Source organism: Henckelia pumila, chromosome 4 (genome assembly GCF_033568475.1).
Source record: "Henckelia pumila isolate YLH828 chromosome 4, ASM3356847v2, whole genome shotgun sequence".
NCBI classification, from domain to species: domain Eukaryota; kingdom Viridiplantae; phylum Streptophyta; class Magnoliopsida; order Lamiales; family Gesneriaceae; genus Henckelia; species Henckelia pumila.
In genome coordinates, this window is record NC_133123.1 from 132781257 (window position 1) to 132909853 (window position 128597).

The window sequence follows — 128597 nt, forward strand, 5'->3', positions numbered from 1 at the left end:
GTATGCAAGGTTTAAGCAGTGCTTGTGAAGAAATGAAGGGTAAAAAGAATGAAAAAAGTAGGAGAATATGGAGTCTAAAAGAGGAGGAGGCACTTCTTTCAGCATTAAAAGATCTTGCACATAAAGGATGGAAAAGTGACAATGGATTTCGTAGTGGTTATTTGATTGTGCTTGAGGATTCAATGAAAAAAGCTTTTTCGGAGACAGATATACGTGGCACGCCGCATATCAACTCCAAAATTCATGTTTGGAAAAAGAATTATGGCACTTTGTTCACTATACTTTCCACTAGCGGCATAGGTTGGAATGAGACTGATAAGATGATAGATGCACCAGATGATGATTGGGAGGCAATTGTGAAGGTTTAAGTTATAATTATGTATGATAATTTATGTTATGCATATCATGTTTCTAATTCTTGACTTTTTATAGAATGATCCAAATGCACGATGTATGAGGAATAAGTCATGGCCATATTATGATGACTGGTGTGAGATATTTGAAAAAGATCGTGCAAACGGTCACAATGCTGAAGGATTAATTGATGCAGTGCAGAATATTTTCGATCAAACTCGACCAAACAATGAGAAGGATGATATAGAGCTTGAAGATATTTTGCGTTCAGATTTTGAAGATATCAAGTCAAACTCGTCAATCAAGCATATTGGTGGGTCTTTTGAGAAGAAAAATTCAAAAAAGAGGAAAACTGTTGACAACAGTGAAAATCTAATTGAGGTAATGAAGCAGTTGCTGACAAGACAGATTCTAGACTTGGGGAAATTACTAAATGTCTTACTGCTGTATTTGATGTTACCACTGCTACTAATGACGTTTTTGAGGCATTGGATGGTTTTGCATGGTTGACAATAGAGGCCAAGGTTTTAGTGGCAAAAAAATTGGTGAACAATCCACAAGAGTTGAAACTTTTCTTCAAGCTTCCTGATGATGCAAAGGCCATTTTGGTTAAGATGATGTTGTCATGAAAGAATAGTGAAACAACATCCGTTCTAATAGTTTTAGATATATTATTTTGCATATTTCTTTAAAACTTTTTGATGTTGTTTTTTATTGTTGGTTTTTTTAAAAGAATAATTACTTTTGTTTTGAGTATTTATTTACATCATATTTTGATGCACTTCGTTTGTTCAAATTTTGAATGCATGTCCTCATAATTTTCTTGAAATACACTATATCATTCATTTAATTACCGTAGTGATGAGAAATAATTTATATGTGAACAAATAATAAATTTTAAATTTTAATCATATTCACAATTCTAATCTTAGGCTAGAAACCAAACATATGATTATTATGATAGCTAAAGGGTGAAATCGTAATTTGTTCTTAAGTATAATTTCAATCCCAAAATTAATCAATCCAAGTAAACATATTATTATTTATCCATAACCACTCTCTATCCTATCAAATTATCTTAATAATCATACTTTAATCTATCATTAGCCAATCCTATCATTCAAATGGAAGCTGGCCGCAACGAGAATAACAGAAAATCAAAATTCTTCAGAATATATTGAGAGAGAAGAAGGAGAGATTTTGGAGGAGAAAACTAAGCGTAGATTGTGACGGAAAGATTCAAGTATCAATAGCTTGAATCGTGTCTGTATCTAGCTTGATAGTTTGTCTGAGTCCATCTCTGTAATAAGCTCTGTTCTTGAGCTTGGGTTGTTCAGACGGGTGGGCATAATTTGGTTAAAACCGAAAAAACCGACCGAACCAAAAAATTCGATTTATTTGGTTCGGTTTTTTCGGTTTTTCGGCCGATTTCGATTTTATATATTAATGAATTCGGTTATCCGGTTCGGTTTACGGTTTTAGCTTCTCAAATAACCGTAAAACCGAACCGGCCGTATTATACTTAAAATAGGGTATTTATGTATATTGGGCCATATAGTTGGGCCTATAAACATCACTTTTCTTTTCGAGCCGCGTAATAGTTTAATTGTATTAGGGATTAACTCATCCGCTGTGGCTTTCTTCTTTACAAGTATTCGCTTTCTTCCTTAGTCCTTACCAGTAAGCGATAAGTTCTTCATTATCTTCTTCAATCTTCATTGCCACATTTGTGCAGGTACTTCAATCAACGATTTGCACTTTATCTTTTTCGTTTGTGGATTAATTATTTTATATTAATTAGTTTGTCCATTCTTTGTTATTTTATAAAAAAATTTCTAATCGGCAAATACTTTAAAGTAGTCTAGATTTATGAATCATGATTGAAAGCTTCATTATATTATTATATTCATTGAAGCAATTTGTTTGCACTTTTTTGTAGAATACACGTGCTATTTTTTTCCTTCATTTTATTACAACAAATTTTTATTTTTTTAACAGATGGCGGAAAAGGAAGGCGTGATCGATGAAAGCAAAGGTTCAAATGATAACACACCTAATTCTTCATCTGCAGATTCGGTTGGTGTTGAGAGAAAGCAAAAATCTGTAAGAAGTAGATCTACAGTCTGGGAACATTTTGAGAAATTTGATGATCCTTGTAATGGAATATTTATTGCTTTTCTTCACAATAATATATTTTTGAAGATGACGATGGGAAAGATGTTAGCCATTAGTTGCTGTAACTGTAAGTTTACATTTTTAATTTGTTGTATTCATAATCAATTGTTGACTGTAAATTTTTTTTCAAAACAGGTTTTTGGACCTGTTTGGGAGTTGAACTTTTGGAAATTGAAAGTATCCAAGGATTATTATATCTTAAAAAAAAATTGTATGTTTTTTTTAAAAAACATATGCCTCTGCACATGATTGTATTTCAAATTGTTAATCATATGCATATTTTTTTATTTATTGATATTGATTCTCTGTTATGCATTGTATGTATAACAAACTTTTAATATTAAGTTTTTTATATTTTGATTCTAACTTTAGCATTAAATTCATAATTATTTTAATGAATTATTTTTTTTCTTTGTCTATATACTAATATTTTTAGTAGCTCAAAATCAATTTAATTTATTACTTAACCGTATATAACCGGCCAATCAAACCGGACCGTATTAAAAAAAAAACCGGACCGAACCGTAATAACATGGTTCGGTTTCGGATCAGAGATTTTTAAAACCGAAACCGAAAAAACCGAACCGTAGTAGAGGCAAACCGGACCAAACCGACCGATGTCCACCCCTTTGTTCTGTTGGTGATTAATAAAAATGTTGTGTTCCTCTCCCGTGGACGTAGGCAAATTCATTGCCGAACCACGTAAATACTTGCGTCGTTTAATCGTTTTCGCGTGAGTTGGTTGATTGATCTGTGTGATATCAATTACATGCATGCAATTCTAATTTGCTACATCAAATACGTACTCTCCGTAAAAATAGATTAAAATTTTCAAACAAGCGTGTACCTCCACAATGTTAGTAATTAAATTACAATTGTTTCATAATGAAATAATTGCATAGACATCAAAACTTGAGCTGATCAGAGGGTAATTATCCGAGTTCGAGTCCGATCATCTTGAGGCCACATCATTCGTAAACCTATTGCGAGCAACTTCGTACACTCGCTTATGTACGTACATCAATTATGTGTTTGTTTTTGTGTTATATGTATACGAGGAGTGGTGATGTCCATGGTTAAACTTAAAAAAAAAAAACTTAAAAAAAATAAAAATAAAAAGAATGTTGATAAAATGTATTTAAGGACATTTTTAAAAAATAACTAAAACCGTGGAACATAAGTCATAACAATTATCACACATTATTTTGGAAACCTGCATTCCTGCTATATATGATCATGCATAAGGGCGCGGATTAGAGATATTAAAATGGGGTTAAGTCCATTGGGTAATTAACCCGTTCCGCCATATAAAATAAGTTTGTTGGGTTGTGTTGACAATTTTTCAACACACCAAATTAAATGGCTAGCCGGCCCGCCCCACGCCCCGCCTAACAATGGTTTGTGGGTTAGCCCGTCTCGCTTGTTCGTTTTGACTCTAGCGGATGTGCACACATATCGTTTTGACTCTAGCGGATGTGCACACATATCAGAAATTATTCTGGGAACATAAAATATTTATTTTTTATTTTCTTTATATTTTAAATTGGCATATGTATATATATGACCAATTTATTTATCCTGAATATTTTTTTAAAAAAAATAATATAAATTGAATCATCATCTACCTATATATGTTATTCTCAAATTAAGTATTAATTTCACATTTGGTCAAACATTAGCTCCAATTAATTCAATGGAAAACAGTAACTTTTGAATGAACTATTTCAATAGCCGAAGAATTCAACATGCATGTGCATCAAACATACAACTAAAATATTCGACTATGGAACTCCAAAAGTCTTATCTTATCGTTTACCAAAAAAAATTCGATTACTTTGTTATTATCAGTGATACTCCGATGGATTTGATTTGGATTAATCAATGAGATTATGTTTTTTGTCAGATCAAAGTATAGCTTTTTCGGAGATACTCGTTACTTGCCTCACTATAAAAACCATGTTTGCACACCTTGTGACCAATGTAAATTACTAAAAGCAATAAAAATGAATTCACAATATTAATGCGTACACGAACTATTAATTCAATGTCACGTCTTTATCTTTTTTTACTCATCGATATCATAATCACAACTCGAACAAATGAATTTACATCCGTTTGAGCTTAATAAAAGAATAACTTTCCCGAATCCCACAACCTCAAAATTGTGATCAACAACCATCGACTAGTTGGATCTCAATTCCGGGATTCATCGATATTTTTTTCCTCCCGTCGGTAAATCAACCTTAACTTGTCGCCGCCCCGGCGGTGCAGTGGTGGCATGGCCGGAAAAATTGCCTCCGCTTGCGGCTAACGTGCACCGGCCACGCTTCTTTCCGCGGGGAACGTACGTGCATGGGCTGCTGCCGGAGGAGGGGACAGGACCCCTAGGAAGCGATTGGATCACAAGTCTTTTCTGTCCTGGCCATTGCTCGCCCTCGATTGGCCTCGTGGCCAAAATTTCTTGACAAAATAGTGTTAATATCAAAACCATTAATACTATCTCAAATTTAATGCTAAATTTGAAGCTTTGGCTATGATTAGCCATAATATGATTTGAAAAAATAGGAATTTCGAATAATTTTACGTGACGAGGGTGTATCGATATTTGATGTGAATTTGAGTTAAATTTTATGAGTGGAACACGTATTTATATAGTATTTTGTAATGTAGACGTGTGTGATATAAGTTAGGTGTACAATGTTTGACTTTGTAATTAATTAGAATGAAAAGTTGAATGTTGGCAACACAAATTACACAACGTACAGCGCTTTTAAAGTTTGACACAAAGAATATTGGAATATTGCCAAACATTTCAATTAATAAGGGGTTGGTTGAAAATTGAAAAGAGTCGTGTGTTTGCCGTGGGATCGATACTTGTATAGTTTTATGCGAATTGTAATATATAATGACCGGAAATTCCATGCTTACTTTAATTGACATTTCTATGGTATGTAGACTTTTTTGGGTATTAATTAATGTCGGTACATTTTTTTTGCATTTTTCAAATTTTTTTATGGTATATGTTTTATAAGTCATCGATGTAACATAACGTTGACATGTGAAATGTTGCATCAGCAGTGACTATAAAACATTAAAATCGATAAAAATTGAAAGTTCAAAACTAAAACTAAAATTTGGAAAAAAAAAATTGTTGGTAAAAATTACATAAGAATAAATATGCTCGACTAATTTTGCAATTTACTCTTAAATATTTGTATGTTGCATGTATGCATGCATGACGTTTTATTAAGCAATTCTATTCATATAAGTTGGACATCGGATTTAAAATTACTAAAAAAAGTCAATGTTTTTTTATTAGTAAAATAAAATATCTATTAGTATTATATTAAATCTCATGAGTATAGTCTATAGACATGATGCATGAAAATGAGACCAAACAATTCAAATATCAGGCTATCCCGTTTCATACTTTCATATTTAGGTAACGCAGCTCAAGTGAAATGTTGTGCTGAGTGCTGAGTGCTGACTGCTGAGCATATTTTAAAATATATATATATTAAAAAAAATTCGTTTTGTTTTATTACTATTTGTTCACGCTAGAATTAGAGTATTTTGGGAAAGTGATATCATAGGGGAAAATATGGGTATATACGTTTAATCAAAATTCAAAAGTTTCTGGATAATATTTAATTTTTATTTAATGATATTATAGTTAAAATATGCAATAGTGTAATAAAAATATTTATTTAGCACAATTTCAAACAATAATATGGGGTTTTGAACCGACCATCCAAGAATGCATGTGCGCTTTCAAATTGGGCTGCATGCCCTTATGTCGGTAACTCGGGTTTACATTAGAAATGGATCTAAATTCTCACACTTGTTTTTGTTAGGGTTGAGTTTTCTGTATACCGTATCAAAAATATTGGTATGAAAAAAATTCATACCGGTACCGATATCGAAATCCTGAAATTTTGGTATGGAAAAAATTCATATTAATACGGTATAGATACCGAAAAAAATTCGATATACCAAAAAAATGTCTATATATCGAAAAAATTTCGGTACGATATCCAAAAAATTCGGTATTTTGGCTCGGTATCCCATCCCTAATTTTTGTTACACATATATGTATATATTTTTATATTAAGCACCGTTTAGTTTGAGTGATTATATAAGTAATAGATAAATAAGTAATATAATGTAATAAAAACAAATAAAAAATGAAAGTACTTAAAATAATATGGAATTTGATTGATATATTATAATTTATTTGATTTGATTGATTAAATTTTATATAAAAACGTTAAATGATTATTTTATATTTTTAACAATAAATAAAATAAAAATTATATTATTTATAAGGAGTAATATGGTAATTTATTAATGATTTGATTGATGTATTATGAATAATCAACGATTTGATTGTTGTAAAATAAATAGTTAATATATGGATAAATAATATGATAAGAAGAATGTGGGATGAGATGAGATGAGTTATACATATATTAGTAATATGGTGAACAAAACGGTGCTTTAATGTTCAGTTTGGTTTGAGTGATAGCATAGATAATATATTGATAAGTAATGTAATGTAAATAAAAATAAATAAAAAATGATAGTTAATTTAATATTTGATTTGATTGATGGATTATATTTTATTTGATTTGATTGATTAAAGTTTATATAAAGATGATAAATTACTATTTTGTTCTTTTAATAATAAATAAAATATGTATAATATTATTTATAACAGATAATATAGTAATATTAATTCAATGATTTGATTGATTTAAGATAAATAATTAATGATTTGATTGATGTAAAATAAATAATTAATAGATGGATAAATAATATGTCAAGAAGAACGCGTGATTGTATAAGATAAGTCATACCCAGTTTAATAAAATGACATTAATTTATTCAATATTATTATATAACAATATATTTAGCATACTATCATTATTAATCATAAAACTAGTGATATATTTTATATAATTTGGTTGATGTAAACAATTAAATAATTAATTAATGTTTCTTAATTTTTTTAATAATTCGATTCGATTATATTACACTTATCTTATATACATTGGCGGCAGCGGTTGATTTTTCTGGTTTTGACATTATACCCAAAATTGTCAACCAAAACAAAAACAAAAACAAAAAAAAAACATATAAGTTTGGTTTCAATCTCATAATATTTGCTTTCCAAATATACAACCTATCAATTAACATACAAATCAATAATAGATATACGCATTTTTACCATATATGAATTAAAGATACACAAAATCAATTATAGATATACACATTTTTACCATATATGTAATTTTTTTTTTTTTCGATTTGTATGTATTTATATCAATCAATTCAAACAAACCATTAAACAAACTTTAAAATGTAAATTAAAACTTTTAAATTACTTATAAATTCAAAAAAAACCATATAATATCCCAAATATCAGATAAATATTATTTATATATATATATATAGTTTTGATATGATGAACATCCATCATGTGCACTTATGTGTGCACCTGCTCATGTGTGTGTCTATATATATATATATAAAATTATAACCGAATGTTTAAATTTTAAACTTAAAAATTAAAATAAACCACCCTTAAATCAATTATACATATTCGCATTTTTACCATTTATGTATATGTGTATATTTTTTTATGATATGTATGTATTTATATCAATTCAAACAAACCATTAATCAAACTTTAAAATTTAAAATTCAAATTTTAAAATTAAAAAATAATAATATATATAAATATCTGATAAATATTTATATATATATATATATATATATATATATATATATACAAACTTATAGCCGAATGTTTAAATTTTAAGCTTGAAAATTCAAATAAACCACCCTTAAATTAAGTAAATCATTAAATTTTTTAGAACTTAATACACATGCATGTATATATAATTATAACCAAAATTAAACTTGAAAATTCAAATAAACCATCATTAAATTCAGCAAACCATTAATTTTTTTTAAAATTAACATATATATATATATATATATATATATATATATATATATATATATACAAAATATAACCGAATGTTTAACATTCAAACTTGAAAATTCAAATGAATCACCCTTAAATTCAGTAAACCATTAACTTTTTTTAAACTTAACATATATGTATATATAAAAATTATAACCGAATTTTTAAAATTTAAATAAACCACCCTTAATTTCAGCAAACTATTAAATTTTATAAAGCTTAACATATGCATTAGAACATGTCAAATATAGATTTGAACACAATGATAGTATAAATATTGTTCACGTCCACAATGTTGTAATATTTCCACAAAAAAAAAACCCATCGATTTTATTAAGAAAACCAAATGACTGAATTGTTTAAAGTTATCCCTGAACTCGAGCCTTCAAACTGTTACTCCGCCCTAAAACTACCACTGATTCATTCTTACAATTTACCTTCATATGATATCATTGGAGATACCACAATGGAATGCATATTTCAAGATGTTGAGATATACATTTTTTTTTATCTATCTATCTATCTAAAAAATGTTAATATAATTCTCATTTTTACAGGGAGCACGCATATATGCAACCATAAAATATGACATCCTTGAGAAATTGAAGTCAATTCTCAAATAAGGTAATCTCTATACTGTTAAAAACATGATTGTTCACAAAAAAATTTCATCATTTACATACGTTGATGGGAAGGTTCTATTCAAAGTTCAAGTCAGAACCAACTAGATTCGCCGATTTAATTGAACATATAGTACTGTCATGAAATGAATAAAAACCTATTGTTGTGGAAAAATATTGTGGATAATTTATTGAAAGTCAGGTATAATAATGCTATTTTACTTGAATGTCTATTTTTTTTAGCTTATTTGGGAAGATGAAGTCTCCACACCTTCAAAATCCATTAGCAAGACTCTGATTTCAAAAAAATGCTCTAAATGATTCTGCACTGTAAAGAACCCTCATCGATGAGTTCTCATCTATTGCATCTGACAAAAAATTGAAGGCTAACATCAAGCAAGAGAATGACTAAAATTTATTTCTTCGCATTGAGAAAATTTATTCCAAATTTTATTTAGATATTAAGGTTTTATGAAACATTTATCTTGATTTACAGTTTATGAGAATTTGTGGATTTTTAATTCTACTACTATTGTTTTAATTCGAGGATTTAAGTTTAATTGTTGAATTTTAAATATTTTTTGAATTTATAATTATAATTTTCTTATTCTATAATGTCTCAAAATTTATACAACTAGGTTATTTATACAATTTCAATTAAAAACCTTTCAACACAACTTAAAATATTTAAATCCTTTCATTTAATTTTCACAATACCATCAGTTGAATATTTTAAAAATAATCAAATATTATATTTAATACTACCATAATTACATATATATATATATATTTTTTTTAGAAAAAAGTCATTCATATAGATTAAAATCTCCAGTCAAGAGAAGCTATTACAGAAAGCCAATTAGGTACATTATCAAATAACCATAATAAATATGAAGAAGAACTAAAAGCTTTATGGGTCAACTCATGAGCCACTCTGTAGGCTGTACGTTTCATATAAATTTGATTTAATTATTCAAAGCGTAGTGTTTTTTGCATATGAAGTGAAATGCTAATAAAATACAAACACACAATTTTTTTTCTAACACATTCATTTAACAGATTTTTTGCAATTTTTGGTAAAATATCGCCAAAACTCTATTACTAAAATAAGTATTTTTTTCACCAAAAAAGGAAATACAATTTTTAAAATTTATTATATTGACCCACCTCAAAATATAGGTTGCATTTAAATATCTACATTGATGTATCATTTTATTTAATTTATGTTACGATTTTGAGTGTTGTGTTACTTTTATATATTTAGTTATCACTATTTTTTTTCATATTAAATAACTGTAAATGTTTTTGTTTTTGTTTTTTTATAATATTACATTTTCGAACATTTAAAAAGTACCGTTATAAATTTTTGGTTTATTGAATATTTGTAATTCGATATTAAATGTATATTAATTATAAAATTGATATAATTTTTTTAACATATTCTAAAAAATAATTTAAAATTTAATTTAATAAAATACTAATATTTCGTGCATCGCACGGGTGAAATACTAGTTTAATTTAATAGTACAGATGCTGGCTGCATGCTGCTTATTTTGCTTGTTGGGCCTCTTCCTTACCCTCTTTCCCTATTTTTTGGGCTACAAAGGGGCAGCCCAAGGTAGAGGTACAATTGTAACACAAGCCCGTGGACTTTAATATTTTGGGCCTATAGGCTCTCCATTTGTCTTCTAAATATCAGTCCAGGATAAATCATACTTTTTCACACGTCAGTACTTCGAGTCTAACTATTTGCCTAAGCTTTGTTATCTATTTGATAGCAATCGTTTAATCACAAAAAAACTTTCATTTTATTGAGATTCAATTTCTTTTGCCTACATATTTATTTAGTGCATATAAATTTTACTTCGATTTTTCGGAACTATTTAACCAAGGTTTTGATTGGATTGTTGGTTTGAACGGATGGATTTCAAAATTTCCGACCCGTTCGGATAGACAAAATTGAATGTTGCATTTGAATAAAAATATTTGAGTGAATTTGACTTCAAATCCATTATATCAATTTGATTCAAAATTGAAAACGATAGATTTGAAATATCATATATAAACTAGTTACATTGTTATCATTAGATTTTAAATTCACTCTTAAACCTACTCAAATCCATGTATTTTAAATCAAAGAATTCGAAATCTTCCCATAAATCCAAATCCATAAATCTAAACACGACTGAAATAAATTTTAAATCCAATATATATCGAGTTATGTAATTTTTTGAGTGACAAATTTCAAATACACCCAAGATGTGTGTCGTTTGGAATCCGTTTCTCAAATCATATCCTCCAAATCAAATTTACTCCATATTTCACGTAGGATGTGTGTGATGCAGTTGCTTGTCAAGTTATCATGCATCACAGGACAACTCATAATTCATGGTCCAAAATTCCCAATGCCAAAAAGAGTTGAAGTCCATTTTAAATACGTTTTGTCATTAAATTTTTAGACATAGTACAAAAAAATAATTATTATAAATTTAAATTACATCTACTTAATGTCGAGGCATCAATCAAGTCTAACTGGCCTAATAATATTTCGGTTGGCAGTTGCCGATCCGATGGATGTTATTGTTTGCCCCACTTTGAGCATGTGTTTTCTATATTATAAAATTATAAATATAATGAAACAAAAATTGCATTAATTTAAGATTTTGATTGTTAGTGACGCGATTAAGCTAAACATCTGAATTTAATATTCAAATTTAATATAAATAATCCCACCCTTGAATTCAAATTCTTAATTAAAAAATTATTCCACTTTTATACAAATTGTCTTTTATAAATTTGTGAATGTGATTGTGCTTTCCAATTAATTATTAACCTTTCCCTCCTTTGAATGCCATTTAAGATTTTTCTCTATTCCCAAAACTCATTAACAACTAATTAATATACACGATTCTGAACTTGTCGCATTTACTTTGATATTTAGGAAGTATTTTTATGTACAAAAAAAAAAAAAAGGAGAGAAAAACAAAAAAGAAACTATTTTTTCTCAAAAATTGGAGTTCAGAAAAATATGTGAGACAGTGGGAGAGCAAGTCCTCAAATATGTAGCTACATACTTAATTCCAGGCTAGTTGCATTATATTCACTGCGAAAAGTCTAAAAAAACACAATTAAAATAATTTAAAACAATTGACATGTTAATATATCCTCCGTTTTTTTTTATAAAAAATTAACTAAACTAATTCAACCACTTAATTAGTTTTAAGGGAAAAAAAAACTCAAGCACATTTTTATGCCTATTTTTAGAAATGCAAAGCTTTAAATACAACTAAACAAAGGGCTTTTCGCATTTTCGGGGTACTCGCCATCAACAACAAGCCTCACTTATCATATCCAATTAAATAGCATACACACAATTTGTAGATAATTTCAACTCATGTTTTTTGCAATTAAGCAACATACACACAATTTGTAGATAAAAAATAAAATCACAGCACATATAATTATTATTTTATACATGCAATGTGTGCGAAAAATATTAGTATTGAATATCACTTATGGTGTTGTGGGCCACCATGGGCCGTCGATTTCAACAAACCCCCAAATAAATATGTATTTCATATCATGTTGTCTTGTATTTTTATATATAATAATAATAATAAATTAATAATAACAATAACTTGACTCTAGAGCACAACTTAATATGTGAGTAGTTGATATATAGTTGAGCTTCATTTAATTTGGTCACATGCCTCTCCTTCTAAACTTACGCTGTCATTTCTCAATCAATCCATTTATCTCGAGTTGCATCTAACTCTTTTAATCGCCTTGCTCCACCGCGTTATGTGTTAACTTAACTACTCATTTTATCTCAATTATATAAGAATGATTTTTTAAACATATATTAAAAAAAATGATTGGAAAAACAAATTCACATTCGAACTTCTTATCCACATTTCATACATTCAAAAAATGGTTACACTTGTTTTTAAAAGGTGTTTGAGTTGGTGTAATAAGTAGTCTTTTGACAAATGATTATGAGTTCGATTTGGCTTCTTCCAATATCTTTTCAAGCAATCCTGTCGCACATGGTTTTTTCAACGCTGTTCACCTGACTACCACAATTTGCAGGCTATTTACGTTAGTTTGGAGATCTACTAATTAATACGTAACTTAGTTAACAGGGATAGGAGAGGACATTACCTAGAGATAGGCCTACTTTATATTATAAAAGCTCGTCCTTTAGATATTGACCACAATTGAATCATCCATGATTTTGATCTCTTTCAAGTACTCTTAATGTAACATCCGGTATTTTTTTAAATACGTAAATCCGCATACATAATTAGGATATTTAATTATTTAAATTTTAGATTTATGGGTTAAATAATTATGTGAATTATTTGTGCATGATTTAATTTATTTTTAAGCATTTAACCCATAATTAGTGATTTTTATGATTTTTAGTATTTTAATTAATTGTTTTGATCGCGTAGACGGGACCGTGGACGGACGAGATGACAACTTTCCACCCAAATTATTTCATGAGCCTTTTTAGAGCCCTAAAATATTATTTTAAGTTTTATTATCTCAAAAATTTAAGTATTTAATTTTATATAATTTTAGGAGTCCATTTTTATTAAAAATAAGCCAAAATATTGACTTTTTAGTATTTTTAAAATTCCCTAAATTTGTAATTTCGGGATTTTTGTATTTTTAATTTAAATTATCAGATTGTAACTTTTATTTAGAGTTTTAAAATTTTATGTTTTATATTTAAAACTTTTAATTATTATTTCATTATCCTAAAACCTATTTTTTATTTAAAACTAAAAACATAGACTAACCCTAAGCTACCCAAACCCACGATTTTCCTAAGCTCAGCCGCCAACCCCATTCAATATTCATCTTCTTCGGCCAGTCATCCCCAAGAAAACTCCATAGCCTCGGTCTTGAAGGTCCAAAGTTCATCGTCGTCGCCCCGTCGTCCCGGAATCGTCTCGCTTTCGGTTTTTCTCTTCGTCTACGGTGAAAGGCATGATTTTCTTCTCTTTTCAATCCTATATCAGTGTATGTATGTGTGTGGGTATGTAGCATCGAGATCTATCATTTTTGACAGCAAGTTTTCAAATTCTTTCTCTTATGCACTCGGTTTTGGCTTTGTGATGTTCATGCTCACGTTTTTACTATCCATGGCTTGAAGGGGGCTGCTGGCTAGGTCCTACGGGGTCCCTAGAGTGTCTAGATGGGTCGGCTTTGGCTGGGTTGGGGCTAGGAGTCACGGCCGATCGAGTTTCAGAAGGGAAGCCATGGGCGCGCAGGTTAGGGTTGTCTTGGAAGAGGGTTCGGTGTTGGGGAAGGAGGCAGCATGGGGTTCGGGCCAGGGCATGGTTCGAACCGGCAGGACCCTGGGGAGGTCCTGCCGGCGGGGCTCCGGCCACGGTGGTCGGAGCTGGGCTGCAGCAGGCCGTGAAGGCCTGCTGCTCGTGCGGCCGCGGCAAGGGGGAAGAGGGAAGAATAGGGTTTCGGGTTTTTGGGTTGTTGGTGGATCCGGGTCGGGTCATGTGGTCCGGGTCGGGTCTAAAATAATATGGGTTAAGTTAGTTGGATCCGGGTTCGGGTTATTTTAATTGGGCTCGGGTATTTTTATTTTTAAGTTTTTAAGTTAATTAGGAGTTAAATGGGCTAATTAAATTCCCAAAAGATTTAATTAGTACCATTTAATTTATTTGGGCTCCATTAAATTATTTTGGGTTAATTTAATTATTTTTTGGGCTTTTATTAATTTTTATTTAAATTTTTAAGTTGGCCAGAAATTTTTATGGGCTTGGGAGCCCATGAAAGTTATTGGGCCTGTTATTGGGCTTTTGGGCCCATTGGGCCAGGGACATTGTTATTGGGCCTAAGTTAGTCTTAATGGGCTTTCGTTGATTTATTGGGCCTAGAAAAGTTGTTAATGGGCTTAAGTACACTAATGGGCCAAGTCTTAAGTTAATGGGCTTGTATGTCTAGGGCCAGCAGTTGAATCAAACCATGAGAAATTGCATGTGTCCTGAGTTTATATTTAATTATTTTATGCATGAAAAGTTATTTGAATATTTATATGATATTAGAAAATAAATTAAATATAAATGAAGGACACACAATTTATTTAAGTACATGCATTCATGAAATCAATTTTTATGCTATGATTGAAGTTCTATGGTTGAGCAAATAAAATATTTTAGGTGAAAATTGAAGTAGTGTGGCCATTTATGTATGGGCAGTTTCTGCCATTTATGTATGGGTAGTTCGCCACCAGCCTCGTACGATGGTTTCTTAGACTGATCAGTCGCACTATAAGTATGAGTCACACTTACGGATAGGACCATTCGATGTTAAGAAAATAAGTGCTCAACAACTCAAGTATGTATGATATTATGTATGTTATGTATAATTCAGTGATTTCTTTAAGCAACATTTATGTTATTATTTTTGAAGCATGCTCATGCATTTATAGGTTAAGTATTATGTATGAAAGTGTATTAAATTATTTTAAACCCTTGTTAGTATGCATGTTGGGCCTCTAGGCTCACTACACTGATATGGTGCAGGTGAGTACGTAGAGGAGCAGGTTACCCCTACCGGTGGTGAGGACGTATGAGCGGAGCTGCAGTGGCCCCGTGACCGTAGTCTGCATCGTGCTAGTGTTCTATGCATGAATATTTTAAACACTATTTTATTTGAAGATTTTATTCCAGTGTTGAGATTTAAGTATTATTTTTATGCAACTTTTTAGTGTATGCACTGTTGATTAAATTGTTTTGAATTATTTTAAGTATTGCATGATTCAGACGTTTTAGTAATTATTTTTATGTTGCATAATTATTTATTAAATTTTAAATCTCTTTTATGGTTGTACATATATGTATGGGCATATATGTATATATATATAAATATTTTACTTAGTATTTATTTTAAAATTAAAAGAAATTTTTTTTTTTTAAATTTTCCGCATTTTAGAAATTTATAAGTCTAGGATGTTTCACTTAACCCCCTTATCTTCCCTCTCTGTCTGATCCAATATCTACCTTCTCCATTAGGGCGACTTGTCTTGAGCATACCATGTTCGAGTTAAACCCAATGGACCTCAAAGTGAACTTTAATATACCGATTCTTCGGGCTCAAACATCTTGAGCTAGCCGGATTGACCTCAGTCATACATCAACAACAATATCAATAAAGAATAGAAAAATACCACTAAATATGGTTATTTAAGACCCAAAAAAGCATAATCTATATCCGGTGGTAGTTTATATATATATATATATATATATATATATATATATATATGTATATATACATTTTCATACCATGCGAATCAACGGACACATGCCTGTATGAAAGTAACAACTTCCAAGATGAGAGTTTAATTAAGTTAGGGTAACTTCAATCACGTCATATATTTGAAGTTCTTAAAAAAAACAAAATAACATATTGAGTTTCTTTACTTTTTACCATCATTAAACAAGCTTACCTGCCCGTCAACCGTCCAATTAAATAACAAATATAACTTCCAGCATTATATTTGCTGTAGTAAGTATTATTTTTTTAGTGGTCCTTCATAATTCCCCGCTTCACATCTATGTATGTCACACACTTCTCTCCCATTAAATTCCCAACCATAGCTTTTACACATATATATTTATGCCTCTCGTTCGTGCTTCTTTGTGCATCCAGCCCTATATTTAAAATACCACACTCCTCACTACTCCAAAGTAGCAATATTGCTTGCAAAATATACTACTATACCAATGTCTCCACATTGTAGAATTCTTTTCGCATTCTTTTTCGCAACATTGCTCGTAGTCAAACGAGTCGAGGCTCGAGCCTTTTTCGTGTTCGGGGACTCGCTCGTGGACAGCGGGAACAATAACTACTTGGCCACCACCGCTCGTGCGGATGCACCTCCGTACGGCCTCGATTATCCGACGCATCGGGCGACGGGGCGTTTCTCCAATGGATTTAACATCCCGGATCTCATCAGTTAGTACCCACATTAATTCTCCCTTTTTGTAATTTTTTTTTTGGTTATGTTTTTACGTTCTTACATGATATATTCAATATGAAAATATGATGGATTTGAGTAACTTACCTACATTTTTTTTTACCATGTTTAGAAAAACATCCCGAGTCTCAAATAGTCAAAATTAAATGTCATATTATCGCTACAATGGACCAATTAGATAAATTGACTTAGCTAGTTACATAATTAAAATATTTATTGTGTAAATTATATAATAAAAGGGATATACATCAAATACATAGCGCTTTTAAAAACTCTGATTACCACGTGTTATATAAAAATTACTTAATTTTTTTTTATTAATTAATATTTGGTAGCAAGAAATTGAAGGATTCCGAATTAATGAATAAGGACCCGAGAATTAATTTTTTTTATATAAAAAAATAAATATTAGGGTTCTCGAATTTTATGATTGGTTGGTTGTTTTAGGTCAGAAAATTGGTGGTAGAGAATCACCGTTACCGTACCTAAGTCCGGCGCTGAACGGGGAAAGGCTATTGGTGGGAGCCAACTTTGCTTCGGCAGGAGTTGGGATTCTTAATGACACTGGCGTACAATTTGTGAGTTTATTACTCCCATCTCTCCATATATTTGGACATGTATGATTTAATTAAAAAGTAAAATTTATTTAAAAAAACATACAATTTTACTCTAATTTAATGAATATTAATACGATAAGAAATTGTTGGAATTAGTTAATGCATTTAATGACGAGAAAGATAGTAAAGTAATAGATAAAATAATATTAAATATAGAAATCTGACTATATATTTGAGTGAAAATAAAAATGTGATATTTATATCGAGACAAAGTGAGTATTAAATTGATATTTTATTAACATCAAATCAATCATATGTAGGCGCGTGCATGAGTAATACTGGCTATAGAGACGCACTAGCTATGAGTATTAGTTGATTTATTTTTATTTTTTTTGATTTTTTGGAAATCAATTTTCAAAACTTATGCAACAGTCTTCTAAACAGATTCGTGGGAGAAGTTTTTCCTACTACTTTACTGTTGTCGATTTTTTCACATTTCTTGATAATATTTGCATGTAATTTAGTTTATATAGGAGTGATTAGTCAATTTGATTCTTAGCACATGCTCATTGTTCATGTGTTAGATCCAATCCATTCAGATATTGTTCGAATGAAACAACATAGACAAATCCGAAATGATGTAAATTTAGTTTGATGACGCGTTGACAACAAACCGGATCAGTTACCATGCATATATGACTTAATTTTAATAAATAATTAATATTAATAAGTACATTATTGGCAATTAGAATGCAATTGATGATGGATGCAGGTGAACATAATAAGGATTGGCCAACAATTGGCGTATTTCCAACAATATCAAGAAAGAGTGGCTGCATTGATCGGAGCAGTGGAGACCGAAAGACTGGTGAATCAAGCATTGATTCTCATCACATTGGGAGGCAACGATTTCGTCAATAATTACTATCTAGTCCCCGTCTCCGCGAGGTCTCGACAATATGCTATTCAAGATTACGTCCCCTTTATCATCTCCGAATACGAGAAGATTTTGGTGGTAATTCTCTGTCATTTCATCCATTAACATTCTAAATTTAAGACAAAATCTCGATTTCGAGACGTACGAGTTCATTATATTCACATATATGCTATAATAGGTAACCAATTGTGTCTCATCTTATGATGTCGGCACATTCAATTACCTTTTTTTGATGCTTATATCCTTTATATAAATGCAATAAAATTAGGTGCACTATGTCATCTTTTTTATGTAACTGAGATCAAATGATCGATGGAACTATCCGTATACTTTTATTTGTTACTATTATATAATTACATATGTATTATTTTTATTAAAGTAGGTGGCGTTACACGAATTTATGGAAGCAATAAAAGCCCATATATTCTTTGTATATAAAGAATGCATCAATTAGAGGAATGGTGTGTAGGTGGAATGGTGGATGCAATTACTAGCATTTAATTTTAATTTAATAAAATAGTACACGAGCATGTGACCGTAGTGGAATTAACTGGAACATGTACAAATCTTGTTCTAACTTTTATCTTATCTTCAATTCAATAAATGCGTTATCTCTATTTTTCTTATAAATATTGGTTGCTTAATATTCATCCACATTGAAGATGACTTGGACAAATAATAATCAGTACATATTGTGTTTAATTGTTTTCGTGACATGTTTTTCCCACACTAGCTTGTGGGAAGCATTTAATAATATTTATATAATTTGTTTTATAATTTTCTAGATCTATCATTTTTGTAAAACTAGGACGATGAGTTTGACACTTTGACAATTGTAACACTTCTTTTTGTGACTGCAGAGACTTTACGAGCTAGGAGCTCGACGAGTTTTGGTGACGGGGACAGGGCCGCTAGGCTGCGTGCCCGCGGAGCTAGCGATGCGAGGCAGAAACGGCGAATGCTCGGTCGAACTCCAACGAGCAGCATCACTGTTCAACCCACAGCTCAACCAAATGATACTTAGGGTGAATAGTGAAATAGGTGCAACCGTCTTCATTGCTTCCAACACACAAATCACCCACTATGATTTCTTTAACAGTCCTGAAGCATTTGGTAAGCTTTTTTTTATTATTTTTTATTTTTTATTTTACTTCTCTCTTCCATTGAAAATATGAAATTAAAAAAATAATAACATAGAATTCACTTTAAATAGTACTTTTATTTCACTATATATTTATGTTTTGTTAATTTGTAGGATTTGTTACCGCAAAGGTGGCATGTTGTGGACAAGGGCCTTTTAATGGACTAGGACTATGCACACCACTATCCAACCTCTGCCCCAACAGAGACATTTTTGCCTTCTGGGATGCTTTCCATCCGTCCGAAAGGGCTAACCGATTGATCGTCAACCAGATGTTCTCGGGCTCGGTCGAATACATGAACCCTATGAACCTCAGCACCATCATGGCTTTAGACGACGCTCAGACATGATACACATAACATAGAGTATCGTCAAGGGTCGTCCTGCGTGTATTTGTTGAAATATTTATGTCATTTTTGAGATTGATTAGTGTCCGGCATTAACAAGCCGTCGATTGTGAACGAACGTCGTCTGGTCTATTGTTTCTTAGAGTTGTCCTTGCTAGACACAAATATTGATTTGATGTAGAAGTCCATTGAACCATATAAAGAAAAATCATGTATCTTTCTTTTTTTCATGTTTACAATATGATTGGGAATTTCCATAATATGCATCGAGTACATTTAATTACATGCACTATTTCATATTTGTAAAGATTATGTCTATAGTCTATAAAATATATGGAATCAAACACTTGACATTGTTGGGGAAACTCTCAAATTTGGAAATGTACCATTTTCTTGTGGCATGGCTCCTCCCAACCAAATACAATGCTGATCCAAAAGCCCAAGAATAGGAAAACAGTGTCTGGGAAATGAATGCACATCCAAGAAAACCAATTATTTCAAAAAGATAATGGGGGCATGCAACTTTGGCAAAAAGGCCACCCTCAGGAATCTTGTGGCCTTTCTCACCTTTTTCTCTGAGCTTGGAAAGTAGGTAGTGGTGATAAAAATTGCCAATGATTCCGACCAAAAACGCCACCAGACCGATGTACTTCAGGTCGGTCGACGGCTCGGGAAAGCCTTGGGATTCGTGTTGGAAATAAAGCATGGCAGCAGACGAGGTGTGGTAGATGAGTGAAATGATGATCGTGGTATCTAATGTGATGAATCCACTGAATCTGTGAAGGAATAACACCTGAAAACATACAATATATTTTGGTTAGTTTGAAGTAAATTTCTACATGTAAAATAGAAGTTGGGTTGGGTCGGGAGGAAGAACCAATAGGCCCACCCACTTAAACCTCGAACTTGTGCGGTAGGTCACATTTTTGGGCCAAGCCTGAAATTTGGGCCCTTATTCTGAACCCAAGACCGGAAAAAGTCCCGGTAAGTGGTCCCATAAAATTGAAACATGCATGCCCGATTAACAGTTTTGAAATAGATGCTACATATATATTTTGTATTTTGATCTTCATCTCATCATTTTTTTTTTTGAAAACAGAGTCATGAGTTATTTTGTGTCGAAACTTTGATTTATAATAATTAATTTGCCGATATATGATTTGATTTGGTTTGATTAAGCTTATAATATAGTTTTCAGGCTATTGCATAAACATTTTAACGAATACTCTCGTGACAGTTCAATCATAATTTTTTTTAAGTTTTCATTTATTACTAACGTAACTCACGGAAGAAAAATGATAATATATGAATACTGCATATACCTCAAGAACCCTTTTGAGAAAATGAATGGTGACTACTGATTTGAGCATGAGAAACCTGATATCCAGGTTGGGGAAAATCCTAAACGAAGAAATGGCTGCAACCAACGCTGGCGTGTACAAAAGCAGCATCCCGAACCTGCTGCTCAGCAAAATCTGCTTGTTCTTTTGGTAGCCCACGTTCCAGAATTTGGAGTACTGAAGGTGCTTCGTTCCCGTTGCTTCGGAAATCCCCAGGCAAACGGTGGCTAACAAGGAGAAAACACACATGCCTGCCATGTAAATGGAACATGGTTCTTCGTATACGTAATCTTTCAACAATAATATTCTAATAATTCCCATCATTAAATTATACGTTACTGGATTGGGTCAATCCATCTTATGTATATATAACATTTTTTGTGTATATAATATGAATTCATATGTACGGTGTTGCGGCCAACGCCGAATTCCTTATCTTATTATTTAATTATTTTCTTTGACTTGCGAAAGAGTATTATAATTTTGACATGAGTTATTTTTAAATATACATATATTTTAAAAAAACGTTGACTATATAAATAAACGACAAATACATTTACGTATGTTTCTCATCTTAAAAAATTAAACTAGTTTCATTTGAACAGCTGAATAACCGAATAATTTGCATTTACTCTCTCTATGTTTTATGTATTTGATATTCATCGCTCTTATATGTTATAATTTTCTATATATATATATATAAATAGAAAAGTATACTAAAAAAATAAAAATTAACTTTTTTCGCCTAAAGTTTCATTCCAAAAATAGTAAATGCATAAAAAAAATACAAATAAAGATAATATTGAATTTAAATTCAGATATAAAGATAAATTCAAAAAAAAGATTATATTATGAGTAAGTGATAGAAATTTTTATCTAAATATTTTAAAACACATGTAAAAATACGATTAAATTTATAAAAATTTAAAATAATATTCTCATCATGAAAAAATTATAGTTTTTGGTTAATAGGGTGATTGTTCTGCATATATACATATACGTGTCACATATTTAAAAAATGATATTATGCATAATAGACTTATTGAATCTAAAAAATTTAAAATATAGATAAAAAATCTACATATCTATATATATATATAAACAAAAAATTTCATAAATAGAAATAAAACAACTTTTCTCGCCAAAAAGACATTTCCAAAAATACTAAAGATATCATAAAATTAAAAAATATAAATAATATATTATTTAATTCAAAATTATAGATAGAGATAATAATGAATATTCAAAAAATAATATGATATTATAAACGATAAAAATTTGATCTAAAATTTTAAAATATAGATAAAAATACTATTTATTTTTTTCTTTTATCTTTGGTTGTTTTGCCTAATACAACAAAATTTGTAGATCAAATTTTACAAGCCAAAAAATAAATACAAGAGTTTAATATATCAAAATATTATGATAAATTAAATACAAAATATTGCGATAAAATATCAGGAAATTATTGTTGTAGATATCATTGTACATGATATTTGTTATACTTTTAGCATTTTTATATATAAAAACATAAAAATCAGATACAAATAGTTAAACTAAAGTTTTGAAAATATAAATAAAAAATATAATTGAATTAAAACAAAAATCAAAATAATATTTTTACAACATTTATTTATTTTTTACTTTTTTATAAAAATAAGATAGAGTTTTTTTTTTTAAAAAAAATATTTTTCAGTATGAAACAAAATTTAATTTAAAGGTGTTTTGTTTCTTTTATATATATATATAACAGTAAATAAATATTTAAAAAAGTAATAATATTATTAGTGATATGCTATTTAATTCAAAAATTTTAAATATACATAAAAATAAGATTGTAAAAAATTTAAATAGTCTTTTTTCATCAAGTAAAATTTAACATTTACTTTTAATAGGATGATTGGTTTCTCTATATGCGTATATAGATATACGCAACAAATATTTAAAAAACGATGATGCTACGAGCGATATATTATTTAATATAAAAATTTTAGAATGTAGATAAAAATACGATTGAAGTTAAAATATACATATATATATATATATATATATATATATATATATATATATATATATAAGCAGAAAAATATACTAAAAATAGAAACATGAAACTTTTTCGTGTTTTCGGAAAATAATAACAATTATCATTAAATTTAAAAATACAATAATATGCTATGGAATTTAAATTATAAATAGATATAGCGTTGAATATTCAACAAAAGATAACATTATTTTATCTAAAAATTATATATATATATATTTCAACCGAAAAATAATTTTTGAAAATAGTGAATATATTATTATCATCAAATTTAAAAATTCAAATAAGATATTATTGAATTAAAAAATATAGATAGAGATAACATAGGATATTCAAGAAAATATAATACATGATTTAAGTGATATAATTGTTGATCTAAATTTTTTTAAAATATAGATAAATATAAAATTTAATTTTTAATTTTTTTTTTCATAATCATACTTATAGTTGCTTTTGTTTATTTAATTTTATATACTTTATATATTAATTTTTGTTAATATAAATAACATTTTATACTAATTTTACAGAGTTTAATGTAACTTATCTTATTCAAATATTATGTATCTATATTTTATTTTAATTATTTTTATATTTTATTTTTTCTATTTTTCTATTTCAAATTTAAATTTTTAAAATTTAAAAAATTTCTATTTTGTTTTTGTATAGAATACAAATATTGCATGCATCAAATTTATAATTATTCGATAAATAAATTACTTAGGAAATAATAAAATTTTAAATATACGAAGGTAATATGAAGAAGTAAGATATTAAAATAAGACATTTATAAAAAAAATATGGGTGTAACAACTTTTTTTTTAATAAAAACATCTTAAAGGATGTCAAATAGCTTATCTCAATAACTCAACTATTTAAAACTGTTTTCTAATAGTTTTTCAAAGAAATTTATTAAAATTATAAACTCCGTCAAACACCCCCTCCAATCATAATGAATTTAAATTGATTCCAATACTATAATGATTTGAAATCCGTTGTGATCATCTCAATTGTAGTGTAATAAGTATCAGATAAATTTTATTTTATTTTTAAAAAGTTATCTAAACAATGAAAACACATTTATATTGATAAATTTTAAATTATTTAATCCAATTTAACCTTAATTTATTTCTATTTTAATTATTTTTTAAACAATCATATTTATTAATTTTTCCAAAAAATTACATAAAAATAGCACTCTGTGCATCGCACAGGTGGAATACTAGTTAATTTTAATAAGAGAAATGTGGGTCGAATACATAAAGTGCAAAGGACGTGAATGCAAACGAAATCAGGGCATATGACTTTTTACTTGGTCGATGAATTACATTTGAGTATTTTTCAATGTTTTTCATGTCTTAACACACACGCAAAAATCGCGAACAAGTAAATTTACACAAGATTATGCTATTAAAAAGGAAAAAAAAAAACCATTAGGCCATTACCGACATGTTTCACAAAAACAATTCTCTTTTGATGTGTGTGTATTACGTGTTATCTTTTTTTTATATATTTTTGAAAAAGTTGGAAGCCTATATATATAATTTTTCTTTCAAATATATTTAATTTTAACCATGCACACATATATTTTAGTTCAAATCATGAACGCGAAAAAAGAAATCCATCATATAATTTGAAACCAAAGGCCAAAGATTAGCAGCATTTTTTAAATTGAACCTCAATTCTCCCCAATTTTCAACTCCTCCAGATCTCTTTCAAATGATACCTAATTTCCCGGCTACCGCCCAAACTTGTCAAAATTTAAAGTCAAATATTAAAATATAAAGCTAAAAATTGCCTCAATTCTACTTCAAAAATCAAACCTTATCACCTACAAAATGTTTTATTGCGATTTCTTCCACACTTGTGACTTAACGAGTAAATATTTGAATGAAAAAGAATAATAATACTATGATACAGAGGCAGCACGCAGAAAAAAATTCCCCACATCTATCTTCATCTATCATTTTACATTTCTATGTCTTCCAAGTCTGGCAAAGGAAAACGAAGTATCGCCGCGATACCAGTAAGCTGTGCCAGTTCTGAACCTCAGACATTGAAAAAGAAAGAGCTTGTTAATATTTGGTCATGATCAATTAACATGATAACAAGGAAGAATAAAACGATTTTTTTAAGGAAAAAAAAAACAAATTACGCGCAAAGGATATACACAGGGGAGTTCAACGAAAAAACATAGGGATGTACTTACGTTCTCCCGACACGTGCATGGAGGAGAAGATGTGAGCAGTGCCGCCTGAGTTCTTGACGGAATCTACCAAGTTCACATACCTTTGCCTCGTTGGTATATCAGAGTTCCTGGAAAAACATCGTTGTTGAGTGATAAATAGAGTGATCATACGGCTTTGTAGGGTTTCAATTTCGTGAGGAAATGGCAGAATACACCATTCAAGTTTGGGTATAGGTTCAGATAGAGGCCAAAACTTGTCCAAATCTCGAAAAGCTTGATCCAAGTTTTTCTACTTCCACATCATACTTCTTTTGCCACACGATTTTTATTTCAATACAAACTTCGTATAAAACAAGTCTGGATCATGAAACTTACCCAATTACCCCATACTCAAAGTACAGCGTGTTTAACAAACATGCTTAGCACATGGAGAAAGCAAGAGCAGATTAATTGAAGACAGAAAAATATGATGAAGGCCACAACAAGTTCAGTAAATCAGAAACAAAATTCTAATCATTCACCCTTTCCGTCCGGTTACTGGGAGGTCTTTTAAGAGATGAAAAAATCACTAACCTGAAGAGCTCATCTGTAATGAGAAGCGTCTGGACAGCTAGTCGCTCATGGGCAACTTCAACGTGTTTTGGTCCATAACAAGCTCGAGCAGGATCCTGTTCAACACCACAACAGATTAACTAAAATAAACCAAACTACTAAACCATGTTGATTATAAATTTGACTTTAGTAAATAATGAGCTTCATAATCAAGGAAAAAAAGAGGCGGAAATACTAGCAAATTGTGAACATTGGTAAAGAGAGAACCGACATTTGAGAGCATGGCAAAGAAATCCTTGAGTGCCCGGACCTGTATTAAAGTAAAATGAATAATAAATCCTATAAGAAACGATTTTAACAAACAAAACACAAACCAACCCAATATTTTCAACCACTAATGATAGCAACCGAGTGAACAATGCATATTGCTACCTCTTGTGCAGCTTTTGTGTCTTTAATCATACTCATGACGTTTGGAGCATCCAAAACCTCCCTTAAACTATGCCTGTGCATATTTTTCAAATATAAAATTATAATAATGAGTTATGATTACACACATCATACTATCGGTTAAATTATCTTAACATAAGTAGATTCAATAAACTCCGAATGTTGATTCAATATATTGAAAAGTCAACCTGTAGGATGGTTGGATATTATTTTGAAGAAAAGGCCTTATAACATATTTTCATGTCATTTCACATTCACGGACATATTCACAAACATTAAATACAAATTTTCACAAACTTGAAACAATTGGCTACCATGAGTTGGAGTATCCAACAGATATATTGATTATTTTGTAGAAGCTGTTTCCACACCAAGATTTCTACTTTTCGTCCGAAAATTTAAGAAGTTCTGCCGCCTTCCCCCTCATTTCTGTTTTCTGATTATATTGTTTCGTCTTTGTTATTTTTGGTAAATAACAGATAAAGAAAGAGACATTTAGTAGAACAATAAATACCATTTTTTAGGCAGATTAAGGAAGATTCAATGAGCAAAGTTCACATCAGACAAGATTCAAACTTGTTATAAATAAGGTAACATCGAAACAGCAACAAGAAAATGGACAGAAGAGAAAGATGGATGTACTTGTATCCAGAAGTAGTATGCACAAGAACGATACGTGATTTATTCTCGATGATGGATCTAAGTGACCTCCTCTCCGCCTCCAACATCAAGTGTCGATGAAATTGATCCTGAACATGCATGGAATTGATCCAGAGCCATTATTCCATCATTATTATTAAATAAATAAATTTCAGAATGATAGAGCAAAAGACAAAAAAAATCATAGAGAAAATTGGAATACAGCTCTTTAACGTGCTTATTGGCAGGAGAAGAGCTACCTTGGTAAAACCGGGACTTGCAATCACAGCACAACGAACAATGCTAAAATCAACATGTTTAAGGAATGCCTAAATCAAGCAGAACAAAATCGTTGATCCTATTTAGTAATGTTTTTGAAATAGACACGAAATGAATACAAAAAAGCTAAGCACTCAAATTTACCACTAAAACATTGTCGAAAAACTTGTTCAGTGCCTGTCAAAACAAGCATCCATCTATCAGTAACGATTCAAGTGCTACAATCCCAGGAAAGAAGCTAGCAGATTTAATTAATCAAGTAACATTTTTGGGAAACAACTAACTGTCATACTTTGTCATAACCTGCAATTGCAGGACCGTGCTTGCGTGGTATTGAAGTCTCTACACGAGAACGAGTTGTTGTAACACTGTTAATATTAACCCATTTAAAAATGAGATTGTGATTAGAAGACAATAATCTGCAACAAACTCAAATTTTAGTAGTTCTTGCATAAGAAACCGATTTTAAACAGTTCCATCCAATGAAATTATCTAATAAAGTCTAGATAGATGCTCAAATTCATATGATCCACTCATAAACTAGTTGCAAGAAGATGACAATAACCAGTGGCCAAGGGGAATCATGAAAAACACAATTAGAAAAAGATACACATCCAGTACAAGGCATGATCTATTGAAATTTTTAATACCAGTACCTTTTGCCAACAAGTAAAATATGAGCCATGCCTTCTTGCATCAGAACAACAGCAAGGTCCGCACTTGCCGTAGGATCTGAAACATTAAAATATAAGCTTCAAATCCACAGACATACAAATAATCACAATTTCAGAAAAATGAAATGTGTGTCCTGCTAGCACTACATATGAAAAGCAATTCAAGAAAAAAAGCAGCTTCCCGGTACAAACACCATAGGATATATGTTCACAATTTCCCAACAATTTTAAAATTATGGTGCCAGAACAAACTTATTACTTGTTATCATGGTTTACCATCATAGGGCACTCAACTATTCTAAAATTCTCAGATGGTCATGAGGTAACACAGCATGCTGTTGAGGCAATTACATGACTATGGTTTATAACCATAAAAGGGCAAAACCGTAAACAAAGTTATTTGTCCAAAAGATGAGTAATATAGGATTTGACTGTTTTTATTAGAAAGCTCGATGAAAATTAAAAGTATGTAGCACAAAAACAAGAAAGACAAATAATGAGGTCACATGGATCAGTTCAATTTCCATACCAGATGCTTGATGCAGCACATCCAATGCCACTGAGTCCCAGATTTCCTAGCAAACGAATGAACGATGCATAGAGACTTAATTAGTACAAAATTAATTTGCTGCAATTTTTTGGCATTTATGCTATCGGTGCAGAATCTAATAATGTAGAAAACAAATTATTTCCAAGAACCAAGGACATCGAGAGTGTTCTCGTTGCCCCATTAAATTCGCATTTTACATGAAAAATATCACTGTGTAGTTTCCCTGCCATTCCTTAAGTTTGTGGTTGGTTCCCTTAGCGGAGGATGCCATGATAATCCTTATTCATCACTTCTTTGTTTCCAATCAAGTCCATTCATCCAAACCCATGAGCTCATCATTGTTGACTGTTCACATGTGATATTCCATCCCATTTCTCTCACATTATTGTTGATCTCATCAACCCAGAAAACTAAATTGAGAAAAGAAAGCTACAATTCTAGTCCTAGAAAACATAATTATTTGAGGTATAATGTTATACCACCTTTCATTCCAAACCAAATCACTAACACCAAACCCATTATTAGCAATCTATTACTATTTCTATTCCCATTGTACTATTTCAATAATCACGGTAATCATATCACTTCAACCTAACCCAGCCTAATATTCTGAGGCAATGCTCTAGTTGGTTTTTGGAATAAATAGTGGGACCAAGACACTAAAGTCAAACTTCCTCACATTAAATAAGGCAAGCACATATACAATTTCATGTTTTTTGTTCAACACACAACATCAAAATTAACATTAAAGTCTTGTTGCAACGAGTACAAGTGCAATCAAATTTATAACTAAAAAAAGCAAGGAGATGCAGAAACTTAAATAAAGTAGTAAAAAATGACACACCTTCCTTAACACAAACGGTCGGTGGAGCTCAACTTCTAGTGTGTGAAATGCCCCAATCTGCAGCGTGATAACAACATGGTAGCCCCAATGCTATTAAAAAACATAAAAATATAAGGTGTAACGGCCACAAACCTTGACATGTTCATTCTCCAAGATATTCTTCCCACGTATACGTAGGACAGATCCTTCTTTGTCATACTCGATGGCCTAACATATATCATTCATTTCAGTCTAGGATTTGTGGACAAGATTAACACAATCCTCTAAGGCATTTGAGATTATTATCGTGAACAACTAGAACAAATGGATTGGAATGTGTGAAGTGCTACCATGAAAAATTTTTCATACTTCAAATCTTTTTTCAACACACTAATCTTAAGTCTAACCTCGACTTTGATCTCAAGCTTCAGTTTAACTCTTTCAGCATCTCTTCCCCCCGAAGCAGCTTCTCTCAAAACCTTCCTATTTACAGATCACAATCATCAAACACACTCTTCACAACCATCAGATTAAAAATTTCAGGGCACTAGTTCATAATTGTTCCATTTCATAACAAAAAATTACGTACAATGTGTAAGACCTATAGAATCATTGTTAAATAGGCACAAAATTCGATTTGAGTTCCAGCCTTCCAGGATGAGAAGCACGAAAAAACCATGATAAAATAGAATAATAAAAAGAACTTTTTCTTCTGAGTTTCCAGGATGAGAATCGCGAGAAAACCATGATAAAATAGAATAAATAACTTTTTCTTCTCCTTGCTTTAGCCTTTCCCTAAATTTTTAGAATAATGACGTATAACGATAATTATAACAATTATATCGTGAGATTTTGCTTTTATATCGTGAAATTTTGTATTCAATATATCATGAGATTTGACAAATAAAATTTTTGTATTAGATTTTTCATGATGTAATAATTGTCGTACAACCCTGTAGCATTACTAAAAATTGTAGGAGCATATTACTTGCTACAATAGGCAATCCTCAACCCGATCTTCCTTAAATTCAAGAATAAGTATTAGAGTCACAAGAAAACTTGTAGTTCACGTGGAAAGCTCCCCTCTTCTTATTTTCTATTACATTATTTACTTTCTTACGAAGTAAGGATCGCGTGACTACATGCATATTCAATCTATCTTTAAATTACTGAAAGCAGATGCCGATGAAAGGAGCAATCCCTCGCTCACTGGTATAATAAGCATAAAGTTCAATTTATTATTAAAAATAAAAAGCCCACAAAAGCCACCTGATTAGGGCGTAAAATATATGATTTAAAGCCACTGACAAAAGCTTGACATACCTCACTGTGACAGCCAAGACACTATCACCCTCAGATATCAAATTGTAGGCGAGCCACAAGTCATCCGCTTCGTCGGGAACCATCTGCATCAAAACCCAGAAACAAAACAAATCAAGCACGATAAAAAAATTGAAAATTGAATCCAAATTACTCAAACCCACCTTTGTCGTCCAAGAATTAGAGAAGAATGTAAATAAATTTTCATATATTGAAATTACTGTTCAAGGAAACCAGAAAAAAGGTGAGAAAAAACAACCTTCACGCTTCCAGGACCACCGCGTATGAAATCTCTGCGAACGATCTTCATGATATTAGCTTCCCCCCCCTTCTTTTTTTGGCTTTAAGACTGATGAGGAAAGTATTGGTAGCTTCTGTTGTGTTGAGAATCTTGATGTTCGATGCAAATTGCACTAACTTTTGGTGTTAATCTTCTTCTACTAATATGTTATTGTGGTGTGACGGGGTGTTTACTGTGATTCGATTAATTTTGTTCTTATTTCTGATAAAAAAATAATATTTTTTAAGTAAATTTTTTTTTATTAATGAGTTATTTAAATAAATTATTTGTGTAACAAAATTAACATGTTTGTATTTTAATTAACTATTTTCAATTGACGAGGCTGGATATGAATTTACGATTATATTTTATTTTAATTTTTAATATTATCAAAATTATTGGATAAATTACTTATTTTATATGGTCAATTTTTTGTTTTACTTTTTTTATTTATTTTTTTATTTATCGAAATGACATTTGTATCTTTTTTTTTTTAAAATTTCCCAAATGTCTGCTAATTTTTGTAAAATTGATGTATATATAGAGCTTTGGTGATTAAATGTTCACGGAGATACTATATTGTTTACAATTTTCTAATTATACCATTTTTTTGTTTTCGTTAAAAACAAATTGTATAATAATACAATACATTTAACGAGATACTAATATTTTGCTATGATCTTATATTGAACCCAAAAATTATTTTGTATCTTTAATTAATTGAGTCAAATCTGAACAAAAAATTATTGATAAAACATATATTAAATTCGGTATCTTCGTGTAAAAAATGTCAGTGGAATATTCTTATTTTTGTTCCGCGAATGAAAAAATTAAAAATTATCCATAATCATGCTTTCAAAATTGATTCGTCTATTTACTTGGTGAATCTGCAGTGTCTCTTCAATTTTAGAAAATAATTTCAGTCAATTTTTTTTAAGAAGCAAGAAATTAATTTCAGTTATCATAACGACTAAAACGCGTTTCTTTTGTTTAGCTTGTCCGAATGAATCTAAAGCTCCGCAACTTCCGTCTGCATAGATTAAATATTAATAATTATTATACACACACATTAAAGTCTTTAATTAATAAGAACCCACCAAAGAAATGGATCGGTTTTGACCTGCTTCTTATCAAGATCTCAACTTTTTTTTCCCAGTGTGTATTCTAGGCGGCCAGCCTGCACATATATGCTTCGATTTCAGTCTTTGACCGTACCATTTCTTCCAAGAAAAACATGTTCTAAAGAAACGGACGATTACTCCGCTGCTCTCTTGACGGGCTTTGCTCTTTGCTCACTGTTTCTTTGCTGTCTTTGTCAATAGTTTGGACCCTTTGAATTCGAGCAGGTTTGACAGTTTCCCAATCTTGTTTTATGATTTTCTTGATGCCTGAATTGGGTATTCATGGTTGATATCCTGAATTTTGATGTGTGCTTGTGTGGATGAGATTATGCTGTCTATCCTATATGAACTGATTTGCAATCTCTAGTGAGCTGAAAGTATTTGATTTTGATCTTCTCTTTGCAATCGTGATGTTGTTGCATGTGTTTATGCATTTATTATAGTGGATTTGAAGTGAAAAAGGAAAATTTTGACTTTGTTTTGAATATGGATCAAAAGGTGGATCTTCTTTCTTCAGCAGGGCTTTCTTTCCGGTGGCAGAGTTAGATTGATGGTGGAGATCGAGGAACTTTGAAGAAGAAATTATTTAGTTTGCGGATAGATGGGGAATACTTGTGTTGGACCTAGCATATCAAAGAATGCTATTTTTCAATCGGTTTCTGCTGCCATGTGGCGATCTCGCGTGCCAGATGCTACAGAATCTTCAGTCAATGGAGAAAATGTTAAAAGCGAGACACCAAAAGAGCACGAATTAGCAATGCCTGTTCAAAGCACACCACCGGAACATGTGACAATCCCGAAGTCGGAAACAAAACAGGAGCAACCCGCAAAGCCAAAGAAGCATATGAAGAGGAATACTAGTGCAGGACTTCGGACTAGTTCGGTTTTACAACGGAAAACTGGGAATTTGAAGGAGTTTTTTAGTATTGGGAAGAAATTAGGACAGGGGCAATTTGGAATAACATTCCTCTGTGTTGAGAAGGCGACAGGGAAGGAATATGCATGCAAATCCATTGCAAAGAGGAAGTTATTAACTGATGATGATGTGGAGGATGTCAGAAGGGAAATTCAAATAATGCACCATTTGGCTGGTCACCCAAACGTTATATCCATTAAGGGGGCATATGAAGATATTAACGCCGTTCATGTTGTCATGGAGTTATGTGCGGGGGGAGAGCTTTTTGACAGGATAATACAACGTGGGCATTATACGGAACGGAAGGCAGCCGAACTTACAAGGATTATTGTTGGAGTGGTAGAAGCTTGTCATTCGTTGGGTGTTATGCATCGTGATCTTAAGCCGGAAAATTTTCTTTTTGTTGATCAAAAGGAAGAATCGCTTCTCAAAACAATTGATTTTGGGTTGTCGATGTTCTTCAAGCCAGGTATGCTAATCAACTCTATTGTGTGATTTAATAGTGAAGTTGCTATTGAAGAGATGCATGTTTCTTGTTAGCTTGTGCTGTTCTCTTTATTGCGTTTGGCATTTTCTGGATTAGAAATGAGGATGCTGACCACCTCCATATTTTGATAAAGTTTGTCGAGAAAACCAACATGATCCGGATTGGAGCTGCAGTGAAATGCTTTATTGTGATAGTTTTGTGTATTTATTAACCAGTCATTTAGAGCTGTAGTTTCCCTATCAGTAAACCTTGCAGTGTTTCTTGTTAGCCAAGACTGAGAAAATCGAATCACAAAAATTAATTTTATGTGATTCCAATAATCTCATAAAACAGGATCGTGATTGTTTCACGTATTAAACACGAATTAATTAATTTACACACAAAGGAATTGAGATTACCTTTGAAGCGTGCTTTACGTTTTCTTGTCTGCAACAGAACTGCAACTCAACGCTTCAAACCTCCAGGCCTTCTCCGGTGTTCTCTCAAACTCAATCGTAGGAAAATTGTACGTGGGAACAACTTTCTGTCAGACTACGTTTTATCAAGTAGTCTAGAAAGATAAGATAAAATTCAAGAATGAAATTATCTCTTTTTCATAAATTAAAAGATTATCAATCGTATCAAATCTTATCGTATTGGTAAAGTTTTAATTCAAACTTTCCATAGATAAAGATACTATAATCATATTAATTTATTCCTACGAGTTCCATAAATTATAACTCATATAATTTATTTGAGTTTATATTTGAGCCACCAAAGGGACCTGATCGGACCCAATTAAAATAAGCTCCAATAAATTAATTTGATCTAATCAACTCATGATTAATCAAGATAATTTATTAATCTTATTCTACTCCACTAAAAGAACAAGATTGCACTCTTAATTTAATTGAAATTACTGAAGCATAAAATCAATAATTACATCCTTAGATTGATCGACCCAACATATCACCCCCGTCGATCAACTAGAACATCTAAAATAGGATACCATGACCATGTTGCCTATATTAGATATTCATAACCACTCACCCTCATCTTCTATTTGACAGTCACATGTGATCGCATCACATAATTAATTCAACAAATAATATTGAATTACTGAGCTCAGATTTTACTGTCTTTTAGAAGAACTCGTGAGTTCATGATCATGTAGGTGACGGATTCCATCTTGCGAATATATGTTCTTTGTTATTTCACTTTAGTTCCCAAAACATCGAGATATTGATCAATGGTCTGATCTCACTCATTGATGTCTCAAAGAACTTCAAGTTAGTAATCAAAGTTCATTACCCGCTCAGGATTAAGGTTCTATGTACGATAACCTAGTGGATTTGAATTAGTATGGTCAATTCAAATTCAAATCTCACGTGGTCCAGTCCAATACATCAAAATGTATTTCCAATTTTATTACCAAGCCAAAGATAGACTTCAATAAAATTGAAACGATCTTGTCAAAATAATTTGTCCCTATTTATTTTCCGATCGTGGACATTAAAAATATGAATTGAATTATAAATTGAATCTTTCTGTGTTTAACAACATAAACACTCAATTTATAATAATACAACAATTCAATGGACATATGCATTGCTCAAAACAATTTATTTAAGAATAAATAAATAAAACATTATTATAATTTCAAAATGTCATAATACATGAGAAATTACTCGATGGGCAAATACTGTTAAACATTCTTCTCCCACTTGCCCTAGAGTAAATGAGACATGTCCAACACTCCCATATTTCGAATATGTTCCTCAAAAGCTCTAGCAGGTAAGCTTTTAGTAAACGGATCAGCAAGATTTTCAGCAGATGCTATCTTGCACACTGTCACATCCCCTCGTTGAACGATATCTCTCACTAAGTGATACTTTCGTTCAATGTGTTTTCCACGTTGATGGTTTCTGGGTTCTTTTGCATTTGCCACTGCACCACTGTTATCACAGTATAAAGTAATGGCATTTGATGCAGAAGGAACAACCTCGAGGCTGAGCAAAAACTTTTTCAGCCAAACGGCTTCTTTTGCTGCTTCACAAGCCGCCACATACTCCGCTTCCATAGTGGAATCAGCAATGCAAGATTGCTTGATACTCCTCCAAATAATGGCACCACCACCCAATGTGAACACAGATCCTGATGTAGACTTACGAGAGTCTCTGTCAGCTTGAAAATCAGAATCAGTATATCCCACAGGTGCCAACTCAGAAGCTGTATAAACAAGCATATTCCCTCTAGTTCGACGAAGATACTTGAGAATATGCTTTACAGCAGTCCAATGCTCTGGTCCTGGGTTTGACTGATATCTACTAACAATCCCAACAGCATAACAAATATCTGGTCGAGTGCATAGCATAGCATACATAAGACTTCCTACAGCCGAAGCATATGGAACTCTTTTCATGTATTCTGTTTCACTTTGAGTGTTAGGATTGTGGTCCTTGGACAAGTGAATTCCATGTCTAAAAGGTGTTTGACCTTTCTTGGAATTTTCCATTGCATATCTCACCAATATTTTATCAATGTATGAAGCTTGAGATAAGGCAATCCTCCTGTTCTTCCTATCCCGAAGGATCTGGATACCTAGAACAAAATTTGCTTCTCCCAAGTCTTTCATATCAAAATGTTGAGCCAACCATCTCTTAGCAGATGTCATCACCCCCACATCATTTCCAATCAGTAGGATGTCATCCACATATAACACGAGAAAAATCACCTTGTCATCTAAAACTTTCTTAAGGCTCATCAAGATTTTGATCGAAACCATAATCCTTCACAGTTTGATCAAATCTGATATTCCAAGATCTAGACGCTTGCTTAAGTCCATAAATAGACCTTTTAAGTTTGCATACTTTATGCTCTTGACCGTTTTGGATAAAACCATCTGGTTGCATCATATAAATGCTTTCGTCAAGATTTCCATTTAGAAATGCTGTCTTGACGACCATTTGCCACACCTCATAATCAAAATGAGCTGCAATGGATAAGAGAATCCGAATAGACTTTACCATAGCCACAGGTGAGAAGGTTTCTTCATAATCGATTCCTTCTCGTTGGCTAAAACCTTTAGCTACTAATCTAGCCTTAAAGGTTTCTACTTTTCCATCTATTCCTCTCTTTCTCTTGTAGACCCACTTACACCCAATAGGTTTTACCCCTTCAGGCATATCTACAAGATCCCAGACAGAGTTAGTGTACATGGATCGCATTTCTGAGTCCATAGCACTCCTCCATTGGTCAACGTCTATATCCTCCATAGCTTCTTTGTACGTAATGGGATCCTCCTCTTGTTCAATAGAAACTGCCTCTAAGGACTCTCCATAGAGCAAGTATCTAGAAGGTTGTCGGATGACCCTCCCACTACGTCTAAGTTGTGGAGGTTCTTGGTTGATTGGATTCGATTGTTGGTTCCTTGAATTGTCTTCTTCACCATGTGCCTCATTCTCCATTTCGGTACGGTGAGGTGAATGAACAATAGGAACACTATCTTCCACCATATCAGTTGTTCTAAAAACAGTGATTAATGGTGGTATAGATGTGAAATCAAACTGAGTAGGTTCAGTGCGGATCTCTGGAGTAGATGATGTTTCAATAATCTCTTCCAAAAGAACCTTACTCTTTGATTCACGATCTTCTATGTATTTGTCCTCTAAGAAGGTTGCATTTGTGCTCACAAATACCTTTTTATCCTGAGTACTATAGAAGTAGTATCCTCTCGTTCCCTTGGGATATCCAACAAACACACATGCTTCTGATCTAGATTCCATTTTATCCATCTTTCTCTTGAGCACATACGCAGGACATCCCCATATCCGAATATGTCTTAGATTGGGTATACGCCCATTCCACATTTCTAGGGGTGTCTTAGAGACAGATTTAGAAGGAACCATGTTCAATAAGTATATTGCAGTTTGAATAGCATATCCCCAAAAAGATGTACTGAGCGTAGAGAAACCTAACATGGATCTAACCATGTCCAACAAAGTCCTATTTCTCCTTTCCGAGACACCATTTTGTTGAGGAGTATATGGTGCGCTCAATTGGGATAAAATCCCATTATCTGATAAGTATGCTCTAAAGCCACTGGATAGATACTCACCACCTCGATCTGATCGAAGTGTTTTTATGCTCTTACCTAATTGTTTTTCCACTTCATTTCTGAATTCTTTGAACTTTTCAAAAGCTTCAGATTTGTGGAACATTAGGTAAACATAACCGTATCTAGAGTAGTCATCAGTGAAGGTGATGAAGTACTGAAATCCGCCTCTAGCTTGAACACTAATTGGTCCACATACATCAGTGTGCACTAATTCCAAAACTTCATTGGCTCTATGTCCTTTAGATTTAAAGGACCTCTTAGTCATTTTACCCTCCAAACAAGATTCGCATACAGGCAAGGATTCCACCTTTAAATCACTTAAAGGACCATCCTTTACCAACTTTTGAATCCTATTAAGGTTGATATGACCAAGCCTCAAATGCCACAAATAAGTTTCATTAGTGGGAGATAATTTTATTCGTTTGTTGGATTGCGTGTGATACAAAGAGCTGTCAATGGGTTTTAAGACATACAAATCATTATTCAAATGTCCTTTGCATATAGGAGCTTTATTCAAGGAAATATCAACCACCATTTGTGAAAAATGGACAAAATATCCTTGTCTAAACAATAAAGCAACAGAAATCAAATTTCTAGTAATGTCAGGAACATAATAACAATTTCTCAAAACCAAATGTTTATTATTCTGAAAATAAAGATAAACGACTCCAACAGCTTTTGCAGATACCACAGCTCCTGTGCCAACTCTAAGAGTATGTTCCCCTTCATTGAGCTCCTTGGTTACTTGGAACCCCTGCAATGAATTGCATATATGATTAGTGGCTCCAGAATCTACAATCCAAGTATCAGTAGAATCAACCACTAAACAAGACTCAATAAATGATAACTCACCACCTCCTTGCTTTTTGGAAGCTAGGTATCCTTGGCAGTTCCTCTTCCAATGACCCTTCTCTCCACAATGGAAACATTTTCCTTTGGGTTTGCCATCTATTTTGACTTTCTTTGCTTTTTGCTGTGGACCCTTCTTGTTGGGCTTCTTCCTCTTATTATTTCCAAATTTACCTTTCGGTTTGGAATAGGATGGTCCAACAGAAGCAACAGCAAGTGCATCACCACTTTGAGTTTTAAGAACACTTTCAGCATTTTGGAGTTCCTTCATCAACTCAGTCAGGGACATGTTTAGCTTGTTCATATTATAGCTAACCTTGAATTGTGAGAACATCTCAGGGAGAGTCTCAAGTGCCATGTCAACCTGAGTCTCTGATTTGATTTCAGCCCCTAAAACCTCAGCCACATTGAATTGACCGATCAATGCAAGCATATGATCTCTCACGGGCATCCCAGGTTTCATGCGCATGTTCATAATGCTCCTAATGGCTGCTTGACGTGCCTGGCGTCCTTGATGCTCAAACATTTCCTGAAGGCTTTCCATGATTTTTACCGCGGTTTTCATATTCTGATGTTTTTGTTGCAACACATTTGAGATGGATCCCAAAATGTAGCAACGAGCCATCTCATCAGAACGGACCCACTTATCATAAGCCTGCATTTGTGCAGCAGTGGACTCCGCCGTAGGCACCGAGGGACATTGTTCAGTAAGCACATATTTATGTTTCTCCGCAGTTAAGACAATCATCAAATTGCGTTTCCAATCAATGTAATTTTCCCCAACTAGTTGGTTGTTTGTTAAAAGCATGGACAGTGACAGTGAGTTTGAAGACATTTTTCTGAAATTAAAATAAATGAAATGAGCAACACATACAATAAATAAAATGACATGTGTTATGCATGAAAAAAAAATGCATTAGTAGACCCAAAAACTACTACAACACAACAATGACCTAAAACTCCAAAATCAAATTATACTCTTCTTTAGGAAAAGTAAACACGATTTATAGCTAGGCTGGGACCCTCCCACTAAATTCAATATATCTAGCATCTCATGCAATATTAATTTTGTATTGCTTGATCTTTGGCCATAAAAAATACATTGTTTGACTATTCTATAGGAATATCTCACAATGTTATTGACTTAAGTGTATACCCTTATATTGATTATTTTTCAAGTACTTAATTAATTATGTCACCTATAGGGTGATCAAAATTAATTTTACTTTAAAAAATTATCACCATGTCGGGTCCAATCAAGTAACCGAAACAGTGCAGCCCTCCTATAGGGAGACCAATGAAAATTGGCACGAGGCATACACAAATTCTTACTAATGGACTAATAAGGAAGACCATGGGCTCATATAAAATACACCCCTCACACTTAATATTTTTGAAAAATAATTTTGGTTTTATCCGATTAATAATATCCTAACTATTTTAACTCATAAAATAGTTCAATTATTAATCAAAAATTTATTTTCTATATATAAAAATAGAAAATAAATAAAATTTTGAGTTTTGTCCGATTAATAATATCCTAACTATTTTAACTCATAAAATAGTTCAATTATTAATCAAAAATTTATTTTCTATATATAAAAATAGAAAATAAATAAAATCTTATTTTATGCATGACAATATAGTACCTAAAACAGTGTTTATGCAATCTACATGGCATGATACATGAATGACATATAATGCACATAATAATTAAAGCAATAAGCAATAATTAAACAAGAACAAATTTATGGCCCATCCTAGACACAAAATACAATAAATACAAATAAATTAATTGAACCATAAAATGGTCCAATTCTCCAATTTAAATGCTTTTGTATCCAGCCCAGATCTTGGTCCAAAACAATAATCCAAGGCCCAAAGTAAAAATCCATGAGTTACGACCCGGTTATAGCCCACGACCCGATAGTCCATGAACCACACCCGCAACCCGACCCGGATCTCTCCTTCAGCCCTAACCACGCCGCCGCCATGTCCGCCTAGCCGCCGCCGTGACCTTGGGAATTCGCCGGAAACAGTCGTGCACATCACACAGCTCGTCGCTGCGCCATATACGGAGATATCACCATGACTTCTCTGCCGATTCGAAACCGAAACAGCAGCCAAAAATATCTCCGATCCAGCAAAATCGATGGTCACGCCGCCATGTTTCAGCCCAAGCCGTCGATCTTATGCGGCCGTGCGAAGGGTTCCCGAGTTAGAGTAACGGCTGGCTTGCTTCTGCCTTCAAATCTGGAGCTTCCATGGTGATTTCGAAAATTGCAGGAGAGGCCCTCGAACTGTTGAAGAAGATGCACTCTGGTCCCTAGTTGCTTTGGACGAAAATTGCAGATTGCCCCTCCGATTGATCCAAAACATTTCAGAGAGCTCCAATCCGAAAAATTACAATAAAAATTGCAATAAAATAAACAAACAAGGGAAAACATGGAGTCGTAATCCACCCCCTTGGTTACAGACTCGATAATTACGAAATACAATTTCACCAAAATCTAGGGCCATAAATTGTTCAAAAAAAATATTCATTCAACCAAACCATAATCACATAAATCTAACACCGCTTTAAACTAAAACATGCATACTAAATTAATTAATTCGAAATACGCAAAACACTATCAAAACCCGTGGCTCTGATACCATATGTTAGCCAAGACTGAGAAAATCGAATCACAAAAATTAATTTTATGTGATTCCAATAATCTCATAAAACAGGATCATGATTGTTTCACGTATTAAACACGAATTAATTAATTTATACACAAAGGAATTGAGATTACCTTTGAAGTGTGCTTTACGTTGTCTTGTCTGCAACAAAACTGCAACTCAACGCTTCAAACCTCCAGGCCTTCTCCGGTGTTCTCTCAAACTCAATCGTAGGAAAATTGTACGTGGGAACAACTTTCTGTCAGACTACGTTTTATCAAGTAGTCTAGAAAGATAAGATAAAATTCAAGAATGAAATTATCTCTTTTTCATAAATTAAAAGATTATCAATCGTATCAAATCTTATCGTATCGGTAAAGTTTTAATTCAAACTTTCCATAGATAAAGATACTATAATCATATTAATTTATTCCTACGAGTTCCATAAATTATAACTCATATAATTTATTTGAGTTTATATTTGAGCCACCAAAGGGACCTGATCGGACCCAATTAAAATAAGCTCCAATAAATTAATTTGATCTAATCAACTCATGATTAATCAAGATAATTTATTAATCTTATTCTACTCCACTAAAAGAACAAGATTGCACTCTTAATTTAATTGAAATTACTGAAGCATAAAATCAATAATTACATCCATATTTTGATAAAGTTTGTCGAGAAAACCAACATGATCCGGATTGGAGCTGCAGTGAAATGCTTTATTGTGATAGTTTTGTGTATTTATTAACCAGTCATTTAGAGCTGTAGTTTCCCTATCAGTAAACCTTGCAGTGTTTCTTCCAGTAGGTTAATAATTTACTTTTCTCAGGAGAGAAGTTTGCTGACGTGGTAGGCAGCCCATATTACGTTGCACCTGAAGTTCTTCGAAAGCGATATGGTCCAGAAGCTGATGTCTGGAGTGCTGGAGTAATTGTTTACATTTTACTCAGTGGAGTTCCACCTTTCTGGGCTGGTAAGAATTATTGTTTTTTTCATTTGTTTAAATATAGCCACATATTTTGTCCGACCAAGAGCACGAAAACAAGATTTATCCTGACATGAATTTTCTTTTTCTACTTTTTAATCATAAATTGCCTGGACTTCAGAATCCGAGCAAGGAATATTTGAACAAGTCCTGAATGGCGAACTTGATTTCTCATCAGACCCCTGGCCAAGTATATCAGAAAGTGCAAAAGACTTAGTAAGGAGAATGCTTGTTCGAGACCCTAGACAACGATTAAGTGCTCACGAAGTCCTTTGTGAGTATTTCTTATGGAATATTTTCTAATTGTTTAGATTACGACATTTTGAGATCATTCAAGTTCATATGATTTTTTTTTCTGATCCAGGGATTTTTTTTAAAAAAAAACTTAATATTTTAATTATCCCTACTTATTTTTGGAGAATTTTGTGTTTGGAATTTGGATATTGTATTTTTGTTCATAAATATCTGGATGCAACTGTTGATTGTGAAATGCTGGATTATAATGTCTAATTTGAATGAAATGTCCTAAATACCCTTGGATATATTTCCCGTGTTAAAATTTTTATTATGGCAACAGTAAAAAATGGAAAAAAAAAAGGAACTAAGGTCATAAATGTAATTGCTTCAGAAATGGTCCTAAGATAATAAGAGCATTGCATGACCCTCAATCAGCATAAGCTTGATATGTAATGGGCTAGAAATATGCAAATATAAACAATCAATCTAATTATAGCCCTAATCCACAACTTCACTTAGGTCCTGATATCATTAGTTATAAAAAAAATTTGGTACCCATCTTTCATCTTTGCTGTCTAATTACTTTCCTAAGATTCCACTTTTGGAACATTAAGTGGGCAATTCCAATAAGGAACGAGACTGTTCAAGTCCCTCAAAATCTTGGATAACGGATCAATTGATCCAATCCAGATTCGAACCATTCTAGTCTTGAACTAGGGGGACCCTATAGAGTATGAGGAGGGGCTGATCAAACAAAAGATTGAAGTTTATGTGATTTGTTTCAATATTGGCTCCCTCATATAGAGTATGAGGAGGGGCTGATCAAACAAAAGATTGAAGTTTATGTGATTTGTTTCAATATTGGCTCCCTAAATCTGTTGAGTTTCTCCACCCATGTCAGTCATTTGAAAGGACCAATCATCCACTGATCTGAGTCGACTAATACTCTTGTTGACAATTAAGGACCTAGCATGAGTCATAAAGGCTACATAGGTAGCATCAAAATCTATCAACAATGTGAAGAAATCGAGAATCAAACAAAGAATAATAAGGGAAAGTATCAAGTTTATTTGGTCGTTCAGTTTAGGACATGAACTGGTAGGTATAGTGTATTCTTGAAAGATCGAGGAAGAGGAATGCCACCAAAATCCCGGGTTTAGAGTCCCCGAGGAGTAGTTTGATAATGGAAATTCAGAGTTCAATAGTTAGGCCTTTGGCATAATTGAATGAATTAGTAAAATGCATGCTATTGTTCCAAAATCATGATTTTCAGGTACTCTTTTAGAATGACAAAATAAATCCAGAAATAAATATATTATTTTAATTGCTGGAGCATATCATGGTGTTAGCTAAACCTATTTAAATTGATGTCATATTTTTACCACTCGGCAATTAATTTACTTTCCTAACTTGTTTTTTTTTCCTTTTAAATGTGCTTCATCTTGCATTACATCTTCTATAGAAATGATTTATTGTGTAACAAGATAGAAACACATAGTAAATTCTCCTTCCATTGTGATCAGCATCATGTAAGCTCAAAAATTTTCTACATTATTTGAAATCTCGACAAGGGTGAACTCCTAGTCCAATGATTTTATAAAAGATTAGCAGATAGTACATGCTAGAACCCATCATTTTAAAATATTATGATATGATTTTTAGAATAAAAAACCAGTGATCCAATGAAGTAAATATAGGTTAGTTAAAACAGGCCGGACCATTTGCTTTTCAATTGAAGAAATAATTCCTCATGTCAACAATCTGCTCTGCTATTTAAGTTCATAACATAGCCAAATTTTTATGAAAATAAATGCAGATCTTTATAAATATTTGATAGGCAATTATTTTCATTTGCTATTTTATGCAAGCTAAAAGATTCGGTATCTGTCAGTGCGAAATCAATTTGAATTTACTGTGTGTCTGTGTCTATTGGATTATTTTAGGTCACCCTTGGGTTCAAGTTGATGGCGTGGCACCAGATAAACCTCTAGACTCTGCAGTTTTAAGCCGCCTGAAACAATTTTCGGCAATGAACAGACTAAAGAAAATGGCTCTTAGAGTAAGTTTTACTATCAACATGCAAACATAGTAAATATGCCATCTGATGGCGCTATGTATATTGAGTGGGATTGTATCTTTCAGGTCATTGCAGAGTCGTTATCTGAAGAAGAAATTGCTGGTCTTAAACAAATGTTCAAAATGATAGATGCAGATAATAGTGGCCAAATCACTTTTGAAGAGCTCAAAGCTGGACTTAAGAGAGCTGGTGCCAATCTAAATGAATCTGAGATTTATGATTTAATGCAGGCAGTAAGTATTAAACCAGAAAGTTTTCTTTGATTTTTGTTACTGAAGAATAATATGTTCTAATACATTCGATGATCTCTCTCGTTTGAGATTTGAACTGAAATTAACTAAGAAGGGAATGACTTTAACAAGAGAACATATTTTCTTTTGACACAATCCTGTGTTCTTAACTTCCGCTGAGTGGTTTATGAGCTTTGGATGACATTTGGGAGTATTTGGTGTGTGAACCAAAATTAATAACTGAAAACCTGCTTACATCTGTAATGACTGTCCCATTTGAACCCTATTGGTTCAACCTGGTTTTCGATCCGGTTTTGTTTGTTAATAACTGGATCGATTTATAACCAGGGGAAGCTATTTTCGTAACAACTGGGGTGGGCTAAAGTAGACGTGAAACCTGTTAGGTACTTCAAAATAATGTGCTGGATAAGTAATGCTTCAAAATAATGGGATGGATAAGTAATGATTGGGTTATTATCATGGGCCTAAAAAACCCACTCGCCTGCCCCGTTGACTCTTGTCAACGGTCTGTTGCATCTCTTCTCATTCGGCAGATTATTATTATTATTATTTGAAAATGTTGAGTCAACGGTCTGTTGCATCTTTTCTCATCCAGCAGATTATTATTATTATTTGAAAATGTTCCTTTTGTGTGTATGTCTTAAATACATCGACCTCAGTGTCATAATTCGAATCGTCCGTATCATTCCGAATGTAATCTGTCCCACTTTCCGATACCGCAGGCTGATGTTGATAACAGCGGAACAATCGATTATGGAGAGTTTGTAGCCGCAACTTTGCATTTCAACAAAATTGAGAGAGAGGATCACCTGTTTGCTGCTTTCTCATACTTTGATAAAGATGGAAGTGGCTATATCACCCCAGATGAGCTTCAACACGTGTGTCAGGAGTATGGTTTCGATGATTCCCGCCTTGAAGAGATGATTCGAGAAGTTGACCAGGACAATGTTAGTTCATAATGTTTTTTAGAGTGCTATTTTAAGTTAAATATAATATGTGTTTCGTGGGAGTTGTGTGCTGCATTTTTCAACTAAAGTTAACCTGCAACTTGGCTTCTCCAACTATTTTTCAGGACGGACGTATTGATTACAACGAGTTTGTTACCATGATGCAAAAGGGCAACCCGGTTGCTGGCGGAGGTGGTAAACGAAGCTTGGAGAACAGTTTCAGCATAAACTTTAGGGATGCCTTGAAACTCACATAGCCTTGAAGACGCCGCACCCCTTTGTGGTAGCTCCATTCTTTTCTCATTCATTTTCGATCCTTTTTCTAAGGCTGTGATGCTATAGCTGTATAGTACAGTATAAGTCCTGGTCATTGTGCATCAGCCTTGCTCAGGTTTTCTCGGGGCCGAATCTGGATTCGGTTTTTGACTGTTTTCTGGTTGCATCTAGAATACCTTCTTGAAGACAGGAAAAAGAAAAATTCCCTTTGATTATTGTCCTTGATTTGAACCTTTGATTGGTTCAAATATGGATTTTGTTCACAGTTAAAAATTCCCCAGCATCTGTTGTTCTGCTTGGAATGGACTCTCTGCTTGCGCATGCCTCGAGTTTTAATTTTGAGTTGGTTAATTGCGCTCTGCCTTCATGGCTTTCCGTTGTTGTATCCAAGGATTTCATTATTTAATATAATGATTGCATTTCCTCTCAAAAAAAAAAAAAAGCTTTAAAGGATTTCGGCAAATTAAATATTAAAATATAAACTAAAGTATTTGTTTATTTTATTAAATATTATTTTTATTATTATTTTTTTCAGTAAACTTGTAACTTTGTTAAGAATGAGACAAATAATATATTATATGATTTACTAACCAAAGCCTCCTGAATTCACATCCTCCCATACCAATGAAATGAGGGGGGAAATGAGGGGGGAGAAATAGAAAAAAGAAAGAAAAAAAAAGCCAAGTTTATGAGCAACTAAATTTTCGTGCAATGAATATAATTAAGCTTGATATAATGGTGACATACAAGTAGTTTCCTCGCATCTGCAGCAATTGATCCGAGGTAGCTGCAATCTTTTTTTTTTTTTATGAGCGATTGCTTGTATTGTTAGTGAAAAATCAGTATTGATTTCATGAATCTCTAAATAGGGATGTAAATGAGCCGAACAGTCGATTGCTTGTATTGTTAGTGAAGAATCTGTATTGATTTCATGAATCTCCAAATAGGGATGTAAATGAGCCGAACAGTTCGCGAGCTGTTCGGGTCTCGGCTCGTTAAAAGCTCGTTCGAGCTCGTTTAATGAGACTCGTTAAGGCAAAAGAACCAAGCTCGAGCTTTACAATATTCGGCTCGTTAGCTCGTGAACATGCTCGTTAACAGGCTCGTTACTCGTGAACAAGCTCGTTAACAAGCTCGTAAGTCATCTTTTAGACGAAAAAATAATAGTATTGATATTTAATTTATAAATTTACACTTTACTTATGAAAAATATTGAAAAATTTATAAAAATTAATTTATTATAATAAAATTACAAATTTTAATAATAATATTATATTTTTTCAAATATATAATTTAGTTTTAAATTAATTTAATAAATATTTAAATTTATAATTTAAATATATTAAGCTCGTTTAGGCTCGATAAAAGTCGAATAAGCTTGTGAGCCATGAATATATTCGTTAAATAAGCTCGAACTCAGCTCGGTTATAAATGAACCGAGCTTGAACATTCAAAAGCTCGACTCGACTTGTTTACATCCCTATCTCCAAACCTCTGTACATTACCAAAAACTTTCTCTCTCTAATTGCGACTAGTTCCCCAAAATGTAACATACACTAACTTAATGAGTAATGATCTTCAATACAAACACGAGCACCATCTGGCCCTCGTGATTTCGTACTGTGCCACCGACTAAGTAGCTATTTGTCTACGTTGGAAGCGTAGTTGGTTAACCAATGGCTTGAATCAGCATTCGTGTGGCTTTCTTGTCCTATCAGTGCAACTGATATTGAGAGTATTGAGAAAGTTGCATATGTGGTTGGAACTCGTTCAGCATAAAATCACTCCGATCTATATGAACAATGTTGCTTTGTTATTATTATTATTATTATTATTATTATTATTATTTTTGACATTAATGTTGCTTTGTTATTATTTATACACATGCGTTCATGATTACTAGAGAGATCAGAGATGCACTATTGCTTTGTTATCCCACGCGATAATTAATAGGAATTATTTCCATCTGCTATATAGAAATTGCAATATCATATCAATATTTATACTCCATACTTAAAAGATTAGCAAACTAATATTGTTGAAAGCATAAAAAAAAAAAAACTTACCAAAATAAAACTCCGAAAGTGAGTAGGTTTTCTTGAGCTAGTGCACGGATTCATGGATCAACTCGATTTATATTTAAAACAAAAAATAATTATGTGAGATATTGTACGGATTTAAGAGTTGATATCCGATTTATATTTAAAATGAAAAAAATACAATTTTTAACATAAAAAGTAATTTTTGTTCAGAGACAAGGCCAAACGCTTGATCTAACTCGCAAGATTGAGTCGTGAGATTGTTTCATAAAATTTTTTATGAAAAACACATGAAAATATATAACAATATAAATTTTTGCATCTTATTTAACTATTGTACAATCGTATTTATGGAAAAACCAAAAATCTATAAATATTAATTTTTGAAGCGCTAAAATATTAATTTAAGCACCAAGTACTTAAATTATTTAAAAATAATTAAAATCAAGTTTGAGGGGGGAAAAAGGAACTTGACTAGGGATTTTTCTCAATCATGCAAGAAAATAAAAAGAATATTGGACAATCGCTTTCATGAGCAAATTAAAATTAAAAACCCTAAAATTCGCCTTCCATTTCTGTCTCGCTTCTCCTCAATTACTACTCTCCCGAACTTGAACTGTTAAATGGCGACGTCCAGTGAAGACGGAGTCTCGGCCGCCGCATACAGCGGCGGTGGAGCAGGAGGTAAGTTCCGAAAGAAGCCCTTCCGCAGAGCGCACCTCCCGGCGACGCCGTATGATCGACCGCTCACTGCTCGAATCAGCAATCCTAGCAATGGTGGCACTAACAACCCTGGCTTGTTCGCGAAGCTCGTGGTGGAGCCTGCCTCCAAGCTTATATCCTATGGGGCCCACCGCTTTTTCTCCTCTGTATTTCGCAAACGCCTACCTCCGCCTCCGCCGCCGCCGCCGCCGCCGCCGCCGCAGGCACCAGGTCACTGAGTTGAATTTTTTCATTTTCTTCTTTCAAGTTTTTTTTCCCATGCTGTCGTCTGATTAGCCAAGGTTTCTTGGTTTTGAGTTTTAATTTGGGATTGCTCTACTACTTTAGTGTTATGTGTGTTCACCTTATCTTTTAATTGTATAACTGGAAAACTTAAATCTCTTTTGTATGGTCGAGTGGTGTAAAGCTCTAACTCGTTGAAAAATATGGACTTGGCTCGAGGATACAGTATACCTAAAGTTTTAATCTGCGACAATATTTCATACATCACCGAATCATTATTTTCCGATTTGTGATTATTTTATTAATCTTCAAATGAGTTTGCTTGGCCTTCCCGAGGTTTTCTGTTTTCTGTTTTTTTTTAAAAAAAAAAATTTATCACTCTGTAGTTAATTCTACGGGTAAATTTAGAAAGTCACAAAGCTCCAATTCAATTGCTATACTTGTCTGCTTCAGAAGCCATGTTGAATTGATTGTACTGGCATTTTCTAAGGAGATCTCTCTTTTTGGCAATTGTTGAATATTACCATGTCTGCCTTTGTGGGGTATGTGCCACGCCCTGCTGGCATGTACTGTGATTTTTAACAAGTTCATGGAATTCAATTAATATCAGTGGTACTGGTATGATATTCCACAACTGTCATGTGGATGATATGCTTGTGCTGTATTTCATGTATGGAGGTTGCCGTGAAAAATGTGCTCTCCAGTCTCCATATTAAGTTTTTATTTATCTCTTTGGCTCCAATATCTATCCTCCGATAGTAATATTCTTACCTTGATTTGCTAAGGCAGAAACAGAAAACAGAACCCCATGCAGTCGATCTTCATTATATTCATTCATTTACAGTCTATGCAAATTTGAATTTATCTGTTTTTCTGAGTTTTATGAAAATAAGCCAGCAGTGCAATTAAACCTACTCTTCGTCTGTCAGTTACGTGTGTTCTATTTTGTATTAAGTTTCTCAAATTTAATGCCATTCAATTCCAGAATGGTATATATTTTGAGTTCGCTTTTAATTGCAATTCGGTAATCGTTTTAGAAGACCTACTCCAGTGCATTTCTCCATCTGAGTCAGAATAAAGATGTTTTCAAACCTTTTCTTTAAAATTCAAAGGGAGGTTCCTGCGCGAATCCCAGCCTCTGAATCTACATATTGATTGTTTTGAACTATTCAATTATGTGTTGAGATTAGTGTTGTTGTTGCACAAACTACAAAGTCTCTTGCTCAAAACCGACAATACAACAAACCACCCTTAGTCCCTTACCAACTGCGACTTATAAACTACAAGTGATGCAACTATATTACATTTTCCGCGTTCGTTTAAAGCAAAGTGCCTCCAGGAAGGGGATTTTTAAAATTTCAAATTTATGATCTCCTCATACTATCAAAAAATTTAGCTACCATGTTTTATCTTTTGAACAACGTAGAAAAACAGTACCATATCTCTTCTAAATTAAAATGCCTGCATTGTGGTTTTTTATTTTTTTATGGAGGACATTTTGAATGCTCGTGCTGCTTGTTTTTTAAATGGCAAGAATCAATTATTTCATTTCATTTTTATGCATAATGTTAAAACAAAGCAGAGTTTTATCATATCAAAACTTTTGAAAATTTAATTATTGTTAACTAGTCAAACAATTATTATTTTTAACTAAGTCTTTTAATTTTCCCCCTGAAACGAAGAATGAAACTCATTCATTAGTATCATGAAGTATGTAGTGTAAGACATCCTCCCATACAAACTCACAAAATGTTAAAAAGAAACCTAAAATGTTCTTTCTTCCTTACTCCTACTTTTCTCATTTGCTGCTGTTCGTATATCTTACATGATTTAGGCAGTAATTGACTGATGAAACGTCTTCTGATGTGAACAGAGGTAGATTGTCATTTGAGCGATGAGCTTCAGGTGGCAGTTTCTGATGTAAGTTATGCATTTGTTTGTATCATTGTTCAGAAATTGTTATCCATGTTTCCTAATGCAGTCTGGAGATTTCAGTTTTATCTGGTGCAGTGATCTTGTTATGAATTGTCAAAATCATGTAGAGCATGGATTTACAGAAAATTGTTCCAGCTACTTTGTTCTATACCAATTTCTTTTTGTTTGTGCTGGATAAATTCTGCTAGAATAAAACGAGATTTTTTAAGATGGTTCATCTGAAAGTATGGCCTTTTTTATGATAATTGTGTATTTCTAGTAACTGCATTAAGTATATAAATTAGCAATTATAGGAAGTGGAGTTGTCGATGTTGTTGAAACTTGAACCATCGAGTGCGTGGTGAGTTTGGGTTGATCTGTTTAGTGAGAGCTGATATGGTTGTAGGAAGCAACCTTTGTGCTTTTCAATTGGATCCATGCTGAGAACTCAGATAAATGAAATATCGCTTAACCTATGGAAAAATTTTAATATTCCTATGAAATTATTATGAACAAACTGTGATCTTGTTGGCTCTTTGGTTGTACTTTGTTTGTAAGGCAAGCATATTAGACCCCAGCACTGAAACATTCAGTTGTTTCCAACCCCCTATCATTTTCGTCCACATTTTAGTTCCATTTGTCCTATATCTATGGATATAAATATTTGGCTCAAATCTTTAGTCTTTTGTCCATTTTTTTTGTTTCGATTGTTGAATAATTAGTGCGATGTGCTAAAGTCCGGAGGTGGTACTAGCAGCCTGCCATTGTGTAGTTCAGCTGATGATGGAATCTCTGAGCTCGAGCAATTGCTAAGGCAGAAGACTTTTAGCAGGTAAATTCTTTACTGTCATTCATGCTGGATTATTTAATTTATTTTTCAGGTTGTCTATGTTGGAAATGTTGCTTTTGTATACATTGATGTTGTACTGAGATGATGTAAATATCATCGATTGTGTTCCTATAGCAAGTTATTAAATTTTTTTTCTTATATGCCCGATACAATCACCAGGATGGAATTATCTGCCTTTGTATTAAACTAAAATGGCTCATGGCTGCTGCAGATGTCAACAAATGTATGATGTGCAATTTCGCTGTTCAGGATTTGATATCAGCTGTTTGTAAATAATTGTTTCAATGTGCTGTTCCTGAGAATTAACTTTGTTTGTGATTTGACAGCTTAATTTTATTGCCCTGCCTATGCAACTGGAGGAGTTATAATATTAAAATATACAGAGTCTAAGTTATAGTTTCACATTTTTTTGCAAATCAATTTTTTAAGAATTTTTTTTTTTGCTTATGCAGGTCTGAGATCAATCATCTGACTGGACTATTGTTATCAAGGGCTGCCGTAGAATTTTCACCCAGTGTTGATGCCAATAGAAGTGGAGGAGGAGCACCAGATTTTGAACATCAACCATTTGCAAGAAGTCCACCAGAAGAACATATGCAGGACGGGAATAGATCGCTTAGAGTTATGTCTTCTCCTATTCTAAATTCAAGAGTAAGTTAAATACGACACCACTCACATACTCCACAGTACTACAAGAACAACATGCTGTCTTTTGTGCTTGTGTTTCTTGATGATGCTTATAACTATGCTGTAGCATCTTCGAGGTTTTAGGTAACAAACTGAAAAAAAATACCTCCAGGTCATTGAGGATGATATGGCGTCTCCAACTGAACTTGCAAAAGCTTACATGGGCGGTAGACCTTCTAAAATATCCCCATCAACATTATCAAACTTAGGGACTCGCAATCAAATTCGTAGAGAAGATGCAGGATTGCCTTTTAATGTACCTTTTGCTTCAAAATCTCCCAACATGTCATTGAATATGACAACTTCTGTTGGCCATGGTGATCCAAAAAGTGGTTTTATAACTCCAAAATCTCGAGGCAGATCGGCGATTTACAACATGGCGCGTACCCCATATTCTAGAATTCATCCGTTTTCCATTAAAAAGGTTACACTTCTTGTAATTTTCATCTGCAAAATAAGTGTAATTTTTGGAGTTAAATTTCTCCTTCATTTAATTTAGGAAATTGGGCCGACCAACAATTACTATGGCGGACTGTCAATACCCTCATCATCTTCTTCTCTAGTCGACCAAAACGAAAAAAATGAGGCCAAGTCAATGGTAGATATGTTATTTTCAAAATTTTGAACTTTAGAACTTGATTCTCTCTTTTTTTAATTTTGTTCATTTATTATGTTACCAATTTGTGTATCAGACCTTGAAACGCAGGAGTTCTTTCTTAGATGATGATCCTGGGTCTGTTGGTCCCATGCGGAGACTCAGGCAGAAGCCTAATCTATTAGCTTCTAAAATTCTTGTGATTGCACATGGAGTGGAAAGTGGTTCTGATCTTGCACTGGTGTCTTCAAAGCAAAAGATTCCTTTTGCTGCTGAACAGAAAAATGGGGTCTCAAAAATTGCTGGGCAGAATGTGGATGGCAGCATTCCAAGTGCCAGTTATGCTCGTGTCTCGTCCAAATCCACTGAGGTTGCTGCAAGAATTTTGCAGCATCTTGAAAAGTCGACTCCGAAGGAAAAGTCATCTGAATCCAAGCTGGCTACTGTGCGGGAGAAATCCACTTTTAGATTGACACCAAGTATGCTTCGTGGACAAGCTCTCAGGAGCATGGAGGATGTGGATTCTTCGAAATTGCTGCTGGCTGTTCAAGATGATCACAAGTTGGAGGATAGGTCTGATGTCTCTTTATCTCATGACCGAGATTCTACTCTTGAAAGGCCCGGGAAGGTTGAAAATGGTCATAAAGATCCTTTAATAGTCTCTGCCGTGTTGAATTCTGCAGTGAATAATGGATTTGTTGAATCCTCTTCAATTCCTGGCCCCAGTTTAACTGCTGATTCTGCTGTAAAAAATAGTGTAGCTGAACGTCCTCAAACTAAGAGAGCATTTAGGATGAGTGCGCAAGAGGTAGGTGTTGTCTCCTTAAATTTGTGAGAAATGATTCTTTGGTCTGCATGTTTCTCTTTACTTTCATTGGAATTGCTTGATTTTACTCTTTGATATTCATTTTACAGTGCAATTTTAGTTTATGTTTGGGCTTTATGGCTGGATGCCAAGTTGTGCATATTTGTCTGCTTATTTATATCTATCTTGTTCCAAATGGCTGAACAAAAACAGTTTTCAATCAATTTGATTATCTTTTAACTGAATATGGACTCAATTTATGGCTGTGTTAACAGGATTTTTTGGTGCTGGATGATGATGAACACTGTAACGGGCTTGCAACTAGACCTTTGGCAGAAGGGAGAGAACTGCCTGATGCACATACTCTCGGAAACAAATGCTCTAATAATGAAGAGCCCAAACTTGTGAAAGCTATTAGTCAATCGGATGTGAAGTTACCTGTTGCATTGAGCAAAACAACCGAAAGCAGTAATCCTAGCACTCCTATCATTGAAACAGGAAATGATGGCATTTCTCTCTCTTCTGCAGAGAGAGAAAATGTAGCAATCCAATCAGATGTTCTTTCTCAGTCAGTCACTTCGTTCAAAGAGGCAAATGGAACTAATGATTCAGTTCCCTTGTTCAGACTGGGCTCTCAAACTGTTGATAATACTCATCCGTTGCGCTCTGTATCAGTCAGTGTGAAGCCGGAGTCTAAGTCAGATAACTCCATCAGGTTAGTAGTTACCACCACTATTTATCTGGCTGGGGACTGGTTCAGTTCCAACTGTTCAATTTCTTGTTCTTTCACCGTTTCCCTGACTCACAGGTTTTTTGAGAAAGGAAGTTGTACGTGCTCAATTTTTACTATTAATCTTTTGTTAATTTTGGTTATGTGATGATGTTTTTTTTTCCACTCAAAGTTGTGTGATGGTGTTGATGCTATCTAGACTTGGTGAATGAACTGCGTAGCCCCACCTTAGGTATATTAGGAATCGTGGCATTATAAGCCATTTCTTGGAAAAAATTTCATTGTCGAAACTAGAAAATTGTTCTCCAGCTTCCACTTTGATCAGTGTTATTCCTACTTTATCTTTGTTTTGAAGTATGCTGACTTCATGTGCAGCTTCATGGATGCTGTTTCTACTGCTAATGGCTCTAAGATGGGAACACCCGAGTCTGATCAAGGTGTATACCTGAATCCTTCAAAGACCAGAGATGCAAATGGAAAGCCTCAGATTGTGCCATTTGCATCAAATGGGCCCCTTATTTCTGAGGCTGCAGCAGTGTCATTTACCACAACTTCTCATGATTCAAATCAGATATCGACAGCTATCTCTAGTCCTTTAACCTCTTCAACCAGCATGACAAGCTTTAGCTCGATTGGGACCATCTCCAACACTACCTCTTCAACCAGCATTGCAAGCTTTGGCTTAACTGGCTTTGGCAATAGCACCACTTCCAATGACAATAATTTTGTGTCAAATGCAGATGGATCTGTTTTCAAATTTGGTGCCTCTGTGGATCCATCCAGTACGTTACTTGCAGCGTCAACTACTTCTGTCTCAGAAGTATCTGAGCAAAAGACCAAAGCTGAGAAAGAACTAAATCCTGGCAGCTCGAGTGGAATACATTCAGCTGTTACATCATTTGTGGCTACAAACTCTGGAAGTAGCCCTTTGGGGCCAAGTACTTCCATCAGTCCATCCACAATTAATTTTCAAGGTTCTCTTCCTGCAACTGCCAATAAATCTTCAGTGGCTGAGTTTGGACTTGTCTCGCAGAGTACATCCATTCCAATCAGTTCGTCTGTATCATTACCATCCCTTAACATGAACGGCAGCATATCTTTGAGCACTTCCCTGTCCCATCCCCAGTTTAATCCAAACCAAAGTTTGGGCTTTAGTACCTCAGCTTCCTCCTCAGAAACCGGCATAGTTAAATCTGGCAGTGGACCAACATCAAGTGTTGGCAAATTTGGTGCAAGCTCCATTTTATCAGGTGACAGTGCAGTCAGCTTGAACGCCCCTGCTACCCCTGGCATATTTGGTTTTGGTTTAAGTTCCTCCTCTACTTCAGCCAGTGCAGTTGGCTCGACAAATGGTGTCACTCCCCCAGTAGTCAGTTATGGTGGTAATTCTGTGGCGACATCAGTAACTAACAATGCTAGCACTTCGAGCCTTGGCACATCTGGTATATTTAATTTTGTTGCTAGCTCTTCAGCTTCCACATCAGTAGTTTCAAACATATTTGGTTCTACTTGGGAAAGTTCGAAGCCTTTGGCCTTTAGTTCAACATTTACTACTTCCTCTCCGTCCGGTGTATTTTCCTTTGGCGCATCGGCCTCTACCACTGCTCCGGCAAATGCTACATCCACAGTTTTTAATTCACAATCTGGTCCCTCAACCAGTCACATTTTTCCATTTTCGACATCTTCTACCACTCCTGCAAATGCTACATCCACAGTTTTTAATTCACAGTCTGGTCCCTCAACCAGCCCCATTTTTCCATTTTCGACATCTTCTCCCGCATTTTCTTTACCCTCTGTATCCCCTAACCAGCCAATATTTGGTAACAGACCACCTAGTTTTACAGCGTCTCCAAGTGGCGGTGACCAAATGAATGCTGAAGACAGCATGGCTGAGGATCCAGTGCAATCCTCTGCACCTTCTATTCCTATATTTGGTCAGCCAACTATTTCTCCTTCCCCTCCTGGCTTTATGTTTGGATCAGCAGCTCCACCCTTGTCAAATCCTTTCCAATTTAGCGGCCAACAAAATCAAATGGCTCCGTCTCCCTTTCAGGCTTCAGGTAGCCTAGAATTCAATAACGGTGGTAGTTTCTCATTGGGGAGTGGTGGTGGTGACAAATCAAACCGAAAGTTTGTCAAGGTAAATAGAAATAAGAACCGGAAGAAGTGAAGCCTTCGACTGGTGTAGTCGTATTTTTTCAAGAAAGCCATCGCTGCTGAGAAGATTTGTTGGCGGATATTAACAGATAGTGTTTGGTCGATCTTTTTAGTCCCGATATCGGTGAGTGTGGTGCCTCGGCTTTTGGAAGTTAAGGTAATCATTCCATGTGCTGCTACTTTTTTTTTCTTTAAATATACTATCCCAATTTGGCAAAATTTTGTTTAGCAAAAAAATTGTTGCAATTTTGAATGTTTGTACGTTTATCTCAAGAATATTGCATTGTATCAGTAAGTGGTAATACCTCAAATTTCATGTCATGGAATTGTGTAAATTGACCTTCGATTTTATGTACTGTCGCGTGTAACATAAAAGAAAATGGTTGCTAGTATTCTTTGAGAATCATATCTACTTATGTATCTGGATCATACAGTGTATTCTCCTGTTTTCAGTTTTGATGTTTCCTAAGCTGTGCATGGTTATTTGAACGTTTACAACCCTGTCAAGGGTGATTAGAAGGAGAAAAAAATGAAGAGGAAAATCTAAATTTTTGTTGATATAACATATTGAATATGACACAAACACAAGGATTGTTACATATTGAATATGACACAAACACAAGGATTGTTGTCTATGAAAGTGTATGTATGCAATCCTGAGTAGTTGTCTTAACAGTGGCGTAATATTCATTTTTTCGATAATTATATGTAACCTGAGGTTTATCATTTGAAAAAGAAAAACTCAACTATCTTCAAGATTTGTTATATTAAAAATAAAATCAACTATATTTAAGTATTACATATGCCTTCTTTGAGTTTCGCAAAATATGACAATTAAATCTGATAATTTTCAACATTATTATATATATCTCCTTCATCTTCGCTCATTTAAATTTTTTTTTTTCTTATATTTGACTCCTAGAAAGTATAAGATAAATATAAATTTAATGGTGTAAAATGTCAGATAAATACATTGAGATGTTTGTAATTTTAGAAGTTATTAAATGTATTTGTTAATTTTCACGAACTTTCGGGGATAGCATTCCCGCATAATTGGAATTTTTTTTTAACGGCGACAAAACTCAATAGAGGTAGATATAATTATCTCTTTTTTCGAAATTTTTTTTATTTCAACTTTTTTTTTTTTTTTTTTTTGGTGATGTGAGAATCGGCAGTGCTACCTTTCGGTGCGTTCTGAGTAAATCCCCGAACTAACGCAATAGTGTTAGTCAGGTAAACCACACTAAGCAAACCCTGTGTAACAGACTGACAGGTTAGTCCAAGAATATGTTGGCAGGGGGAATCGAACTCCTGATTTATAGCCTCCTGATTTATAGCCAAGAGTTCGTATCTGATCATTTGTTTTCAAAATAAACATCTTATAACATTTTACTCTGACCATGAAACCTTAACATGAGGCAGTTGATGACTTGCAATACCCGATCAACAATATTCCAAGATGCAATATACAAGAATTTGTCACTCTCAAACTGCCAATAATTTGAGACACAGATGTCTGATCTACATGGGGGTCGTATATTAAGCAAACAGAGTCTTGCTTCTTTCCAAGACAAGCCCACTAGTACCGAGTACCCGTTTGTTCATAGTCTCGTCCCCGAGGGTATGGTACCCTTCCTTCAGCACCCTGGCTCCACCTAGGAAATGGTGCCCTCTCTCTGTAAGAGTCCAAATGACCAGCGCGTGCACTATGATAAGTTCCAGCGTATCTGTGGGGATCGTTTGGAGCATTTGTGATCAAAGGGTTGCCAGTCTCAGCTTGTTGGTACTGTAGTAGTCTTTCCTCTAATTCCTTGCCAAGAAACTCTTTTCTTCTACTAGCTTGTTGTGCACGAAGTGAAGATAGTTTCTCTTGGTACTTGTTATTAATCTCGATCAGCTTCTGAAAAAAGGTTAACGCAGTTGGAAGTTTGTGAGCTGTATTTTCCTTCATAGTTTGGTATGTCAATACACTTCTTATTTTGCTTTTTTCTTATCACTAATGTTAATAATCAAATGGTGACAAAATTGTCAAACGGGAAGGCACATCACATGTTTTCTAACGTCGAGGTGATTATTTGACCAGGGACATACCTCTTTGTGCCTAGTATTTTCAGCATCTTCTGCATCGGCTTGTTCCTTTATTAGATTGAATATTTCATCTTGAAATCTTCTTTCCAGGCCTTCAAAAGTTAAAAGCTGGGGTTTATCCTCGTAACCAATTTCTTTTCTTGTTCATGGGACTGCACTCCAGCCTCTCTGCCAACTATATTTGTTAAATCCACAGTTGAATCTGATGCCGACCTGTGGTAACGTGAAATTGAATTGATTCCTGGTCCTGTTCACTCAACAATGGGAACAAAAAGGTAACACATACATCAAATCTGCAGCAGGATACCCCTTCAAAATTAGTATAAAATAAAGAATAGGACTTATGCGAATAAGGAACATTATCATAGGTGTGATTACAATTCAACAAAACTGAGGTATGCACACGGTATACCTCTAGGCTCCAACTGTGAGAGTAAATATAGATTAAAAAAAAAAAAAAAAAAGAAAGATACAAAAGGTAGAGGCCGTCTGGGCTAAAGCTAAGGGTGGGTGTAAACTCAAATTTTATTTTACTTGATGTGATAAAAACCAACAAGAACACAATTACTGAAAGAAGTGCCTTTTGGTGATTTATAGATAGTCATATACAGCCCGAAAGTGAAATGGAACAAGTTTATGCACACGATTATCCTGAATAGATAACAGATTCATGTGTGCCAACATTATTCAACGGTAATTCTTGAGCTCATATTGGGTGCTAACAAGTTTATCTCTCGTGGCAATGTAATTGCCCAATTATTCAGATCATATGTCTCAAACTATACAAGTGTACATAAAAAGGACTTTGACAGTACGTGCTTTAATTCTCAAATTAAAATATCTAAAATCCAAGCCAGTATGTTCCAACCCTAGCGTGTAAATTCCATGAATTAACTTCATATAGAGACAAGAGTCAAAAGAATTAAAGATGAATGATCAACATTTTACAGTGTTACAGATAACAAAATTTTATATAGCACCAAAGGGATAAAGGAGTCTACGAAAAGTACTTGCATCAGGGTATGCTTGACTCAGCGAATGATTTTGTGTCAGTATTCTTGGTACATCTCTATCATCCTCAGACAAAATATAAGAACTTATTGCTGGTCCTGCAGGTAAGTTGTTAGTCTGACCAGGAAAAACATCCATCGCAGGATTTTCTTGTATGCCATGCACAGCTATATGCTGCATATGAGAAGTATATGGAGTTGCAATTGCATCAGAATATGACACCCTCCTATTCATCGTTTTGTTAAATAGCCAGCCAAATTTGCACAACCTAACAACAAAAAGACAATGTAATAAAACAAAAAAATAAAAATAAAAATGCAACAGCTATATTCTTGATGAAATTGATTCGTAGCAGGGTAAAGATAACAAGCGGAACAATGGAATTCAACATGGAAAGCAAGTTAGTATGTTGACAAAGGGCTAGACATGCATCTTCAAAAAGAACACATAAATTTTGAAAATTCTCTCATTTGAGAGAATGATCACCCTACTCTCGCCCATTTCACCAATCTACCCCACTCAAAGCATTAAATAACTCAACATCAACATCGATTTGACGATTTCCCAAAAATGGATGATTAGCTAAACAAGTTTTAAGCACCAGCACTAGGCTTCTTTGCCCATCTCTGCATTCCCTTTCTCCATCTGTGATTCCAGCTCCACCAGGCAATTTTACTTTGTGCTCGCTGACCCAGCACAATAAGCATCAATAACATGTTTTATTCTTTGCAATCAAATAGGGATACTGGGATATAAAAGTTCCATAAACACTTTTACGCCGTTTGTCAAACAAATCATGAAATAACCAATCACCCTTTCTTAAATCATAAAAGATCCTATCACCTTTTTAAATAAAAATGAAAACTAACAACCAACCTCCACCCCTGCGCCCACAGAGTGAATGTGTAGCAGCACGATTCCCAGAGTGGCGCCACGAGCTACATTAAAAATCGTGGAGCGGTTGCTACTGAACGAGTACACAATAGCTCCATAAGAAACATTACTATTCATAAAGTTGTAACACACAACATTTGTTCAGCATCAAACGTATGTAAATGCTAGCACAAAGAATTCATAGTTTGAGCAACTAAGATGAATCTAAACATGAAACCCAGTAAATACAATGCAATAGCACAAGTATTCAATAACCGACTGTAATCGATGAATTACACCAAAACCCAAACAAGAAAACAAATAAACAAATGCACCTACACATTGAATCGTATCGATATCTTCTTTATCTTCCCTCAGAGAAAAATTTGAATAAAAAGGGGCTCCTTTTCTCCTTTCAGTGTCAGCTGCTGCTTGAATTTCATTTTTCACAGTGGCTAAGAGAATAGGGTTGAATCAATGTGATCGACACATCTCGCAATCAAAAATATTATTTATTTCTTACTGCGTGTAGGGATATTTATTATTTTGCAAAGCTTTATATATAAGTAATCCTGATTTATTGGTATATTCACTCGAATATGATATTTAAATTTAAATAAATTTTGGTTTACCTACCAAAACAATATAAAATAATATCGAATAAAATTTTATTAACAACTCTCTGCATGCGTGTATGTAAACATCAGTTGCAAATTTTAATTTTGGAATTTTAAGCCAAAAAGAAGTTAATTGTTCTAGCTGAGTGTGTGTGTGATATCATAATATAAATTTTGTGCTTTTATTTGGTTGTTGCAAATTTACAATCATCCAACACAATTGGGTCTCTCATTTGAGTTTTCTGGGCTTTCTCTATGGTTTAACCCAATCACTATCACAAAATAACTACATAAATAATTTATCCATTCAAAAAAAAAAAAAAAACAAGGCGCATGCAAAAATTCGCGTACTATTATTATTAAATATGAAATATTCAGCTTTTTTTTTTTTTTTTTAAGAGAGAACATTCAGCTATTCACATATATCATTTGATATATATTCAACACGATTAATTATTTTACAAAATTGAAAGAACTAAGTTTAATTTGATCGATAGGAATGTGAATTAATTTGATCCAACCATTTTTTTTACTATCTATGTAAATTTTTTACAATGCTCACTAATCACACTCCTTTCACACCCAAAGCCCAACCTCTTCCCAAGTTTTTTACTTAGCCCGCTAATTTTTTAAAATTATCGATATAATTTATTACATTTTTTTGTTATAATATATAATTTATTATATCAAATTTAAATTCTTTAACTTTAATTCCTATATTCGATCAACGTGCTTTGGGCTCGTACACGTAACAACTAACAAGTATATCATACGGTTCGTCTTCTAGGCAAAGCGAAAACTTTGAGTACAAAATGTCATCCCTAGATTGATTTTGGAACGAAAATGAATATAAATTTAATTTAATCTATTTATTTATTACTTGTTCTAGAAAGGATTTTTTTTTAAAAAAAAAAAAAGAAGAAGAAGAAGAAGACACATGCAAAGTTGCAAACCCTACTTAGTGGCAAAGAAAAGTGGGTCGAGTTGAGTTTATCATTTTGATAGAATGGTCAATTCACCAAGTCAAAAAGCCTATGGGGCAATGTGTATAATGGACACCAATAATATGGTTTAGGAACCACATATTTATTGCTATTGACTATACTCTATAGTGCTTTGAATTATATATAAATAAAAAGGGATCACACTTTTTTTCTTTTTTCTTGTGGTGAACATAACATTATTATTATTATATATTAGTGCAAAATATACATGTTCAATTAGCATGTGTAAAATAACTGATTTTTTATATAATTTTTTTAAACTAAAAAATAGATTGAGAGGGAGGTTTTTTGAGATAGTGGATAAGAAGGGGTAATTATGTAATAAAAAATTTTGATGTCCTCAAAGTTAGTTACTATAATAGGCTCAACTTTTGTATAATAATATAAAATAGTATAGATATACACACATACATATAATAGTGTGGTAAAATTATAATCCTAAACAAAAAGTCCCTCCCTTTGTGTTTTTTTTCCTAAGGCCTATAAAGCCGCACGAAGAATGTTGTAATACAGTGATCTACATTATACAACGAAGAAATTTTAACTCGTGAGATTAAAGGATGAAACGCGAGATAGTATGAAACTTTGATTCTGATCCATTCAATCAAACGATACTTAAGATATCGTTGAAGTTAAAGATAAGATAATAATATAGAGATAAAAATTTAATATGATAAAAAAAAAATTAGTGATAGATTATCATTTTGTTTTTTAAAAAATTATTAAATTTTGAATAATATTATTTATTAAGAGTAATATAGTAATTTAAATTCAATGATTTGATTGATTTAAAATAATTAATTTATGATTTGATTAATTTAAGATAAATATTTAATGGATAAATAAATAATATGACCAATTAAACATGAAATTTGATAAGATAAATTATCAATATGATACTTCAAAGGGTAACTTCAATCATTTAATCTCTAGCTATGGATTTTATTTATTTATTTATTTTATAATAAGAAATCAATAGCTGCAAATGTCAACCTATATAGATTATTGATGGACAAAAATCAAAGCGTAGAAGGAGAAAGGCTACCTACGCAATAATAATTGTACGTTATTATTATTATTAAATATTAATAGTTTGCTCACTTTCCGTTTGATTTTTGTATATGGTCAAACTTTTCCATAAGCGGTGTAGGTCCTTAAATTGAATATTAATTTTAATTTTAGAAGCCATTAGTTTTGTAAATTAATTAATTAATATATATTGTGATTGACCACGATAAATGCAGTACGAATGGACCAATTCTGTTAAATCTGTTTAATTAATATTTATTTATTTAACCGACTTACTTAATGTGTACGCATGATATTTAGATATATATATATATATATATATATATCTTTAAATTAATATATTATATTTTTGTTATAAAATTATCTAATAGTACATATATTACAGTTAGATACTTAGATTTTACATGATGATGATAAAATTGAAGTTTTCAAAAATTATCTGATCAACAAGACGACAACAACAACAAAGTAGGATTATAAGTTTATGATCATTTTTTATTAAATAATTTTAAGAAATCTTCGACTTTGACTATCTTCTAATTCATATGATGATGCAATAATAAATTTAATAAATTTATTTGCTAAACATAAAATAAAATATAAATAAAGTGAGTCGATGGTAGGTTGCTTATATAGAGGTGGGAGTTAAAAAATTATTCATTTGAAATTACTCTCTCAAAAAAATTACGTTGTACACAATTATTTAATTTTCTTTTAGCCGTATAAATGAACAAAAAATATAATCAATTGTCCAAGACTTAAAAAAACAAAATTGATGACCTCAAAAATCATAGAATACGTACATACGAGGAGCTGTACGATAAAATCAAGACAAAAGTACGGAAACCCCAAATGAATAATCCAAAATAAAATGTTGTGCGCGTAAACATTAATTTTATATGCATAAATTTAAGTTTAATACGACTTCGTATTTCGTCGTGATTTCCAAGAAGATAGATTGCATCCACGATCCGTCGGAGCTTATCATGGTCATCGTCTAAAGTATCGATAATTCGATATACAAAAACTTCTATAAATCTCAGGTGTTAATTTTGAAATGATTCATAACCGGACATCCATAAAAAAAATTATATTTGTTACTTGATTTATTTCAAAAATGTTACATTTTTCTACAAACAAATATGAAAAAAGTCGACTCATTCTATGCATATAGATTTCGTGAGACTCTCTTATTCATCATTTTGTATTATTTAAAAGAAATATCCGTGTATTTTTTTTTTTTAAAAAAAAAGCAATATCCGTGTGTCAAACAATATTTAAAATTGCTCCAAATATATATTTAATGCTGTTATTCCATAGTTGACTAAGTAAGTTGCATAAATTTTGGACTATTGACAAATTAAATTATCGGTGATTATTGAGATTTTTTTTTATATATTTGATTTGATTGATGACTGAGAAATGTACATTCATATAATATAATATAATTGCAACTATTGTGTGTGTTTTCCTATAGACATATATATGTACGCTAGTACGTGCTTTAATACGTTTTTCCAATAATTTGTTTAATAAAAATAATATGATTACGAGAAGATATTTTGAGGAAAATTTGGTATATTCTAGTTAGATAAAAAAAAAAATTAACAAGCATATGAATCTTATATTTAATAATATATATAGTCTTAAAATATCATCTCCTCAAGTAATGGTATCACGGAACAATAAACATATTTTTATACTAAATGCCTACACATTCCAATTTATATAATAACATATCAAAACCTGCGTATTTAATTTATTCATCTATCACACCGTAGAGTGTAGACCTTTTAGAAAATATTAATTATTGCGCTGATATATTATTTACAACAAAGCATATTAATTAATTTAAATTTTTTTGGGGAGTAATAATAATTTGTAATATTTGGACATGCATCTCACTTTCATGTAAAAAGTTTCCTGGGAAATTAAGGCGTTGGTTCTTATGACGTAGGCCGGCATCTATCAATCTCTCTCTCTCTCTCTCTCTCTTTGAAAGTGGTTGTAATAATTTGTAAACACCAACAATACATGCTTACACGCTTTGTATATATCTATCTCCTTCCCTCATATCCAAAACTAACGTTCAAAGATTCACTCCCATCTCCCAATATTCCCTTATTCTTGATCATCCACACCAAAAAGATCGAGTCTTTCTTTTCTTTTCTTTTCTTTTTTTTTTTCATTCATTTGTTGTGAATTAAGTCAAAATAGAGGAAAATGGTGGTGAAGATGATGAAGTGGAGGGCCTCGTCCAAGAAATTCGTGGCCAATATTACGGTTCATCGACTCAAAGGCCTCAAATCATGGCCACAACTCCAAGATTCTCCAAGATTTTCGGTGGAAATAAAGTGGAAAGGTTCGAAGGGAAATGCTTTGACTTCATTGAGAAGAAGAAGCGTGAGGAGGAATTTCACGAGAGAAGAAGAAGAAGAAGATGATGATGGGGTTGTTGAGTGGAATGAGGAGTTTCAAAGTGTTTGCAATTTGTCTGTTTGCAAGGATGGTGTCTTTCATCCATGGGAGCTTTCGTTTACTGTTTTCAATGTGAGTTTTTGTGTCACAAGTATCTTTTTTATTTTTTTCTTGGTTTTTGACTTTTTTATAAGCTTTCTTTTGGTGTGAAGTGATGTGGTTTGACCTTTTTTTTTCCTCTCTCTTGTGGTGTGGGATTTCATATTGAAGCAGTCTGATTTCTTGAATATGGACATTGAGGTGAAAATATTATGCATACCTTAGTTCTTATAATGATCAAGAAATGATGCATATTCCCAAGTTTTCACATTTGGAGAGGAAAAAGGCGTTCGATTTTTCCACCCATGGCTTTGTTTTGGGATTGAGAGGATGATCTGCGGGGTAAATTATATGGTTTTCTTTATTGATCAATCTTTTTAAACTTTATTTTTGTCACATATTTGGTAGCTGATCATTGAAAAGTTCTCATATATAACATCTTTGAAGAACTTGCATCTTTTGTCTATTTCTTTGTGTTCTTCCCACCTAGCGGAAACTTATTTTTACCTAGAGTTTTGTTATTTTGTTTTCTTTACTTGGAATGTTTGTATAATATATCTATGATTCGAGGATTGTAATGCATGATCTATATGGAGAATGTTTAAAAATTTGACTGCCGTTTTTAGATAAAATTCTTGGCATTGAAGTGCTGAATGTCTTGAATCCAGGGTTCAAAACAGGATGCAAATAACAAGGCCCCTATTTTCGCCACTGCATCTTTAAACCTTGCAGACTTTGCCTCCACAGCTGCAAAAGATGGCAGTGAACTTAACGTTCCTCTGGCGATATGCGGCGACTCTGTTTGCAGTATCGCATGTCTTTCAGTAAGCAACTAGCCCTCTTTCATTTGTTCGTAAAGGACTCTTTTTGCACCGTGATTTTAGCATTAAGACTCTGTTCGTTTGCGTGATTGCAGCTATCAATTTTCCTTCTAGAATTGAAGAATCTGGAGGAAACTGTGGAACCGACCTCGAGATCAGTGTTTTCCTTTCCTCGATCCCCTTGCTATGGAGAGGTCATTTCACATGACAAAGAGGAGCTACCTGATCTTAAGACGGGTCCAAAAAAAGCTAACACCTTTAACATGATTTTCGCGCAAAGAGGTAAAAGGACTGGTCAGGAAGAGGAAGTAAGTGATGGGAGGAGCTCAATACTAAGCGAGGATGCCGAGCTTACCTTCCCATTTGAAACTGAGTCATCCGATGACTCTGATGAAATTGAGTCCGAGGAAGTGAAGGATGTCTCTTTTGTCCGAAAATCGTTCAGTTACGGAACGTTGGCCTATGCAAACCATGCTGGTGTTTCGAAATACTCGAACACAAGCAGCAGTGAGGATGAGGACTGGATCTACTTTAGCCATCGGAGTTCAGACGTGGGGCAAGTATATTCCGGGGATTCTGATGCATCAAAGCCAGATAAGTCGCCACCACATGGTTTCAAGAACAGGCTTCTACCCTGGAGGAAAAGGAAGTTGAGCTTCAGATCCCCTAAAGTTAAAGGAGAGCCATTGTTGAAAAACTATTACGGAGAGGGAGGAGATGATATTGATTTTGATCGTCGACAACTTGGCTCGTCGGATGAAACCGCGTTTCAGGTTTGCTTTCATTCCCTTGATGTCGTCCCAGCAGCTAATTATCTTGATTGCTGGTATCAACAGATACCAACTTCGAAAAAATCTTGACCATTTCATGTTTTTAATGCTGTCTGTTAATGTGACAGAAGCAAAAAACTGGAGAAGATTCAGTTGCGGATCAGCCATCTTCGTCTGTGTTTGGAGATGACAATTTTGCTGTTGGTGTGTGGGAGGATAAGGAGATCGTTAGCCGCGACGGACTGAAGAAGTTGAAAACTCAAGTTTTCTTTGCTTCCATAGACCAGAGGAGCGAACGAGCAGCAGGTGAAAGTGCATGCACAGCACTTGTAGCAGTGATCGCCGACTGGTTACAGTCCAACCACGACGAAATGCCAATCAAATCCCAACTCGACAACCTGATCCGTGAAGGTTCGCTCGAGTGGAGGAACCTCTGTGAGAACGAGACTTATCGAGAAAGGTTTCCCGACAAGCATTTCGACCTCGAGACAGTCCTCGAGGCTGAAGTTCGCCCACTTTCCGTCGTACCGGAAAAATCCTTCGTCGGGTTTTTCCACCCGGATGGACTAGAGGACAAAGGGTTCGATTTCCTCCAAGGGGCAATGTCATTTGACAGCATATGGGATGAGATATGCGCTTGTGCCTCAAAAAACGACCCTTCCGACAAAGACCCCATACTGTATATCATCAGCTGGAACGACCATTTCTTTGTACTGAAGATTGAACGCCAGTGTTGCTACATAATCGACACTCTGGGCGAGAGACTTTTCGAGGGCTGCAACCAAGCCTTCATCTTGAAGTTTGATAAAGACACAACTATACATCAGATTGAAAAGGAGGCCCCAAAATCAGATGAAAAATCCGAAAAAGACGATGATGCTTCAAGAAATGACGAGGAAAAGGAGGAAGAAGAAGCATCATCGGTGTTATGTATGGGTAAAGATTCGTGCAAGGAGTACATCAAGAGCTTCTTGGCTGCTATCCCGATTAGGGAGCTGGAAGATGATCTGAAAAAGGGATTGGTTGAATCGACGAGAATTCATCACCGGCTGCAAATCGAATTCCATTTCACCAGGTGCTTGCCAGTACATAAAACAGAATCACCAGCAATGTTATCATTAGCACCAACTGAATCTGATGAATCATAAAAGTTACATTGTAATATAATGAAGCAAAGTTACATTGTAATCTAATGAAGCAATAAAGTTGACAAATATATGTTCTGTGATTAGTTCAAGGAACCAAATCAAGGTGGATGTTTCCTCATTTAACCAGCGAACTCCATTAAATAAAAGGTCAAACTGTATTAAAAATAAATAGTAAATAAAGGTAGTAACTAAAATAATTACTAAAATAAACTTTTAAGAGTAGTAACTTTCGCGAGTAATTTCAAGTTATTCGAGCTCCAGAACTCCATTTTCTTGGTCAGTGAACCTTGTACCAGGATACTCATCTCGAGTCCTTTCATACAGAATTTTTCGTCCAAAGCAACACCTAGTAAGCGAAAATTTTGATATGCTCAAAAGAAAAAGGATAGAGCTGCAAAATTTCCTACACTTTATGACACAATTAAAATGAACAAGAAGGTAAAAGAGACGTGCTGTAAATCTTTCAAAATCCAACTCGATTAAACGAGGCCTCAAAATCATATGACAGAAAGATGATGACTGCATCTAAGATCTAAGTTGTGAAATAATTATCTGTGGCATATTGAATCCTTAACTGAGCCAACTTTATCAGTATGAATATCTGGTAAAGCAAATATAGAGCTGAACCCAAAAATCAGTACTGAAGACGAGAAGCCATCGACCAAAATAGCTAGCACAATACTCGTTCTCTGGGCAAGCAAAGCTCGGTTTGTCATTCCACCTTGGAAACAAGGAACAACTCGAACCATGTTATTTTGCAAGGGACCCGTAACTTTCAATCACTCACTTGCAGGTGAACAAAGCTGAGAGGCAAGCTTCACAACTCCCCACATTGGTGCATCATTCTGCACGACAAACCACTCTAGAAATTGAAAAATCTTTTTAATTAACTATAATCAAGTGCATAATTTCAAATCAGTAGCTACGCTGCATAATCTTCCTTTGTGATGACTCAAAAATCACACGAGTCTCACGTACTTAAATGCTTGCCACGTGTTAAAATAGCAAAAGATATGAATGCCTCATGTGCTTGAGTGGTGAGTAAATCACACCATTAACGCCTCTAATCTTTTTACCAGGAATCGTTTTCCTCAGAGACACCAAGTGCGTTGATAACTATTTCTTCATATGACTTCGAACACAGAACTCACAAGATAAAATATAATGAATGCATCTGGTGTAGAATAAAGACATCCCACAGATGGACTCTTTCGTGGCTTTGAGATTATGATAAGTTAACTGCATTAAACAAAAAGAGCTCAAGCCCATGGCAGAAGGATAAGGTGAATTATTCTTCTTTTATTATTTCTTGTGAAATAGCAGATTTTTTTCAATTCACAGATCACACCAGCACATGGATAAGATGCATGAGCTTGATTCTGACATTTGAAATGTGAAATCCAAGGAGACAAGCTCAACATGTGCACTTGTCTCTAGTGAAAATAATCGATATCAATTAAGCTGAAATATGAATATTTCCGAGCAATGGGAACAGCAGCCACCCTTTTTCAATGCGATGAAACATCAGTTTTTTTCATCGTTGTGGTAGGGATAACCATTCTGTAAATATCTGTTTCAGATAAGGGATAAAGGGGCATTAGAAGCTTTGTACTCACCATATACACCACATCAAATGATTCACGGTAGGTATCACGAGAACCCTCAATGTTGTCATTGCTGCAACAAGTATTTGATAAGGTCATGCGTCTAAAATAATTTGAAGAATGCATCTCAGAATTGCAGTTGCATATCTTTCATTACTAAAAATAACAAATGACAGAAAATAAGTTAAAATAACAGGAATTCCTCATTAAAAACAACTGATACCGGAGCATCGTTGGCAATATATTGGACTTGAATACAACTTATGCAATACCTTTGTGAGGAAATCAACTTCTTGCAACTCTATAGGGGTATGCTAAATTCTATCATACTGACTAGGTTGCAATTATACTGATACGATACTTACGAATTATCCCTAGATGGATTAAAAATATTATCAGATGATCAATAAAAATCAAACTGCATAAGTCCAGGGAAGAAATCCCATATTTTTTCCACCTTTACAACAAATCCTAATCACTCAATAATATACAGAATCACTGATTACAAAAACATATCTAGAGTCTTTATTATAAGGTCCAAGTGAAGAAGTTTAAGATGAAAAATGAGATCATTCAGAAACTTGACTTATCTACATATGATTTTGTCAATAATTTCGCCCATATGGACATTTCACTTCTGTTAAAAAGATATTAATTGCCAAAATAAAAAAGATATTAATAAGTTAAACAAAAAGCTTAATAAGAACAAAAATTGAACGCACTGGTGCCAAGCTCATAACACATTTCCCTGCTAAGCAAAATCAAATTTAAGATGCAATATACCCATGGAATTTTCAAGGAAAACTTGATACTCACAGGAATCCCACAGATATTCTTGTATTGTAGTTCAATCCATCTGACATTCCCAAATCTCCAATGTGATCACCCAGAAGTAGCACGTTCGTTCTAAATTTCATAGAGGATGCATCATTCGTCATTCCATTCGGATCACCTAGTTGGTCATGGACAGGTCCAGCCATATTAATCGCATGCTCATTCTTATTCAGTACATGAATTGTTTTCCCTGCAACCAAAATGGATTATCCTTGGTGATATATTTTCTAAGCGAGGAAGAAGGGTTTTAAATGGGTACATTCAGATTCACCGACTTTCAATGATTTTTCATTCAACAAACCTCCAAACACGACACTACTATAGTATTAGAAAATTCATCACAGATATTCAAGGCAGCACAAACTACTTCAGTTGATACTTCTAGTGAAAACAAGAATAATACCTTTAAATGACACAAGATTGCCACTCTGATCAAAAACCATTCGGTTGGACACAATTTTAACATTATCAAACGACCTATGAAGTTTCTGTCTCAGCACCTGGTAAGAAGCCACCAAACATAAGCCCCAAATAGAAATGTTCTACCTCCAATTCTCCAAGGCATATAACTTCACAAAAGACTAGTATATAACTCAACATAAATTCAGAATCATAAAAAACAACCACAATTCAGATAACCAACCTCTTCAATTATATCCGCAAGGCCAGCAGAAAATATAAGGACAGGAACATTGCTCTTCTGCAAGAAACACTTATTGACGTCAGTTAGTATTTGCATGAATTTTGGTTGCTCTGCCACCATCATCACAACATATTTACGCAACCCATTTAATTAAAAACTCTGCTTTTATTACATGGAAAAGGAGAAGCCCGGGTGGTAAGTAGGTAACCATTAATATTTACCTCCAAAAGTTCAAAAAGTTCAACAACACCATCCCTGAAAGCAATCTTGGAATTAGCCACAGAGCTCCTTATTGCATCATAAGTAAGTCCTCCCTCAATAAGAAGACCGTGGGTTTTCTCCCACCTAATAAATAGAGTTAAACACTTACGCTACCAAATTCCAAGCATTTTTTAAACCAAAAATTCTGAAACTAGTATTTGACAGCAAGAAAATCGGTCAAAGGGTCAAATCGAAGAAACTGTAATCTTCTATAAAAGATAACACGCAAATTTATGCATATTGTAATAGGGATTTAGCATATTCTTTTATAGAATATAACACTATAACTTCAGCAATGTTGTAATAGGGATCTGGCTGAGATCCCGTATGAATTTCAAATAAGGAAACTCTCGTACCACTCTTCCATGAGTTTGGCTTTCTCATCAAGTGGAATTGTCGGGTCAATTTCTAAAGGATGATAATAATCATATAATTTTTGCCTCTTAAGATCGTATTCAGGATTCCCCTGCTGCAAAATTCCATGACTACCTACACAATTTAAGCTCAACAATTCAATAACTGAAAGAAAAGATGAAACTGTTTCACTAGTGTTTCATATTTATAGCTGCACTAATGTCTCCATCAGAATTCAATAAAGAAGGAAATTGGACCAAAAACTGGAAGATGCATACTTTGCCCCCGCTGTCCATGGATTCTGTATTTTGTTAGAGTAGCATCAAAATCTGCAATAACCTATTATATTGAAATATAATACAAGTGACAAATACATACATGACCAAAAAGAAAACTATCAAAAACTTAAATTGGCAACCACGCAGACAAACCATGAATTGGAAAAATCGATTTGAAAACAATTAAAATGGGCTGTTTAAACAATGCAAGGCCACAAGACAAGATCATCGAGATTGACACATTTCCAAAGATTTTTGTATGTCTGAGAGTGGGCATAAAACACACTCTCAAACATGGCTGATGCAGATTCTCTCACACTACATACTATTGAAACTGTAAGGCATTCGTGTAAGTTAGTTCCAAGATGATCGAATTTTCATAAAAACAATTTACAAGTGGGTGACACCAAACTTTTCAGTTGAAAAATATGAAATTTTTTTGAATGCAACACTTCATGGACATCAAGTTAGGGTTCAGACATTAGGTAGCTCAGACTAGTCAACATGAATTAAATCATAATCGAGTCTTTTGGGGGGAAAACAATATAAAAACTTTTCATATCGAAATCGAAGTGCCATTCATGTGGTTGGTGCTTCACACCCTAGAAAAAAGCTGGAATCCTGACTTGGACTCTTAGACAGCATATGCAAATCATATTAACAAATCAATATATCTCCCTCTCATCATCTCGTACGGAAAAATTTGAACTTTCATGTATAATTGTTCTAAAAATGCCATCACGACAATAAATATATTTCGTCCCTCACAAACTCTCAACCCTGGCTCATCTAATTATAGCCATGTAATGTAGGTAGTGGTTGAAGTATCACGTCTAAAAGAAGAACCAAAATCATCAGCATAACTAATCAGTAACAAGAAAATGCAACCTATGAGCTTCATAATCTAGCTCAAGCAGCAATTTTATAACATAAATCTGCAAAACAACTAATTAAAATTTAAGGGACCAAAAACAAAACCTGAAGCTTAGCGGGACCCTCAAATCGAACGGCGGACATTTTTCTCTGAAGAAACTGAGGGTCACCCACCATTACTTCAGCGCCATCAAACACAACATGCTCCATGATTTCACCTTGATGTTTCCCACTCTTGGTGTATCTGCTGCATCACACTCTATTCTGTCATGCAGTGTATCAAATCACCAAAATAACGACAACCCGCTGATGGAACAAGCGAGAGAATAAATTCGCAGCAATGTATATCAAATATATGCCGTAAAAATTTGTGTGAATTCCATGCATTTTTCAAGTGATGCATATAATGTGGATTACAAAACTGGTGCACCTGAATTTGGAGGTAGGAATTAATCGAGGCAGCGGATTGAAAATTGGTGCGGAGTAAATCGGACGAATTGAAGTGCGAAGCAGATTTCTCATGAGAGAGCAAGGAAGAAGAACTGTGGATGATATTTGTCGGTCATTTTGCAGCCATGGCTATTCCTCTTCTTCCTTCATGGGCGGGTTTGGGTTGAACCGACCCGATAAAGATTTCGGGTTGTCCATTTACCCTATAAAGATTTCGGCTTGTCCAATTACATAAATTTATATATTTAAAGATGACGACAGTGTAATAAGAAAATTAAATTATATATTTCGGAGAGAAAAAAAAAAGATACTTATTCAAAATAATTTGTATATGTCGTCACTATAATTTTAATTTTAATAACAATTCACCACTATACTTTTAAAGAATAGGTGTCGTGTGAGCAATCGATTCGAGTGATAAATACAATGAAAAATAAATATTTTAATATAAAAAATAATATTTTTTTATGTATAAAATCAAATAAAAAACGAGTTATAAAATGTATTTAAATAAACTTTTATTTTAGATTGAAGTTACATCGGAAACAACAATCTATTTATGTAAACAAGTATAAAATTATAACATGTTATACAAAATGAATGACAGAAGTTTAATAAATATTTTCGACAACTAAAAAAAGTACATATTACACAACAATGGAAGTCCAATTCTCCCATTTCACTCACACTATCCTCTCTCTTATTAACAAATGAAAGAATATATCATATCCCTACACTACACACATTAACAACATTTTGAACAATGATTCAACAGCAAAATGGGCATATAATCACCCCATTTTCATTACATTCTGAGCAAATTATTGCCTCAAAACCTCCTTCGACAATTATTTTATGGCTGCCATTGCAATTAAAACACACAATGAACCTTATCCCACCACACCCTTCACACGGCCCTTCTCTGCTATCAATTGGAATCCCTTCGAAAAGTGGCCTAAGTTTACCCAATTCATGCAATGATAACACTTCTTCAGCTCCTCCTATGTATCTACCCTTTATAAACAATCTTGGGGGAACTTCTTTAGCACCCAAAATCACCCACAGCTCTTCCTTGAACTCCGAATGCATCGATATGTCTCTCTCGAAGAACAAGATTCTTAGATTTTCTAACAAAGATCTGATCTTATGGCAGTCCTCGAATGTTTTTCGTATCCCTCTTAGGCCGGTCGTGTAAAGAACAACTGTCTCACTCCCCCCTGGCGGGCATTTCTCTTCAAATTCATGTAGGGGATCAGTGGTTTCCTCCAATTTTCGGGATTTTATCGGGGGTTGTTCAATACCATCATTTTCTTGGAAGATTTTCACCATGTTTCTTGATCTCCTCTCCGCCTCTCGGGCCTTAACTTCCATAACCGCCTGCTCAAAAGCTGCAAGAAGTTTGGGATCGAAAAGGGTCCTCGAATCCATATCCGGCGGCCTGAAAGACGACACATCAATCTCTGATAAAGGGACTATTTCCCTCTCCACTTCCCGGAGTTCATTACCTTCCAAGATCGCATCTTTAGACCTCCAAGTATTGATTAACCTCGAATTTTCTTTCGATTCATTTTGGTTTTTATCCTTCACTTCCGGCCGGATATTTTCTTTATCATCACTATCACCTGCAAATTCTAATTCTTGATCATCAAGGTCTTTCATCAGCTCTGATACATCAACGATATCAGGTTCTTGAACTTGAAACTTGTCATCAAATAGCTGGTGTGCAGGTTCATTCTGAATGGCCACCGAAGGCAAACCCGTAATCAAATTCGATGAATAAAAACCGTAATCTAACACATTTACCTGAAGGATTCTTTCAGTTTTCAAGTACCCAATTGCTTTGATTGTCTGAAACTTCTTCATCAGCTTCCCTTTCACTCCTTTCATTTTCTTTTCACCTTTACTGATTCAGATAGGAGAATTCTGAGGTGGGATCCAAGTTTCTGAGCTAATGAGAAACAGGATCCAATCAAGATTTTGAAATGGATTTTACAGGTTTGAAGATTTAAAAAAAACAAAATTTTGGTGGGTGGCAGGTGTTAACGGCTAGTAAGATTTGTGCTTGTGCTTCCTTTTTTATTTGAAAATGATTCGGTGTGAGACGGCGCATTGAGCTGGTTTACCAGTAACCAAACTTTTTCTTTTCCTTCTTTTGTTTTTAAGGTCAAACTTTCATGATTGTCTCATATTTATTAGACCACAATTTGGAAATGGGAGTTGATATTTACCTTTCATATTGTGTTATTTACACTTCACTTTATGTATAAAATATGTGTCCAATTTACTCATAAGTGAAGTGCAAATAATAAAAAATAGAGTGTAAATGATATTAAAAAAAACCTGATATAATTTAAATAGTATTTGCAACCTCTAATAATAAATGATTATCTACCTTATAATAACAGTGGTTTATTTGTTAGCTTGCGCTTCATACTTCATTAAATTATGGGACAATTGCTATTTTCAATTTTAATGAGAAAATTGTTATAGTCACGTATATTTCTTTCTTTGTGATTTTGATATTTTTTGTTAACTTTAGACTTTAGTTCATAATTTTTTTAATCTTTTTTTTATAATGTACGGTTAACATGATGTATCGTCATCATCGAGTTAAAATTTTTGAAATTTGAAAAATACAAGATTAAGATTAAAATTTGATAATATTAGATTTTGAATCGCAAAGAAATGAACATATAAAGGACTAAATAAAAATTCTCTATTCAATATCGAACAAAATCTGATTTATTTAAATTTTCATATGCGATTGATATTTAAATGCCGAATTGCACGCGTTGCGTATTTGTACGTTTCGTTTTTGCGTATACGTTTGCATTGTCTGTTTTTTTATTAAATAATTGTAGAAAATAAAATATTAAATCATTGTTAAAAAAATTAAAAACAAAGAGACAACATCAACATATCAATTTGATGTAGTCTCACACTTAGAGACCGTTTGCTTTCAATAGAGTTTTTAAAAAATAAGTATTTTTTTAAGTTGGCTTTTAAAAGCATTTTTTAAAGTAAAAGCTGAAATAATTTTGTGTTTGGATAAATATATTGAAAGAAATTTTTTAAAGTTGAGTTTTAAAAAAGTATTTGAAAACCTATAAATATGGGCTTTTAAAAAAAACACTTATTTTGGTTTAAATAATTGCTTTTAAAAGCACTTAAAATTCATCCAAACACATTTGAGTTAATAAAATCATTTTTTAAATAAATTTTTTTTTTCTTAATTCTCTACTCAAACCAAACGGGCTCTTAATATAATAGAAGAGATAGAAGAGAAAATTGAAGGCATATAATAACTCAATAGTAAAAAAGCAGAGCTAATTGCATTCGGTCCCTTGTGAAATTTTTAATTGTTACAAAATCCCCTATGAAAAATTAATAGGCTAATATATCCTTGAATTTTTAAATATTTTGCTCATAACCCCCTATAATCAATGTTGTGAACTCACGCGTGATAAATGCAAGTGTTTATGATATTTGATGTTTTTTTACACATCACTTGATTAATTTACCCTTCATCTTGAGGCTAAAATATTAGTTTTTTCCTCTCTTATTTTCATATAATAAACATTGAATTTTTCATTCAAAATATACAGCTTTCCATAATTAATTCCTAGACACTAGCTTATTATTTATTTATAAATATAATTTATAAATATTTATATAGGATGTGTTGTGCAGTCAATTAACTCCATAAAGATAAGGGACTTGTACAGTCAATTAAGTCTAATTATATTCAATTTAGTAGAAAAATGATTCAAAGTCTCCATCGACTCTAAAAGCTAAAAGGGTTGGATTGAGCCTTAAGATGGAAGGTAAAATATTTTAGCCACGTGTATGATAGATATGATAATAAAAAAAATTAGTATAAATAATTTTATCGATATTAATTTAATAAAGATAAATTAAAAACAAAAACTATATGAAAATTAGACTGAAAAAAAGAAAATGGAACGGAGGGGGAGTGGTATTTTTGTACATGGTATTTGTTTTCAAAAGCTCTGGATTAATGGGACGAGGAAACAATGGTCTTGCGTTGAGCAGACGTGGGTTTCATGCACCCAAAAAATGGGCCTCAAACCCATTCATAAAAAGAATGAATATATATGAGATTTCTCCTCAACCATTAATCCTACAAACTTATAACTGCCATCTATAAAATCTACTCCTCTTCTTCTTCTTCCAACCATAAATAAAAAGTAAAAAAATGGCAAAACAAAGTGGGATTTTACTTACAGTCACAGTACTTTTGCTTGTGTTGAAGGATGGTTCGTATAGTTTGCAACACATGGTTGGAGATTCAATTTGGTCCATCCCGCCTGCAAATGACTTCTATGCCAATTGGTCCTCATCTCATTCCTTTCACATTGGCGACACATTGTGTAATTCTTGATTTTTCTTGCGCTTTATTTTTGTTACGACGAAAAAAAAAAGTTTTACATTTCACTGAGTATTCTTGTTTCAATAAGATTGTAGCATTCTTCTTTGGTAAAAATGGGAATTTGAGACATCTCATTTTAAATTGCATACAGATTTCGACTTCGATTCGGGGTTCTACGATGTGATTCAAGTGTCGAGAGGGGAATATGACAGTTGCTGGACGAATCAACCCTACAAGGCATTCGTTGATGGTCCAGCGGCAATCGATCTTACTGAAAAGGGGGTGTTTTACTTTATATGTAATGTTTCAAACTACTGCAGATTGGGGCAAAAAGTTTGTGTTATAGTTGAAGAAAAGGCCATAAACATGGCACCAAGTACGAGCCCATCTCCCTCTACCTCAGCCAATAGTCCATATTCTCCTCAATCACCTACTGTTCACTAGATTCAGTGCAAGCAAACTGTCGCTGAATTTTTTATGTAACGCTGAAATAGATTGCTGTGTATTTGGATGCATTGCGTTTAGTACTCGACGCACAGAGATAAACCAATGCGATTAAAACCCCCAATAAGTTCACGTACCAAAAACAAGAACAATAATCACTCCGCAGAGATGTCAACAATGTATTTTTATTATAAAACTGCCACTCAGTAATTGTGTCAAACAACCAAGATAATAGGGGAATGCCGATATAGGGACAAGCCAAATATTACATTCGATATTTAACATATGTCTGCAACTCGATCTCTATCCTCGGAGTGATGCTTGGGGAACAGAAGGTAATCCTAGTTCATCCACAGCCTGTCAAGCAGAAAAGTATCTTTAACTCTAAAGGATAAGATAGAGATGGCCATAACAAAATATACAAAAACAAGAATTGGTGCATAAAATTTAGAATCAAGTATAAACCGACATACTGTCATCTCCCTTCGTATTTCTGTTTCAGACACCATCTTGATGTATTTTTTGAATGATATACACTGCAGGAGGTGTCGCTAGTGTACAACGGCGCATTACAATTAAACTTGGTTCTTATTTAAAATCAATGATCTAGAGTATATCACAAATTTTACAACTGTTATTCCTTGTGTCCAAAACTCAATCTTTGATATAATCCAAAAACAGTAGACCGGGTTACTCAAAGGCAGATAATTAACCATATATATAGATAAGGTTGTATTCCAATTATCTCTCGCACATAGTGAAGATCTTTTCAGATGGACAGATAAAAAAGAAAAAAGATGATAAAGGTTACCTGCACATTTGCTTTGCCCATTGGTGCTGATGGCAAATCAAGTTCCACTTCCATGTCAGGTTGAAGATATGCAGGGACTCCATTGCTTTCAGTTTCAAAACCCATGATTGCTTCTAGAGCACCAAGCTCTGAGTAACCACATAAAAAAATGTTGATTCAAAGAAGAAAGATAAGAATTTATCACAACATGAGTGAAACCCTGGATGACAATTTGAAGATGGGTAGGTTAATAAGCAACTTAAATTTTCATATTCTCATTATTTATGCAGAAGTTCAATTTTAGTATTTCATCAACGCAATCAACACCTTCCATTATAATATTAAAAGTCTCTTGATTTCGATTAATAAAGGGAGGTCAGATTCAATCTTACCACACAAGAGTTCATCCTTATCAATGTGATCAGTTACATTATAGCTTCTATCAAGAAACTTTTGGATTTCATTACTCACATCCATGAGGTTCAACATTTCATCTTGTAAGTTCTACAAACAATCAAATTCCACTAGGAAATATAAGAAAAATATCGAACAAAAGAATCCTTTGGTTAAAAGAGAAAGGTGTTAGGAATGAGGTACAAACATCTATATCTTGAATTTTCACTCTTCATCATTCCTATGAGCTCTTTATTCGTCGATTCCAAAGCAGACATCTTGAGAACATATGATATAATTAGTATAAATACCACAAGTGATAAACAGATGTATCTGAGTTACTAAAAGTGCCAACCAGGAAAACATTTGCAACTTTGATAGGCACATAATATTAATAGCATACCAGAATATTAGTGCAGGATTGGTCACAAAATATCACAACAGGAGTCTCCTTCTTCATGAAAAAAGGGTAATCGCCCTACCTCTAAGGAGGTAGGCAGCAGTTTCCAATCACGTTAGAGAATAAGCTCCACCTCACAAGTCTTGAACCTTTCCCTGTGGGGAACTAACAAGGAAAAGACATTGTTCTGTGAATTTGATGAATCTAGAAAAATGATACTCTATGACAGGATCATAAATTGTTCTATAATGCATTCATCACAAAGCTCTAGAATTGATGGACTAAACACATTGAGTAAAATAAACATATAGAAAAAAATTTGCTTCAGATCAAAACAAAGAACCGTTCTAAACCATAAAATAAGTCGATAGAAGGTCAATATCATGCAGAAGATCTCTTGATCAAGGCTGTGTATACATAAACAACACAATCGATAATACAGATATCTATGTCATTCGACTTTTGCAAAATACATATCTGAGAATTGAATGGACGGAAAACGATGAAAATGGGGAATAAACTGAATGTGCATTTTGACATTGAGTCATTATGGACTATGGAGAAGATAGCAAATGGAAGATCACTAAAACGTACTGTTTGTTGGGCATCTTTGATTCCATCCGCAGCAAAGGCAACTTGATCTAGGTTGAATGTCTGATTGTATAGCATATCGCGTTGACCTTCATGCCTGTTCGAATATATTTCAAAAAACTGTTAATTTATCAAAATGTGAGTGACCTGACCAACCTGACCTTATTTGTATGTTGCAATTTAGGTATTGTATTTAAGGCGTGTTCTAGTGGATGTTATTCTTTTTCTTTTTGAAAACTGTTCTAGTGTATATTAACTTCCTTGCTATTGCACACTGCCACAAACTGCTTTCCGACCCCATAGTTCACATCAGCTGGCTGCTGGCTCAAACAGTTCGTAAAGCCAAATGAAGGGTTGTGCTATTTAGAGCTGTTTTGAACCAAACTAAAACAGGGAAGACTGGGTGATGGAACCAACGGTTTGCATGGATTTCTAAGCATCGAGGCAGATAAATAAAGGGTTGTGTCTACTAGAGAAGTTTTGAGTCAAAATAAAACAGCGCAACAGAGTGGGTGACAAAACCAATGGTTGAAATCTGAGCTGGATTTCTAATCATCGATGCAGATAACTTTGGACTGGAGCCCACTTCCAATTTTTTAAAATCAAAGCTACCAACATATAACAATCAAATCCAATGAAACCCAACGCTCCCCGGTCAAATTTTTTAAAGAATTCCCAGATTTCACCTCATGTACAACATGAACATTACACATCCAAACCATTAGCAAGAAGAATAATTGGATAACCAAATGTACAAAGTAGCAATGTAAAATAATAAACAATCACATAGAGGAAATAACTCACACTCTCTTTTGCTTGAGAACCCTCATGGCTCTAGCTTTGATGGCTTCTTGTGCTGGACCTGGTCGGGTTTTCTTGATCTGATCTTTGTATCTAGCAAGTTCAGCATCAAGTTTCTTTATCTTCTCGTCAATGGTTTCACCTCTTTTATTTATCTGAAGTTAAAAACAATCATGAGCAGATGTTTAATGATCCAACGGAGTAATTACTGATGCTGCAAGGATGATCAAGTACAAAACTACACAACAAAATCACACAAATTGGAAATGAACATGGAAACATAAATGTTTCGGAGAAGCATAGAAGACTAAGGACTTCCACCAGCATGCATGATTGATGAACACATGCCATATAAACACCATAAAGATTCTGAAGAAAGTTCAGGAGCAACAAAGTTGATTCAGATAGGTAAATGGAATTTTTTAAAATGTCAGGAATCTTAATATCAAACATCGATAATGTACAACTAAAAAAAAAACTCAACCAGTTATGACAAGATTCAGAATAGAGACAGAAGAAAAATAATGAAGGCGCAATTTTATCAGTGAACCAGTGAAAGCCACATGCGAGGAAATGATTACAAATTAAAGGATAAACAAGGGAACGGTAGAGAAATATAGAAATGGCAAGTCTACAAAAGAGAAACACGCGTTCACAATGCGCAAACATTTCACTTGTGACTGGGACCTAAAACTGAACTTAAACCAGCAAATCAGTAATTCTGATACCACAATGATAATGCAAGAACAGAGATCGTCACATAAAAAAGATATCCACATCAATCAGTGGATCCTTGAGCAAAATTGAATTCAGAATTACTTAAAACTACTTATTACATACCCGGTCGGAGGATTCTTGAAGTGATGGGTTTGGTTCTTTATCTTTCTTCGCACCAAAAGCTCGCCTCATCTTCTCGCTCTAAGCGTGAATGAATTACAAACAAATTTCAAAGGAAATCAACGCAGAGAGCTCGCAAATTTGAGCTGAGAGGGAAATGGGAACATCTCCAATTTTAGTCGAATACTTTTTATTTCTTCCGAACGCGGATCGGACTTACTTTAAATTGGATCCGGTGATTCGCACCCCGATAAAAGGAGATGATTTTTTTCTTTTTAAGTAAAAGATTTCAGTCGTGCAAAATTACATCGGAAATGAAATTAGATTATTTATGATTGAAGTTAAGATATAAATTATCATATTTGAAATTTGACCACATAAATTACCAAAAATCGTTAAGATATAAATATACCTGACTAATATCGTAATTTCTTTATTACTGACGACAACTATATTATGATAACTTTAATGACATTATTTGACAACGATGGGAAAACTAATTACTACATTTGCATATTTATGTTGGCACGGCAAAATTACACACATATAATTAATTAATAAGGTTGATGAGTCCAAAGTAATTAATTTTGATTCAAATCTAACTTTTTATGTATCAAAAGTATCCCTCTAAAAATAAAAGTTTTGATTTTTTTTTTTTTGATAAAAAATATAATAAAAATATGTGTCAGTAAACCTTGTGTTCACGAGGTTGAAAATGAACCGAACCGGTTCGTGAGCTTTACGAGTTCCCTCGATAAATATTTGATTCGTATTCGAGCTTATCAACTCAGGCCGAATTCGAACATGTTCGAACATTTTTTCGAACCGAGTTCGAGCCAAAATTATTTTGTTCGATAGTTCGCGAGTCTTATATTTAATTAATATAATATAATTATATAATAAATATATATATACATTTTTCAAACCTTTTGAGTTTTTCGAACCATAACATCCGAGCAATAGTTCACGAATAGGTTCGAATGTTTCTAGCCAAACTCGAACTCGAATATACTCTTATCGAGCCAAATTCGAGCCTTAAAATTTTACCATTATTCAGCTCGATTCGATTTGTTTGCACTCCTAGTTCACCTATAACTATTATAACTTATCCACTCTTCGATTTTTTTTAAAAATCACATAAATATTTATTTATGTTATGAAAACAAATCTGTTTTTAGTATTTGCAATGCGTGATAAAATCATTTATTGATTAAAAAAAATATTTATGATACGTACATTCGATCAATCAAATTATTACAAAATGGAACTCATTCATATATTTCTTGATTGAAGTACGATCTTTCCATAAAAATGCCTAGAACAAATTTTAAAACAGAAAAAACAAAAACAAAAACTTTTTTTTTTATCATTATTGAAACAGACATTTTGATCCAATTAATTTTAGCTACTGATTTTACTTGCGTACAACCCATTTTATAAATTCATCACGCCACATTTTCAAAATTTATTATTACCAAGCCCAAATGCTCGGAGAACACAACACTTATTCAAATATGAAAACACAAAACTACATAGCATTGCTACTCGCTGCACCAGAATGTAAAATCAAATATTCCCAAGGTGGGAAATAGTTCGATCAAATGCATTGGTTCAGGACCTATATAAATTATACATCAAGAAAAAGGCACACTATGCCCACATACAGACAGATATATAGCCACGCCGCGGAAATTCTTCAATAACTCAACTAAGACCTCAGACCACGTTCCTTCCGGGATTTTGTCACAAACAAATCTCCGGATTTCATCATACCAGGAATACGCCCAGAAAGTGTAAGACAATAGATTTGCATAATTCCTTCTCTTCGTCCAAGTGAAACGATAGCTGCTGCTGGACCAGGCTTGTAAGTGGACAGTTTAGTTTTGTTTCTGCCACTCATCAGCAACTTCAAGTTCTTGGCAGCAACCAAGGCATGGTTATTGGCCAAAAATCCTAGCTTTAGTTCCTACAAGAGGCCATTTCGAGTAATAAATGAACCATTCAAGTAAAGTATTCTCCCAGCATAACTCTTAGCTACACCGCCTACACCAACGCGGCGGACAAGTAGATAGATTAATATAGTCTCGTATTTTCAATGGGAAAGAATGCTCACACAACGACAACAGAACAAAGAAAACTGACGAAAGCAGAAGAGAACAAAAAAGTTAAAAAAAAAAACTAATGTTTCAAGTTTACATTACAAAACAATAAATTATTATATGAGGATATTACATCCCTTAAGATCAGTAAAATAAAATATTTCATGAAAGAAAAAAAAGCTTACTGGAATATCAGTTATATCTCCAATGGCGAAGGCATTTGGGTGATCCTTGATCCGCAAGTTAGCATCAACCATCAACCTCCCTTCCGTATCTAAGCTGTCTCTCAAGATCGTCTCCTTTAGCCAAGATGAACCAATTCCCTGACCCGCGCAAAGGAAATGGCAATCAGCTACTATTCTCTCTCCACCTGAAGTTTCATAAACACCATCAGTCTGAGAGTCCAGGCTGACAGATTGGTTCAAAATGACCTCAACTTTCTTTGAAGTCAACCAATTGAGTGCTTTCTTTCCTGCCTTTTCTCCAATAAATTCCAATAACCTTGATCCTCGGTGCACCAGTGTTACTTTTTTATCAGGGAAATCCACACTGATTTCTGCAGCTAGCTCTACACCAGTTGGCCCCCCTCCAACAATCAATATTGAATTGGCTGATTTTATCTTTTCTTGCTCTGCAATATACAGGAAAGTCAGAAGCCAGCAAAGGCATCAGCAATTAAATTTATGTATTTTAATGAAGAATCTCAAAATGCAACAAGAGAATTTACAAACTAACACGCAGCTGTTATGGAAGTATGTAACTAACTATTCGGATCCAGCGAATTATGAATTTTTCGTGGATGCCATTTAGAATTTCACTCGGTGGAATCATATATATAAACGAGAACAACGTATCAGATCAATAACCCGAGTAAACAGATAAAATTTCATCAACACTCAGACCATGAGAAAATCGAAATATCACTGGCCAAATGGGAATCACCGTTTTTTAAATGTATGCAATTCAATTAAAAAAGGAAGGTTAAATTCATGCAAATGAAGGCAACTTTGACAGAGTTCATCAAAGGGGTATTTCTATACCACAAGAGGAGTATAATCTTGTATTATATATATAGATCCCAGAGGTATTTCATGGAGAGCCCACATATATTTCGATTCACCCAACGCTGTATACGTGATCGATGTAGCTTCAACCAATACATTAAATTTTTATGCCATGTACATGTGACAATCACATTCCGCAGTTGTCTCGTTTTAGCAATTGTACCTGCTTGAAAGTAACGAAGCCTCTCAGCTTTCGTAAAATCACCAGTGTGCGCATGGCCTGTGGCAATGACAAGATAATCATATCCAATCGAATGACCTTGGGCAGTCAATACATGAGTTCCCGTAATGCCAGCTGCAGCAGACGTAACAACTCGGGCTTTAGGAAGGTAATCTGAGTGATTGATCAAAATTCTTTCAGCAAACGAGGGTTCGACCATGGCTCTCAATATTGCCCAGGGGATCTCTAAATACTCCTTCCTGCATTATATATGTTTCGATGAATCAAATGAAACCAAACTCTTAGGAGGTCTCAGCTCAAGTGAAATTAGATGACATATCATGCGAGAAAAACTGGATCTCAACACTAAAAAAGAATTAATACTACCAACCCTCACTGAATTGCTAGTTTATCTGGTAACAACACAATCTAAATCGAAACCAAATACTTCGTTAATCCAATCGAAGAAATGCAAGCCAAAGCAATCAAGCCACATGTAAAACGACGCATCGAGCTAAAAAGAAACGTATATGTAATAATACTGTAAAAAATAAGGAATCGGAGAAAGATAGCAGACTGACGGATCAATGAGCACAACATCAGCATCGTTCTGAAGCGTTTGCGCAATCAGAGAACCGCCGACTCCGCCGCCAACCACCACCACCCTTTTCTTTTCTCCGGTAAAGCCCTCCATTGCTCACCACAAAACTAAAGGAAGAATCACTAGCGCGGAATACTCAGGCCAAATGCTTGTGAGTTGTGGTAATATATATTCATACTTCTGACTTGAGCAGGAGGTTAACTTTAGTCTATTTCAAAACACACGCAATTGCAATTTTCAAAACACACGGGCAATATATTTATTTTAAAATTATATTTATTTACAACAATTATTTATTATTTGAAAGAATATATCTATATTATCTATATTATATTATAATACTTGAAACTATTATAAAAACTATTTTTGACATGATGTGAGGAAACCGAAAATTCTTTCCACTTTTATCCTTTGATTGCAATCAAATTTTTACGTTGAAGCACTTTCTCTTATTTTTTTAATCCATTGGAAATCTAATTGTCCACCCACATACAATTTCGGAGCATAAAATTTTAATATCATACATTATATTTCACACGCAACGTCGTCTGCTCCGCAACTAGTATATATAATCTATTTACATATTCAAAGAAAACGGTATATAAAAATTATTTTCTTCCCCTGACATTAAACCCATTTTTTTTTAATTTCTTTATGACTTTTCAAAAATTGGGAGTTGTATCATAAGTCTCGTTCAAAATGTAAGTGTGTAGTGTTATTTTTAGTTACATACGTTTGGTTGAATCAATTATAATTTTTTTAATAAATGGTTAATTTCATTATAATATTTTTACAAATACATGGTTAATGAAATACATTGTGATATATTCAAATTGTTTCAAATTTTATAAATTACAATATAAATGATATAAAATTCATTTCAAACTACAAAATTCGTGCTTACATGATCTCGAAAGATTTGTTTGACGCGATCATCATCATTATTATTAATAAGAAGAAAGTAAAGTTCAAACATATTGACTTTAAAATCTAATGGACCGTTGAATGGGTTTGGTAGATTCTAGACACAAGAGACTAATCAATGGATGAGATTATGCTACAAAATTATTGAGTGTTTGGTTCAATTGATAGGATTATTGAATGATTATTAAATGAATGATAAAAGACATGATAAATAAAGATTGACAATTTGTTTTGAAAATAGTATTGTGTTTGGTTTGATTTTTAGGAATAAGATTAAATAATGGTTTAAAAGTTTTTGCTAAAAATACCATTTATATTTTATTGGATGAGTGATTTTTAGGTTGGAGGAAAAATGTTATTATGAAATTTATGTATAAGATAAAAACAAGGATAAGCAATACTAGGGTGAGGGAAGAGTTTAGTTAACCTACTATAAAATAACTTTATACTTTCTAGGTTAGATTAGCTTATTTTAATAAAAATCCGACCAAACAATGGATAAAATCAAAAATCACACACAAACCTACCTAATCCCTTGTACCAAACACTGCGTGTAAGTGATCAATGTTATGAACGGTCGATTTATCTCGTATCTGTGGCTTCTATTGATGGTTAATGAGATCTTTCTTCGCTACATATATAATGATCATAATTGGTCCAAACATGTGAGATATATGATTCACTCACAAAAAAAAAAAAAAAAAAAAAGTTGAGTACATAGTTCAGCATAACAAACTCCACCCTTTCAGATTGTCGAATTATATATATATATATATATATATATATATATATATATATATATATCACAGAGAAATAGTTCATAAGCTTATTATTATTATTATTATTATTGTTATTATTGTATGTATAACTCAAGCTAAGAACTCAAACCAAGTTCCCTCCGTGATTTTCCCACAGATATCTCCGGATTTTATCATACCAGGAATACGCCCGGAAAAAGTAAGACAATGAATTCACAGAATCACATCTCTTCGTCCAAGCGAAACGATTGCTGCCAGTGGAGCCAGCGTGTAGGTAGACAGATCAGTTTTGTTTCCACAACTCATTAGCAACTTCAAGTTCTTGGCGGCAACCTAGGCTTGATTGTGAGCCAAATATCCGAGTTTTAATTCCTACAAGGCAAGTGTTTAGGAATTTTTTTTTTAAAAAAAAGTGATTCAAGTCATAGGTGGTGATCCTTGACACTCCAGAAATAAGACTTACTGTGTAGATCATTTCAGATATTTAATTTTAAATTAGTCAACTGGAGTGTTAATTAGTTTCTCAAGTGATGAGTTAGTGGGTAATTAGACTAGGAAGTTATTTAACTTCTAGGTAGTTTATCTTTTGTTGATATGTAAAACTTGTGTTTTGTAGTTTGTATGTCAGTGGGCATTCACAGAATATTCAGAGAGAGTTGAGTGGATTCCATCACTTGTATAACTCTTGTATTTGAATGAAGAATTTGGTTCTGGGAAATTTTCTTCGTGCCTCTTTTATAAGCTTTATCATATTTACATTTTTCCAACGGAATACAGCATTCCCTTAACAATTTCCGCTGCCAAAATCTCAACAAATTGGTATCAGAGCCAGGTTGAGGGTTGAGGGTGCAACGATGACGTCCACAAAGTTTGATCTGGAGAAATTCAATGGAAACAACGATTTTGGATTATGGAGGATTAAAATGCGAGTGTTGCTGGTTCACCAAGGCCTCGATCGTGCCTTGAAGGAGCAGAAAGAATTACCAGCAAGTTTATCGGCCCAAGAAAAGACTGATTTACTTCATAAGGCCCACAACATACTGATCTTAAACTTGTCTGATTCGGTTTTGAGGAAGGTGGCGAAGGAAGATACAGCTGTTGGAGTGTGGAGTAAACTAGAGTCTTTGTACATGACAAAAACTCTAGTGAGCAGGTTATTCTTGAAGCAATCCTTGTATGCTTTCAAGATGAGGGAGGATGGTGATCTCAAATCTCAACTAGATGCATTTGAGAAAATAATCCAAGACTTGGAAAACATTGGAGTGGCGGTGGATGACGAGGATCAGGCACTCTTATTTATCAGTTCTTTACCAGGATCATACTTAAATTTTGTGGACACGTTGCTGTATGGAAGGGAGAGTTTGTCTCTGGAAGATGTCCAAAGTGCACTGAGATCTAAGGATTTAAAAAAGAAATCAGATGCAAAAGACAGAGACAGGAATGGTGAAGGATTAAATGTGAGAGGAAGGCAACAAAAGAAGGAGATCAATAAACAAAGAAGTAGAACAAGGTCACTGTCAAAGACAAAGCTGAAATGCTTTGTGTGTCATAAAAAAGGACATTTCAAACGTGATTGTCCAAAGAGGAGGAAGAAGAAGTCGAAGGATGATGAGCAAAAGGATGAAGCTAATGTTATTGAGGGATATGACACAGCCGAAGCTCTCATGGCTTTTTCTGATGATTTCATGACTTCCTCTAGAAATCTCATGGAGGAGTGGATCTTAGACTCCGGATGAACGTTTCATATGACACACCACAAGGTATGGCTTCAAAACTTTAAAAGTTTATCCGGGCCAAAAGTACTTCTCAGAGATGATAAAGCATGTGAAGTGGAGGGAATAGGCACTGTGAGTCTCAAATTACATGATGGCATGGTAAGAACATTGCAGAATGTGAGATACATTCCTGAGCTTAAGAGGAATCTTATCTCACTTGGTGAATTTGATAAGGCTGGATACACTTTTATCGGAGACAACAAAAGCTTGAGGATTATCAAGGGAGCCATGGTCATGTACAAGGGAGAACTGAGACATGAATTATATCATCTGCTGGGAAAAATTGTAACAAATCCAGTCTGTAATCTTGTGACCGGGAGAAGGAATACAACTTCCTTATGGCACAAAAGACTGGGTCATGTGAGTCACAAAGATATTCAGGAACTCAAGAAGCAAGGAGCGTTGGGGGATCATCTTGAGGATGACTTGGAATTTTGTGAGTATTGTACTCTTGGCAAAACTCGCAAGGTGAAATTCAACACTGGACAACATACAACTAGATCAAAATTGGACTACATACACATGGACTTATGGGGACCAACAAAGACTCATTCACATGCTGGTGCAGTGTATCTCTTGACCATAGTGGATGATTATTCCAGAAAACTATGGGTCTTTCCACTTGCCAGCAAGGATCAGACTTTCCAAAAGTTCAAGGAATGGAAGACACTGATTGAAACTAAATCAGGGAGGAGGATCAAGGCCATAAGGACTGACAATGGAATGGAATTCTTGTCAAGGGAGTTCAAGAATCTATGTGCAGAAGGAGGAATACTAAGGCACAGGACTGTTCCAGGTAATCCCCAACAAAATGGCTTGGCTGAGAGGTTCAATAGAACCTTGCTTGAGAGAATACGGTGCATGCTTATTGATGCAAATCTGCCAAAAACATTTTGGGCAGAGGCTGCCATCACAGCAGCATATTTGATTAACAGGTGCCCTTCTACAACATTAAAATTCAAAATACCTCAGGAAATCTGGAGTGGGAAGCTGCCTGATTATAGTATGTTAAGAACTTTTGGTTGCTTAGCATATGTGCATACCAGACAAGACAAATTGGATGGTAGGGCATTAAAGTGTATTTTCTTGGGATATCCAGAAGGTGTTAAAGGCTACAAACTTTGGTGCTTGGAGACTGGATACAAGAAGTGCTTAATTAGCAGAGACGTGGTGTTTAAGGAAGATGAAATGGCTATGAGGAAGGAGAAAGGGAGGGACCTGGACAATACTCCATTTAGTTCAGAGAAGGAGAATATTACTCAGTGGGAAATATCAGAAGCCACTGAGATGTCTGAACAAAACTTGTCTCAAAGGATTGAGGAGCAAAGGGAATCCCCTTCACCTACTGAAAACTTGGAAGAGCCAACACAATATAATCTGGCCAGGGAAAGGACCAGGAGACAAATTATACCCCCTGAAAGGTATGGCTATGCTGACATAATTTCTTATGCTTTAGCTGTAGCGGATAACATACAGGAACAAGGGGAGCCTACAACTTATATGGAGGCTATACAAGGGAAGGATAGCTTGAGATGGATACAAGCTATGGAGGAGGAGATGATGTCCTTAAAGGTAAATCAAACATGGGAGTTGGTGGTTAGACCTAAAGAACACAAGCTGATATCTTGCAGATGGATTTACAGGAAGAAGGATCATATAAATCCATGTAATCCTACAAGATATAAGGCGAGGTTAGTTGCAAGAGGATTCCTTCAACAGGAAGGAGTGGATTTTGGTGAAATTTACTCACCAGTTGTAAAGCATAGGTCAATTAGAATCCTCCTTGCGTTGGTGGCACAACAAAACTTGGAATTGCATCAACTTGACGTCAAAACTGCATTTCTTATGGAGATCTGGATGAGAAAATCTTCATGGAGCAGCCTGAAGGATTTGTGAGTAAGGGACATGAAGACAAAGTATGTTTGCTGAAGAAATCATTATATGGATTGAGACAATCCCCGAGAAAATGGAACAAGAAATTCAATGCATTCATGGAAAGTCAAAAGTTCAAAAGATGCAATTCGGATCTCTGTGTGTACTTTAAAAGGGAATCCAACCAAGATCCCATCTACTTGATGATATACGTAGATGATATCTTAATTGCAAGCCAGGATAAAGCTCACATACAAAGATTGAAGGCTGGATTGAAGCAAGAATTTGAGATGAAAGATATTGGTGAAGCTGTCAAAATCTTAGGCATGGAAATTGCGAGGGACAGGAGAAAGGGACTTCTATATCTCACTCAAAAAGGATATTTGGAGAAGGTACTGAAAAAATTCAGTATGCTTGAGGCCAAGGGAGTTCAGTTACCAATGGCATCTCATTTCAAGTTTTCCAAGGATCAATCACCAAAAACAGAGGATGAAGAGGATCATATGGATAAAGTTCCATATGCAAATGTTGTGGGATCTATTATGTACGCCATGGTATGCACAAGAACTGACTTGGCATATGCAATGAGCGTGATCAGCAGGTTTATGGCAAAACCTGGGAAGATTCATTGGGAGGCTGCTAAGTGGACATTGAGATACTTGAAGGAAACAATGAATTATGGCATGAGATTTGGGGGATCAGACTCCAAAGACAAGGAATTGGACTTAGGCGATGATGGAGGAGCTGGAATAGTCAGAGGATATAGTGATTCAGATTTTGCTGGGTGCAAAGACAACAGGAAATCACTTTCTGGTTATGTATTCACCATGTTTGGGACTACAATAAGCTGGAGATCAAGCTTGCAGACAGTAGTAGCACTCTCCACAACTGAAGCTGAGTTCATATCATTAACTGAGGCAGTAAAAGAAGCCTTGTGGATCAAGGGATTCTTAAGGGAGCTCGGGATAGAACAGAACAAATGGGTAATCTACTGTGATAGTCAAAGTGCGATTCATTTGGCTAGAAATCAAGTGATTCACGAGAGGACTAAGCATGTGGATGTGAAGCTACACTTCATCAAGAAGAATATTGAAAGAGGAGAAGTGTACATATCAAAGATTGGAACTCAAGACAATCCGGCAGATATGTTCACTAAGGTCATACCCACTAAAAAGTTTGAGGACTGTCTACAGAGTACAGAGATCGAAGACTCTTGAATTCAGGAATGAAGGAGGAGATTTGTAGATCATTCCAGATATTTAAATTTGAATTAGTCAACTGGAGTGTTAATTAGTTTCTCAAGTGATGGGTTAGTGGGTAATTAGACTAGGAAGTTATTTAACTTCTAGGTAGTTTATCTTTTGTTGATATGTAAAACTTGTGTTTTGTAGTTTGTACGTCAGTGGGCATTCACAGAATATTCAGAGAGAGTTGAGTGGATTCCATCACTTGTATAACTCTTGTATTTGAATGAAGAATTTGGTTCTGGGAAATTTTCTTCGTGTCTCTTTTATAAGATTTCTCATATTTACACTTTTCCAACGGAATACAGCATTCCCTTAACAATTTTCGCTGCCAAAATCTCAACATACTGGAATATCTGTTATATCTCCTATGCCAAAGACGTTCGGATGGCCCTTGACCCGCAAGTTAGCATCAACCATTAACCTCCCTTCCATGTCTAAGCTATCTTTCAAGATCATCTCCTTTAGCCACGATGAGCCAATTCCGGTACCCGCACAAAGGAAATGGCAATCAGCTACAATTTCCTCTCCACCTGATGTTTCATAAACACCATCAGTCTGAGAGTTCAGCTTGACAGATTTTCCTAAAATGACTTCAACTTTCTTTGAAGTCAACCAATCCAGAGCTTTTTGTCCCGCCTTTTATCCGATGAATTCCAACAACCTTGATCCCCGGTGCACTAGTATCACTTTCTTATGGGGGAAATCTACACAGATTTCTCCAGCTAGCTCTACACCAGTCGGCCCCCCCTCCAACGATCAAAATTGAGTTGGCAGATTTTATCTTATCTTGCTCTGCAATATACAGGAACGTCAGATACCATTTGTGTATTTTAAATGAAGAATCTCAAATAATCTAAGCGGAGAATCATACAGCTAGCTGTTTAAATCCAGCAGGCAGTAAAATTTTCATGGACGTCAATGAGAGTTTTTCTCGGTCGAATTAAAGTATGAATGGGTGCATCACGTTAGACCAGAGTCTACGTACGCATGTAATAAAATTTTATCAATGCTCAACTTGAGAAAATGATTATATCAGGGTCCAAATGGGAATCAGAGTCTTAAATTCATGATACATTTCACAAAAAAATGAGGGATAAATGCATGCAACTGAAGGCCACGTGATGCAGTTCTTTGAAGGTTATTTCATGCCACAACAAGAGAAATTCGTCTGTATATAAATTGCACATCTTTATATACGAGGATCTCAAATGTTTTTTCATGGAGAACTAATAATCACACTCGCGCAGCTGTGTCGTTTTATCAATCTTACCTGCTTGGAAGTAATGAAGCCTCTCAGCTTTCGTAAAACCACCAGCATGTACATGGCCTGTCGCAATGACAAGATAATCGTAACGAATTAAACTCCCTTGGGCAATCAATACATTATTTTCTGTGATTCCAGTTGCAGCAGATGTAATAATTTGAGCATTAGAAAGGTATTCTAAGTGATTGATCAAAGATCTTTCGGTAAATGAAGGTTCGATCATTGCTCTCAGATTTGCCCAAGGCATCTCTAGATATTCCTTCCTGTAATTTATTTCGATTAATTAAATGAAACCAAACTCTTTACAGGTTTCAGCTTGAGAATAAAAAGGAAAACAAATCATGAGGAGAAAAATTGAATTTCAACAACAAAAAGTCATTCAACTGATTTGAGTCTGGAATTCATCTTTTTCAGCACATTCAAATCAACTCCTGCTTTTTATTGGTCAGCACAGACAAAAATAGCTGAATCAACCATATAAGCAAACTGCGGTTTTTCCCCACATATGTCTATGTATCTAAGTCATAATGCCAAATTGTAATCAATATATCAAGATGAAATCGCAGGAGTTTCATACTTTTGTACGAAAGAAATCGAGCCGCTAAGATTACACAAGGTCATGGTGCATCAATCTACTTCACCTGTTGCTGCTGAGTTTTTACTGTATCGACTCTATTGAATACGAAAACGCAATACTGGGTAGTCTAATGAAAGCAGTCATGCAACCTAACCTACAGGTCCAATGTAAACACAGAGTGCATTGTCAACAAGAACCTCGAAGTTTCACTACATAATCAAAAGCCAATACATAAAAACAGTATCCCAGAGGCAATTTTCACCATGCCATCAACCAAACAGGTAAGTGTCCTCAGACATACTAAACACATAAAGAATGTTTTGCTTCGATAACCTTTCAGTTGCTTCATATTCGTCCTCATTTTTAATCTGAACACTCGGCTTCCTACAATTAAAAATTATACAAATCTTGGACATTTGAGCTATCCAAGACCAAAACTACACAGAACTATCTATCAATATAAAAAGGATTGTGTTCTTGACATTACATCAAGACTAGAAAAAGCCACTAATCTATATCGAAATCTCTCTTCAAAAACTTAATGCACACAATTTGCCTACAAGGGCGGATAACTTCATCCACCCCTGCCCAACAAAAAACACATAAAAATGGCTCCTTTATTCTGTTCCTGCCCCATTAGCCGGGCCCGCATCCAGCCAAAAACTGATAGAAGAAATGACAAGCTAAAACAAATAGATCACCACAGATAAAGGTAACCCACACGGCCACACTACGACCCAAGAGCTAAAAAATATATTTAAAAAGGAATGGAAGAAAAATAGCAGACTGACGTATCGATGAGGAAAACATCAGCATCGTTTTGAAGCGTCTTGGCAATGAAAGAGCCGCCCGCTCCGCCGCCAACCACCACCACCCTTTTCTTTTCTCCGATCAAGCCCTCCATGTCTCACGCCAAATTACACCCTTTTAGATAAACCAGAGTTTTGGTTACAACTAGATGATGCCGTGCCTAAATATCATTTAATTTCGCGAGGAGAGAGCACAATATTTTGCCAAGTGCTTAATTGTGGACTCTTCAGTGTCATCGATTTTAACACAATGCATTGATTATCATTTCAGAACCTTCGATTTTTTTCTTAGCCGTTAATAGGCCGAAAAAGGGAGCTAAATAGGTTTGGCAGTGGAGGTTTAATGCTACTTGTAGAATAGTATCTCAAATATTTTTTTTTGACTGGAGTATCTCGAATATTTAATGGATCATATATATCCATGCATGAATTACAAAATAATAATAATAATAATAATAATAATAATAATAATAATAATAATAATAATTGACAGCAATTACATTTTTTTTAGCAATTCTACATGTACAACGAATTTTGTACAACAAATCTTACGACACAATGCAAAAATTAAATACATCAAAATCTCACGATACATTGAATACAAAATCTCGCGATAAAATAAAAAATCTCATGATATAATTGATGTAAATATCGTTGTACATGATATTTGTTGTACCTTTAGCATTATCCTTTTTTTTAAGCTCAACAAAGTAAATTTTATTAATAATGTTTAGAGTCGTTACACTCATGATCCAAAAGAAAAAAAATACATTTTTTTTAAATAGTGTTTCTTTAGCCTTTTTTATTTTTCTTCCGAACATGGTTATTTAGCCTTTGAAATAACACTATGTATGTGATAATTTTTGGCGTATTCTCGGTCCAGTTTCATATGTTTGAGTTTGATTATTTTTTCAGTTCGGTTCCAAATGTTTGATATTCTTGTTTTAGTCTTAGAGGGTGTTTGGCAGAGTTTAAAAGCTCTTTCAAACAGCTTATAAGATGTTTTAGAGCTTTTAAGCTCTGAAAATGTGTTTGGTAAATTTTTTAAAAAACAGCTTATAAGCTGTCAAAATAAGCTATTTGACAACTTATAAGTTGTTTTTAAAAAAGTAAGGGGTGTACTTTTTTTAAAAAGATCTTATTTTAATATTTTATCTCTCTAAAATATCCTTGAATATTTTAATAAATCTCCATCTTATCCTTAACTCATTAAATATTAAATATTATTTTAAAAAAAAATTACAAATCACATAAATTTTTCTAAAAGTAAAATATTAAAACAATTTTATTTTTAATATAGGTTTATTCTAAATTTATTTTCGTATATATATGACTCGAAACATTATTTTCATATAATTATACTTTTTTGGTAATTTTGACAATAAAAAGATCTTATAATACCAAACATATCAACATCTTTAAGTTGTTAAAATAAGTTTACTCAAAAAATTTAACAACTTATTTTTAAAATAAGTTATAATAGCTTATAAGATCATAAAAGCTTATAAGCTTTTTTTAATAAGTTTTTGTTTCAAAAATTAGTCTAAGTGGCCCATTTAATCGTTAAAAGTAATGGAGAAAAGACCTTATTCAGTTTCAAATGAATGACTTTTTTCTCGATTTGGTCTCAAATATTTCAAAGTTCTCAATTTAGTCCTAAATATTTGTAAATTTTGATCGAGTTGGTCTTTCCATCAATTTTGACCGAGTTAGCCTCACAGTGGCTCAACTAAACATGGATAAATTTATCGACATAACAATTACAAATTTTTATTTAATTTATTACTCATTTTTTCATAAAAATCGAATTATAAAAAAAATTATAATTGAAAAAATTGAAACATTTACTCTAAAAAATTTAAACGTAAAAATTAAAAAAATAATTGACGAGCAACAATACAAAATTTAACCAAATAACAACATATATCGAGAAAAACATGATTTTTTATTTTAATTTTTTTTGGAAAAAAGCCCAAAATTTAAAGTTACAGAACAATATCGGAATCCGAGAAGAAAAAAAATATGTCGTTAACCTGCAAAAGATATAAAAAAACCGAAGTTACCTGATTGAGATAAATTGTGTGTAGCAGTATCATTTTCATTCTCAAGGTTTAACCAAATTTATGAGAGTGATAGCAACGAGAATTAAAAAAATTTGTCCGAGCTCGAATTGGATTAGAATTAGCGCATCTGATTTGAGTTTTTGGGATTTTAGTGGTGTGACTCATGTTATGTCATGTTTACAATTAGTTTAAACGTTAAATTGACAAATGGATTGGCTCGATCAAAATTTATGAACGATTAAAACTAACTCGACAACGCCGAAACATTTGTGACCAAAATGATTAAGGAGCCAAACACCTGAGACATAATTGGATTTTTTTTTCCATCACATATCATGTCTACAGTTATGTTTAACGGTTAATTTGACGGAAGGACCAATTCGATCAAAATCTGTAAATGTTTAGGACTAAGCTAGAAATGTTGAAACATCTGGGTTCAAACCGAGAAAGAGACCAAATATTTAGGACTAAATCGGGTTTTTTTCCGGGAATTTTTTTAATGAAAATTATGAGTTATGGTTAGGGTTGATCAAAATTTTTCAATAACCGCACACCACACCGCACAGCTTTTTTCATTTTTTTTTATAAATAACTGCAGTTTGTTTTTAAAAAAAATGTAACCGCGTCGCCTCAACGGTGGTGTTATTATTTTTTTACCCAAAATCGCCCATACCACACAACCTTGTCTTATATAGTTGCTTTAAATAATGGTATTAATGACACCTTAATATATAATATATATTTTTTATTTCTAACGCCTACTCCGTCACTTTCTCTCGCAACATTCCTTGAATATTTTCTCATCTTTCTTTCTTAGCAACAAATATTATTTAAAGTTATTTAATAATCATGACTAAAAATGAAACTTAAACATCATATTTATCTATTTTAATTTTATTTTGATGCTTTATTTTTCATGTTATCTATTTTATTCAATTATGTTTTGTACTATTTATGGTTATATTATCTTTAAATATGTTATTCATTATTTTTCTATTATTGTTTTAAATAATATGAGAATTTTTTCATTCTACTTATTATGTAAAAAAAAATCGCAAACCGACCGCAACCGCTTAAAACTGTTCAAAACCGCGAAACCAATTTTATATGTAAATCGCAAAAAAATATATATATAACCGAACTACAAAGAGAAATTCGGTTTAAATTTAATATTTTTTAAAAAAATCACAAAACCACACTGCAATCACCCCTAGATTTTGTTGAAAATTTGGGTTGTGTACCCATTTAGAATCGATAAAATATTTGTGATGAAATTATTTCTCGATTACCAATTAGGGTGAATGGGAAATTAATAAAGTGTTCACAAATAATTGTTCGTATTTTATCGAGTGAAAATATTTAATAGAAAAAGATTATATATTATATAATATATAATTAAATGAAAAAGTAAGGAATAATTGCTAATTTACGTTTCAATTCAAATCAAATTCAAAGTGTGAATTGAGAATTGATTGTGTGAGGTGGCACCTCTTCATTGGAATACACACCAAATCATTCAGTTATGACCGAAGGGTCATGTCATGTGTATGAGATGTGTATCAATGATTGCACTATTTCATGAAAAGATGTGTTCTTTCATTCAAGTCTTTTCACATATTATATATACAAAGACCCTACATTCTGCAGAGGGTTGTTGGTAGTTACACATATTGAAAACATATTGATGCATATCATTGTTGTTCATCATTTTCAGAAAGTTCAAAAATCATTTTCAAAGTTCGCCGGATTTTGTAATTTGGAGTGCTCCTATTACAAAACGAAGTCGTTGTATCTTAGGAGACGATTGTCGTATTTCATAAGCACCGTGTGTGGGACAAATTCGTCTTAAGGACATAAAGTTTAACTCTAGCCTCGACTAAAAATTTCAGATAAAATCTCTGTCTTTGTCTCAAGTCGTGTTCCGACATCAGTCAAGACAACAACCGAAAAATCATCTCATATTTGCACAGTACTCTGATACCAACATTCTTAAGACGAATTTTGACTGTGAATTATGAAATGTCATCCTCATCTACTGCCCATCTTCCTGCCCCGTTCCAGCAACACATGTTGAGAAATTGAAGAAGTTTGGAGGCCATAACTTCGAAAAGATGATGTTCTATCATACTACATTGCTTCTGGTGAAGTTTATGCATGAGAGGGCGGGCTCCAACAATATCCGAGAAGAAAATTGACAGTGAAAAAATAATGGCTTATGAAGTATGAAAACAAAATTGGTAAGTTTTTGAATTTCAAAATGGTTGATTTCAAATCTGTTATGATCCAAGTGCAGGACACAAGTTTTATGGAATAATTTGCATATCGAGAGTATGCAAATAAGTGAACCATTTCAAATTGTTTCAATAATTGAAAAATTCCGTCTTCGTGGATGGATTTCAAAAGTTGTTTGAAGCATAAACGAAAGGAAATGTATCTAAAGGGTCTGATTGTTTGACTGCGTATTGAATAGGGGTGGAATCGGGTCGGGACCCGTCCCGTAACCCCCTTACCCGATTCCCGTTCCGATAGGAATTGAGATATTTTTTTTCTCCCGATCCCGCACCCGAGATGTGTCGGGACCCGAATGTTCGGGATCCCGTCGGGTCGGGAGAGGGTAATCCCGAATAATATTTTTTTTTTAAAAAAAATTCTAAGAAAATATTTTTTGAAAAAAATCAAACAATTTCTTAATACATTACAAATAAATTAAAATTTCTTTATATATAACCATTAAAAAACTAAAATATTTTTTTAGTACATTACAAATAAACTAAAACAACTACTTGATTAATAAAAAAACATATAATTATTCATAATAATAAAAAAAACAAAATAAAAAATTATAACTCAATGTTAATATTAAAAAAGATAAATATAAAAAAAATTATATGGTATATAATTATAAAACATTAATATTAAAACATAAAATTAAAAAAATTTATTTTTTTAATTAAAAAATATTATTAAAAAAAATTATTTTTATATTCGGGTCGGGTCGGGAATCTCGTCGGGAAGGGTTGCCTATCCCGATTCCGACATTGATCGGGTCGGGAAAAATCCCGAACACTCGGGTCGGGAAAAGTTCGGAACGGGAACGGGTTGGGAATCAGGACGGATCGGGATTTTTGTAAAATTTGTCACCCCTAGTATTGAATATGACAATCACAAGCAATCTGAACCAAAGAGAAATTATCCATATATATGTAAAGGGATAATTTGGTTGAACCAATTCAAGCAAAATGATTTAGTATCCTGACAAGTGCAATGTCAAAAGATTCTAAGGGGACTGTTGTAATTGTGATAAGCCAAATCACGTGGCCAGGGACTGTTATCGTCCAAATAAAAGCAAACAAAGTCAAGTTAACATGACTGTTGCAGATCTTGTCGCAACGGGTCATGAGACATACTGTGAGACAGACTTCATTATTGATGATTTCTGATGAAAAAACTTGTTGGGTAACCAAGTGATATGCTGTGTCAACTATATACAGAATGTTGTATTATTGTGACAAGTTGTGATGCTTGTCGTTTCATTCAAAGTGAATTTTGCAAGCTTTGTATGCTTAGAACTTGTATTTACAAGAAATAAAATCTTGAATCAAGTTTTATAAGCCTTTTGCGCTTAAAATTCATGTTGTGAATGAAACTCGAGAGTTCAAGTTCAAATTTGGTAAGCAATTACGCTTAATCTAAATTTGCAAGACATAAAATCTTGAATTTAGAGTTTTAAAACTATAACGCTTGAATTTGGAAAACTTGAAAGTTTGAACACCAATCCTATAACAAGTGAAGTGATAAATTGGAGGACACAATATTGTCAAATTTGGTGACAATGTATGATCTTTAAATTCTTTACGCAATCATGCTTAAATCCAAATTTAACAAGATATAAAATCTTGAGTTTGAATTTCTAAGTTTTAATGCTTATAATTCGAAAAGCTATGATTACCCAAAAATGTGGGGGAAACGATTGAATTTACAAATTATATTCTCAATTTAAACTACACAAGAAAAAGGATAAGACTCCTTATGAATTGTGGAAAGACGACAAGCCTACCTAAAAAAATATCTAAAAATGTGGGGGAGATTGGCTAAGGTGGAAATCCTAAGCCGCAACAAGTGAAAATTGGACTAAAGACAAATAGATTGCATTTTATTGGTTATGCCAATAATAGTACCGTATATCGATTTTTGGTGTAAAAATCAAACATTCCTGATATCCACAAAGGGACTACTATTGAATCACAGAATGCTGTGTTTTTTGAGAAAATTTTTCCTTACAAAGAAAGAAAAACTGTATCTTGTCCCAATGCATGTCGGGACATGTATTAAGACAAGAATGAGACAGAGTGTCGTCGCGACAAATATGTGGGCGAAAATACCAGTGAAACTCATCCTAATGGAAATATGGATGATACTGGACTACTTCTTGTTGAAAATGACAAAGATATTACTACTGAAGAGAATCATTGCAGCAAAAGAGGAAATGAAACTGCGAAAAATCATGAAAACGATAATGAATTGAGACGCAGTCAAAGGTCTAGAAAGAAAAAGACTTTTGGTCCTGACTTTCTGACTTATGCATTGGAAAATAAACCTCGAACAATAATGGAAGCATTATCGAGTTTTGAGGCTCTATTGTGAAAAGCTATTAATAGCAAAATAGACTCCATTATGTAAATCCATACATGAGAATTGGTGGATATTACACCAGGAACAAAGCCTTTAGGATACAAGTGAATCCTAAAACGAAAATACAAGGTTGATGGATCTATAGACAATTATAAGACCCGGTTGGTGGCTAAAGGCTTCAATTAAAAATAAGGCATGAAATTCTTTGATACTTATTCACCAGTGACTAGGATTACTTTCATTTGAGTTCTCATCGCCATTGACGCGTTTCAAGACCTTGAGATGCATCTAATTGATGTGAAAAATACGTTCCTAAATGGTGAATTGGATGAAGAACTATACATAGCACAACCTGAAGGGTATGTGACTCTCGGACAGGAGCATAAGGTGTGTAAACTCGTTAAGTCGTTTTACGAATTGATACTAGCGCCAAAACAGTGGCACGAGAAATTTGACAAAACTATGTTGTCAAATAGTTTCAAGATAAACGAGTATGAAAATGAAGCTATTTCAAAGACACACTTGAATCTTTCATCATAGTATAATTCATACATAGACGATATGCTTATTATGAAAAGTGATCATGGTATATGAGATATATGCAATATTGTTAGAAGGCTATTGTGATGCAAAATACATATTGGACACAAAAGACTTGGTTGAGGAACCATTGGGTATAACTCGATCTGTTATAAAATTGGAGTTTATAGCCTTGAATAAAGCCATCAAAGAGGCTGCATGATTGATAAATATATTGAAGAATATCTCATATTGATTAAAGCTGATGTTTTCCATGATAATACATTGTAATGGCCAAATGATCATTGGAAAGACACGGAGCTATGAGTACAATGGTATGTCACGACCGTTGATCGTAGACATAATACCGTTATGCAGTTGATCTCTAATAAAGTTATCTTAGTCGACATTGTGGAATGAAAAGATAACTTGATGGATGTGTACACAAAGTTTTGAGTAGAGATCAAAATACTGCTCATCAAGGGGAATGAGACTAAAAATCTACAATCAAAACGATCTTAGCGAAAACCCAACCTTGCTGACTGAAGATCCCAAGATCTTGGTTCAATGGGAAAATGAAGTTTTGAGAGTTGTCGCAACAGCACTTGAGACAAGCTTTATAAAAAGTTGTCTTCTCATTCCTAAGGTGAAAACGTGCTGCCTACCACATGTAGTGAGGTTAAACTTATGCTTTTAATGATTCCTACACTTGAAAAAGTCGGGTATGATAGGATACTCGTTATAGGAGATCACCTATGTAAGTGTGAAGATGAGCCGCTTCAATGAAACACTTATCAATCCAAGAGCGTGTCCATGGCTAAAACGGACACAACCATGAGAACTAGTAAAATGTGAGAAAGGTTATTGTGTTGATACCATTGTCTTGGTTTACACAAATGGCTTGGTAGTTTGTTCACTAACTAGCTAGTAAATCCGATGGTATTCTACTACGGAAGTTTCAAAGCCAAAAGCTACCTCTCCCGATGCAGTAATCTTTCGTTTGGACTTTCTAAAGTGTCTGCATTTCATACATGCATTAATTTTCAATTATGTGGGGGATTGTTGGAAATTTGGGTTGTGTATCCATTTAGAATCGATAAAATATTTGTGATGAAATTATTTTTCGATTACCAATTAGGGTGAATGAGAAATTAATAAAGTGTTCACAAATAATTGTTCGTATTTTATCGAGTGAAAAGATTTAATAGAAAAAGATTATATATTATATAATATATAATTAAATGAAAAATTAAGAAATAAGTGCTAATTTACGTTTCAATTCAAATCAAATTCAAAGTGTGAATTGAAAATTGATTGTGTGAGATGACACCTCTCCATTGGAAGAGACACCAAATCATTCAGTTATGACCGAAGGGTCATGTCATGTGTATAGATGTGTATCAATGATTGCACTATTTCATGGAAAGATGTGTTCTTTTAGTCAAGTTTTTTCACATATTATATATACAAAGCCCCTACATTCTGCAGAGGGTTGTTGGTAGTTACACATATTGAAAACATATTGCTGCATATCATTGTTGTTCATCATTTTTCAGAAATTTCAAAAAGCATTTTCAAAGTTCATCGGGTTTTGTAATTTGGAGTGCTCCTATTACAAAACGAAGTCGTTGTATCTTGGGAGACGATTGCCGTATTTCATAAGCACCGTGTGTGGGGCAAATTCGTCTTAAGGACATAGAGTTTAACTCTAGCCTCGACTAAAAATTTCAGATAAAATCTCTGTCTTTGTCTCAAGTCGTGTTCCGACATCAATCAAGACAACAACCGGAAAATCATCTCATATTTGCACAGTACTCTGATACCAATAGATTTGAATGCGGTTGTCATCTCTTTTAGATCTTTTATCGTGTAAACGATAATTTTCTATAAAAACAATTTTTTATAGTTAAAATATTATTATTTTTATTTTCATCGCCTTAAATTATAAAAACTTCTAATAACATATTCCGATTGTTCTTTAAAAATGAGAACACATGTTTTAATATGTTTTATAATTTTTTTGTCCGAACACGTGTTAAAATTACTTGCTTAAAAAAATGTACAAACATTTTTACCATCCTTGTCCGCTCCAATAATGAAAGTTTTCACGAATTGATTAACGTTCCGAATCGAACCGAAATCAAAATTTGGTTTGAACTGAAAACCGAACCGTTAATTTTGTTCGATTTTTGGTTTTTCGGATTTTAGAATTTTTGGTTCAGTTCGATTTTTTCTCATGATTAACTGAACCGAACCAAAAACCAATTTTGTTTCTTTTATTTTTTATTTTTTAATTTTTTTTGCATTTTTAAATCATTTTTCTTTTTTTTTTATATAAAATAAATAATAAAAATATAAAAAATAATTAAAAATTGAATTTCGGTTATAAACCGAGACGTCGAAACGAACCTTTAAATTCGATTCGGATTTCAAACGAATTCGATTCGGTCGGGTCAAAATGCACATCCTGAACCGCCCATGTTTGATTGATTTGATAATATTACAGTCGTTGAATCCGATCAAAATATACAAAAAAAGTAAAATATAATTCACCACTTCAAATCAATACGATGATGTAGTAATGAGTAAAACAGCAACACTTCTTAATTTGTGATTTTGTTGGTGCTGAAAATGGAGGGCCTGAAATTGGAGCAGAAACACGGAAAAGCGAGAGTGAGAGTTGGAAGGGTTTGGAAAGAAGCAGGCAGCGGAACCCACCATTTCGTCGAATGGAACGTCAGCATCAGTCTCCTCTCCGATTGCATCCCCGCGTATACTCGTGGAGACAACTCCGATATCGTCGCCACCGATACCATGAAAAACACCGTAATTCGATTCATCTGCTCGCTGTTTTTTTTTTTTTACGAATCAATTTTGTTTCTTGATGATCGGGTACTTTATAGCGGGAAATTTCCTGGTTTTTGTATGAAAAATATGTTTTTGTGCGTGTGCTTTGGAGATCAGCCGAATCCCTATGCATTGTTCGCGAGAGTGGAGTTGTGGTATGATCTTAAAATAACTAGCAGAAAGAGATGGGAAGAAAAAGAGGCATTTTAAAGTCTTACATGTCTCCTGTCATTTGATGCGTTCCTTAAACTGACTAGGACACTTACATTCGGTTGTATCACAGTATAGATTCAGTAGAAGAACATCTGTGATTCCTTTTGTAAATGCAACAGATTTTGATGTTTGTTTCAACTTTTAAATTCATGTCTTGTTATTTCTTTGAGTCCTCTTCCAAGCTAACTTATTGCTAGTATGCTGTGTTTTCCTTGGCTTGTAAGACGTGGCTATGAATTCTTTTCTGATACTTTCATGTCCATCACAGGATGTTCAATAACTGTAGCTGCAGTGCCCTTACTGATTTCTTAATTATTTGCCTTTTGGACCGTGATGCAGTTATATGTGAAAGCTAAAGAATGCAACGAACAACTTTCTGTGGAGGACTTTGCCATTATACTTGGCAAGCACTTTACCTTCTTTTATCAGAAGGTAATTCTATTAAAAGTTGGTATTCCAGTGCACTTAATTGTTGCCCACATAGTTGGACAGTTCAGTAAAGAACCACAATGAAGGTGGCTGGAATTGCTTTTGACTGAAAACCTTGGTTTGGGGACGATTCACAGTTGTTAGTGCATGGATATGGAGATTTCAGCAAGATTTGAAGATGGCTTTGTAATTACATTAATCAAGTATTTCGCTAAAATGGTTGTTGGATTTCAAGTGAGTCAGTTTTGAAGGGATGGAAAAATTGTTGTATATAGGACTAACGAGTTGATAGACTAGTCGAAGGATTGAATTCCAATCTTTCTATTCCCCACTTCTTTCTGTTTCCTTCTGCTTATAATTTTCACTCCTACTCATGATATATGAGCTAGCAAAGTATTGTTTACCATTTCTAAAAAATATAACACGACCACCCTACAGAAGCAATTTTGTTAAACAATATCCTACAGAAGCGAAAGAATGAAGTAAAATATGAAATGTATTGATTCACCTTCATTTTATTCTCTCGTCATTCTTCACGTGTAACTAACTCTTCTAGCCAACCAAATGGGTCATAACCTTTCTCCGATGTACTTTATTAATTGGAACCTTAAAATCCATCGGGCCTCCATTACTGGTAAGACCGTAACAGTCCTTTCGGATAAAAGTAATATGCTGCCAATGCTTTACTGCCATCGTATTTGGCTTGTTTCCTATGTTCGACTCTATAATGCAGCAGGGTACACCTAAAAAAATGCTATCAATTTCTTATTCTATCTCTTCGACCTTCGTGATATTGTTGACATCCTTAGAAGTGATTTTGTAATTCTACATGCCCAATGCTACAGATAGTATTGTGTTAAGTCAAGGTTTTCCATATTTACAATGACTGCTGCTGCATAGAAACAATATATCTATCTGCTAGTGATCGGCATCATTCATGGGCTATGGGACAAAATATAGCTTCTGGCAGTACAGTATGATAATCGCTGGGTTTAATCTTGTAAATGTTGTAGGTCACTGCTGCAATAATCAAAATAGTTGAGAAGCCATGGGAGCGCATTTATGTGAATGGTCAACCTCATGAACACGGTAAGTTAATTCAGGGCACTATTGGAATTGATGAATTTTGATTAATGAAGAAGACACAGATGAACAAGAATCATCTGCAGGCAATGCACCATGACTCAATGTTGCAATGACAAAGGTTGAAACAGGCTCCTCGAAATCCTAAGCATTTACTGTTTAGACACCAAGGCTTGTTAGTAACTTTTTGAATGAAAAATTCTACTTCAAAATAAAGACACTTCTGTCAATGATTTAATGAAAAAATGTCGACTTCTTCCCATTTTTTGGCTATCGAGTGGGATGGGAATGTTTTATGGAGAGTGTATGCTGAAGGTGAGAGGATATGGAGGAGATGGAAGAATTTCATTTAACGAGTGTCATTGATATCTCATCTCAAGGTTTTAAGCTCGGATCAGAGAAGCACACGACTGAAGTCGTGATAAAGAAATCTGGTGAGGTCCAGGTGATTTCTGGTATTGAAGGATTGGCCATACTGAAAACAACCAAAGTGAGTTATTGTAAATTTAAATATCTTTTAAATTTGTGCCTAATCTGCTCAGACCTTTTATTCTTTTACTTGAATAGCATCGTCTTTGTCGTTTGTCTTCTGAAGAACTTCAAGCAACCACTTCATTTTTTTCCTGCTAACCTTATCAGCCACATCAAGATCTTTTCCTCACATGTCATGAAAAAAGGTGTCAACATTAGTGATCATTTGTCACAAAAAGTGATCGACTGTAAACCTTGCGATTTCACCTGTAGTTGTAAATTTGGAGCTTGATTTTATAATTTTTATTTGACTGACTGACTTATTTGACTCTCACTCTAAATTTGACTGTTCGACAGTCAGGTTTTGAAGGATTCGTAAGAGACAAGTACACAATATTACCTGACACACGAGAGAGGATGTTGGCAACAGAGGTCACTGCTTCTTGGAGGTAATCAACACAGTATACATTAATTACGAAATTTAGACCTGGAGTTGTAAGTCATATGTCAAGTTTTTTGTTTATGTGCACCCTCTGCCTTTTGTAAGTTGTAGGATTCTATCATGTTTAACACAAGATTATTTCTTAATTCAGGTATCCTTTCAATGCTCTAGCAAGCATCCCTGCTAAAAAGTCTTACTTCACGGAGAGATATATGGATGTAAAAACTGTGTTGGTGAACACGTTCTTTGGTCCTCCTAGGGAAGGAGTGTACAGTCCTTCTGTTCAGAGTACTCTCTATCATATGGCAAATGCAATTCTTGTCAGGTCCTCTCTATCTCTTCCCTCTACACCCCACGCCCCGCCCATTTAGTTGAACCACAACATGTGCATGCATAAAAACATTGAATGTTTGATAAATGTGTTTTTCAGGTTTCCTGATATATCATCAGTGCAGTTGAAAATGCCAAATATCCACTTTCTGCCTGTCAAATTATCTAGCAAAGATAACCCAGTTATCATTCAGGTAGAGTTTTCTTTTATTAGTAGCATAACAGAGAAATATCCATATTTTCAACACCTCGTTCATATCCAAACTTGGAGGAAAGAGCTGATGTTTCACAAATTCGGCGATTGTTACAGTTTGAAGACGATGTATATTTACCAACAGACGAACCCCATGGAACTATCGAAGCTAGTTTGAGCCGCATTTCGTCCAAGATGTGAAATCTGCTACCCAAGTGTAGGTATATCCCCTGAAATAACCATTAAAAACGGTCTATTCAGCACTTCAATAAAGTGTTCCTGGTGCACTTTTTTTTTTCTTCTTCCACCCCCCTCCCTCTTTTGCATGTGCTTAATTTCCAATTATGTTAATTTAGACATGCTTCAGAATGTTTAAAACATTTGGGAGGGTAATAAAAATAGGTGATTTTTGTTAAAGAAAATTGCATGTTTTATATTCTAACCCCCAAAGTATCGTATTTTGTTATTTTTAAATTTCTTTCAGTAGCAATCAATTTTTTATTTCGATTTTGGCATTCTCTAAATTTATTTTCATTGTCAATTTGACTGTGCATTAATCTCATTGCATTTTAATTCCGGCCAATATGGAACTTTTTTATTTTGCGCAAAAGGCATACATGCACTACGACCTGCAAACTAAAAAATATGTCAAGAAAAACCCTGCAAAATAGATATCATGATAAGATCCATTTCACCATTTGTCTACTTTATTGCAAAGTTTTTGTTTCCTGTCGTTTTCATTCGGATCATTTGGTGCTACGAATAGATTTCTTTTCAAGTGAAATTTCAGTCATTGTGTTTTCTTGCAGTAATTCGTAATGTAAAAGCTTTAATAATTCATGAAAATCTAATTTCCAACTATGTAATGAATATTTTATAACTTGTGTAATAAAAAATCTATATATGTTGAACTTATTGCAAAAAGTAGTAAGATTAATTTGAATATTTAATCACTCGAACCCTTTTTTCTGAATACATTTATCTAAAATCTTAACAAAATTTTTTTATTAAAAAAAACTGAGAAGTGCTTCCTAGAAGCTTTACAAAACATTACCTACGTTCCCTCTTATTCAACATTGGCTACACTTGACTGCATGCTCTTCTTATTCATATGCTAAGTACGTACGTAACTCATGATCATGCTCATATAATTACGAATCCATTCGCCTTCATTCGTTTTATGATCAATGGCGGAGCCAGAAATCCTAAATTACCCGGGCTAAAATTTTAAACTCTAAAATTGTTTAAACTTTTGAATCGAACCACCCGGGTTACTATCAAATTAATCTAAAATTTTCCCAAAATCAATATATATAAAATTGTAAAAAATATTCGGGTCACCCGGGCCACAGCCCGGGTGCCGCTATATGTGGCTCCGCCACTGTTTATGATCAGCAATTAATCTTGGGGAAACGTGATATCCAAGTTTCGATAATATGAAGTAGTCTTTAGAGATTAACATGGATCAAATTTTGAATTGATTTGGGGATCTCATAAGATCATACATCTTTCAAAAGTTATGCAAATATAATGAATTAATGTATACCAAAATGGCTTTGCAGCACTTTAAAGAAAACCCTGCAGATCACAAATCTATCGCTCACAACACTAAGTTTGGAATTTATTCCAAAGGATGTGACTCGACAATGTAAAAATTTCATGGGGCCACGATTATTACATGTATTTGGTATATGTACGTATTTATACATATTTTTCTCGAGCTCGATAAAAATAAAATCGTTTTAGTCGATATGGTTATGTACGTCTTCATAAATTAATTCAGGTCGCAAAGGGGAACAAAACAACCTAATTACCGTCTGCTGCATTATTCGTTATCCGATATCACTCATTTTATTATAAGTATTCGTACCAAGGTTCTAAAAAACGCAAAACGCGGTAAAACGTCGAGATCAAGTTTCAAGTTTCACAAGTTTAAACGTGTTTAATATAAGTTTAAACATAAAAAAACGTTTCAAACTTTTATTAAAATTTTAATTATTTATTACCAATATATAGGCTAAATAACACACATATATAATAAATTTAATAGTAACACACAATTTCTCAAATTTTTAAAAACAAAAAAATATCAAAACTATAATTTTTAGCAATATCTATAGTTAGACCGCATCAAAAATTTTAAACATTACACATAAAACAAGAATTTTGAAGAAAAAGATTTTGAAAAATATATGACCGGATTTATTTATTTGATTTTTAAGAAAATGGTTTTATTTTGAAATTTTTAAATTGATATAATTTATCTAAAAAAAATATTTTTTTTTTACAAAAATGACGTTTAATCTCGATTAAACACGTTTAATTACGTTTAATATGGTCAACTTACAGTTGACCGTTTTTTTTCTCGTTTTTACCTAAATCTTAGCGTTTTTATCATGTTTCACGTTTAATCACATTTAATCCCCGTTTAATCTCGTTTTTTAGAACACTGATTCGTACATGTATATATTTGTACATACGTATACGTATTTTAGATCGATCGTTGATTTTTAGAAATATTACGCATAAAATCTTGATTTTTTTTTAAAAAAATATATAAGCTATGATCGATCTACTAGTGTTTAATTTCAATACTCAAGTGTCGTCATGGTTAAAGAGGATTTTGAAAACCTAAAGTGGCTCCAAATATTAAGCCTAATTTTTATTTTGTGGGTTTTAGTTATTAAAATAATCGAAAACTAAAAGGTAATGTACGAAAATCAAACTTTAATAAGTTAATGGACCAAAACTAAAAATTGACAATTTAATGGACAAAAAATCCTATTTTTCCCTCAATATTTATTTGAATTTATCATAAATTCAAAATAACTATTGTGAATAAATAAATGGTGGAAGCATACACGATCTTTATAGCAAAAGCAGCGTGAATAATAATGAGGGAAAATGATTTTTTTGGTTAATTATTGTCCATTTTTTGGTTTTGGTCAATTAACTTATCAAAGTTTGGTTTTGGTACACCAACTTTTAATTTTCGGTTATTTTGGTTCAATCGCTGACGTAGTAGCTTGACATGCCAGCATTTTTCGGGTCATCATTTTTCGATGTCACGTCGACAATTTTGAATGTCACGTTAGCAGTTGGACCAAAATAATCGAAAACTAAAAATTAATCTATTAAAACCAAATTTTGAAAAGTTAATTGATCAAAATTAAAAAATGAATAAGTTAATTGAAAAAAAAAATTATTTTCCCTAATATTAATGTAAGGAAAGTTGAGCCCACTATATCTCAAGCACTGAAAGTTCCTTTTTTTTTGTCCAAGTATTTTATTTCAAATTTTTGTAATATAATTCACGTTTTCTCGATTATAATTAATTTGAATAGAAAATATCGAATGCCTTATTTCTTGTCTGATACAGTATTTCCCATCGAAGCTCAATTCCGACAATTAGTTATTTTTGTTGAAAATATATTATATTATATTAGAATTGTTGAAAATTGAGTTGTATTATTTTGAAAATGTGTGTGATGATGTAGATGATGATGATTTAATTTTTGAACTAATCTCCCATTGAGGTCTATAAATAGGTCTCTCCATTTGTGTAAAAAAACACAATTTGAGAGAATAAATTTAAAGTGTGGAGTTTGAGAATATTTTGAGTTTTTGAGTTTTATAAATTTTACTTTTCACAACACGTTATCAGCACGATCGCTCGAAGGTTCTCTATAATTTTCGACACTTCAAAATACAAGAAGAAGTCAAAAATATTCAACAAGTAAGAATTTTTATTTTACTGTTTATATATTTTTATTGTGTATATATTAATATATAATATCATGTTATGAATTTTTTTAAAAACTTGTTATAAATCCTGGGAGGATGTTAAGACGACATCTCACACTTCCGGTAAGGGATACGACAAGTATAAAAGCCTCTAAGGTTTTTAAACATTATAATCATATTTGTATAATGTCATGTTATTATATAAAAAGTTGTCTATGACACCGATCTTATAATAATGTGATATGATATACTATACCTGACTTTATACTAACTATATTGGTATAATTTCACAATATTATATAAAAGGCTGTCTACGACACCAATCTTATAATAATGTGATATGATATACATAATTATTTAATTATGATTATGATTATATGCATTGTATCATTATCACAAATTTTTATTCAACACATACTCGATTTTTCTTTACCCCCAACGGTCACAAACGGCTAGTTTTTGGCCTATAAATATTTTCACTCAAACTCATTTTCAATCACACCAAAATTCATTCTTCATCTCAAAACATTTTCTCCTCGGTTTTTTTCGAAAAAGAAGAAGATGGAGTTTTTGGCTTTTCTAAGGATATTTTTCATAACGATTATGATCATCATGCTCACGAGTTTTGTACTCACCAGCGATTTTCCACCACATGCTTTTTCTCTATTTGTACACTTACTTGTACTCATCGTTTATCCATTATTTTGTATTGTCATATTAATGGAAATTAACTAATAAAATGCATTGTTATTTTTCTAGTACCACCATGTCAAACTTGGCAAAGCTTGAATTTGTTGCACTCGATATCACTGAAAAAAATTATATGCCATGGACTCTTGATGTTGAGATGCATCTTGAGTCATTGGGTCTAAGTGAAAGCATTAAAGAAAATAATATATCAACCTCACAAGATAAAGCAAAAACTATGATTTTCTTGCGCCGACATCTTGATGAAGGGTTGAAATGTGAGTATCTCACCGAAAAAGACCCAATGACTTTATGAAAATGGCTGAAAGAAAGATTTGAGCATATAAGGGAAGTGATACTCCCGACCGCCCGTGATGAATGGAATACGTTGAGATTCCAAGACTTTAAAAAAGTCAGTGATTATAATTCTGCGATGTATCGAATAGTCTCGCAATTAAAATTCTGTGGACTTGAAGTCACAGAGATGGAAATGCTTGAGAAAACATTTTTCACTTTTCACGCATCGAATATAACTCTACAACAACAGTATAGAGTGCGTGGATTTTCGAGATATTCCAAACTAATCGCATGTCTTCTTGTGGCGGAAAAGAACAACGAATTGTTAATAAGAAATCATCAATCCCGACCCACTGGATCAACGGCATTTCCTGAAGCAAATGTCGTAATGAAAAATGAAAACCAAAATCAAAGGAATAGACTAGATTTTGGTCGTGGACGAGGTCGAGGACGTGGGCGTGGACGTGGACGTGGACGTAGAAATGACCGTGGTCGTGGACGCGGTCGTGGATATGAAAATAATCGAGATAGTTATTTCAGTAACTCATCTCAAAAGAGCGTCACGCACCACTCACTAAAAAGGCAGCATGAAAACATGAGTGAAAATGAAAATCACTCAAAAAGAACCGAGAGTGTTTGTTATAGATGTGGCACTCCGGGACATTGGTCACGAACTTGTCGAGCCCCCGAGCACCTTTGTAATCTCTATAAAGAATCGATAAAGGGGAAAGGAAAAGAGACCAATTTTGTTGAAAATAGTGACCATTTAATTGGTTCAACTAGTTTCAGTGCTGCAGATTTTTTGAATGATTTCAAAGACATTGATTAAAATATTGGTGGGACTAGATTGTAACAAATTTGTATTTTTCATGCATTTTTGTATTATAAAGCATGTTATATTTTACATTTGTATTGTACTTAATTTTTCTTACATTTTTGTGAAGTTTGATATGGAAAATGCTATGAGCAAACATGGAAATAATATCATGGAAATTTGCATACCGGATAGTGGTACAACGCACACTATTCTGCGAGATGAAAGATATTTCTTGGAACTAAAACCAACAAAAACAATGGTGAATACAATATCAGGTCCTGTAGACTTGATTGAAGGTTTTGGTAAAGCAAAATTTTTGTTACCTAATGGTACAAAATTTTTGATAAATGATGCTTTATATTCACCACGATCGAAAAGAAATTTGTTGAGTTTTAATGACATATATTCTCATGGGTATGATACTGAGACAATGACTGATGGAAATCAGAAATATATGTGTCTTACCACATATAAGTCAGGAAAGAAATTTGTAGTTGAGAAACTACCAATGCTCCATACTGGATTGCATTATACACATATAAGTCCAATTGAATCAAATATGGTGATGGATAATTCATCAATATTAACAAATTGGCATGATCGATTGGGACATCCTGGTTCAACAATGATGCGAAGAATTATTGAAAATACACATGGTCATCCACTGAAAGACCAGAAGATCTTTCAGAATAATAAGTTTCAATGTAAAGCATGTTCACTTGGAAAACTTATTATAAGACCATCACCAGCTAAAATCCAAACTGAATCACCCATATTTCTTGAACGTATTCAGGGTGATATTTGTGGGCTAATTCATCCACCATGTGGACCATTTCGATACTTTATGGTATTGATCGATGTCTCTAGCAGATGGTCACATGTATGCTTATTGTCAACTCGGAATGTGGCATTTGCAAGATTGATGGCTCAAATAATAAAATTGCGAAATCAATTTCCCGATTATACAATCAAGAAAATAAGACTTGATAATGCTGGAGAATTTACATCCCAGACTTTCAATGATTATTGTATGTCAATGGGAATCACTGTTGAACATCCTGTAGCTCATGTTCATACGCAAAATGGATTAGCTGAATCATTGATTAAACGTCTACAACTGATTGCTAGACCAATGATTATGAAAACAAAACTCCCTATTTCTATATGGGAACATGCAATTTTACATGCTGCGGCATTAATTCGCATCAGACCAAGTGCATATCATAAATTCTCCCCATTGCAACTTGCATTTGGTAAAGAACCAAATATATCTCATCTAAGAATTTTTGGATGTATGGTGTATGTGCCTATTGCACCACCTCAACGATCAAAAATGGGTCCTCAAAGAAAAATCGGTATTTATATCAGTTATGATAGTCCATCAATCATTCGATATCTTGAGCCTCAGACAGGCGATGTGTTTACAGCACGCTTTGCTGATTGTCATTTTAATGAAGAAATATTCCCAGTGTTAGGGGGAGAAAAGAAACACATCGAAAAAGAAATCACATGGTATGTACCATCATTGTTACATTTGGATCCAAGGACCAAACAATGTGAAAAAGATGTACAGCAAATTGTACATTTGCAAAGAATAGCAAATAAAATGCCAGATGCATTTGCAGACACAAAAGGGGTGACAAAATCATATATACATGCTGTAAATGTTGGAAAACGGTGATCAGATCAATCAGAATTGATACCCGGTGCAGCGGAAGTTTTAAAATTTTATATGGAACGATTCCATATCATGGGTATCAAAACTTTACGATTAAATTGTGCGTGTAAAAATTAAATAACAATTAAATTAAATAACAATTAAATTTTTACCTTGAATCTCGAAACGAGATTATGGACACCAACAGATTACTCTGCTCTTTTTGTATATCCCAGGAACTGATGGACAAACAATTCTTCAATCAGGTCCACGAACAGAGGTTTAATCCCTCTGATAGATTGCACTAGAAAATCTATCAGAAGTTTCTACGAAGAGAATTATCGAAATTGATCCGTTAAACCAGACTGCAAATTCAAAATTCACAGGCTGGAATTTTTCGAGCAGAGAGAGAGGGGGCGGCGACCACTTTGATAAAAACAGCTAGGGTTTTCGAAAATTGTGACCTCTGTTATGTAATTTCTGTACTGCAATAACTTATTTATAATGTGGGCTGCTAACAGCTTAGGGCCCATTAGTCATAAGTTCAAGCCTGACAAGCAGAGCCCGCATGTTCAGAAATTAATATAAAATTCATCGTGACTCAGATTGATAAACCAATTTTACCAATGTGCACAGAAACCATTTCTGCATCTTTTAAAGTCAAGATAAATTTTCTGAATCTGAATTCAGTGATTTCCAAAAATGCCCATCCCTATGTCATTTTAGGAAATCTTACTCTTCTACTCTGATATAAGAAGTCCTACTTCTTTGTTCATTAAATTTAACTCTTTAAATTTAACTATCTCAACGGGGATTAAAAATCCATTACTTGTGTGACCCTCAATGGTTCAGGGATACAGCTAGCCGTGGGTTCACAACTCCTTGTGACTCGGAACAACAATTTCCGACTTGCCCATCGAATCATGGTAAGAGCGCCTAGCAACATCGCCCCATGATCTCCTAGGTATCACTGATAGTGCCTGCAAGAACCAATAGATTTTGGTTAGCGTACAGTACGGTCCCTTCATCCATATATCCCGATCGAATCAACAACCATTGGTAAATCGAGAGTCGTTCGAAATTCGATAACTATGCAATGCATCTTGAAGATCAAATAGTGACATCGCATGTGCTACTAAGAAACCATTTCTTAAAACACATCATGTACTCTGGCCAGAGATTCGTCACACTAATATCTCCTCAGATTGCATAGGATATCCATACTAGCAAGTATGTGGTGAATCCTTGACAACAAAGCATCGACTCCTATATGTGTCGTAACTGTACCCAATCCCGACACCTGATGACCCCAATAGAGTCGGTAAACGAGTCAAAGTACAGTACTAGCATATAGAGTCTCAATGATGTTTCAAGTAGTAAGGACTAATGGTGTACAACCAAAACCGCGGACTTTATCCACTCGATAAGTGATAACCACTTGGAAAGTTCGGATAGGGTAGTTCGATCATTCATCGTATAAATATCCATTTGCATGCTTTGAACATCTCTATGTTCCATACCAATGAAACGTGGTACTCGGCATCGCAAATGCTAGTCTCAATCTCGAGCGATCCTTATCCCTATTAACGGATGACTCAATCGACTAGGAACTGTTTAGAATATACAGTGACTATAAGATGTGTTTCATGATAGTCATCCCCATGTGCCACCACATCTTACATACACTATAGTATATTCAAGGTCTTCATCTAAACATCTTATAATATGTCACAACATAATAATATGATAAAAGATAAAGTAAACGCCATTATAAAAGTGTAAATTATATTAAACAAAAGATTGTTTATACATAGAGTCATCAAAGCCCTTAGCCACAAGTTGGCTCACCGGGCACCCACTCTTTCAATCTCCCACTTGCCCTAAAGCCAACTAGTCATACTACGCAGTCCCATTGTTTCGCGATGTTTGTCAAATAATGGTCCTGGCAAGGGCTTAGTAAGTGGATCAGCGATATTGTCTGCAGAGGCCACTCTCTCGACAGTGATGTCTCCTCTTTCCACGATCTCCCGGATGATGTGGTATTTCTTCAGTACGTGTTTGTATCTTTGATGAGACCTTGGTTCCTTTGCCTGAGCAACGGCACCCGTGTTGTCACAGTACACCGGGACTGGACCAACAATTTCAGGAATGGCGCCCAACTCTTGGACGAAATTCCTCATCCAAACGGCATCTTTAGCAGCAGCTGATGCCGCAATGTATTCTGCCTCAGTGGTGGAATCCGCTGTGGTGTCCTGCTTGGAACTCTTCCAAGAGACAGCACCGCCATTGAGCATGAATACAAATCCAGAGGTTGACTTCGAGTCATCCACGTCACTTTGGAAGCTAGAGTCGGTATAGCCTTCCAATTTCAGTTCTCTTCCTCCATATACCATGAACATATTCTTAGTCCCTCGTAAGTACTTAAGAATGTCCTTCACGACTTTCCAATGCATTTGACTGGGATTAGCTTGATATCTGCTCGTGACACTCAGAGCAAATGCTACATCCGGTCTGGTAGATATCATCCCATACATGATACTACCTATGACTGACGCATATGGTACATGTGTCATTTTCTCTATCTCTTCATCAGTCTTGGGACACATAGACTTGGATAGAGAAACTCTATGATACATAGGTAGATGTCCTCTCTTGGACCCATCCATTGAAAACCTTTTCAATATGGTTTCGATGTAAGTTGATTGAGTGAGTCCTATCATTCTCTTAGATCTATCTCTATAGATCTGTATCCCTAGAATATAGGATGCCTCACCCAAATCCTTCATCGAAAATCTACCTGATAACCATATCTTTGTTGACTGCAACATCCCTACATCATTCCCAATGAGTAAGATGTCATCAACATAAAGTACTAAGAATGTCACAACATCCTTAACTACTTTCTTGTATACGCACGGTTCCTCCGGGTTCTTGATGAAACCAAAATCCTTTATTGTTTCATCAAATTTCTGGTTCCAACTTCTTGATGCTTGTTTGAGACCATAGATCGATCTCTGAAGCTTGCATACCTTATGCTCGCTTCCCATGGATGTGTATCCCTCAGGCTGCGTCATATAGATCTCTTCCTTAATGTTTCCATTAAGAAATGCAGTCTTCACATCCATTTGCCATATCTCATAGTCATACCAAGCAGCTATGGCAATAAGGATTCTTATGGACTTGAACATTGCAACTGGTGAAAAGGTTTCATCATAGTCAAGTCCTTGTCTTTGAGTATAACCTTTCGCCACCAATCGTGCCTTGTAGGTCAATACCTTACCATCAGGCCCAAGCTTTTTCTTGTAGATCCATTTACACCCTATTGGAACAATTCCATCGGGAGGATCTACTAAAGACCAAACTTGGTTTGTATGCATCGAATCTATTTCCGACTGCATAGCTTCAAGCCATAAATTTGAATCCGCATCAGAAATTGCTTCCTTGAAGTTTCTTGGATCACATCCAACGTCGGGTTCATCTTGATCCCCTTCAAGAAGAAGACCATATCGAATAGGAGGTCTAGAAGTCCTCTCGGATCTTCTAGGTATAGGCATGTTCATCGAAAATTCTTGAGGTATGGGATCATTATTTTGTATTTCGGGTTCTTCTCAAATTTCTTCGAGTTCCATCATCTCGCCTTTCTTATCCAATAAGAACTCCTTCTCCAAGAAGGTGGCATTCCTTGAAACAAACACTTTTGTTTCAGTAGGATGATAGAAATAATATCCGATTGAATTCTTCAGATACCCTACAAAATAACATAAGGTGGATCGACTATCCAACTTATCTCCCACTGTCTGCTTCACGTAAGCAGGACATCCCCAAATCCTCAAGTACGAATACTTAGGAGCTTTGCCATTCCATAACTCGTATGGTGTTTTATCCACTGCTTTGGTGTGGACGTTGTTCAACAACAACACTGCCGTTTCAAGCGCGTAGCCCCAAAACGAAGGTGGAAGCTCAGTGAAGCTCATCATGGATCGAACCATGTCCAACAAAGTTCGATTACGACGCTCCGATACACCATTCAGCTGAGGTGTCATAGGAGGAGTCCACTGAGAGAGAATCCCATTCTCTTTCAGATAGTCCAAAAACTTGGTACTTAAGTATTCTCCACCTCGATCCGATCGAAGTGCTTTAATACTTTTACCTAGCTTGTTTTCTACTTCAGCCTTGAATTCTTTGAACTTTTCAAATGCTTCAGACTTATATTTCATTAAATATAAATACCCATACCTTGAATAATCATCAGTAAAGGTAATGAAGTAGGTGTGGCCAAATTGAGTACCAATTCTAAATGGACCACAAACATCTGTATGGATCAAATCCAACAGATTTTGACTACGCTCAGGTTTCCCCTTGAATGGAGATTTAGTCATTTTTCCTTTCAGGCAGGATTCACAAGTAGGTAGAGAGTTAATATCAGACATATCAAACATGCCCTCTTCCACTAGCTTGTTCATCCTCCTTGAGGAAATATGACCTAGCCTAGCATGCCAAAGGTTTGCCGGGTTTTGACTATCGATTTTCCTTTTGTTCGTTGTTACCGGTTTATCAACATAATTTATTGGAACTTCTTTTAATTTTAAGTTATATAGATCGTTTTCAAGTTGTCCATTTCCAATCAAACATTCATTCTTGTAAATATTGCAAATCCCATTCACAAAATTGCAAGAAAAATCATCTCTATCAAGCATAGAAACAGAAATAATGTTTTTAATCAAATCTGGAACAAATAAAACATCTCTCAAAAGTAACTTAAAATCGTTCTGCAAAATTAAATAAACGTCTCCCACAGCTTTGGCTTCAACTCTAGAACCATTTCCGAGCCTCAGCTGGGTCTCACCCATTCTAAACTTGCGACTTCTTGTCATCACCTGCAAATCATTGCAAATGTGATATCCACATCTGGTATCCAATACCCAAGAAGTAGTATTAAGTGAAACATTTATTTCAATATAGAACATACCCTTCGCAGTTCGCAACTTCTCTAGATATTCCTTGCAGTTACGTTTCCAATGACCGGGTTTCTTGCAGTGATGGCAAACATCCTTGGACTTTTCCATGTTTGAAGCCTTTGTCTTGTTCTTCTTCTCGGGTCCGGTTTTCTTGGATGGGGCAGAACGTTTCTTACCCTTTGTACTTGGCCCCTTCTTAGCTGAAGAAGAGGAGCCCACCAAGAGAACTGGTTTATCCTTCTTTAAAGTGGCTTCATATGTTACAAGCATATTGACCATCTCTTCAAGGGAGGCCTCTATCTTGTTCATATTGAAATTCACCACAAAACCGTCAAACGAAGAAGGAAGAGAGAGAAGTAATAAGTCCACGTTGAGTTCATGCTCCAATACCAAATCAAGCGTTACCAACTTCTGTATGAGCCAAATCACTCGTACCCCATGATCACGGACCGAAGTCCCTTCACGCATGCGACAAATCATTAACTCTTTTACAGTAGCGAACCTTTCAGCTCTCGATTGAGCCCCAAAAAGTTCCTTGAGTTGTATGTGAATGTCAGCAGCATTCACGGTATCCTCAAATCGCCTCTGGAGTTCATCAGACATCGAAGCTTGCATATAGCATTTGGCCTTGATATCATGGTCCCACCATATATCAAGTTTGGCCAACTTTTCCGGACTTATATCAGCTGGTGCTTCCTTCGGAGGAGATTTTTCTAACACGTAGAGCATCTTCTCCGAGGTCAAGACAATCTTCAACTTACGGAACCATTCCGTATAGTTTGCGCCAGTCAGTTTATTTTGTTCGAGAATAGAGAATAGTGGATTGCGCGAATTCATCTTAATGAAATACTGAAAAGAAACAGACAATAATCAGTGATTGTTTAATTAATTTACTAAGACATAAAATAGGCGAAATTTATTTTATGAATCTCACTCCCACTATTTTAACGATTTCACTACCCTCTAGTGAAAACGAGAAACATTTTCTTTAGTGGGAACATGAAGTCCAATTGACAAACTATAGTCCCGAATAATATCAGCCAACCATAATTTTCAAAAGGTAGAGCCCAATTGCTTCCAAAGCAACCTCCACGTTTTTACCTCATGTCCAATAAGGGCCCAATAATATGACGCCGTTTATTGTGACACGTCAAGATGACCCATCAATATTAAGTTGTGATGGACGATCGCCATGTGGATCCCCCAATAATATGAGCCGATCCCATGGGAGTTCCACCCAACTTACAACATGTGTCGATCCAATGTACAGCTTTTCGACGAACGGGCCCCCCCAATAATATGAGCCGGACCGTATCCGTGGGTAGCATCTCATACATTGATCGTTGATGGAAGGTAGGAACATTTAAACAATATTTAAATTTCCTTTTAATCTTGATATCAATTTTAAATCATATTTAAAATGAGGAATTTTAATTTTGAAAATTTGTCTCATCATTTTAAAATTTGTATGCTTGCGGGATTCATACAATTTAGTCTAAAACATGCATACAACGATAATATCATATATTATATAGGATGATCGATTCCATTTCTAATCGACCCGTGGTTGCCAATCACGAGTCTAAGTCCAATCCTAGGTAATATGCAGGTATGCAATGCAATCCTATTACATTGAGCTTCCAATTTACATTTCTTCAGTCTGCTGGGCCCACCTCCGTCTTCAAATCTTCATTTCCCACTAAGTATAATGTATTTACAATAAATAACTATGACAAGTAGGGGATACATTTTAAGGGGTGGGAAGGGGCCATAAACCAGGCCCACTTTTATTACATATGACAATTCATATTGGGCCATAAACCAGACCCATTAATAAATCCAACAACAATAAAAACAAATGTAAATTCCCTAACATACACCTACAAAATTGGTCATGGCAATCGATCATCTTTATCCAATAATATTTAATTCAAAATTAATTTATTGGATAACATGCAATGGCAATCAAATTAAAAAGGATAAAATCATATTCCATATATAAAATCTTATTTTACATACAAAATCATATTTTATCTTTTTATCAAATAAAATCATATTTTACATATAAAATCCAATTTTATACATAAAATAATATTTTATTCAATATTTCCATAAGATCATATCTTATCATCAATTGTACCAAAAATAATTAATTTCATAAAATCTGATTTAACGGATAAAATCTATAAATTTTCCAAAAATTCAAATTTATCCAAAAATCAATTTTAAAATTTTCGGACTCGACAATTCGATCCGACGCCTCGTGGACCAATCAAAAACAATTTTTGATCGGACCAAAAATAGAATTTTAACATATTAAAATTTTAATTAAAAAAAATAAAAATTAATTTTCCCGGGCCGCCCGGGACGATCCCGGGCAGCCCGTCACTGCCCTGCGCAGCGACCATCGCTGCCCTGGGCAGCGACAATCGCTGCCCCGGGTTTGCCCATTAATTTTTAAATTTTTAAAATCTTTTGTTTCAAAAACGAAGGCTTAAAAATTCTTGTACAATTGATTAATTTAATCGCTTGATCTGAGCAACCTGCCTCTGATATCACTGTTGGAAAACGGTGATCAGATCAATCAGAATTGATACCCGGTGCAGCGGAAGTTTTAAAATTTTATATGGAACGATTCCATATCATGGGTATCAAAACTTTACGATTAAATTGTGCGTGTAAAAATTAAATAACAATTAAATTTTTACCTTGAATCTCGAAACGAGATTATGGACACCAACAGATTACTCTGCTCTTGTTGTATATCCCAGGAACTGATGGACGAACAATTCTTCAATCAGGTCCACGAACAGAGGTTTAATCCCTCTGATAGATTGCACTAGAAAATCTATCAGAAGTTTCTACGAAGAGAATTAACGAATTTGATCCGTTAAACCAGACTGCAAATTCAAAATTCACAGGCTGGAATTTTTCGAGCAGAGAGAGAGGGGGCGGCGGCCACTTTGATAAAAACAGCTAGGGTTTTCGAAAATTGTGACCTCTGTTATGTAATTTCTGTACTGCAATAACTTATTTATAATGTGGGCTGCTAACAGCTTAGGGCCCATTAGTCATAAGTTCAAGCTTGACAAGCAGAGCCCGCATGTTCAGAAATTAATATAAAATTCATCGTGACTCAGATTGATAAACCAATTTTATCAATGTGCACAGAAACCATTTCTGCATCTTTTAAAGTCAAGATAAATTTTCTGAATCTGAATTCAGTGATTTCCAAAAATGCCCATCCCTATGTCATTTTAGAAAATCTTACTCTTCTACTCTGATATAAGAAGTCCTACTTCTTTGTTCATTAAATTTAACTCTTTAAATTTAACTATCTCAACGGGGATTAAAAATCCATTACTTGTGTGACCCTCAATGGTTCAGGGATACAGCTAGCCGTGGGCTCACAACTTCTTGTGACTCGGAACAACAATTTCCGACTTGCCCATTGAATCATGGTAAGAGCGCCTAGCAACATCGCCCCATGATCCCTAGGTATCACTGATAGTGCCTGCAAGAACTAATAGATTTTGGTTAGCGTACAGTACGATCCCTTCATCCATATATCCCGATCGAATCAACAACCATTGGTAAATCGAGAGTCGTTCGAGATTCGATAACTATGTAATGCATCTTGAAGATCAAATAGTGACATCGCATGTGCTACTAAGAAACCATTTCTTAAAACACATCATGTACTCTGGCCAGAGATTCGTCACACTAATATCTCCTCAGATTGCATAGGATATCCATACTAGCAAGTATGTGGTGAATCCTTGACAACAAAGCATCGACTCCTATATGTGTCGTAACTGTACCCAATCCCGACACCTGATGACCCCAATAGAGTCGGTAAACGAGTCAAAGTACAGTACTAGCATATAGAGTCTCAATGATGTTTCAAGTAGTAAGGACTAATGGTGTACAACCAAAACCGCGGACTTTATCCACTCGATAAGTGATAACCACTTGGAAAGTCTGGATAGGGTAGTTCGATCATTCATCGTATGAATATCCATTTGCATGCTTTGAACATCTCTATGTTCCATACCAATGAAACGTGGTACTCGGCATCGCAAATGCTAGTCTCAATCTCGAGCGATCCTTATCCCTATTAACCGACGGCTCAATCGACTAAGAACTGTTTAGAATATACAGTGACTATAAGATGTGTTTCATGATAGCCATCCCCATGTGCCACCACATCTTACATACACTATAGTATATTCAAGGTCTTCATCTAAAAATCTTATAATATGTCACAACATAATAATATGATAAAAGATAAAGTAAACGCCATTATAAAAGTGTAAATTATATTAAACAAAAGATTGTTTATACATAGAGTCATCAAAGCCCTTAACCACAAGTTGGCTCACCGGGCACCCACTCTTTCAGTAAATGCCCCAGCTCGAATTGAAATTCCAAAAAAACAGATTGAAGATACTCATGATGTCATTAAACGCCTGAAGCGTGGAAGACTAGTCGGTTCCAAGGATAAAAATCCTCGAAAAAAAAAGGCATAGAGAAGCACGATGATCATAAAATAGAAAATGGTGTTCCAGAAGAAACACCTGATGATGACAATGTTCTGTCAGAACCACAAACTGACGAGAATCGTGAAATCTCTATCAATTATATTAATACTGGAAAAATATGGAACCGAAAAGACGTAAAAGATATTGATGAGATATTTTCTTATAATGTGGCTTGTGACATCATAAATGAAAATGAGGATCATGAACCAAAATATTTTGGTGAATGTAAAACTCGTCATGATTGGGCCAAATGGAAAGATGCCATCCAGGTTGAATTGGATTCGCTGAATAAACGTAATGTTTTTGGACCTATAGTCCTCACACCTGAAGGTGTATAACCTGTTGGATACAAATGGGTTTTTATTCGAAAGCGAAATGAAAAAAATGAAATAGTCAGATATAAAGCTAGACTTGTTGCACAAAGTTTTTCTCAAAGGCCTGGAATTGATTATGAAGAAATGTATTCTCCTGTTATGGATGCAATTATGTTTCGATATTTGATTAGTTTGGCAGTGTCTGAAAATTTGGAAATGTGTCTTATGGATGTTGTTACAGCTTACTTATACGGATCACTTGATAGTGATATATACATGAAAATCCCTGAAGGATTTAAGATGTCTGAAGCACAAAGTTCAAAACCCAGAGAATTTTATTCTGTAAAATTGCAAAGATCGTTATATGGGTTGAAGCAATCAGGCCGAATGTGGTATAATCGGCTAAGTGATCACTTGATGAAAAAGAGATATGTAAATGATCCAATATGCCCTTGTGTTTTCATCAAGAAAACAACATCCGGATATAATTATTGATGTATATGTTGATGATTTAAACATCATTGGAACGAATAAAAAGAAATTAAGAAGTTATGATGTACTTGAAAGAAGAATTTGAAATGAAGGATCTTGGAAAAACCAAGTACTGTCTGGGTTTGCAAATCGAACAAAAAGAATGTGGAATTTTTGTTCACCAGGCAAATTATACAGAAAAGATCCTTAAACGTTTTAATATGGATAAATCAAATCCATTAAGTACTCCAATGGTTGTAAGATCATTAAACATAGAAAATGATCCATTTCGTCCATGTGAGGATGATGAAGTTATTCTTGGTCCAGAAGTACCATATCTAAGTGCCATTGGTGCCCTTATGTATCTTGCAAATTGCACTAGACCTGATATATCTTTTGCTGTAAATTTATTGGCAAGATTCAGTTCATATCCAACAAAGAGGCACTGGAACGGAATTAAACATATATTCCGTTATCTACGAGGAACGACAGATTTGGGACTTTTGTACTCAAAAGACACCAATCAAAGTATCATTGGTTATGCTGATGCTGGATATTTATCTGATCCACATAAGGCACGTTCCCAAACCGGATATGTATTTACTCGTGGAGGCACCGCAATTTCTTGACGTTCACAGAAACAAACACTCGTAACAACTTCATCAAATCACGCCTAGATTATTGCATTACATGAAGCAAGTCGTGAATGTGTGTGGTTAAAATCAATGACACAACATATTCAAACTTCTTGTGGATTATCAGTAGACAAGAAGCCTGTGACGTTGTATGAAGACAATGCTGCATGTATTTCTCAAATGAAAGAAGAATACATCAAAAGTGACAGAACCAAACATATCCCCCCAAAGTTCTTTGCCTACACTCAAGAGCTTGAAAAGAATAAAGATATTGATATCTGTTACATTCAATCAAGTGAGAACTCATCAGATCTCTTCACAAAGGCACTTCCCACGACGATATTCAGAAAGCATATATACAACATTGGGATGCGCAATCTACGGAATATGTGAAGAATCACTCATATTAACATGAGGGGGAGTTTACGTGGCTGCACTTTTTTTTTCTTGCTATGGTTTTTATCCCACTGGGTTTTTCCTAGTAAGGTTTTTAACGAGGCAGCATAAAACACGTAATAAAGACAATCATCATATGACGATCATCATCACAAGGAGGAGTGTTGAAAATATATTATATTATATTAAAATTGTTGAAAATTGAGTTGTATTATTTTGAAAATTAGTGTGTGATGATGTAGATGATGATGATTTAATTTTTGGACTAATCTCCCATTGAGATCTATAAATAGGTCTCTCCATTTGTGTAGAAAAACACAATTTGAGAGAATAAATTTAAAGTGTGGAGTTTGAGAATATTTTGAGTTTTTGAGTTTTATAAATTTTACTTTTCACAACAATTTTGTATATGTTTTTCGAGGATGAAACTTTTATTTATTTCATAATGATTAATGAGTTTCTTCCTATCAAGTTTGAATAATGTGGCGTGTATACATAAGAATCGTGTATAATTTTTTTATAAAATTTTTGAGATGATCACAAAATTTGATTAAAAGAAATGAAATATATATTTGATTTTTGTCGATCTCTTGTCCAATTTTAGTTTCTGTCTGATATATAATTTTTTTTTACAACTTCAATCATTTTTTCTACGTGATGGAAGATGTCTGTGATGTGTGTAAAATTTTACATCAATACTCATAATATTATATTAAAAATTGACTAAAATTACCAAAAATAAAAAATATATACTATTAAAACAGAAATTAAATGTGAAATTATAAATTACTAAAATCGCAACAAGCAAACACACAATTGCAAAATTTCGATTTTCCCAAAATGAATTCGAAAATAATTAAACTGAAAAGCTCCTTACCTATGTTGAACAAATTATCATTGCACCCAAATCAAAATGAAACCACACATCACAGTAATAACCTGTTGATATTATATATAACTTCTCCTTTTGTTTTCAAAAAATGATCAAACAATGATTA

General features: G+C 33.9%; 12 protein-coding genes and 3 pseudogenes across 18 annotated transcripts; 7 read left to right on the forward strand and 8 right to left on the reverse strand.

Annotated features, from left to right (window-relative positions):
* The window catches only part of LOC140861775 (uncharacterized), a 2387-nt pseudogene extending 1404 nt beyond the window's left edge, over nt 1–983 (forward strand).
* A 15778-nt stretch (nt 984–16761) lies between these two features.
* On the forward strand, nt 16762–20385 carry LOC140863931 (GDSL esterase/lipase At5g33370-like). The gene is made up of 5 exons (XM_073267732.1): nt 16762–17121; nt 17591–17721; nt 18473–18715; nt 19498–19750; nt 19893–20385. The coding sequence occupies exons 1-5, from the start codon at nt 16890–16892 to the stop codon at nt 20126–20128; spliced, it is 1095 nt and encodes a 364-aa protein (XP_073123833.1). The 5' UTR covers nt 16762–16889; the 3' UTR covers nt 20129–20385.
* A 64-nt stretch (nt 20386–20449) lies between these two features.
* Nucleotides 20450–21800, reverse strand: LOC140863932 (uncharacterized). The gene is made up of 3 exons (XM_073267733.1): nt 21448–21800; nt 20693–20918; nt 20450–20585 (listed from the first exon to the last, which is right to left on the reverse strand). Exons 1-3 carry the CDS (start codon nt 21787–21789, stop codon nt 20494–20496), a joined length of 660 nt encoding a protein of 219 aa, XP_073123834.1. The 5' UTR covers nt 21790–21800; the 3' UTR covers nt 20450–20493.
* Nucleotides 21801–25285: 3485 nt separating this feature from the next.
* On the reverse strand, nt 25286–31393 carry LOC140863588 (protein PELOTA 1). Its single transcript, XM_073267119.1, has 16 exons — nt 31238–31393; nt 30982–31064; nt 30066–30141; nt 29812–29886; nt 29680–29736; nt 28815–28860; nt 28268–28343; nt 27904–27979; nt 27756–27788; nt 27593–27661; nt 27336–27442; nt 26676–26748; nt 26515–26553; nt 26265–26359; nt 25713–25819; nt 25286–25545 (listed from the first exon to the last, which is right to left on the reverse strand). The coding sequence occupies exons 1-16, from the start codon at nt 31286–31288 to the stop codon at nt 25472–25474; spliced, it is 1137 nt and encodes a 378-aa protein (XP_073123220.1). The 5' UTR covers nt 31289–31393; the 3' UTR covers nt 25286–25471.
* Nucleotides 31394–32327: 934 nt separating this feature from the next.
* Nucleotides 32328–46581, forward strand: LOC140861101 (calcium-dependent protein kinase 1-like). Of its 3 annotated transcripts, none has more exons than XM_073264106.1 (8): nt 32328–32604; nt 32900–33764; nt 42224–42367; nt 42501–42653; nt 44560–44675; nt 44759–44926; nt 45667–45891; nt 46017–46581. In XM_073264106.1, the coding sequence occupies exons 2-8, from the start codon at nt 32981–32983 to the stop codon at nt 46146–46148; spliced, it is 1722 nt and encodes a 573-aa protein (XP_073120207.1). In that variant the 5' UTR covers nt 32328–32604; nt 32900–32980; the 3' UTR covers nt 46149–46581. The 3 variants fall into 3 exon arrangements, with proteins under 3 accessions (XP_073120207.1, XP_073120205.1, XP_073120206.1); XM_073264104.1 differs by having other exon boundaries at nt 32329–32604; nt 32878–33764; XM_073264105.1 differs by having other exon boundaries at nt 32329–32604; nt 32897–33764.
* A 2138-nt stretch (nt 46582–48719) lies between these two features.
* Nucleotides 48720–57297, forward strand: LOC140862163 (uncharacterized). 2 transcript variants are annotated; one of them, XM_073265163.1, is made up of 9 exons: nt 48720–49139; nt 51025–51071; nt 51788–51897; nt 52368–52566; nt 52715–53026; nt 53102–53200; nt 53295–54005; nt 54278–54717; nt 55108–57297. In XM_073265163.1, the coding sequence occupies exons 1-9, from the start codon at nt 48830–48832 to the stop codon at nt 56900–56902; spliced, it is 4023 nt and encodes a 1340-aa protein (XP_073121264.1). In that variant the 5' UTR covers nt 48720–48829; the 3' UTR covers nt 56903–57297. The 2 variants fall into 2 exon arrangements, with proteins under 2 accessions (XP_073121264.1, XP_073121265.1); XM_073265164.1 differs by having other exon boundaries at nt 51803–51897.
* Nucleotides 57298–58218: 921 nt separating this feature from the next.
* Nucleotides 58219–60222, reverse strand: LOC140861776 (uncharacterized). Its single transcript, XM_073264784.1, has 4 exons — nt 59988–60222; nt 59191–59224; nt 58981–59116; nt 58219–58789 (listed from the first exon to the last, which is right to left on the reverse strand). Exons 1-4 carry the CDS (start codon nt 60220–60222, stop codon nt 58469–58471), a joined length of 726 nt encoding a protein of 241 aa, XP_073120885.1. The 3' UTR covers nt 58219–58468.
* A 5294-nt stretch (nt 60223–65516) lies between these two features.
* LOC140864176 (uncharacterized) lies at nt 65517–68850 on the forward strand. The gene is made up of 4 exons (XM_073268145.1): nt 65517–66061; nt 66697–66852; nt 66945–67622; nt 67748–68850. Exons 1-4 carry the CDS (start codon nt 65735–65737, stop codon nt 68765–68767), a joined length of 2181 nt encoding a protein of 726 aa, XP_073124246.1. The 5' UTR covers nt 65517–65734; the 3' UTR covers nt 68768–68850.
* Nucleotides 68851–68897: 47 nt separating this feature from the next.
* LOC140864177 (uncharacterized) lies at nt 68898–74247 on the reverse strand. Of its 4 annotated transcripts, none has more exons than XM_073268146.1 (10): nt 74045–74247; nt 73720–73861; nt 72742–72802; nt 72466–72598; nt 72070–72193; nt 71849–71905; nt 71609–71705; nt 71188–71395; nt 70384–70444; nt 68898–69612 (listed from the first exon to the last, which is right to left on the reverse strand). In XM_073268146.1, exons 1-10 carry the CDS (start codon nt 74134–74136, stop codon nt 69547–69549), a joined length of 1041 nt encoding a protein of 346 aa, XP_073124247.1. In that variant the 5' UTR covers nt 74137–74247; the 3' UTR covers nt 68898–69546. The 4 variants fall into 4 exon arrangements, with proteins under 4 accessions (XP_073124247.1, XP_073124249.1, XP_073124250.1 ...); XM_073268148.1 differs by having other exon boundaries at nt 68899–69612; nt 73720–73873; nt 74037–74151; XM_073268149.1 differs by having other exon boundaries at nt 68899–69612; nt 73720–73878; nt 74045–74150.
* A 515-nt stretch (nt 74248–74762) lies between these two features.
* Nucleotides 74763–76018, reverse strand: LOC140867515 (uncharacterized). The gene has a single exon (XM_073272590.1). The coding sequence runs from the start codon at nt 75949–75951 to the stop codon at nt 74833–74835; it is 1119 nt and encodes a 372-aa protein (XP_073128691.1). The 5' UTR covers nt 75952–76018; the 3' UTR covers nt 74763–74832.
* A 2262-nt stretch (nt 76019–78280) lies between these two features.
* Nucleotides 78281–78898, forward strand: LOC140861777 (mavicyanin-like). Its single transcript, XM_073264786.1, has 2 exons — nt 78281–78455; nt 78606–78898. Exons 1-2 carry the CDS (start codon nt 78281–78283, stop codon nt 78896–78898), a joined length of 468 nt encoding a protein of 155 aa, XP_073120887.1.
* A 178-nt stretch (nt 78899–79076) lies between these two features.
* LOC140864914 (vacuolar protein sorting-associated protein 60.2-like) lies at nt 79077–82974 on the reverse strand (annotated as a pseudogene).
* A 1251-nt stretch (nt 82975–84225) lies between these two features.
* Nucleotides 84226–86803, reverse strand: LOC140865697 (uncharacterized). The gene is made up of 4 exons (XM_073270416.1): nt 86615–86803; nt 86037–86293; nt 84995–85440; nt 84226–84676 (listed from the first exon to the last, which is right to left on the reverse strand). The coding sequence occupies exons 1-4, from the start codon at nt 86725–86727 to the stop codon at nt 84419–84421; spliced, it is 1074 nt and encodes a 357-aa protein (XP_073126517.1). The 5' UTR covers nt 86728–86803; the 3' UTR covers nt 84226–84418.
* A 1602-nt stretch (nt 86804–88405) lies between these two features.
* On the reverse strand, nt 88406–95962 carry LOC140865134 (uncharacterized; annotated as a pseudogene).
* Nucleotides 95963–105685: 9723 nt separating this feature from the next.
* Nucleotides 105686–109522, forward strand: LOC140864130 (uricase). Its single transcript, XM_073268077.1, has 8 exons — nt 105686–105900; nt 106474–106566; nt 107577–107652; nt 108027–108136; nt 108475–108566; nt 108711–108884; nt 108990–109083; nt 109200–109522. The coding sequence occupies exons 1-8, from the start codon at nt 105706–105708 to the stop codon at nt 109281–109283; spliced, it is 918 nt and encodes a 305-aa protein (XP_073124178.1). The 5' UTR covers nt 105686–105705; the 3' UTR covers nt 109284–109522.
* Nucleotides 109523–128597: the final 19075 nt, after the last annotated feature.

Excerpts from the sequence above, each read along its gene's own strand:
- LOC140865697 (XM_073270416.1), bottom strand. The coding sequence starts at position 86,727 with ATGGAGGGCTTTACCGGAGAAAAGAAAAGGGTGGTGGTGGTTGGCGGC. Across the intron at positions 86,294-86,614 it reads GATGTTGTGCTCATTGATCC|GAAGGAGTATTTAGAGATCC; the intron begins GTCAGTCTGCTA and ends TATATAATGCAG. Across the intron at positions 84,677-84,994 it reads GAGATATAACTGATATTCCA|GAACTAAAGCTAGGATTTTT; the intron begins GTAAGCTTTTTT and ends GGCCTCTTGTAG.
- LOC140863931 (XM_073267732.1), top strand. The coding sequence starts at position 16,890 with ATGTCTCCACATTGTAGAATTCTTTTCGCATTCTTTTTCGCAACATTG. Across the intron at positions 17,122-17,590 it reads TAACATCCCGGATCTCATCA|GTCAGAAAATTGGTGGTAGA; the intron begins GTTAGTACCCAC and ends TGGTTGTTTTAG. Across the intron at positions 17,722-18,472 it reads ATGACACTGGCGTACAATTT|GTGAACATAATAAGGATTGG; the intron begins GTGAGTTTATTA and ends TGATGGATGCAG.
- LOC140864177 (XM_073268146.1), bottom strand. The coding sequence starts at position 74,136 with ATGAGAAATCTGCTTCGCACTTCAATTCGTCCGATTTACTCCGCACCA. Across the intron at positions 73,862-74,044 it reads ATTCCTACCTCCAAATTCAG|CAGATACACCAAGAGTGGGA; the intron begins GTGCACCAGTTT and ends AGTGTGATGCAG. Across the intron at positions 69,613-70,383 it reads CATTTGATGTGGTGTATATG|AATGATGCACCAATGTGGGG; the intron begins GTGAGTACAAAG and ends TTTGTCGTGCAG.
- LOC140861101 (XM_073264106.1), top strand. The coding sequence starts at position 32,981 with ATGGGGAATACTTGTGTTGGACCTAGCATATCAAAGAATGCTATTTTT. Across the intron at positions 33,765-42,223 it reads GTCGATGTTCTTCAAGCCAG|GAGAGAAGTTTGCTGACGTG; the intron begins GTATGCTAATCA and ends TACTTTTCTCAG. Across the intron at positions 42,654-44,559 it reads AAGTGCTCACGAAGTCCTTT|GTCACCCTTGGGTTCAAGTT; the intron begins GTGAGTATTTCT and ends GGATTATTTTAG.
- LOC140864176 (XM_073268145.1), top strand. The coding sequence starts at position 65,735 with ATGGTGGTGAAGATGATGAAGTGGAGGGCCTCGTCCAAGAAATTCGTG. Across the intron at positions 66,062-66,696 it reads TTTCGTTTACTGTTTTCAAT|GGTTCAAAACAGGATGCAAA; the intron begins GTGAGTTTTTGT and ends TCTTGAATCCAG. Across the intron at positions 67,623-67,747 it reads CGGATGAAACCGCGTTTCAG|AAGCAAAAAACTGGAGAAGA; the intron begins GTTTGCTTTCAT and ends TTAATGTGACAG.
- LOC140863588 (XM_073267119.1), bottom strand. The coding sequence starts at position 31,288 with ATGAAGATCGTTCGCAGAGATTTCATACGCGGTGGTCCTGGAAGCGTG. Across the intron at positions 26,360-26,514 it reads TCTTTGCCATGCTCTCAAAT|GATCCTGCTCGAGCTTGTTA; the intron begins GTCGGTTCTCTC and ends GGTGTTGAACAG. Across the intron at positions 25,820-26,264 it reads ATTACAGATGAGCTCTTCAG|GAACTCTGATATACCAACGA; the intron begins GTTAGTGATTTT and ends ATGTTTTTCCAG.
- LOC140861776 (XM_073264784.1), bottom strand. The coding sequence starts at position 60,222 with ATGAATAGGAGGGTGTCATATTCTGATGCAATTGCAACTCCATATACT. Across the intron at positions 59,225-59,987 it reads TCAAGCATACCCTGATGCAA|GACCAGGAATCAATTCAATT; the intron begins GTACTTTTCGTA and ends TTGAGTGAACAG. Across the intron at positions 58,790-58,980 it reads AAAATACTAGGCACAAAGAG|AAGCTGATCGAGATTAATAA; the intron begins GTATGTCCCTGG and ends ACCTTTTTTCAG.
- LOC140863932 (XM_073267733.1), bottom strand. The coding sequence starts at position 21,789 with ATGATGGGAATTATTAGAATATTATTGTTGAAAGATTACGTATACGAA. Across the intron at positions 20,919-21,447 it reads TTCTCAAAAGGGTTCTTGAG|GTGTTATTCCTTCACAGATT; the intron begins GTATATGCAGTA and ends GTATGTTTTCAG. Across the intron at positions 20,586-20,692 it reads TTCCAAGCTCAGAGAAAAAG|ACACTGTTTTCCTATTCTTG; the intron begins GTGAGAAAGGCC and ends TTCATTTCCCAG.
- LOC140864130 (XM_073268077.1), top strand. The coding sequence starts at position 105,706 with ATGGAGGGCCTGAAATTGGAGCAGAAACACGGAAAAGCGAGAGTGAGA. Across the intron at positions 107,653-108,026 it reads TGGTCAACCTCATGAACACG|GTTTTAAGCTCGGATCAGAG; the intron begins GTAAGTTAATTC and ends TCTCATCTCAAG. Across the intron at positions 109,084-109,199 it reads ATAACCCAGTTATCATTCAG|TTTGAAGACGATGTATATTT; the intron begins GTAGAGTTTTCT and ends CGATTGTTACAG.
- LOC140862163 (XM_073265163.1), top strand. The coding sequence starts at position 48,830 with ATGGCGACGTCCAGTGAAGACGGAGTCTCGGCCGCCGCATACAGCGGC. Across the intron at positions 51,072-51,787 it reads TTCAGGTGGCAGTTTCTGAT|TGCGATGTGCTAAAGTCCGG; the intron begins GTAAGTTATGCA and ends TTGAATAATTAG. Across the intron at positions 53,201-53,294 it reads AAAATGAGGCCAAGTCAATG|ACCTTGAAACGCAGGAGTTC; the intron begins GTAGATATGTTA and ends TTTGTGTATCAG.
- LOC140867515 (XM_073272590.1), bottom strand. The coding sequence starts at position 75,951 with ATGAAAGGAGTGAAAGGGAAGCTGATGAAGAAGTTTCAGACAATCAAA.
- LOC140861777 (XM_073264786.1), top strand. The coding sequence starts at position 78,281 with ATGGCAAAACAAAGTGGGATTTTACTTACAGTCACAGTACTTTTGCTT. Across the intron at positions 78,456-78,605 it reads TCACATTGGCGACACATTGT|ATTTCGACTTCGATTCGGGG; the intron begins GTAATTCTTGAT and ends AATTGCATACAG.